The 141,437-nt window shown below is 49.7% G+C and overlaps 3 long non-coding RNA genes across 8 annotated transcripts; all 3 read left to right on the forward strand.

The window, feature by feature from the left end:
- Window positions 1–25,953: 25,953 nt before the first annotated feature.
- LOC134433508 (uncharacterized) lies at window positions 25,954–107,436 on the forward strand. 5 transcript variants are annotated; one of them, XR_010031583.1, is made up of 7 exons: window positions 103,185–103,464; window positions 103,994–104,058; window positions 104,678–104,741; window positions 105,431–105,506; window positions 105,628–105,937; window positions 106,278–106,395; window positions 106,990–107,436. It is a non-coding gene; the product is annotated as an uncharacterized LOC134433508 (long non-coding RNA). The 5 variants fall into 5 exon arrangements; XR_010031584.1 differs by lacking the exons at window positions 103,185–103,464; window positions 103,994–104,058 and adding an exon at window positions 25,954–26,172; XR_010031580.1 differs by lacking the exon at window positions 103,185–103,464 and having other exon boundaries at window positions 103,471–104,058.
- LOC134433510 (uncharacterized) lies at window positions 26,190–30,447 on the forward strand. The gene is made up of 3 exons (XR_010031585.1): window positions 26,190–26,854; window positions 27,530–28,491; window positions 29,175–30,447. It is a non-coding gene; the product is annotated as an uncharacterized LOC134433510 (long non-coding RNA).
- A 28,762-nt stretch (window positions 107,437–136,198) lies between the features above and the next one.
- On the forward strand, window positions 136,199–137,180 carry LOC134433507 (uncharacterized). Of its 2 annotated transcripts, none has more exons than XR_010031578.1 (3): window positions 136,199–136,287; window positions 136,677–136,834; window positions 136,956–137,180. It is a non-coding gene; the product is annotated as an uncharacterized LOC134433507 (long non-coding RNA). The 2 variants fall into 2 exon arrangements; XR_010031579.1 differs by lacking the exon at window positions 136,199–136,287 and adding an exon at window positions 136,319–136,404.
- The last annotated feature ends 4,257 nt before the right edge of the window (window positions 137,181–141,437 follow it).

Here is a 141,437-nt window from a genome sequence, read left to right on the forward strand (position 1 = left end):
TAAAGCGCGACTGCCGTAAATACGGCCGTAAAGCGCGACTGTCGTAAATACGGCCGTAAATCCCGACTGTCGTAAATACGGCCGTAAATAGCGACTGTCGTAAATACGGCCGTAAAGCGCGACTGTCGTAAATACGGCCGTAAAGCGCGACTGCCGTAAATACGGCCGTAAAGCGCGACTGTCGTAAATACGGCCGTAAAGCGCGACTGTCGTAAATACGGCCGTAAATCGCGACTGCCGTAAATACGGCCGTAAAGCGCGACTGTCGTAAATACGGCCGTAAAGCGCGACTGCCGTAAATACGGCCGTAAAGCGCGACTGCCGTAAATACGGCCGAAAAGCGCGACTGTCGTAAATACGGCCGTAAAGCGCGACTGCCGTAAATACGGCCGTAAAGCGCGACTGTCGTAAATACGGCCGTAAAGCGCGACTGTCGTAAATACGGCCGTAAAGCGCGACTGTCGTAAATACGGCCGTAAAGCGCGACTGTCGTAAATACGGCCGTAAATCGCGACTGTCGTAAATACGGTCGTAAAGCGCGACTGCCGTAAATACGGCCGTAAAGCGCGACTGCCGTAAATACGGCCGTAAAGCGCGACTGCCGTAAATACGGCCGTAAAGCGCGACTGCCGTAAATACGGCCGTAAAGCGCGACTGTCGTAAATACGGCCGTAAAGCGCGACTGCCGTAAATACGGCCGTAAAGCGCGACTGCCGTAAATACGGCCGTAATGCGCGACTGCCGTAAATACGGCCGTAAAGCGCGACTGCCGTAAATACGGCCGTAAAGCGCGACTGTCGTAAATACGGCCGTAAAGCGCGACTGCCGTAAATACGGCCGTAAAGCGCGACTGCCGTAAATACGGCCGTAAAGCGCGACTGCCGTAAATACGGCCGTAAAGCGCGACTGTCGTAAATACGGCCGTAAAGCGCGACTGCCGTAAATACGGCCGTAAAGCGCGACTGCCGTAAATACGGCCGTAAATCGCGACTGCCGTAAATACGCCGTAAAGCGCGACTGTCGTAAATACGGCCGTAAAGCGCGACTGCCGTAAATACGGCCGTAAAGCGCGACTGCCGTAAATACGGCCGTAAAGCGCGACTGTCGTAAATACGGCCGTAAAGCGCGACTGTCGTAAATACGGCCGTAAAGCGCGACTGCCGTAAATACGGCCGTAAAGCGCGACTGCCGTAAATACGGCCGTAAAGCGCGACTGCCGTAAATACGGCCGTAAAGCGCGACTGTCGTAAATACGGCCGTAAATCGCGACTGTCGTAAATACGGCCGTAAAGCGCGACTGCCGTAAATACGGCCGTAAAGCGCGACTGCCGTAAATACGGCCGTAAAGCGCGACTGCCGTAAATACGGCCGTAAAGCGCGACTGTCGTAAATACGGCCGTAAAGCGCGACTGCCGTAAATACGGCCGTAAAGCGCGACTGCCGTAAATACGGCCGTAAAGCGCGACTGCCGTAAATACGGCCGAAAAGCGCGACTGTCGTAAATACGGCCGTAAAGCGCGACTGCCGTAAATACGGCCGTAAAGCGCGACTGTCGTAAATACGGCCGTAAAGCGCGACTGTCGTAAATACGGCCGTAAAGCGCGACTGTCGTAAATACGGCCGTAAATCGCGACTGTCGTAAATACGGCCGTAAAGCGCGACTGCCGTAAATACGGCCGTAAAGCGCGACTGCCGTAAATACGGCCGTAAAGCGCGACTGCCGTAAATACGGCCGTAAAGCGCGACTGTCGTAAATACGGCCGTAAAGCGCGACTGCCGTAAATACGGCCGTAAAGCGCGACTGCCGTAAATACGGCCGTAATGCGCGACTGCCGTAAATACGGCCGTAAAGCGCGACTGCCGTAAATACGGCCGTAAAGCGCGACTGGCGTAAATACGGCCGTAAAGCGCGACTGCCGTAAATACGGCCGTAAAGCGCGACTGCCGTAAATACGGCCGTAAAGCGCGACTGCCGTAAATACGGCCGTAAATCGCGACTGCCGTAAATACGGCCGTAAAGCGCGACTGTCGTAAATACGGCCGTAAAGCGCGACTGTCGTAAATACGGCCGTAAATCGCGACTGTCGTAAATACGGCCGTAAAGCGCGACTGTCGTAAATACGGCCGTAAAGCGCGACTGTCGTAAATACGGCCGTAAAGCGCGACTGCCGTAAATACGGCCGTAAAGCGCGACTGCCGTAAATACGGCCGTAAAGCGCGACTGTCGTAAATACGGCCGTAAAGCGCGACTGCCGTAAATACGGCCGTAAAGCGCGACTGCCGTAAATACGGCCGTAAAGCGCGACTGCCGTAAATACGGCCGTAAATCGCGACTGCCGTAAATACGGCCGTAAAGCGCGACTGTCGTAAATACGGCCGTAAATCGCGACTGTCGTAAATACGGCCGTAAAGCGCGACTGTCGTAAATACGGCCGTAAAGCGCGACTGTCGTAAATACGGCCGAAAAGCGCGACTGCCGTAAATACGGCCGTAAAGCGCGACTGTCGTAAATACGGCCGTAAAGCGCGACTGCCGTAAATACGGCCGTAAAGCGCGACTGTCGTAAATACGGCCGTAAAGCGCGACTGCCGTAAATACGGCCGTAAAGCGCGACTGCCGTAAATACGGCCGTAAAGCGCGACTGCCGTAAATACGGCCGTAAAGCGCGACTGCCGTAAATACGGCCGTAAAGCGCGACTGCCGTAAATACGGCCGTAAAGCGCGACTGTCGTAAATACGGCCGTAAAGCGCGACTGCCGTAAATATGGCCGTAATGCGCGACTGCCGTAAATACGGCCGTAAAGCGCGACTGCCGTAAATACGGCCGTAAAGCGCGACTGCCGTAAATACGGCCGTAAAGCGCGACTGCCGTAAATACGGCCGTAAAGCGCGACTGCCGTAAATACGGCCGTAAAGCGCGACTGTCGTAAATACGGCCGTAAAGCGCGACTGTCGTAAATACGGCCGTAAATCGCGACTGTCGTAAATACGGCCGTAAAGCGCGACTGTCGTAAATACGGCCGTAAAGCGCGACTGCCGTAAATACGGCCGTAAAGCGCGACTGCCGTAAATACGGCCGTAAAGCGCGACTGCCGTAAATACGGCCGTAAAGCGCGACTGTCGTAAATACGGCCGTAAAGCGCGACTGTCGTAAATACGGCCGTAAAGCGCGACTGCCGTAAATACGGCCGTAAAGCGCGACTGCCGTAAATACGGCCGTAAAGCGCGACTGTCGTAAATACGGCCGTAAAGCGCGACTGTCGTAAATACGGCCGTAAAGCGCGACTGCCGTAAATACGGACGTAAAGCGCGACTGTCGTAAATACGGCCGTAAATCCGACTGCCGTAAATACGGCCGTAAAGCGCGACTGTCGTAACTACGGCCGTAAAGCGCGACTGCCGTAAATACGGCCGTAAAGCGCGACTGCCGTAAATACGGCCGTATAGCGCGACTGCCGTAAATACGGCCGTAAAGCGCGACTGTCGTAAATACGGCCGTAAAGCGCGACTGTCGTAAACACGGCCGTAAATCGCGACTGTCGTAAATACGGCCGTAAAGCGCGACTGTCGTAAATACGGCCGTAAAGCGCGACTGTCGTAACTACGGCCGTAAAGCGCGACTGTCGTAAATACGGCCGTAAAGCGCGACTGCCGTAAATACGGCCGTAAAGCGCGACTGCCGTAAATACGGCCGTAAAGCGCGACTGCCGTAAATACGGCCGTAAATGTCGACTGTCGTAAATACGGCCGTAAAGCGCGACTGTCGTAAATACGGCCGTAAAGCGCGACTGTCGTAAATACGGCCGTAAAGCGCGACTGTCGTAAATACGGCCGTAAAGCGCGACTGCCGTAAATACGGCCGTATAGCGCGACTGCCGTAAATACGGCCGTAAAGCGCGACTGTCGTAAATACGGCCGTAAAGCGCGACTGTCGTAAACACGGCCGTAAATCGCGACTGTCGTAAATACGGCCGTAAAGCGCGACTGTCGTAAATACGGCCGTAAAGCGCGACTGTCGTAAATACGGCCGTAAAGCGCGACTGTCGTAAATACGGCCGTAAATAGCGACTGTCGTAAATACGGCCGTAAAGCGCGACTGCCGTAAATACGGCCGTAAAGCGCGACTGCCGTAAATACGGCCGTAAATGTCGACTGTCGTAAATACGGCCGTAAAGCGCGACTGTCGTAAATACGGCCGTAAAGCGCGACTGCCGTAAATACGGCCGTAAAGCGCGACTGCCGTAAATACGGCCGTAAAGCGCGACTGCCGTATTTACGGCCGTAAAGCGCGACTGCCGTAAATACGGCCGTAAAGCGCGACTGCCGTAAATACGGCCGTAAAGCGCGACTGTCGTAAATACGGCCGTAAAGCGCGACTGTCGTAAATACGGCCGTAAAGCGCGACTGTCGTAAATACGGCCGTAAAGCGCGACTGCCGTAAATACGGCCGTAAAGCGCGACTGTCGTAAATACGGCCGTAAAGCGCGACTGCCGTAAATACGGCCGTAAAGCGCGACTGTCGTAAATACGGCCGTAAAGCGCGACTGTCGTAAACACGGCCGTAAATCGCGACTGTCGTAAATACGGCCGTAAAGCGCGACTGTCGTAAATACGGCCGTAAAGCGCGACTGCCGTAAATACGGCCGTAAAGCGCGACTGCCGTAAATACGGCCGTAAAGCGCGACTGTCGTAAATACGGCCGTAAATAGCGACTGTCGTAAATACGGCCGTAAAGCGCGACTGCCGTAAATACGGCCGTAAAGCGCGACTGCCGTAAATACGGCCGTAAAGCGCGACTGTCGTAAATACGGCCGTAAAGCGCGACTGTCGTAAATACGGCCGTAAAGCGCGACTGTCGTAAATACGGCCGTAAATAGCGACTGTCGTAAATACGGCCGTAAAGCGCGACTGCCGTAAATACGGCCGTAAAGCGCGACTGCCGTAAATACGGCCGTAAAGCGCGACTGCCGTAAATACGGCCGTAAAGCGCGACTGCCGTAAATACGGCCGTAAAGCGCGACTGTCGTAAATACGGCCGTAAAGCGCGACTGCCGTAAATACGGCCGTAAAGCGCGACTGCCGTAAATACGGCCGTAAAGCGCGACTGCCGTAAATACGGCCGTAAAGCGCGACTGTCGTAAATACGGCCGTAAAGCGCGACTGTTGTAAATACGGCCGTAAAGCGCGACTGTCGTAAATACGGCCGTAAATAGCGACTGCCGTAAATACGGCCGTAAAGCGCGACTGCCGTAAATACGGCCGTAAAGCGCGACTGCCGTAAATACGGCCGTAAAGCGCGACTGTCGTAAATACGGCCGTAAAGCGCGACTGTCGTAAATACGGCCGTAAATAGCGACTGTCGTAAATACGGCCGTAAAGCGCGACTGCCGTAAATACGGCCGTAAAGCGCGACTGCCGTAAATACGGCCGTAAATGTCGACTGTCGTAAATACGGCCGTAAAGCGCGACTGTCGTAAATACGGCCGTAAAGCGCGACTGCCGTAAATACGGCCGTAAAGCGCGACTGCCGTAAATACGGCCGTAAAGCGCGACTGCCGTATTTACGGCCGTAAAGCGCGACTGCCGTAAATACGGCCGTAAAGCGCGACTGCCGTAAATACGGCCGTAAAGCGCGACTGTCGTAAATACGGCCGTAAAGCGCGACTGTCGTAAATACGGCCGTAAAGCGCGACTGTCGTAAATACGGCCGTAAAGCGCGACTGCCGTAAATACGGCCGTAAAGCGCGACTGTCGTAAATACGGCCGTAAAGCGCGACTGCCGTAAATACGGCCGTAAAGCGCGACTGTCGTAAATACGGCCGTAAATCGCGACTGTCGTAAATACGGCCGAAAAGCGCGACTGCCGTAAAAACGGCCGTAAATCGCGACTGCCGTAAATACGGCCGTAAAGCGCGACTGTCGTAAATACGGCCGTAAATCGCGACTGTCGTAAATACGGCCGTAAAGCGCGACTGCCGTAAATACGGCCGTAAAGCGCGACTGCCGTAAATACGGCCGTAAAGCGCGACTGTCGTAAATACGGCCGTAAAGCGCGACTGCCGTAAATACGGCCGTAAAGCGCGACTGCCGTAAATACGGCCGTAAATCGCGACTGTCGTAAATACGGCCGTAAAGCGCGACTGTCGTAAATACGGCCGTAAAGCGCGACTGCCGTAAATACGGCCGTAAAGCGCGACTGCCGTAAATACGGCCGTAAAGCGCGACTGTCGTAAATACGGCCGTAAAGCGCGACTGTCGTAAATACGGCCGTAAATAGCGACTGTCGTAAATATGGCCGTAAAGCGCGACTGCCGTAAATACGGCCGTAAAGCGCGACTGTCGTAAATACGGCCGTAAAGCGCGACTGCCGTAAATACGGCCGTGAAGCGCGACTGTCGTAAATACGGCCGTAAATCGCGACTGTCGTAAATACGGCCGAAAAGCGCGACTGTCGTAAATACGGCCGTAAAGCGCGACTGCCGTAAATACGGCCGAAAAGCGCGACTGCCGTAAATACGGCCGTAAAGCGCGACTGTCGTAAATACGGCCGTAAAGCGCGACTGCCGTAAATACGGCCGTAAAGCGCGACTGTCGTAAATACGGCCGTAAAGCGCGACTGCCGTAAATACGGCCGTAAAGCGCGACTGTCGTAAATACGGCCGTAAAGCGCGACTGTCGTAAATACGGCCGTAAAGCGCGACTGCCGTAAATACGGCCGTAAAGCGCGACTGCCGTAAATACGGCCGTAAATCGCGACTGTCGTAAATACGGCCGTAAAGCGCGACTGCCGTAAATACGGCCGTAAAGCGCGACTGCCGTAAATACGGCCGTAAAGCGCGACTGCCGTAAATACGGCGTAAAGCGCGACTGTCGTAAATACGGCCGTAAAGCGCGACTGTCGTAAATACGGCCGGTAAAGCGCGACTGCCGTAAATACGGCCGTAAAGCGCGACTGCCGTAAATACGGCCGTAAAGCGCGACTGTCGTAAATACGGCCGTAAAGCGCGACTGTCGTAAATACGGCCGTAAAGCGCGACTGTCGTAAATACGGCCGTAAATAGCGACTGTCGTAAATACGGCCGTAAAGCGCGACTGTCGTAAATACGGCCGTAAAGCGCGACTGTCGTAAATACGGCCGTAAAGCGCGACTGTCGTAAATACGGCCGTAAATCGCGACTGTCGTAAATACGGCCGTAAAGCGCGACTGTCGTAAATACGGCCGTAAAGCGCGACTGCCGTAAATACGGCCGTAAAGCGCGACTGCCGTAAATACGGCCGTAAAGCGCGACTGCCGTAAATACGGCCGTAAAGCGCGACTGCCGTAAATACGGCCGTAAAGCGCGACTGTCGTAAATACGGCCGTAAAGCGCGACTGTCGTAAATACGGCCGTAAAGCGCGACTGTCGTAAATACGGCCGTAAATAGCGACTGCCGTAAATACGGCCGTAAAGCGCGACTGCCGTAAATACGGCCGTAAAGCGCGACTGCCGTAAATACGGCCGTAAAGCGCGACTGTCGTAAATACGGCCGTAAAGCGCGACTGTCGTAAATACGGCCGTAAAGCGCGACTGTCGTAAATACGGCCGTAAATAGCGACTGTCGTAAATACGGCCGTAAAGCGCGACTGCCGTAAATACGGCCGTTAAAGCGCGACTGCCGTAAATACGGCCGTAAAGCGCGACTGACGTAAATACGGCCGTAAATCCCGACTGTCGTAAATACGGCCGTAAAGCGCGACTGCCGTAAATACGGCCGTAAAGCGCGACTGCCGTAAATACGGCCGTAAAGCGCGACTGCCGTATTTACGGCCGTAAAGCGCGACTGCCGTAAATACGGCCGTAAAGCGCGACTGCCGTAAATACGGCCGTAAAGCGCGACTGTCGTAAATACGGCCGTAAAGCGCGACTGCCGTAAATACGGCCGTAAAGCGCGACTGCCGTATTTACGGCCGTAAAGCGCGACTGCCGTAAATACGGCCGTAAAGCGCGACTGCCGTAAATACGGCCGTAAAGCGCGACTGTCGTAAATACGGCCGTAAAGCGCGACTGCCGTAAATACGGCCGTAAAGCGCGACTGTCGTAAATACGGCCGTAAAGCGCGACTGTCGTAAATACGGCCGTAAATCGCGACTGTCGTAAATACGGCCGTAAAGCGCGACTGTCGTAAATACGGCCGTAAAGCGCGACTGCCGTAAATACGGCCGTAAAGCGCGACTGCCGTAAATACGGCCGTTAAAGCGCGACTGCCGTAAATACGGCCGTAAAGCGCGACTGCCGTAAATACGGCCGTAAAGCGCGACTGTCGTAAATACGGCCGTAAAGCGCGACTGTCGTAAATACGGCCGTAAAGCGCGACTGTCGTAAATACGGCCGTAAATAGCGACTGCCGTAAATACGGCCGTAAAGCGCGACTGCCGTAAATACGGCCGTAAAGCGCGACTGCCGTAAATACGGCCGTAAAGCGCGACTGTCGTAAATACGGCCGTAAAGCGCGACTGTCGTAAATACGGCCGTAAAGCGCGACTGTCGTAAATACGGCCGTAAATAGCGACTGTCGTAAATACGGCCGTAAAGCGCGACTGCCGTAAATACGGCCGTAAAGCGCGACTGTCGTAACTACGGCCGTAAAGCGCGACTGACGTAAATACGGCCGTAAATCCCGACTGTCGTAAATACGGCCGTAAAGCGCGACTGCCGTAAATACGGCCGTAAAGCGCGACTGCCGTAAATACGGCCGTAAAGCGCGACTGCCGTATTTACGGCCGTAAAGCGCGACTGCCGTAAATACGGCCGTAAAGCGCGACTGCCGTAAATACGGCCGTAAAGCGCGACTGTCGTAAATACGGCCGTAAAGCGCGACTGTCGTAAATACGGCCGTAAATAGCGACTGTCGTAAATACGGCCGTAAAGCGCGACTGCCGTAAATACGGCCGTAAAGCGCGACTGCCGTAAATACGGCCGTAAAGCGCGACTGACGTAAATACGGCCGTAAATCCCGACTGTCGTAAATACGGCCGTAAAGCGCGACTGTCGTAAATACGGCCGTAAAGCGCGACTGCCGTAAATACGGCCGTAAAGCGCGACCTGCCGTATTTACGGCCGTAAAGCGCGAACTGCCGTAAATACGGCCGTAAAGCGCGACTGCCGTAAATACGGCCGTAAAGCGCGACTGTCGTAAATACGGCCGTAAAGCGCGACTGTCGTAAATACGGCCGTAAAGCGCGACTGTCGTAAATACGGCCGTAAAGCGCGACTGCCGTATTTACGGCCGTAAAGCGCGACTGCCGTAAATACGGCCGTAAAGCGCGACTGCCGTAAATACGGCCGTAAAGCGCGACTGTCGTAAATACGGCCGTAAAGCGCGACTGCCGTAAATACGGCCGTAAAGCGCGACTGTCGTAAATACGGCCGTAAATCGCGACTGTCGTAAATACGGCCGAAAAGCGCGACTGTCGTAAATACGGCCGTAAAGCGCGACTGTCGTAAATACGGCCGAAAAGCGCGACTGCCGTAAATACGGCCGTAAAGCGCGACTGTCGTAAATACGGCCGTAAAGCGCGACTGCCGTAAATACGGCCGTAAAGCGCGACTGTCGTAAATACGGCCGTAAACCGCGACTGTCGTAAATACGGCCGTAAAGCGCGACTGTCGTAAATACGGCCGTTAAAGCGCGACTGTCGTAAATACGGCCGTAAATCGCGACTGTCGTAAATACGGCCGTAAAGCGCGACTGCCGTAAATACGGCCGTAATGCGCGGACTGCCGTAAATACGGCCGTAAAGCGCGACTGCCGTAAATACGGCCGTAAAGCGCGACTGTCGTAAATACGGCCGTAAAGCGCGACTGCCGTAAATACGGCCGTAAAGCGCGACTGCCGTAAATACGGCCGTAAAGCGCGACTGCCGTAAATACGGCCGTAAAGCGCGACTGCCGTAAATACGGCCGTAAAGCGCGACTGCCGTAAATACGGCCGTAAAGCGCGACTGTCGTAAATACGGCCGTAAATCGCGACTGTCGTAAATACGGCCGAAAAGCGCGACTGCCGTAAATACGGCCGTAAAGCGCGACTGTCGTAAATACGGCCGTAAAGCGCGACTGCCGTAAATACGGCCGTAAAGCGCGACTGTCGTAAATACGGCCGTAAAGCGCGACTGTCGTAAATACGGCCGTAAAGCGCGACTGCCGTAAATACGGGTAAAGCGCGACTGTCGTAAATACGGCCGTAAATCGCGACTGTCGTAAATACGGCCGTAAAGCGCGACTGTCGTAAATACGGCCGTAAAGCGCGACTGCCGTAAATACGGCCGTAAATCGCGACTGCCGTAAATACGGCCGTAAAGCGCGACTGCCGTAAATACGGCCGTAAAGCGCGACTGTCGTAAATACGGCCGTAAAGCGCGACTGTCGTAAATACGGCCGTAAAGCGCGACTGCCGTAAATACGGCCGTAAAGCGCGACTGCCGTAAATACGGCCGTAAAGCGCGACTGCCGTAAATACGGCCGTAAAGCGCGACTGTCGTAAATACGGCCGTAAAGCGCGACTGCCGTAAATACGGCCGTAAAGCGCGACTGCCGTAAATACGGCCGTAAATCGCGACTGCCGTAAATACGGCCGTAAAGCGCGACTGTCGTAAATACGGCCGTAAATAGCGACTGCCGTAAATACGGCCGTAAAGCGCGACTGCCGTAAATACGGCCGTAAAGCGCGACTGCCGTAAATACGGGCGTAAATCGCGACTGCCGTAAATACGGCCGTAAAGCGCGACTGCCGTAAATACGGCCGTAAAGCGCAACTGCCGTAAATACGGCCGTAAAGCGTGACTGCCGTAAATACGGCCGTAAAGCGCGACTGTCGTAAATACGGCCGTAAATCCCGACTGCCGTAAATACGGCCGTAAAGCGCGACTGTCGTAACTACGGCCGTAAAGCGCGACTGCCGTAAATACGGCCGTAAAGCGCGACTGCCGTAAATACGGCCGTAAAGCGCGACTGCCGTAAATACGGCCGTAAAGCGCGACTGCCGTAAATACGGCCGTAAAGCGCGACTGCCGTAAATACGGCCGTAAAGCGCGACTATCGTAAATACGGCCGAAAAGCGCGACTGTCGTAAATACGGCCGTAAAGGGCGACTGCCGTAAATACGGCCGTAAAGCGCGACTGCCGTAAATACGGCCGTAAAGCGCGACTGCCGTAAATACGGCCGTAAAGCGCGACTGTCGTAAATACGGCCGTAAAGCGCGACTGTCGTAAATACGGCCGTAAATCGCGACTGTCGTAAATACGGCCGTAAAGCGCGACTGTCGTAAATACGGCCGTAAAGCGCGACTGCCGTAAATACGGCCGTAAAGCGCGACTGCCGTAAATACGGCCGTAAAGCGCGACTGCCGTAAATACGGCCGTAAAGCGCGACTGCCGTAAATACGGCCGTAAAGCGCGACTGTCGTAAATACGGCCGTAAAGCGCGACTGTCGTAAATACGGCCGTAAATCGCGACTGTCGTAAATACGGCCGTAAAGCGCGACTGCCGTAAATACGGCCGTAAAGCGCGACTGTCGTAAATACGGCCGTAAAGCGCGACTGCCGTAAATACGGCCGTAAAGCGCGACTGTCGTAAATACGGCCGTAAAGCGCGACTGTCGTAAATACGGCCGTAAAGCGCGACTGCCGTAAATACGGCCGTAAAGCGCGACTGCCGTAAATACGGCCGTAAAGCGCGACTGCCGTAAATACGGCCGTAAAGCGCGACTGCCGTAAATACGGCCGTAAAGCGCGACTGTCGTAAATACGGCCGTAAAGCGCGACTGCCGTAAATACGGCCGTAAAGCGCGACTGCCGTAAATACGGCCGTAAAGCGCGACTGCCGTAAATACGGCCGTAAAGCGCGACTGTCGTAAATACGGCCGTAAATAGCGACTGTCGTAAATACGGCCGTAAAGCGCGACTGTCGTAAATACGGCCGTAAATAGCGACTGTCGTAAATACGGCCGTAAAGCGCGACTGCCGTAAATACGGCCGTAAAGCTACACTGCCGTTAATACGGCCGTAAAGCGCGACTGTCGTAAATACGGCCGTAAAGCGCGACTGCCGTAAATACGGCCGAAAAGCGCGACTGCCGTAAATACGGCCGTAAAGCGCGACTGTCGTAAATACGGCCGTAAAGCGCGACTGCCGTAAATACGGCCGTAAAGCGCGACTGTCGTAAATACGGCCGAAAAGCGCGACTGTCGTAAATACGGCCGTAAAGCGCGACTGTCGTAAATACGGCCGTAAAGCGCGACTGTCGTAAATACGGCCGAAAAGCGCGACTGCCGTAAATACGGCCGTAAAGCGCGACTGTCGTAAATACGGCCGTAAAGCGCGACTGCCGTAAATACGGCCGTAAAGCGCGACTGCCGTAAATACGGCCGTAAAGCGCGACTGCCGTAAATACGGCCGTAAAGAGCGACTGTCGTAAATACGGCCGTAAAGCCCGACTGTCGTAAATACGGCCGTAAAGCGCGACTGCCGTAAATACGGCCGTAAAGCGCGACTGTCGTAAATACGGCCGTAAATCGCGACTGTCGTAAATACGGCCGTAAAGCGCGACTGTCGTAAATACGGCCGTAAAGCGCGACTGCCGTAAATACGGCCGTAAAGCGCGACTGCCGTAAATACGGCCGTAAAGCGCGACTGTCGTAAATACGGCCGTAAAGCGCGACTGCCGTAAATACGGCCGTAAATCGCGACTGTCGTTAATACGTCCGTAAAGCGCGACTGTCGTAAATACGGCCGTAAAGCGCGACTGCCGTAAATACGGCCGTAAAGCGCGACTGCCGTAAATACGGCCGTAAAGCGCGACTGTCGTAAATACTGCCGTAAAGCGCGACTGTCGTAAATACGGCCGTAAAGCGCGACTGCCGTAAATACGGCCGTAAAGCGCGACTGCCGTAAATACGGCCGTAAAGCGCGACTGTCGTAAATACGGCCGTAAAGCGCGACTGCCGTAAATACGGCCGTAAAGCGCGACTGCCGTAAATACGGCCGTAAAGCGCGACTGCCGTAAATACGGCCGTAAAGCGCGACTGTCGTAAATACGGCCGTAAAGCGCGACTGCCGTAAATACGGCCGTAAAGCGCGACTGTCGTAAATACGGCCGTAAATAGCGACTGCCGTAAATACGGCCGTAAAGCGCGACTGCCGTAAATACGGCCGTAAAGCGCGACTGCCGTAAATACGGCCGTAAATCGCGACTGCCGTAAATACGGCCGTAAAGCGCGACTGTCGTAAATACGGCCGTAAATCCCGACTGTCGTAAATACGGCCGTAAAGCGCGACTGTCGTAACTACGGCCGTAAAGCGCGACTGTCGTAAATACGGCCGTAAAGCGCGACTGCCGTAAATACGGCCGTAAAGCGCGACTGCCGTAAATACGGCCGAAAAGCGCGACTGCCGTAAATACGGCCGTAAAGCGCGACTGTCGTAAATACGGCCGAAAAGCGCGACTGTCGTAAATACGGCCGTAAAGCGCGACTGCCGTAAATACGGCCGTAAAGCGCGACTGTCGTAAATACGGCCGTAAAGCGCGACTGCCGTAAATACGGCCGTAAAGCGCGACTGTCGTAAATACGGCCGTAAAGCGCGACTGCCGTAAATACGGCCGTAAATCGCGACTGTCGTAAATACGGCCGTAAAGCGCGACTGCCGTAAATACGGCCGTAAAGCGCGACTGCCGTAAATACGGCCGTAAAGCGCGACTGTCGTAAATACGGCCGTAAAGCGCGACTGTCGTAAATACGGCCGTAAAGCGCGACTGCCGTAAATACGGCCGTAAAGCGCGACTGCCGTAAATACGGCCGTAAAGCGCGACTGTCGTAAATACGGCCGTAAAGCGCGACTGCCGTAAATACGGCCGTAAAGCGCGACTGTCGTAAATACGGCCGTAAATAGCGACTGTCGTAAATACGGCCGTAAAGCGCGACTGTCGTAAATACGGCCGTAAATAGCGACTGTCGTAAATACGGCCGTAAAGCGCGACTGCCGTAAATACGGCCGTAAAGCGCGACTGTCGTAAATACGGCCGTAAAGCGCGACTGCCGTAAATACGGCCGTAAAGCGCGACTGTCGTAAATACGGCCGTAAAGCGCGACTGCCGTAAATACGGCCGTAAAGCGCGACTGCCGTAAATACGGCCGTAAAGCGCGACTGTCGTAAATACGGCCGTAAAGCGCGACTGCCGTAAATACGGCCGTAAAGCGCGACTGCCGTAAATACGGCCGTAAAGCGCGACTGTCGTAAATACGGCCGTAAAGCGCGACTGTCGTAAATACGGCCGTAAAGCGCGACTGTCGTAAATACGGCCGTAAATCGCGACTGTCGTAAATACGGCCGTAAAGCGCGACTGCCGTAAATACGGCCGTAAAGCGCGACTGCCGTAAATACGGCCGTAAAGCGCGACTGCCGTAAATACGGCCGTAAAGCGCGACTGCCGTAAATACGGCCGTAAAGCGCGACTGCCGTAAATACGGCCGTAAAGCGCGACTGTCGTAAATACGGCCGTAAAGCGCGACTGCCGTAAATACGGCCGTAAAGCGCGACTGCCGTAAATACGGCCGTAAAGCGCGACTGCCGTAAATACGGCCGTAAAGCGCGACTGTCGTAAATACGGCCGTAAAGCGCGACTGCCGTAAATACGGCCGTAAAGCGCGACTGCCGTAAATACGGCCGTAAAGCGCGACTGCCGTAAATACGGCCGTAAAGCGCGACTGTCGTAAATACGGCCGTAAATCGCGACTGTCGGAAATACGGCCGTAAAGCGCGACTGCCGTAAATACGGCCGTAAATCGCGACTGCCGTAAATACGGCCGTAAAGCGCGACTGCCGTAAATACGGCCGTAAAGCGCGACTGCCGTAAATACGGCCGTAAAGCGCGACTGCCGTAAATACGGCCGTAAAGCGCGACTGCCGTAAATACGGCCGTAAAGCGCGACTGCCGTAAATACGGCCGTAAATAGCGACTGCCGTAAATACGGCCGTAAAGCGCGACTGCCGTAAATACGGCCGTAAAGCGCGACTGCCGTAAATACGGCCGTAAAGCGCGACTGCCGTAAATACGGCCGTAAATCGCGACTGTCGTAAATACGGCCGTAAAGCGCGACTGCCGTAAATACGGCCGTAAAGCGCGACTGCCGTAAATACGGCCGTAAAGCGCGACTGTCGTAAATACGGCCGTAAATCGCGACTGCCGTAAATACGGCCGTAAAGCGCGACTGCCGTAAATACGGCCGTAAAGCGCGACTGCCGTAAATACGGCCGTAAATCGCGACTGCCGTAAATACGGCCGTAAAGCGCGACTGCCGTAAATACGGCCGTAAAGCGCGACTGCCGTAAATACGGCCGTAAAGCGCGACTGTCGTAAATACGGCCGTAAATAGCGACTGCCGTAAATACGGCCGTAAAGCGCGACTGCCGTAAATACGGCCGTAAAGCGCGACTGCCGTAAATACGGCCGTAAAGCGCGACTGCCGTAAATACGGCCGTAAAGCGCGACTGCCGTAAATACGGCCGTAAAGCGCGACTGCCGTAAATACGGCCGTAAAGCGCGACTGTCGTAAATACGGCCGTAAAGCGCGACTGCCGTAAATACGGCCGTAAAGCGCGACTGCCGTAAATACGGCCGTAAAGCGCGACTGCCGTAAATACGGCCGTAAAGCGCGACTGCTGTAAATACGGCCGTAAAGCGCGACTGCCGTAAATACGGCCGTAAAGCGCGACTGTCGTAAATACGGCCGTAAATAGCGACTGTCGTAAATACGGCCGTAAAGCGCGACTGTCGTAAATACGGCCGTAAATAGCGACTGCCGTAAATACGGCCGTAAAGCGCGACTGCCGTAAATACGGCCGTAAAGCGCGACTGCCGTAAATACGGCCGTAAAGCGCGACTGTCGTAAATACGGCCGTAAAGCGCGACTGCCGTAAATACGGCCGTAAAGCGCGACTGTCGTAAATACGGCCGTAAAGCGCGACTGTCGTAAATACGGCCGTAAAGCGCGACTGCCGTAAATACGGCCGTAAAGCGCGACTGTCGTAAATACGGCCGTAAAGCGCGACTGCCGTAAATACGGCCGTAAAGCGCGACTGTCGTAAATACGGCCGTAAAGCGCGACTGCCTTAAATACGGCCGAAAAGCGCGACTGTCGTAAATACGGCCGTAAATCGCGACTGTCGTAAATACGGCCGTAAAGCGCGACTGTCGTAAACACGGCCGTAAATAGCGACTGCCGTAAATACGGCCGTAAAGCGCGACTGCCGTAAATACGGCCGTAAAGCGCGACTGCCGTAAATACGGCCGTAAAGCGCGACTGCCGTAAATACGGCCGTAAAGCGCGACTGCCGTAAATACGGCCGTAAAGCGCGACTGCCGTAAATACGGCCGTAAAGCGCGACTGCCGTAAATACGGCCGTAAATAGCGACTGCCGTAAATACGGCCGTAAAGCGCGACTGCCGTAAATACGGCCGTAAAGCGCGACTGCCGTAAATACGGCCGTAAAGCGCGACTGCCGTAAATACGGCCGTAAATCGCGACTGCCGTAAATACGGCCGTAAAGCGCGACTGCCGTAAATACGGCCGTAAAGCGCGACTGCCGTAAATGCGGCCGTAAAGCGCGACTGTCGTAAATGCGGCCGTAAATCGCGACTGCCGTAAATACGGCCGTAAAGCGCGACTGCCGTAAATACGGCCGTAAAGCGCGACTGCCGTAAATACGGCCGTAAAGCGCGACTGCCGTAAATACGGCCGTAAAGCGCGACTGCCGTAAATACGGCCGTAAAGCGCGACTGTCGTAAATACGGCCGTAAAGCGCGACTGCCGTAAATACGGCCGTAAAGCGCGACTGCCGTAAATACGGCCGTAAAGCGCGACTGTCGTAAATACGGCCGTAAAGCGCGACTGCCGTAAATACGGCCGTAAAGCGCGACTGCCGTAAATACGGCCGTAAAGCGCGACTGCCGTAAATACGGCCGTAAAGCGCGACTGCCGTAAATACGGCCGTTAAAGCGCGACTGTCGTAAATACGGCCGTAAAGCGCGTCTGTCGTAAATACGGCCGTAAAGCGCGACTGTCGTAAATACGGCCGTAAAGCGCGACTGCCGTAAATACGGCCGTAAAGCGCGACTGCCGTAAATAAGGCCGTAAAGCGCGACTGCCGTAAATACGGCCGTAAAGCGCGACTGTCGTAAATACGGCCGTAAAGAGCGACTGCCGTAAATACGGCCGTAAATAGCGACTGTCGTAAATACGGCCGTAAAGCGCGACTGCCGTAAATACGGCCGTAAAGCGCGACTGCCGTAAATACGGCCGTAAAGCGCGACTGTCGTAAATACGGCCGAAAAGCGCGACTGCCGTAAATACGGCCGTAAAGCGCGACTGCCGTAAATACGGCCGTAAATCGCGACTGTCGTAAATACGGCCGTAAAGCGCGACTGCCGTAAATACGGCCGTAAAGCGCGACTGCCGTAAATACGGCCGTAAAGCGCGACTGCCGTAAATACGGCCGTAAAGCGCGACTGCCGTAAATACGGCCGTAAAGCGCGACTGTCGTAAATACGGCCGTAAAGCGCGACTGTCGTAAATAGGGCCGTAAAGCGCGACTGCCGTAAATACGGCCGTAAAGCGCGACTGCCGTAAATACGGCCGTAAAGCGCGACTGTCGTAAATACGGCCGTAAAGCGCGACTGTCGTAAATACGGCCGTAAAGCGCGACTGCCGTAAATACGGCCGTAAAGCGCGACTGCCGTAAATACGGCCGTAAAGCGCGACTGCCGTAAATACGGCCGTAAAGCGCGACTGTCGTAAATACGGCCGTAAAGCGCGACTGCCGTAAATACGGCCGTAAAGCGCGACTGCCGTAAATACGGCCGTAAAGCGCGACTGCCGTAAATACGGCCGTAAAGCGCGACTGCCGTAAATACGGCCGTAAAGCGCGACTGCCGTAAATACCGCCGTAAATAGCGACTGCCGTAAATACGGCCGTAAAGCGCGACTGCCGTAAATACGGCCGTAAAGCGCGACTGCCGTAAATACGGCCGTAAAGCGCGACTGTCGTAAATACGGCCGTAAAGCGCGACTGTCGTAAATACGGCCGTAAATCGCGACTGTCGTAAAAGGTGCCGTAAAGCGCGACTGTCGTAAATACGGCCGTAAAGCGCGACTGTCGTAAATACGGCCGTAAAGCGCGACTGCTGTAAATACGGCCGTAAAGCGCGACTGCCGTAAATACGGCCGTAAAGCGCGACTGCCGTAAATACGGCCGTAAAGCGCGACTGTCGTAAATACGGCCGTAAAGCGCGACTGTCGTAAATACGGCCGTAAAGCGCGACTGCCGTAAATACGGCCGTAAAGCGCGACTGCCGTAAATACGGCCGTAAAGCGCGACTGTCGTAAATACGGCCGTAAAGCGCGACTGTCGTAAATACGGCCGTAAAGCGCGACTGCCGTAAATACGGCCGTAAAGCGCGACTGCCGTAAATACGGCCGTAAAGCGCGACTGTCGTAAATACGGCCGTAAAGCGCGACTGTCGTAAAAGGTGCCGTAAAGCGCGACTGTCGTAAAAGGTTCCGTAAAGCGCGACTGTCGTAAATACGGCCGTAAAGCGCGACTGCCGTAAATACGGCCGTAAAGCGCGACTGCCGTAAATACGGCCGTAAAGCGCGACTGTCGTAAATACGGCCGTAAAGAGCGACTGTCCTAAAAGGTGCCGTAAAGCGCGACTGCCGTAAATACGGCCGTAAAGCGCGACTGTCGTAAATACGGCCGTAAAGCGCGACTGCCGTAAATACGGCCGTAAAGCGCGACTGTCGTAAATACGGCCGTAAAGCGCGACTGCCGTAAATACGGCCGTAAAGCGCGACTGCCGTAAATACGGCCGTAAATCGCGACTGTCGTAAATACGGCCGTAAATCGCGACTGTCGTAAAAGGTGCCGTAAAGCGCGACTGTCGTAAATACGGCCGTAAAGCGCGACTGCCGTAAATACGGCCGTAAAGCGCGACTGCCGTAAATACGGCCGTAAAGCGCGACTGCCGTAAATACGGCCGTAAAGCGCGACTGCCGTAAATACGGCCTTAAAGCACGACTGCCGTAAATACGGCCGTAAAGCGCGACTGCCGTAAATACGGCCGTAAAGCGCGACTGTCGTAAATACGGCCGTAAAGCGCGACTGCCGTAAATACGGCCGTAAAGCGCGACTGTCGTAAATACGGCTGTAAAGCGCGACTGCCGTAAATACGGCCGTAAAGCGCGACTGTCGTAAATACGGCCGTAAAGCGCGACTGTTGTAAAAGGTGCCTTAAAGCGCGACTGCCGTAAATACGGCCGTAAAGCGCGACTGCCGTAAATACGGCCGTAAAGCGCGACTGTCGTAAATACGGCCGTAAAGCGCGACTGCCGTAAATACGGCCGTAAAGCGCGACTGCCGTAAATACGGCCGTAAAGCGCGACTGTCGTAAATACGGCCGTAAAGCGCGACTGCCGTAAATACGGCCGTAAAGCGCGACTGTCGTAAATACGGCCGTAAAGCGCGACTGTCGTAAATACGGCCGTAAAGCGCGACTGCCGTAAATACGGCCGTAAAGCGCGACTGCCGTAAATACGGCCGTAAAGCGCGACTGCCGTAAATACGGCCGTAAAGCGCGACTGTCGTAAATACGGCCGTAAAGCGCGACTGCCGTAAATACGGCCGTAAAGCGCGACTGCCGTAAATACGGCCGTAAAGCGCGACTGCCGTAAATACGGCCGTAAAGCGCGACTGTCGTAAATACGGCCGTAAAGTGCGACTGTCGTAAATACGGCCGTAAAGCGCGACTGTCGTAAATACGGCCGTAAATCGCGACTGTCGTAAAAGGTGCCTTAAAGCGCGACTGCCGTAAATACGGCCGTAAAGCGCGACTGCCGTAAATACGGCGTAAAGCGCGACTGCCGTAAATCCGGCCGTAAAGCGCGACTGTCGTAAATGCGGCCGTAAAGCGCGACTGCCGTAAATACGGCCGTAAAGCGCGACTGCCGTAAATACGGCCGTAAAGCGCGACTGCCGTAAATACGGCCGTAAAGCGCGACTGTCGTAAATACGGCCGTAAAGCGCGACTGTCGTAAAAGGTGCCGTAAAGCGCGACTGTCGTAAATACGGCCGTAAAGCGCGACTGTCGTAAAAGGTGTCGTAAAGCGCGACTGTCGTAAATACGGCCGTAAAGCGCGACTGTCGTAAAAGGTGCCGTAAAGCGCGACTGTCGTAAAAGGTGCCGTAAAGTGCGACTGTCGTAAATACGGCCGTAAAGCGCGACTGTCGTAAAAGGTGCCGTAAAGCGCGACTGTCGTAAATGCGGCCGTAAAGCGCGACTGTCGTAAATACGGCCGTAAAGCGCGACTGTCGTAAATACGGCCGTAAAGCGCGACTGTCGTAAATGCGGCCGTAAAGCGCGACTGTCGTAAATACGGCCGTAAAGCGCGACTGTCGTAAAAGGTGCCGTAAAGCGCGACTGTCGTAAATACGGCCGTAAAGCACGACTGTCGTAAATACGGCCGTAAAGCGCGTCTGTCGTAAATACGGCCGTAAAGCGCGACTGCCGTAAATACGGCCGTAAAGAAAAAACCAGGAGGGCACGGAGTAACCTAGGGGGTAAAAAAAGAAAAATAAAAGAAAGAAAATGCAACAAAAAACAAACCCACAGAAAAAACCTCGAGATGGGCGAGAAAACCGCCCCCCCCCCGAAAAAAACCCCAAGATGGGTAAGAAAAATCCCAGAAATACCTCAGGAAAAAAAAAAAAAACAGGAAAAAAAACCCCAAAACCAAACAAACAAAAATCCCAAACAACAACAACAACAAAATGGGTAAGAAAACAACGCAGAAGAAAACCCCAAGATGGGCAAGGAAAAGCCCACAATAGAACCCCGAGATGGGCGAGAAAAATCCCAGAAAAAAAAAAATACGGACAAAAACCCTAAGAAAAACCCAGAAAAAAAAAACCAGAAAAGAACCCAAGATGGGCAAGAAAAATCCCCTGAAACTGACCAGGGAAAAACCCCAAGATGGGCAAGAAATAAAATCAGAACAAAATACTAAGATGGGGAAGAAAAATCCAGGAAAAAAAAAAAAAAAAAAACAAAATGGCAAATAAAAACCCAGAAAAAAAAAATAAACAGAAAAAAAAAATCCCAAGGGGCAAGGAAAAGCCAGAAAAAACACCAAAATGGGCAAGAAGAAACAAAGAAAAAACTCCAAGAAATGCCAGAAAAAAATCAAGGAAAAAGGGAGTAAAAGCCCCAAGAAACAAGGCAAGAAAGAGTGGCAATAAAGGCCACAAAAACTCAAGACAAAAAAAACCAAAAACAAGATATGCCAGAAAAAGGTACGAAAATGGTTCTGCCAGGTGCGATCAAGGTGAGCGGGTTCAGATTCAGGTCCAGGAGATGAACAAGTGTCAGATTAGCTTGGGGCACTGCTGTGCAATGCAGCTGTGACAGGATTTATGTTTAAATATAGTTTAAATAAATTGGGGATTGTTTGGCTTTTATAGGGGGATAGGCTGGAGATTTCATAAAAAATATAAAACTAGAAATCCAAATATATCATATATATGTCAATATCAATAAATATTTAATATATATAGATATAAGTAAAAGAAATATATTGTGTCAAAAGAATATATCTATTATTATATAAAAAGGTATTCTCTCCAATATATATAATATCTATAAATATAACAAATGGAAATTACAAATATAGATGTGAATAGAATTATGACAAACAAAATTATTTTTAAAATTTTAAATGTGTTTTAAAGAAAGGGGTGTCTTTGCTTTTTATTTCATTAGAGGCAGAGGTTTTATTTTAAATAATGTAAGTACTATAGAAATGTAAATCGACATACAGAAATATATAATAAATATATAGAGATATAAAGATATAATACCAAACTATGAATAGAAATAGAAATAGAAATCTATGTAAGTAACATAAAGAGATGCAATATATAATATAATTTTTATTATACAGTAATATAAATTCTAAATATACATGCGAATATAAATATGAAAAATATATGATGGGGGGCTCGGAGCAACCCAGGTGCGAGTGTGAGGATGATGGGGGCTCAGAGCAGCCCAGGTGTGAGTGTGAGGATGATGAGGGGCCGGCTCCTGCCGGGGCGAGGCTTTGCCTCAGCTCCCTTTTGCATGGAGCTGCTGAGTGAAGGGGTTTATGGGGCGCTCCCGGCGCTGTCTCATGGAAGGACTGCGGGAGCTTCCCACAGGGTCAGGGAAACGCCTGGATCCGCGCTTGGGTACGTGGAGCATCGCTTAAAGGAGGTGCCGAGGGATGAATCTTTGTGCCGGGGAGCAGCAGCCGAACAGGTGAGCCCGTGTGGGTTTGGAGCGGGGACTTTTCTCCTTCCCCTTTGCAATTTCATCTTGCCAGTCCCTCCCCGGTTCCCCAGGAACAAAAGTGGAGCTTATGAGGACAAAATGAATTACGGAGAAGGAAGCAGCTCCTCTTCTCTTATTGTCTGTGTTTGAACTGAGGGGATCCCTCTTCACTTGTGGTTTTAAGGGTGTTGATTGCAGGAAAAGCTGCCTTTTCCAGGCTGTTCGGGGTATCCCGGGGGTGACAGGGAATCCCTGCGTTCTATTTTAAGGGGAATGGGAAAAGTATTCTTGTGGTATTATGGGTTTGATTTGAAGGCAGCCCACCCCATTTTCATCACCCTCGGGTTTAAATGGAGGGGGCAGCCCGGGTGTCCTTCCTTTTCAAGGGTTTGAAATCGCCCTTTCCCATCAGACGAAGGCTTTCATTTGAGGAGCACCCCTTCTTTTCTGCTCTCCTAGGGGGTGAAATTGGAGGGGAGAACACATTTCTTTGCCCTTGTTGAAGTGAGGTGAGCCCCGCCTGCGGCGTAGGTTTCGGGGTTGGCTTGCGGGAAGCCGCAGCTCCGGCAGCGTTTGCAGGGCTGCAATGGGGCTGTGCCGCTGCATTGGAGGGCGCTCCTCGTGCCCGCGGCCCGGCCCGGAACGTTCCCGGCCCGGAACGTTCCCGCTCGGGAGTGCTGCTGGCACGGCCCGAGCAGCTGCCGGGGCGCACGGGGTTTTGGCGCGGCCAGGGCGGCAGTGGCGGAGCTGCGCCGGTGCGAGCCATGCGGAGCCGAGCGGAGCCAGGCCGGGCCGGCCAAGGGCGGCAGAGGCGGCGAGGGCGCTGCTGCACCGGCCCGGGCGGTGCTGGCCGCTCCGTCCGCTCCAGGCGCGGGGCTCGGGCGCCGCCGGTAGCCCCGGGCCCGGTGCCGGCCCCGCCGGGCAGGGGCAGCGGGCGGGGCTCCCCGGGACGGCGCCGGCCCCGCGTGCCGGAGCGGCCGCCGCAGGAGCCGCTTTCCTGCCGGGAGCCGCGCTCCGTCCGGGGCTGGCAGCGAGCGCGGGGTTTGGCCGCTCATAGTTCGGCGGTGCCGTGGCTCGGAGGCGCTTTGGAGGCGTTGATTGCATCGCTGTGTTCGGTTTGCAGCGGGTGTACGCTAAGGGATACGGTGTTCTTCCTGAGTGGTACGGTTCTCGGTGCCGGTAGGGATGATAAAGGTTTGTTTTGGATTGAGTTTTGTAGTCGGAGTTTTTTTTTTTTTCCCGGGGTATTATGTTTAGAAGGGCGTGCAATGATTTTTACGGGTCATAGCGTGAAGCAGCGGTTCGGATTTTAATTCTGTTGCGGTGGCTTTTATTAGCGTGAGTCTGTAGTGTTTGTTTTGGAGGGCTTGAGGTAGCGTCGTGTCGTTCATAGCAGCGGGTTTTTAATCTTTATAATTGCATGTGTGTTTATCGTCTTCCAGGGCTTTTATTTGTTTGGTTTATTTGATTGTAGTGTATGTTTTATGGTTACGGGTAATTTGGGGGACATTGTTTATGGTTACGTTTGTCTTTAGTCTTTGTGTTTGTTTCTAGGTGGTATTTTTATTTTGATAGCTTGAGGCACTATGGGTTTATTCAGTTGGGAATAATTTTTTTGTTGCAGTTTTAAGTTTATCTGGTTTTTGGTATTATTCTTGTTGGTTTCTTTATTTTCTTTTTTTTTGTTGTTGTTGTTGTTGTCTTTTAATTTTTTTGAGTATTGTTTATCAGGGTTTATTTTGGGAACATGGGTATTTATATGGTGGTTTTTAAAACTATTTATTTATTTGGGTAGTTAATTTCTTAGTTTTTAGTGGTTGAGATGTTTTTCCATTTTGTTAATTAGTTCAGGTTTTAAAGTTATTTTTACAGAGGATTGTTTATTCCTTGAGTTAGTGTAGAGGTAGAATTTTGTTGGTTTTTTCTTTTTTAGTAATGTCGTTCAGGGTGAGCGGCACTGGCTTGAGTTGAGTAGATTGGTTTGACTTTTTTTTAGTACTTTTTGTAATTTGCTGTGTGTGTTTCTATAGGATTTTCTTTTATTTTGGTTCCATTTTTCTGTCGTGATGAGAATTGTTATTGAAAAGAGTGTTCTTGGTTTTTTCGCTGACACTTGTTTGGCTGTTGGAGGTATCTTGATGTTTTTGGAAGATATTGGTGAGAATTTGATGCTGTTTGTTTTGTCATTTCATTTAGGAATTGGATTTTAAATATGCAATTATGACTCTAACTATATTGAAACAAAAGAAATAGATGTGTAGCAATGGGAATGAGCCAATTTTATTTTTATATATTCGGTCAATTTTTAAAATTTAACATGTAACATAAGTCATTATATGTTACAATAAGTTACTCTAATTTTAATAGAGTATTGTGTATGTTTATAGATATATGAATAGAGAATATAAATGTAAATACAAGCCAAGCAAAAATACAAATATATAAGTGTATTGCAACTATATGCAGATCTATAAAAAATTAATAATAAATTGTAAATGTAAAATAACATAAATTGATACAATATATAATACACGTAATACTGCATATATTTTATGAAAAATAGTATAGGAAATGGATATAAAATAGATATAAATGCGGGTGTGATATATCTATCTACTTATATCTATCATTTGTTGTATATTATGATAAATATAAATATAAAAAAAATTTAGGTAGTTTAAAATAATGGATGGTTTTGTTTTTTCTTTGCCAAAGCAGGGGTTTTAGTGTAAAAATTACAAATACAAATAATATAAAGGTAGAAATATAAGTATAGAAATATATCATAAACACATTAAAGATTTATATAAAAATTAGAAATATAAGGAAAAATAAGTTGTAGCAGTAGATATGGTAAATAATTTAAAAAATAATTCCCGTATATTTTTTGAATAAGGTGCATATTATATGTAGTTATTAATATAATGCATCAACATAAACTATAAATATATATAAAATATCAACTATCTATAAGAAGGAATAAAAGCTCTGTGTCACATGCAGCAGTAGAAAATTTCAGGCTCCCAGGGAATAAATCGTTTTCTTTAAAGCATTTTCGTTTTGGAGTTTTATTTTTACTCCCGGGTAGCCTGAAAGTTTCTACTGCTGCTTTTTTATTCTGAAGGTGGAAAAGTAAACCAAGATCAGAAATAGAAGAAAGGCAAAGGGAAGGGAAGGAAAGGAAAGGAAAGGAAATGAAAGGAAGCAGGAGAGCAAGGGGGAAGGGAAGTGGTGAAAAAAAAAACAGAGTGAAAAAAGTAAAAAGAGTTGGAGGAAAAAAGAGAGGGCATCCGGGAGGAGCGGTGCTGCCTCAGGTCCTTCCCCGCCCTGGGGCGAAGGACCCGTTTGATGCCCAGGAGGGACTGCAGCTCCCGGTGGCGGGGGACGGAGCCGTGGCTGTCAGCCCGAGACTCCAACTCCCGGCAGGCCCTGTTGCCGGCGCGGCGTGTGACGCAGCGGCTGACGCGGCACGTGAGTGGCTGTCAGCCCGAGACTCCAACTCCCGGCAGGCCCTGCTGCCGGCGCGGCGTGTGACGCAACGGCCGACGCGGCCCGGCATTTTTCTCTAAATCGGCAGTAAATACAGCTGAGTAAAATTAGCTTGGTTTTCTTCCTTCTTTTGTAACTGAACTGTTTTTATTAAAAATTCTATTTGAATATGTAGAAAAAGTGGGGATGTCCTGTAATATATCGTAGCTTTTCTTGTTTACAGGGTGCTCAGAAAGCATGCGTCCCTTAGAGTCCCACAGAAAGGTTCTCAGTGCGCTCTCTATCAAGGTATGTATTTACAAATAAGTGATCCCTTTAGATATTTGCCTGTGTACCTTTTCCTGTAATTCAGAGCTTGCGTTCTGTGGGTTGTATGATAAAGCTGTAAAACATGTAAGAATGGTTTTGCAAGTCTGAATCGTTGAAGGCAGCAATAAGTGGATTTAGAGCCTGTTCTTGAGCAGACAAAGGGAAAAAGTGTGACTCTGATGCTGAACTTGTCATTTTTCATTTGACTTGTCTTGAATGATTTAGGAATAGAGAGAACTAGAAAAAGAGAGAAATAGAATCGATTATTGAGCAGTCCTCAAATGCTCACCATAATTCAGTGTAGAGCCAAAGGGAAGGGTGATGGAACAGAGCTCTGTGCTTTGGAAGGAAATAAATTTAAACCTGATCTCCGCACAGAGTCTCACTAACTTCTGTGGTTTTAAAATACAAAATACGTTTAGGAAGTGTTGGAAGTTAGTATTTTGGGAAAGAAACGGCAGTTCCACAGAACATTCCATTTCACAGAGGCTCTAGGAAGGATTCATGTTGTAACTGCTGTCACTGCAATCAGTTGGTGGTTCAGCCTTGAAACGTGCACTTGGCCTTCTATAAAGCGCTGTTTTGTTTGCCTTTCATTGCTATGAGTCTTGATAAATTGGAGAAGAGCCCAAGAGAAATTTTTCATCCCTTGATATAAAAGGTAGGAAGTGACTTTTTTTGGTTTGGTTCTTTTTCTTTATTATTTCCTGGAAATAAAAGTAATTAAGTATAGGTACTACTGGTTTGTTTCTTCCAGTAGCAGATGATAACAATAGCAGTAGTAATAGTAAAAATAATAATAGCAATGTAATACTACCTAAACTGTCTTTATCCATTGGACTGGCCATTTCAAATCAAAACTTCTAAACACAAATCAAACCATCATCCTTGTAGAATCTTTCACAGCAGCGGGCTAAAGATCCTGGTTTTGTTGACAGGATTTATTGGTTCTGGAAGAGCAAGAGGGAAGTACAAGCCTAACTACTTCTAGCTCACAGACCCGTCCAGTGAACCCAGCTTTGTGTTTTGGTGGGCTTTTGATGACTTTGAAATCAATTGCTCATTCCAGTAAAAAAAATTCATGTTTTTTTGAACGTGACAGCAGAAATAACTTTAAGCACCAACTTAATAATAATAGATCACCAGTTTAAGTTAAAAATTCATGCTATACTAACAAAGTTCAAAGGTAAATTATTACCTATTAGGAGATGGTATAAAGTGTATGTTCTAATGTGTAATGCAAAGATACATACATACCAGATAGTCCTTAGAGGAAACAAATTTTTTTGACTGCTGTTTGATTGTTTACCATACGATATTTGGTTTTATTTCCCAGGGATCGGTGAATTTTAACTTTGGAGTCCTCTATGCTAAGGATGCTCAGCTTACAGATGATGAAATGTTCAGTAATGGTGAGTTTTTCACGTTCTCTTTAATTGCTGTGCTGATCTGAATAAGAAAAAAACAAAAGCAAGAGGGAAAAAAAAGGATGGTTTATTATTTTTTACGCTGTTATGTTTGTTTCCTCAGTATTTGCTGCAGCTCTGCTTACCCAAGCTTTGTGTTCCTTCTGTCCCACTGGGAGTTGCCCAGTTTGGTTGCATCTGGTGAAATTCACCCTGAGACCTTACACAACTAGCTCAAACTACGTGAGAGCCATTTGCAGTTCTCTCCAGACACCTGGAGAATGGGTGACGTTTCTGAGGGTCTGGCAAGTGTACTTCTATCAAAACTCAGTCTGTGAAGTTTCTGGGGAAAACCCTTCTGTGTCCTGAAGGGTTCAAACTCCTGTGAGGATCCATTTATCAGGTGCTCACCTGGATGGTTCCAGCTCTTAAAGTGAACACTTGTACTCTTACCCTGTAGTTTACATCTATTGTATTTTTGTTATTTTGCAAGATTTTTTGTCTTTGCAAAATATTGTGCATTTCACTCTTTGGAACCTCTCAGATGGTTCTTTGGTGCAGCACCACCCCATGGGACACTTGGCTGCTGTCCTGAAGGGGATGGTCGCTAGAATTGTAAATTCTGGAGAGTTTATAAGTCTTCTGTCCCCAGGGAGGTACCATGCTTTGTTTACTTTTGTTCTGTTTGTTAGGCGCTGCTTCTCGTTGCAAGTATGAATTTCAAACTGCCCTGTTCTTATTTTAACTGTTTTCCTGGTTCTCTCCGTCCGACAGGGAAAGACTCTCATATCCTCGTCGTCGGGCTCGGTGCTGTCCAAGAAGATACAGAGACTAAAAAAATCATAAGCAGCAAAATATGACTGCAGGGAAAAGAAGCTGGAGAGAACAGAAGGTGATATTGTTATCCTTACCCTGTATTAGAAACATCCGCTGTGCTTTGATGCTGGCAGCTGCCAGGGGCTTGTTAGCTCTTTGTAGGCAGGTGTAGGTGTTCACTTGTAGGTTTTTTCTCTGGACAAGTCAATTCAAACTTTGCTAAGCTTATATATGCAAATTACTCTCTAGCACAGTCCAGCATGACATTTTTGAATGTTGTAAAAATACCATGTTACTTGGAAATTGCTAATGATGAGAAGCTTTAGGGGAAAATAAGATGTCAGTGTTGGGAGATGTGAGAAGAATTTTGAGGGGATGTTAGACTGAAATAAAGCACACTTGAAGCTGGACTGGCATGCTGGCAGATCCCCTATTAAACAGTAGTGCTGAGATTAGCCTGGGGGTTGCCCATTGTTTCTGTAGAAATAAATGTTTTCTGGTCTTCAGAAGTAAGCTGCTTTGAAAAGCTGGAAGGCGCAGCATAGTGACAATCCGTGTGCTTCGCATTAAAAATAGATTTCAGAAGGGTCCTAGGCTTTTGTCTTTTCCTAGAAGTCGATGTAATCCTGTCGAGGAGTTTTTAATTCTGTGCTGCCATGTCATCAATCAGGGCCCTGTCGTACTAATCATCATCCAGATGCAAAACAAAAAATCAGACCCCGTCCCAAGCACTTAGAGCCCAGAATACGATTTCCTCAGGCTGCCATTTGTGTGCCATCGGTACTCACCATGGAAGCGAGCTGGGGATTGTTGCACCCGTTGGGAACAAACCGCTTCTTGTCACACAGAAATGGAATTGGGACGACGCCTCGGCCAGCCCCTCTCTGCCATCGTCTCCTGAATCTGCAGCAGAGCAGTTCCAGTCCATCCGGGCACGTGCAATCCAGTTCCTGATGATCTGAGCACACGGAGCAGCGCTCAGCTGCTGTGGGGGGCTCAGGGAAGGCAGTGTGTGCATTGTCATCTTCCTGAACCTACAGACAAATCAAAGTGAGAAGCCACAGGGTGGAAATCAGTTGCATATATGCTAAACAAAACTTGCAGGTTGTTTTTAAGAATTGTTTTTGCTTGTTCTTTGTTGTGCTTCTGTGCTTAGAAAACCTCCCTTTAAAATCAGTTCAGTTCATCAGTTGAACCTTTGTTTGCAGACCCTCAGTGAGCAGAATTTGTTGCAGACTCAGTGCACGCTGTGCCGGCCTCCCGGGAGTGTGAGGAGCTCATGTGTGCTACTTTTTGCTTTAGGACGCTCTGAGGTATTTATTCCTTTTGGGATACGTGATGAGAATTCCCAAGAGAGGTAGTTATAAGGTATGACATTGGGAAAAAGCCTGTGTGGTTGGAATGTTGTTGCTGTCAAAAGTTAATTTTTCCTTCATTCTTAGCCAGTAGTTAGCTTTTTGCTTTATTTTTGTGGTATCAGTATTTTATTGTTTAAAAAATTCCTTCAAAATAACTTCAGTGGTCGCCCACCAGTACCTTGTTCAGATTTGCCTATTTGCTTGTAGCTGAAATGTTCACATCTTGATTATCATTCTATTTAAGAAACTGCTGCCCAGCCAACTAATAACTGAATATCCATCTGTCTAGGACACGGGGAGAGGATTTAGGTAATGTCTTTGTTTCCAGAAAAAAGTTCCAGTGTACTTTCTAAACAGAGGAGAAGGGGGTGAAGACTCTGGGCTCTGATGCCGTTGGGGCACCCCAAGGTCCCCAGGAGAGGGAGCCCCACTGCGGTGCAGGAGCAGGTGTGTTCTCATCTAATATTGAACAAATTATAAATATGAAAATTATAAACATGAAAATATTTTTAAAATACTTAAATAAAGCAGGTTTTCTTTATTGGTCAATAGGCAGGGTTTTGATTGTAAAAATTATAAATACAAATAATATAAAGGTAGAAATCTAAGTTTAGAAATATATAATAAATACATACAGATAAATATAAAAATTAAAAATATAAGAAAAAATTAGTTGTAGCAGTAGATATTATACATAATTTAAATACTAATTTAAATCTATTTTAAAATTGTATATATATATCATAATTAATGTAATACATCCAAAGAAACGATAAATTAAAATATGAATGTATAATTATACAAAGTATAAATAAAAAATATTTCAATATCCTTTAAAAGAAGGGGTTTTTTTATATATTTGGTTAGAGACGGGGTTTTTATTTGGAATAATGGAAGTATTATAGAAGTATAAAACTAAATATAGAATTATACAGTCAATATAGAAAGATATTTATAAAAACACGAGCGAACAACGCCTCCTTCGGCCGAATGGAACGAGCTCAGCCGAACCAAGGCGAGACCGGCCGAACCTGACGGCCTCGAGCGAACCGAGGCCAGGCTTGCGAGGCTGCCTGAACCGAGCCGAGCTCAGCCGAACCGAGCCCGCTGCTCTCGTGAGCGCTAATTAGCGCGAGTGCGGTCACAGCCCAATGAGCTCCTGTGCCACGCCGCGCTCCCGATCGTGTCCGTGCGATGGCCGGGCCGCCCGCGGGACGCGGCAGCAGGAGAGCCCCGAGCCGGGCGAGTTTAACGCGAGGCGCCGCCGCTTGCCCGCCCTCAGGGAGCCGAGCTCAGCCGAACGCGCAGAGAGCGGCTCCGAGTTGGGCCGAAGCGAGCCGGGCCGCGCCGAGCGCAGAGAGCGGCTCCGAGTTCGGCCGAAGCGAGCCGAGCCGCGCCGAGCGCAGAGAGCGGCTCCGAGTTCGGCCGAAGCGAGCCGAGCCGCACCGAGCGCACGGAGAGGCTCCGAGTTCGGCCGAAGCGAGCCGAGCCGCGCCGAGCGCGGAGAGCGGCTCCGAGTTCGGCCGAAGCGAGCCGAGCCGCACCGAGCGCACGGAGAGGCTCCGAGTTCGGCCGAAGCGAGGCGAGCCGAGGCGCGCCGAGCGCAGAGAGCGGCTCCGAGTTGGGCCGAAGCGAGCCGGGCCGCGCCGAGCGCACAGAGCGGTACCGAGTTCGGCCGAAGCGAGCCGAGGTGGCCCGAGCGCAGAGAGCGGCTCCGAGTTCGGCCGAAGCGAGCCGAGCCGCGCCGAGCGCACTGAGCGGCTCCGAGTTCGGCCGAAGCGAGCCGAGCTGTGCCGAAGGGTCGAGTCTGGCCGAATGCAGATGACAGTGGCCGAGTTTAGCCGATTACAGCCGAGTTTAGCCGAGCAGCTGTGAGCCTTGAGGTGAGCGTGCATCATTGCCGGCTTGGGATTGAGTGAAATGCACTAAGGAAACCAGCTTTGGGGAGGGAGGCAGGGAAATCCTCTCCTAACGTTTACCAATTCTTCCGTCAAACTCATCACGGCAGCACAGCGTGAAGACTGAAAGTGTAAGAAGATGTGGAGAGAAACAGAGAATCTGACAGGAGCATCGAACGCACAAGTGCACGAATTTTGCTTTTTGCTTGGATGGAAACTCAGAAGTTGTAAGGAATTTGGGAAGCTTTTGTTCTAGCTAATAAAAGAAGTTAGTTTAAATTAAAAAAAAAAAAAAGTGGTTTCTTTTTTCTTCACTATTATATTCTTTGCTGGTATATGGTGTGTTGTTTTATTTCTTGGTGTTATTAGCTCTGTGTAAATTGTTTTTTGAGTGAAGCTAACTTTGCATCGGTTGTTTTGTATTTGAGGTAGGATCAATTTAAATAGATTTCTTTCACAGACTTCTGATAGGTATTACTGGGATTTTGGTTTTGTTTACTGTATGCATAAACATAGAGATTTGGTAGGGCCAGCTGGGCTGCTGGAGTTTTGGGTGTGAATTTATTAGATGGCTTTTGTTAAACACAGAATAATTATGTAAGGTAACAGCAAATTACTCAATTACCCAATTTATCCAGCTATGTAACCTTACCACAAAGTTTTATATCTTGCCAGTTTTCTGTTCTTCTGCTCCAGGTAGTTGTTGCAAAAAAGAAAGTACTGCTATTCTTCTGAAGAACTTTCTTCTATGACAAGCCCTTTACTGCCCTTGAATGTGAGTCAGAGGAGCCAAACAGCTGCAGCTGCTCTGAGGGCTTGGTGGGATTGCCCCCTCCCTTTTCCTGGGTGCCATGGGAACGAGAGGCGGGGCACAATCAGGGGTTATTAACCCCAGCCGTGGCTGAGGAGCTTCATACCCTCTCTGGGATGTGCTGGGGCAAGAGCTCTCCTCATTTTAGGGAAGAGGCTCTTTCAGCTCATCTCAGCTTGTTTTCAGCAAGTGTTTCTGGGCATCTGAAGCACAGAGGCTTGGAAGATTCTGTGAAGAAAACAGCATAGAACACAGGGAATGTTTAGGTTTGTGATTTTGGGTTTTGTGTTTAGGGGTGGTAAAGTGCCTTTGTAATTTTTGGTTTTGCTCTGTTTTTTTTGTTTTTTTTTTTTGTTAAATTGAGGAGTGAGACTCCCTGAAATTCCAAGCTGTGTCAAGCACAACAAATTCTCAGCAGATTCATCATGTCTTCAGAGGGATCTGCCCAGTGTCCAAGATGATGTTTGAGACTCAGGCTTCTGATGAGTTGAGGATTGTGACTGGGAGAGGGAGGGTGATCAGGTATCCAGTTAGGAGTTATTGTGGAAGGGGGGAGGTTTGCAGGCAGCAGGGTGAGAAAGGGTGTTTATTTGTTTATTTGAGGGCCCTCCCACACAAGGCTGTTCAGAAGCCTAGCAGAGGCATTCCCATACAGCACACAAGATCAGCCACTGCACTCACAGCAATGCCATTTAACTTTGCCTTTCTCTTACCCAGCTGCCACCCCTAATGAAGGCCACAGCCTTGGAATCAGGATGAAGCTGGAGCCTGAGGCAGCCAGGCATACTCAGGAAAAAGCAAGTAGCTGCCTTGGTGGGATTTGGCCCACATAACTCTGGACTCACACTTTGGTTTTGGTTTTCTTTATTGTAGCTGACACCTGAGAGACACCAGCCCAGTGCCAGCAGGACCTTCCCAGGTGACGAGGTGGCCTTTCTATGCACCTGACACAGACTGACATCCCCTGATGTCTGAGAGATAAGTAGAGGGCTGTGACCCACAGAGGGGATGAAGGCATGGTGCTGGTTTGGGAACTACTGGGAGGGGTTTTTGAGTCCAATTTGGAGGTAGGGGGTGTTCATGAAGTGGCCCCTTAGGCCCCATAACAGCCACGTCTCACTTTTGATCACAGTGCTGAGGTGTGCAGGGCAGAGCAGTCCCGGTGTGTCTCGTGTCCTTTGTCTGTTGTGCATTATGTGTTGTTTGTGTATCCCATGTCTTTTACCTTAGGGGGGCCTGTCAGAAACCTTGGCATCATTGTTAGCATCTGTGATCTCTGCATTCCTTGGCCTGGCACCCAGGCCATAGAACTTTTGACTGGGGAGCTCAGACAGGCATCAGACTCTCTTCTCTCTTTGGAAGCATCCAGTCAGGTGTCTTGTCAGGTCTTGTTCTGAGCTGTCTGGACAGCTATGCCCCACCTGGATCCATTATGGTGGATTAGGACTTGTAAGAATGTGAGGGCAGGCAGAGGATTCTGACCATAGGATTCCTGGGCATCGATCTTTGCTGTTCTTGGAATAAATCCTTCAGTTAGCATCTTCTTCCTTCAGGGTTCTCTGAGCCTCATCATCTGACTGTCAGTTTGAACTCAGTCATCTCCTTTTGCATTCTCTCAGTCCTTGCAGCCATTTTCCTTGCCAAGAGATTTTTGTTCCTGTTGTGTCCCCGTTGTCTGTCCTGTCCTGTCCTGTCTGTCCTGTGTCACGGGTGTCAGCACACGTATGTGCCGGAGCTGCTCTGCCCTGCCGCACAGCCTGGTGCGATAGGAGAAGTCCCAGGGACTTGCAATGTGTAATGTGGGGTGTAGTTGGACTCTAGGTGGGATTTGTAGATGGACACAGGATATCTGGAGCTCCTCAGTTATCCTGCAACTGTTTGACTCTTGTCCTAATTTTTTCCTCAGGTTGAGATGGATTAAATCTGTGCCAGAGGGCCCCATCCCGGGTGAGGGGATTGCCCCGAGCAGGTGAGGCCCCGTGTGTCTCTGCAGCAGAAGTGTGTATGGTGACTGTGTTACAGCACTGTTCTTTGTCTTTCTTTTTAGGAAGTCAATCTGGATACCAGCAGCCAAGGTGAGCAGCGGAGAGAAGTGGTTGTTATTGCTCAGCTCTCAAGCACAACAATTTTTCAGCAGATTCATCGTGTCGCAAGAGAGATCTGCCCAGTGTCAAGGATGATGTTTGAGATTGAGGCTTCAGGTGATTCAGGATTGTGACTGGGAGAGGGAGGGTGATCAGGTATCCAGTTAGGAGTTCTTGGGAGGGGGTTTGCAGGCAGCAGGGTGAGAAAGGGTGTTTATTTGTTTATTTGAGGGCCCTCCCACACAAGGCTGTTCAGAAGCCTAGCAGAGGCATTCCCATGTCTTGCAGCACACAAGGTCATCCACTGCACTCACAGCAATGCCATTTAACTTTGCCTTTCTCTTACCCAGGTACCAACCCTAATGAAGGCCACAGCCTTGGAATCAGGATGAAGCTGGAGCCTGAGGGAGCCAGGCACACTCAGGAAAGGGCAAGTAGCTGACTTGCAGGGATTTGGCCCACATAACTCTGGACTCACACTTTGGTTTTGGTTTTCTTTATTGTAGCTGACCAAGAGGCTCATAGGCGCTCACGAGGCCCTCCGAGGCAGACGCATTTCAGGTGCAAAGTGGTTCCACATCGCCGATCATCCAAAAGATAAGTTGAGGGCCCCGGCCTGGAGATGAGAGAATAGTGGGTTGGGAGTTCTTGGGGCAGATTTAGAAATTAGCAAAGGGAAAAGCATTCTTCTCCAAGTGCCTCTTAGGACAGCTAAAGGGAGAGGCTCTACTTTTGATGGCAGCTTTCAGGCGGGCAGTGCAGAACAGCTCCGGTGTGCGTCGTGTTGTCCGGTGTGCCGTGTTCCCTAGTGTGTCTTTGGGGTCCCTTTTGCCCTCTTCCCTCGAGGCCCCCACCACAAGCATGATGTGTCGTGTTTCACGTCCCCCTGTTTGTCACGTTCTGTGTCACGGGTGTCTGCAGGTATTTGTGCCGGAGCTGTTCTGCCCTGCTGCATGGCGTGCTTCAGTAGGACAAACCATGGGGAGTTGGAATTTGTGGCGTGGGCTGTACTTGGGCTCTAGCTGCTCTTCCTAGATTGACATAAGGTGTTCGCAGCTTTTGAGTTATCCTGGTGTTGTTTGACATATGTTCTAACTTTCTTTCAGGTGCAGATGCATTCCATGTGTGGCAGAGGGTCAGGGTTAGGAGGTGCCGGGCCTTCTTAGGAGCACTGTGAGTAGCAGAGTGGTGGGGTTTTGACCGATGCGGTGCCAAGGTCAGGCACTGATGTTTGGTTCTCTTTAATCCAGCTGTCTGAGAGACCCCAGCCCGGTGCCAGCAGGACCTTCCCAGGTGACGAGGTGGCCTTTCTTTGCACCTGACACAGACTGGCATCCCCTGATGTCTGAGAGATAAGTAGAGGGCTGTGACCCACAGAGGAGATGAACGTGGGGTGCTGGGTCAGGACTCCCTGAGGTGGGGGTCTGAGTTGGCTCTGGCAATGAGGGTAGCCAAGATGTGGCCCTTAGGCCCCATAAAAGCAACATCTCCCTTTTGATCACAGTGCTGAGGTGCGCAGCAGGGCAGAGCAGTCCCGGTGTGTCTCGTGTCACTTGTCTTTTGTGTATTGTGTGTTGTCTGGATATCTCATGTCTCTTATCTTAGCCCTGTGAGGAGCCTCTCAGAAACCTTTCCTAGCATCCGTGATCTCAGTGTTCCTCGCCCTGGCACCCGTGCCATAGAACTTTTGACTGGGGAGCTCACACAGGTATCAGAAATGCATCTCTCTTTAGAAGCGTCCAGTCAGATGTCTTGTCATGTCTTGTTCTGAGCTGTACGGACAGCCATGCTGTGCAATGATCCATTATAGCAGACTAGGACTTGTAAGGATGTGAGGTTAGGGAGAGGATTCTGACTGTAGGATTCCCGAGCCACCATCTTTGCAGTTTTTGGAATAAATCATTCCGTTTGCATCTTCTTCCTCCAGGGTTCTCTGAGCCTCATCAGCTGACCGTCAGCTTCAACTCTTCTTCTTTTGCGTTCTCTCAGTCCTTGCAGCCATTTTCCTTGCTAAGAGATTTCTGTTCCTGTTGTGTCCCCAGTGTTTGTCCTGTCCTGTCCTGTCCTGTCTGTCCTGTGTCACGGGTGTCAGCACACGTATGTGCCGGAGCTGCTCTGCCCTGCCACACAGCCTGGTGCGATAGGAGAAGTCCCAGGGACTTGGAATGTGTAATGTGGGGTGTAGTTGGACTCTAGGTGGGATTTGTAGATGGACACAGGATATCTGGAGCTCCTCAGTTATCCTGCAACTGTTTGACTCTTGTCCTAATTTTTTCTTCAGATTGAGATGGATTAAATCTGTGCCAGAGGGCCCCGTCCCGGGTGAGGGGATTGCCCCGAGCAGGTGAGGCCCCATTTGTCTCTGCAGCAGAAGTGTGTATGGTGACTGTGTTACAGCACTGTTCTTTGTCTTTCTTTTTAGGACGTCAGTCAAGGTGAGCAGTGGAGAGAAGTGGTTGTTATTGCTCAGCTCTCAAGCACAACAATTTTTCAGTAGATTCATCGTGTTGCAAGAGAGATCTTCCCAGTGTCAAGGATGATGTTTGAGATTGAGGCTTCAGGCGAGTTGAGGATTGTGACTGGGAGAGGGAGGGTGATCAGGTATCCAGTTAGGAGTTCTTGGGAGGGGGTTTGCAGGCAGCAGGGTGAGAAAGGGTGTTTATTTGTTTATTTGAGCGCCCCCCCCCACAAGGCTGTTCAGAAGCCTAGCAGAGGCATTGCCATGTCTTGCAGCACACAAGGTCATCCACTGCACTCACAGCAATGCCATTTAACTTTGCCTTTCTCTTACCCAGGTGCCACCCCTAATGAAGGCCACAGCCTTGGAATCAGGATGAAGCTGGAGCCTGAGGGAGCCAGGCACGCTCAGGAAAGGGCAAGTAGCTGCCTTGGTGGGATTTGGCCCACGTAACTCTGGACTCACACTTTGGTTTTGGTTTTCTTTATTGCAGCTGACCGAGAGGCTCATAGGCCATCCCAGAGCCCTCCGAGGCAGACTCATTTCAGGTGCAGCGTGGATTCCCATCACCGATCATCCAAAAGATAAGTTGAGGGCCACGGCCTGGAGATGAGAGAATAGTGGGTTGGGAGTTCTTGGGGCAGATTTAGAAATTAGCAAAGGGAAAAGCATTCTTCTCCAAAGGCCTCTTAGGACAGCTAAAGGGAGAGGCTCTACTTTTGATGGGAGCTTTCAGGCAGGCAGTGCAGAACAGCTCCGGTGTTTGTCGTGTTGTCCGGTGTGCTGTGTTCGCTAGTGTGTCTTTGGGGTCCCTTTTGCCTTTTCCCCTCAAACCCCTCAGCACAAGCATGATGTGTCGTGTTTCATGTCCCCCTGTTTGTCACGTTCTGTTTCACGGGTGTGTGCACACATTTGTGCCGGAGCTGTTCTGCCCTGCCGCATGGCCTGCTGCAGTAGGACAAGCCTGGGGAGTTGGAATTTGTAATGTGGTCTGTACTTGGGCTCTAGATGCTGTTCCTAGATTGACATAAGGTGTTTGCAGCTTGTGATTTACCCTGGTGGTGTTTGACATATGTTCTAACTTTCTTTCAGGTGCAGATGCATTCCAGGTGTGGCAGAGGGTCAGGGTTAGGAGGTGCCGGGCCTTCTTAGGAGCGTGGTGAGTAGCAGAGTGGTGGGGTTTTGGCCGATGCGGTGCCAAGGTCAGGCATTGATGTTTGGTTCTCTTTAATCTAGCTGTCTGAGAGACCCCAGCCCCGGTGCCAGTAGGACCTTCCCAGCTGACGAGGTGGCCTTTCTTTGCACCTGACAGGGACCAGCATCTCCAGATGTCTGAGAGATAAGAGGGCTGTGACCCACAGAGGGGATGAAGGCATGGTGCTGGTTTGGGAATTACTGGGAGGGGTTTTTGAGTCCAATTTGGAGTTGGGGGGTGTCCATGAAGTGGCCCCTTAGGCCCCATAAAAGCCACGTCTCACTTTTGATCCCAGTGCTGAGGTGTGCAGGGCAGAGCAGTCCCGGTGTGTCTCATGTCACTTGTCTATTGTGCATTGTGTGTTGTTTGTGTATCCTGTTTCTTTTACGTTAGCCTTTGGGGGGCCTGTCAGACACCCAGGCATCATTGTTGGCATCTGTGATCTCTGCATTCCTAGGCCTGGCACCCAGGCCATAGATGCGATTCTGACACCTGTCTGAGCTCTCCAGTCAGAAGTTCTCTCTTTGGAAGCATCCAGTCAGATGTCTTGTCAGGTCTTGTTCTGAGCTGTAGGGACAGCCATGCCCCACCTGGATCCATTTTGGTGGATTAGGACTTGAAAGAATGTGAGGGCAGGCAGAGGCTTCTGACCATAGGATTCCTGGGCATCGATCTTTGCTGTTCTTGGAATAAATCCTTCAGTTAGCATCTTCTTCCTTCAGGGTTCTCTGAGCCTCATCATCTGACTGTCAGTTTGAACTCAGTCATCTCCTTTTGCATTCTCTCAGTCCTTGCAGCCATTTTCCTTGCCAAGAGATTTTTGTTCCTGTTGTGTCCCTGTTGTCTGTCCTGTCCTGTCCTGTCTGTTCTGTGTCACGGGTGTCAGCACACGTATGTGCCGGAGCTGCTCTGCCCTGCCGCATAGCCAGCTGCAATAGGAGAGGGCCCGGGGACCTGGAATGTGTAATGTGGTGTGTAGTTGGACTCTAGATGGGATTTGTAGATGGACACAGGATATATGGAGCCCCTCAGTTATCCTGCAACAGTTTGACTCTTGTCCTATTTTTTTTTTTCAGATTGAGATGGATTAAATCTGTGCCAGAGGGCCCCATCCCGTTGAGGGGGTTGCCCCGAGCAGGTGAGGCCCCATTTGTCTCTGCAGAAGTGTGTATGGTGACTGTGTTACAGCACTGTTCTTTGTCTTTCTTTTAGGAAGTCAATCTGGATACCAGCAGCCAAGGTGAGCAGCGGAGAGAAGTGGTTGTTATTGCTCAGCTCTCAAGCACAACAATTTTTCAGCAGATTCATTGTGTCCCAAGAGGGATCTTCCCAGTGTCAAGGATGATGTTTGAGATTGAGGCTTCAGGTGAGTTGGGGATTGTGACTGGGAGAGGGAGGGTGAGCAGGTATCCAGTTAGGAGTTATTGGCGGGGGGTTTGCAGGCAGCAGGGTGAGTAAGGGTGTTTATTTGAGGGCCCCCCCACACAAGGCTGTTCAGAAGCCTAGCAGAGGCATTGCCATGTCTTAGAGCACACAAGGTCATCCAGTGCACTCACAGGAATGCCATTTAACTTTGCCTTTCTCTAACCCAGGTGCCACCCCTAATGAAGGCCACAGGCTTGGAATCAGGATGAAGCTGGAGCCTGAGGGAGCCAGGCACGCTCAGGAAAGGGCAAGTAGCTGACTTGCAGGGATTTGGCCCACATAACTCTGGACTCATACTTTGGGTTTGGTTTTCTTTATTGCAGCTGACCGAGAGGCTCACAGGCCATCACGAGGCCCTCCAAGGCAGACTCATTTCAGGTGCAGCGTGGATTCTCATGACTGATCATCCAAAAGATAAGTCGGGGGCCACGGCCTGGAGATGGCGGAGTAGCAGGTTGGGAATCCCTGGGACAGATTTACAAATGAGCAGAGGGGAAAGCAATCTCTTCTGCAAGGGCCTCTTAGGACAGCTGAAGGGAGAGAGGCTCTGCTTTTGATGGCAGCTTTCAGGCGGGCAGTGCAGAACAGCTCCGGTGTGTGTCGTGTTCCCTGGTGTGTCTTTGGGATCCCTTTTGCCTTTTCCCCTCGAGGCCCTCACCACAAGCATGATGTGTCGTGTTTCATGTCCCCCTGTTTGTCACGTTCTGTGTCACGGGTGTCTGCAGGTATTTTTGCCGGAGCTGTTCTGCCCTGCCGCATGGCGTGCTTCAGTAGGACAAACCATGGGGAGTTGGAATTTGTGGCGTGGGCTGTACTTGGGCTCTAGATGCTGTTCCTAGATTGACATAGGGCGTTTGAAGCTTGTGAGTTATTGTGGAGGTGTTTGACATATGTTCTAACTTTCTTTCAGGTGTGCATGCAGAGGGTCAGGGTTAGGAGGTGCCGGGCCTTCTTAGGAGCACTGTGAGTAGCAGAGTGGTGGGGTTTTGACCGATGCGGTGCCAAGGTCAGGCACTGATGTTTGGTTCTCTTTAATCCAGCTGTCTGAGAGACCCCAGCCCGGTGCCAGCAGGACCTTCCCAGGTGACGAGGTGGCCTTCCTTCACACCTGACAGGGACCAGCATCCCCAGATGTCTGAGAGATAAGTAGAGGGCTGTGACCCACAGAGGAGATGAACGTGGGGTGCTTGGTCAGGACTCCCTGAGTTGGGGGTCTGAGTTGGCTCTGGCAATGAGGGTAGCCAAGATGTTGCCCCTTAGGCCCTATAAAAGCAAAGTCTCCCTTTTGATCACAGTGCTGAGGTGCGCAGCAGGGCAGAGCAGTCCCGGTGTGTCTCGTGTCACTTGTCTTTTGTGTATTGTGTGTTGTCTGGATATCTCATGTCTCTTATCTTAGCCCTGCGAGGGGCCTCTCAGAAACCTTTCCTAGTATCCGTGATCTCAGTGTTCCTCGCCCTGGCACCCGTGCCATAGAACTTTTGACTGGGGAGCTCACACAGGCATCAGAAATGCATCTCTCTTTAGAAGCATCCAGTCAGATGTCTTGTCAGGTCTTGTTCTGAGCTGTACGGACAGCCATGCTGTGCAATGATCCATTATAGCAGACTGGGACTTGTAAGGATGTGATGTTAGGGAGAGGATTCTGACTGTAGGATTCTCGAGCATCCATCTTTGCAGTTTTTGGAATAAATCATTCCGTTTGCATCTTCTTCCTCCAGGGTTCTCTGAGCCTCATCAGCTCGCCGTCATCTTCAACTCTTCTTCTTTTGCGTTCTCTCAGTCCTTGCAGCCATTTTCCTTGCTAAGAGATTTCTGTTCCTGTTGTGTCCCCGGTGTTTGTCATGTCTTGTGTGTCCTGTGTCACGGGTGTCTGCACGCATTTGGGACGGGGCTGCTCTGCACTGCCGCATAGCCAGCTGCAATAGGAGAGGGCCCGGGGACCTGGAATGTGTAATGTGGGGTGTAGTTGGACTCTAGATGGGTTTTGTAGATGGACTCATCATATCTGGAGCTCATCAGTTATCCTGCAACAGTTTGACTCTTGTCCTAACTTTCTTTTCAGATTGAGATGGATTAAATCTGTGCCAGAGGGCCCCATCCCAGGTGAGGGGATTGCCCCGAGCAGGTGAGGCCCCATTTGTCTCTGCAGCAGAAGTGTGTATGGTGACTGTGTTACAGCACTGTTCTTTGTCTTTCTTTTAGGAAGTCAATCTGGATACCAGCAGCCAAGGTGAGCAGCGGAGAGAAGTGGTTGTTATTGCTCAGCTCTCAAGCACAACAATTTTTCAGCAGATTCATTGTGTCCCAAGAGGGATCTTCCCAGTGTCAAGGATGATGTTTGAGATTGAGGCTTCAGGTGAGTTGGGGATTGTGACTGGGAGAGGGAGGGTGAGCAGGTATCCAGTTAGGAGTTATTGGCGGGGGGTTTGCAGGCAGCAGGGTGAGTAAGGGTGTTTATTTGAGGGCCCCCCCACACAAGGCTGTTCAGAAGCCTAGCAGAGGCATTGCCATGTCTTAGAGCACACAAGGTCATCCAGTGCACTCACAGGAATGCCATTTAACTTTGCCTTTCTCTAACCCAGGTGCCACCCCTAATGAAGGCCACAGGCTTGGAATCAGGATGAAGCTGGAGCCTGAGGGAGCCAGGCACGCTCAGGAAAGGGCAAGTAGCTGACTTGCAGGGATTTGGCCCACATAACTCTGGACTCATACTTTGGGTTTGGTTTTCTTTATTGCAGCTGACCGAGAGGCTCACAGGCCATCACGAGGCCCTCCAAGGCAGACTCATTTCAGGTGCAGCGTGGATTCTCATGACTGATCATCCAAAAGATAAGTCGGGGGCCACGGCCTGGAGATGGCGGAGTAGCAGGTTGGGAATCCCTGGGACAGATTTACAAATGAGCAGAGGGGAAAGCAATCTCTTCTGCAAGGGCCTCTTAGGACAGCTGAAGGGAGAGGCTCTGCTTTTGATGGCAGCTTTCAGGCGGGCAGTGCAGAACAGCTCCGGTGTGTGTCGTGTTCCCTGGTGTGTCTTTGGGATCCCTTTTGCCTTTTCCCCTCGAGGCCCTCACCACAAGCATGATGTGTCGTGTTTCATGTCCCCCTGTTTGTCACGTTCTGTGTCACGGGTGTCTGCAGGTATTTTTGCCGGAGCTGTTCTGCCCTGCCGCATGGCGTGCTTCAGTAGGACAAACCATGGGGAGTTGGAATTTGTGGCGTGGGCTGTACTTGGGCTCTAGATGCTGTTCCTAGATTGACATAGGGCGTTTGAAGCTTGTGAGTTATTGTGGAGGTGTTTGACATATGTTCTAACTTTCTTTCAGGTGTGCATGCAGAGGGTCAGGGTTAGGAGGTGCCGGGCCTTCTTAGGAGCACTGTGAGTAGCAGAGTGGTGGGGTTTTGACCGATGCGGTGCCAAGGTCAGGCACTGATGTTTGGTTCTCTTTAATCCAGCTGTCTGAGAGACCCCAGCCCGGTGCCAGCAGGACCTTCCCAGGTGACGAGGTGGCCTTCCTTCACACCTGACAGGGACCAGCATCCCCAGATGTCTGAGAGATAAGTAGAGGGCTGTGACCCACAGAGGAGATGAACGTGGGGTGCTTGGTCAGGACTCCCTGAGTTGGGGGTCTGAGTTGGCTCTGGCAATGAGGGTAGCCAAGATGTTGCCCCTTAGGCCCTATAAAAGCAAAGTCTCCCTTTTGATCACAGTGCTGAGGTGCGCAGCAGGGCAGAGCAGTCCCGGTGTGTCTCGTGTCACTTGTCTTTTGTGTATTGTGTGTTGTCTGGATATCTCATGTCTCTTATCTTAGCCCTGCGAGGGGCCTCTCAGAAACCTTTCCTAGTATCCGTGATCTCAGTGTTCCTCGCCCTGGCACCCGTGCCATAGAACTTTTGACTGGGGAGCTCACACAGGCATCAGAAATGCATCTCTCTTTAGAAGCATCCAGTCAGATGTCTTGTCAGGTCTTGTTCTGAGCTGTACGGACAGCCATGCTGTGCAATGATCCATTATAGCAGACTGGGACTTGTAAGGATGTGATGTTAGGGAGAGGATTCTGACTGTAGGATTCTCGAGCATCCATCTTTGCAGTTTTTGGAATAAATCATTCCGTTTGCATCTTCTTCCTCCAGGGTTCTCTGAGCCTCATCAGCTCGCCGTCATCTTCAACTCTTCTTCTTTTGCGTTCTCTCAGTCCTTGCAGCCATTTTCCTTGCTAAGAGATTTCTGTTCCTGTTGTGTCCCCGGTGTTTGTCATGTCTTGTGTGTCCTGTGTCACGGGTGTCTGCACGCATTTGGGACGGGGCTGCTCTGCACTGCCGCATAGCCAGCTGCAATAGGAGAGGGCCCGGGGACCTGGAATGTGTAATGTGGGGTGTAGTTGGACTCTAGATGGGTTTTGTAGATGGACTCATCATATCTGGAGCTCATCAGTTATCCTGCAACAGTTTGACTCTTGTCCTAACTTTCTTTTCAGATTGAGATGGATTAAATCTGTGCCAGAGGGCCCCATCCCAGGTGAGGGGATTGCCCCGAGCAGGTGAGGCCCCATTTGTCTCTGCAGCAGAAGTGTGTATGGTGACTGTGTTACAGCACTGTTCTTTGTCTTTCTTTTAGGAAGTCAATCTGGATACCAGCAGCCAAGGTGAGCAGCGGAGAGAAGTGGTTGTTATTGCTCAGCTCTCAAGCACAACAATTTTTCAGCAGATTCATTGTGTCCCAAGAGGGATCTTCCCAGTGTCAAGGATGATGTTTGAGATTGAGGCTTCAGGTGAGTTGGGGATTGTGACTGGGAGAGGGAGGGTGAGCAGGTATCCAGTTAGGAGTTATTGGCGGGGGGTTTGCAGGCAGCAGGGTGAGTAAGGGTGTTTATTTGAGGGCCCCCCCACACAAGGCTGTTCAGAAGCCTAGCAGAGGCATTGCCATGTCTTAGAGCACACAAGGTCATCCAGTGCACTCACAGGAATGCCATTTAACTTTGCCTTTCTCTAACCCAGGTGCCACCCCTAATGAAGGCCACAGGCTTGGAATCAGGATGAAGCTGGAGCCTGAGGGAGCCAGGCACGCTCAGGAAAGGGCAAGTAGCTGACTTGCAGGGATTTGGCCCACATAACTCTGGACTCATACTTTGGGTTTGGTTTTCTTTATTGCAGCTGACCGAGAGGCTCACAGGCCATCACGAGGCCCTCCAAGGCAGACTCATTTCAGGTGCAGCGTGGATTCTCATGACTGATCATCCAAAAGATAAGTCGGGGGCCACGGCCTGGAGATGGCGGAGTAGCAGGTTGGGAATCCCTGGGACAGATTTACAAATGAGCAGAGGGGAAAGCAATCTCTTCTGCAAGGGCCTCTTAGGACAGCTGAAGGGAGAGGCTCTGCTTTTGATGGCAGCTTTCAGGCGGGCAGTGCAGAACAGCTCCGGTGTGTGTCGTGTTCCCTGGTGTGTCTTTGGGATCCCTTTTGCCTTTTCCCCTCGAGGCCCTCACCACAAGCATGATGTGTCGTGTTTCATGTCCCCCTGTTTGTCACGTTCTGTGTCACGGGTGTCTGCAGGTATTTTTGCCGGAGCTGTTCTGCCCTGCCGCATGGCGTGCTTCAGTAGGACAAACCATGGGGAGTTGGAATTTGTGGCGTGGGCTGTACTTGGGCTCTAGATGCTGTTCCTAGATTGACATAGGGCGTTTGAAGCTTGTGAGTTATTGTGGAGGTGTTTGACATATGTTCTAACTTTCTTTCAGGTGTGCATGCAGAGGGTCAGGGTTAGGAGGTGCCGGGCCTTCTTAGGAGCACTGTGAGTAGCAGAGTGGTGGGGTTTTGACCGATGCGGTGCCAAGGTCAGGCACTGATGTTTGGTTCTCTTTAATCCAGCTGTCTGAGAGACCCCAGCCCGGTGCCAGCAGGACCTTCCCAGGTGACGAGGTGGCCTTCCTTCACACCTGACAGGGACCAGCATCCCCAGATGTCTGAGAGATAAGTAGAGGGCTGTGACCCACAGAGGAGATGAACGTGGGGTGCTTGGTCAGGACTCCCTGAGTTGGGGGTCTGAGTTGGCTCTGGCAATGAGGGTAGCCAAGATGTTGCCCCTTAGGCCCTATAAAAGCAAAGTCTCCCTTTTGATCACAGTGCTGAGGTGCGCAGCAGGGCAGAGCAGTCCCGGTGTGTCTCGTGTCACTTGTCTTTTGTGTATTGTGTGTTGTCTGGATATCTCATGTCTCTTATCTTAGCCCTGCGAGGGGCCTCTCAGAAACCTTTCCTAGTATCCGTGATCTCAGTGTTCCTCGCCCTGGCACCCGTGCCATAGAACTTTTGACTGGGGAGCTCACACAGGCATCAGAAATGCATCTCTCTTTAGAAGCATCCAGTCAGATGTCTTGTCAGGTCTTGTTCTGAGCTGTACGGACAGCCATGCTGTGCAATGATCCATTATAGCAGACTGGGACTTGTAAGGATGTGATGTTAGGGAGAGGATTCTGACTGTAGGATTCTCGAGCATCCATCTTTGCAGTTTTTGGAATAAATCATTCCGTTTGCATCTTCTTCCTCCAGGGTTCTCTGAGCCTCATCAGCTCGCCGTCATCTTCAACTCTTCTTCTTTTGCGTTCTCTCAGTCCTTGCAGCCATTTTCCTTGCTAAGAGATTTCTATTCCTGTTGTGTCCCCGGTGTTTGTCATGTCTTGTGTGTCCTGTGTCACGGGTGTCTGCACGCATTTGGGACGGGGCTGCTCTGCCCTGCCGCATAGCCAGCTGCAATAGGAGAGGGCCCGGGGACCTGGAATGTGTAATGTGGGGTGTAGTTGGACTCTAGATGGGATTTGTAGATGGACTCATCATATCTGGAGCTCATCAGTTATCCTGCAACAGTTTGACTCTTGTCCTAACTTTCTTTTCAGATTGAGATGGATTAAATCTGTGCCAGAGGGCCCCATCCCAGGTGAGGGGATTGCCCCGAGCAGGTGAGGCCCCATTTGTCTCTGCAGCAGAAGTGTGTATGGTGACTGTGTTACAGCACTGTTCTTTGTCTTTCTTTTAGGAAGTCAATCTGGATACCAGCAGCCAAGGTGAGCAGCGGAGAGAAGTGGTTGTTATTGCTCAGCTCTCAAGCACAACAATTTTTCAGCAGATTCATTGTGTCCCAAGAGGGATCTTCCCAGTGTCAAGGATGATGTTTGAGATTGAGGCTTCAGGTGAGTTGGGGATTGTGACTGGGAGAGGGAGGGTGAGCAGGTATCCAGTTAGGAGTTATTGGCGGGGGGTTTGCAGGCAGCAGGGTGAGTAAGGGTATTTATTTGAGGGCCCCCCCACACAAGGCTGTTCAGAAGCCTAGCAGAGGCATTGCCATGTCTTAGAGCACACAAGGTCATCCAGTGCACTCACAGGAATGCCATTTAACTTTGCCTTTCTCTAACCCAGGTGCCACCCCTAATGAAGGCCACAGGCTTGGAATCAGGATGAAGCTGGAGCCTGAGGGAGCCAGGCACGCTCAGGAAAGGGCAAGTAGCTGACTTGCAGGGATTTGGCCCACATAACTCTGGACTCATACTTTGGATTTGGTTTTCTTTATTGCAGCTGACCGAGAGGCTCACAGGCCATCACGAGGCCCTCCAAGGCAGACTCATTTCAGGTGCAGCGTGGATTCTCATGACTGATCATCCAAAAGATAAGTCGGGGGCCACGGCCTGGAGATGGCGGAGTAGCAGGTTGGGAATCCCTGGGACAGATTTACAAATGAGCAGAGGGGAAAGCAATCTCTTCTGCAAGGGCCTCTTAGGACAGCTGAAGGGAGAGAGGCTCTGCTTTTGATGGCAGCTTTCAGGCGGGCAGTGCAGAACAGCTCCGGTGTGTGTCGTGTTCCCTGGTGTGTCTTTGGGATCCCTTTTGCCTTTTCCCCTCGAGGCCCTCACCACAAGCATGATGTGTCGTGTTTCATGTCCCCCTGTTTGTCACGTTCTGTGTCACGGGTGTCTGCAGGTATTTTTGCCGGAGCTGTTCTGCCCTGCCGCATGGCGTGCTTCAGTAGGACAAACCATGGGGAGTTGGAATTTGTGGCGTGGGCTGTACTTGGGCTCTAGATGCTGTTCCTAGATTGACATAGGGCGTTTGAAGCTTGTGAGTTATTGTGGAGGTGTTTGACATATGTTCTAACTTTCTTTCAGGTGTGCATGCAGAGGGTCAGGGTTAGGAGGTGCCGGGCCTTCTTAGGAGCACTGTGAGTAGCAGAGTGGTGGGGTTTTGACCGATGCGGTGCCAAGGTCAGGCACTGATGTTTGGTTCTCTTTAATCCAGCTGTCTGAGAGACCCCAGCCCGGTGCCAGCAGGACCTTCCCAGGTGACGAGGTGGCCTTCCTTCACACCTGACAGGGACCAGCATCCCCAGATGTCTGAGAGATAAGTAGAGGGCTGTGACCCACAGAGGAGATGAACGTGGGGTGCTTGGTCAGGACTCCCTGAGTTGGGGGTCTGAGTTGGCTCTGGCAATGAGGGTAGCCAAGATGTTGCCCCTTAGGCCCTATAAAAGCAAAGTCTCCCTTTTGATCACAGTGCTGAGGTGCGCAGCAGGGCAGAGCAGTCCCGGTGTGTCTCGTGTCACTTGTCTTTTGTGTATTGTGTGTTGTCTGGATATCTCATGTCTCTTATCTTAGCCCTGCGAGGGGCCTCTCAGAAACCTTTCCTAGTATCCGTGATCTCAGTGTTCCTCGCCCTGGCACCCGTGCCATAGAACTTTTGACTGGGGAGCTCACACAGGCATCAGAAATGCATCTCTCTTTAGAAGCATCCAGTCAGATGTCTTGTCAGGTCTTGTTCTGAGCTGTACGGACAGCCATGCTGTGCAATGATCCATTATAGCAGACTGGGACTTGTAAGGATGTGATGTTAGGGAGAGGATTCTGACTGTAGGATTCTCGAGCATCCATCTTTGCAGTTTTTGGAATAAATCATTCCGTTTGCATCTTCTTCCTCCAGGGTTCTCTGAGCCTCATCAGCTCGCCGTCATCTTCAACTCTTCTTCTTTTGCGTTCTCTCAGTCCTTGCAGCCATTTTCCTTGCTAAGAGATTTCTGTTCCTGTTGTGTCCCCGGTGTTTGTCATGTCTTGTGTGTCCTGTGTCACGGGTGTCTGCACGCATTTGGGACGGGGCTGCTCTGCACTGCCGCATAGCCAGCTGCAATAGGAGAGGGCCCGGGGACCTGGAATGTGTAATGTGGGGTGTAGTTGGACTCTAGATGGGTTTTGTAGATGGACTCATCATATCTGGAGCTCATCAGTTATCCTGCAACAGTTTGACTCTTGTCCTAACTTTCTTTTCAGATTGAGATGGATTAAATCTGTGCCAGAGGGCCCCATCCCAGGTGAGGGGATTGCCCCGAGCAGGTGAGGCCCCATTTGTCTCTGCAGCAGAAGTGTGTATGGTGACTGTGTTACAGCACTGTTCTTTGTCTTTCTTTTAGGAAGTCAATCTGGATACCAGCAGCCAAGGTGAGCAGCGGAGAGAAGTGGTTGTTATTGCTCAGCTCTCAAGCACAACAATTTTTCAGCAGATTCATTGTGTCCCAAGAGGGATCTTCCCAGTGTCAAGGATGATGTTTGAGATTGAGGCTTCAGGTGAGTTGGGGATTGTGACTGGGAGAGGGAGGGTGAGCAGGTATCCAGTTAGGAGTTATTGGCGGGGGGTTTGCAGGCAGCAGGGTGAGTAAGGGTGTTTATTTGAGGGCCCCCCCACACAAGGCTGTTCAGAAGCCTAGCAGAGGCATTGCCATGTCTTAGAGCACACAAGGTCATCCAGTGCACTCACAGGAATGCCATTTAACTTTGCCTTTCTCTAACCCAGGTGCCACCCCTAATGAAGGCCACAGGCTTGGAATCAGGATGAAGCTGGAGCCTGAGGGAGCCAGGCACGCTCAGGAAAGGGCAAGTAGCTGACTTGCAGGGATTTGGCCCACATAACTCTGGACTCATACTTTGGGTTTGGTTTTCTTTATTGCAGCTGACCGAGAGGCTCACAGGCCATCACGAGGCCCTCCAAGGCAGACTCATTTCAGGTGCAGCGTGGATTCTCATGACTGATCATCCAAAAGATAAGTCGGGGGCCACGGCCTGGAGATGGCGGAGTAGCAGGTTGGGAATCCCTGGGACAGATTTACAAATGAGCAGAGGGGAAAGCAATCTCTTCTGCAAGGGCCTCTTAGGACAGCTGAAGGGAGAGGCTCTGCTTTTGATGGCAGCTTTCAGGCGGGCAGTGCAGAACAGCTCCGGTGTGTGTCGTGTTCCCTGGTGTGTCTTTGGGATCCCTTTTGCCTTTTCCCCTCGAGGCCCTCACCACAAGCATGATGTGTCGTGTTTCATGTCCCCCTGTTTGTCACGTTCTGTGTCACGGGTGTCTGCAGGTATTTTTGCCGGAGCTGTTCTGCCCTGCCGCATGGCGTGCTTCAGTAGGACAAACCATGGGGAGTTGGAATTTGTGGCGTGGGCTGTACTTGGGCTCTAGATGCTGTTCCTAGATTGACATAGGGCGTTTGAAGCTTGTGAGTTATTGTGGAGGTGTTTGACATATGTTCTAACTTTCTTTCAGGTGTGCATGCAGAGGGTCAGGGTTAGGAGGTGCCGGGCCTTCTTAGGAGCACTGTGAGTAGCAGAGTGGTGGGGTTTTGACCGATGCGGTGCCAAGGTCAGGCACTGATGTTTGGTTCTCTTTAATCCAGCTGTCTGAGAGACCCCAGCCCGGTGCCAGCAGGACCTTCCCAGGTGACGAGGTGGCCTTCCTTCACACCTGACAGGGACCAGCATCCCCAGATGTCTGAGAGATAAGTAGAGGGCTGTGACCCACAGAGGAGATGAACGTGGGGTGCTTGGTCAGGACTCCCTGAGTTGGGGGTCTGAGTTGGCTCTGGCAATGAGGGTAGCCAAGATGTTGCCCCTTAGGCCCTATAAAAGCAAAGTCTCCCTTTTGATCACAGTGCTGAGGTGCGCAGCAGGGCAGAGCAGTCCCGGTGTGTCTCGTGTCACTTGTCTTTTGTGTATTGTGTGTTGTCTGGATATCTCATGTCTCTTATCTTAGCCCTGCGAGGGGCCTCTCAGAAACCTTTCCTAGTATCCGTGATCTCAGTGTTCCTCGCCCTGGCACCCGTGCCATAGAACTTTTGACTGGGGAGCTCACACAGGCATCAGAAATGCATCTCTCTTTAGAAGCATCCAGTCAGATGTCTTGTCAGGTCTTGTTCTGAGCTGTACGGACAGCCATGCTGTGCAATGATCCATTATAGCAGACTGGGACTTGTAAGGATGTGATGTTAGGGAGAGGATTCTGACTGTAGGATTCTCGAGCATCCATCTTTGCAGTTTTTGGAATAAATCATTCCGTTTGCATCTTCTTCCTCCAGGGTTCTCTGAGCCTCATCAGCTCGCCGTCATCTTCAACTCTTCTTCTTTTGCGTTCTCTCAGTCCTTGCAGCCATTTTCCTTGCTAAGAGATTTCTGTTCCTGTTGTGTCCCCGGTGTTTGTCATGTCTTGTGTGTCCTGTGTCACGGGTGTCTGCACGCATTTGGGACGGGGCTGCTCTGCACTGCCGCATAGCCAGCTGCAATAGGAGAGGACCCGGGGACCTGGAATGTGTAATGTGGGGTGTAGTTGGACTCTAGATGGGTTTTGTAGATGGACTCATCATATCTGGAGCTCATCAGTTATCCTGCAACAGTTTGACTCTTGTCCTAACTTTCTTTTCAGATTGAGATGGATTAAATCTGTGCCAGAGGGCCCCATCCCAGGTGAGGGGATTGCCCCGAGCAGGTGAGGCCCCATTTGTCTCTGCAGCAGAAGTGTGTATGGTGACTGTGTTACAGCACTGTTCTTTGTCTTTCTTTTAGGAAGTCAATCTGGATACCAGCAGCCAAGGTGAGCAGCGGAGAGAAGTGGTTGTTATTGCTCAGCTCTCAAGCACAACAATTTTTCAGCAGATTCATTGTGTCCCAAGAGGGATCTTCCCAGTGTCAAGGATGATGTTTGAGATTGAGGCTTCAGGTGAGTTGGGGATTGTGACTGGGAGAGGGAGGGTGAGCAGGTATCCAGTTAGGAGTTATTGGCGGGGGGTTTGCAGGCAGCAGGGTGAGTAAGGGTGTTTATTTGAGGGCCCCCCCACACAAGGCTGTTCAGAAGCCTAGCAGAGGCATTGCCATGTCTTAGAGCACACAAGGTCATCCAGTGCACTCACAGGAATGCCATTTAACTTTGCCTTTCTCTAACCCAGGTGCCACCCCTAATGAAGGCCACAGGCTTGGAATCAGGATGAAGCTGGAGCCTGAGGGAGCCAGGCACGCTCAGGAAAGGGCAAGTAGCTGACTTGCAGGGATTTGGCCCACATAACTCTGGACTCATACTTTGGGTTTGGTTTTCTTTATTGCAGCTGACCGAGAGGCTCACAGGCCATCACGAGGCCCTCCAAGGCAGACTCATTTCAGGTGCAGCGTGGATTCTCATGACTGATCATCCAAAAGATAAGTCGGGGGCCACGGCCTGGAGATGGCGGAGTAGCAGGTTGGGAATCCCTGGGACAGATTTACAAATGAGCAGAGGGGAAAGCAATCTCTTCTGCAAGGGCCTCTTAGGACAGCTGAAGGGAGAGAGGCTCTGCTTTTGATGGCAGCTTTCAGGCGGGCAGTGCAGAACAGCTCCAGTGTGTGTCGTGTTCCCTGGTGTGTCTTTGGGATCCCTTTTGCCTTTTCCCCTCGAGGCCCTCACCACAAGCATGATGTGTCGTGTTTCATGTCCCCCTGTTTGTCACGTTCTGTGTCACGGGTGTCTGCAGGTATTTTTGCCGGAGCTGTTCTGCCCTGCCGCATGGCGTGCTTCAGTAGGACAAACCATGGGGAGTTGGAATTTGTGGCGTGGGCTGTACTTGGGCTCTAGATGCTGTTCCTAGATTGACATAGGGCGTTTGAAGCTTGTGAGTTATTGTGGAGGTGTTTGACATATGTTCTAACTTTCTTTCAGGTGTGCATGCAGAGGGTCAGGGTTAGGAGGTGCCGGGCCTTCTTAGGAGCACTGTGAGTAGCAGAGTGGTGGGGTTTTGACCGATGCGGTGCCAAGGTCAGGCACTGATGTTTGGTTCTCTTTAATCCAGCTGTCTGAGAGACCCCAGCCCGGTGCCAGCAGGACCTTCCCAGGTGACGAGGTGGCCTTCCTTCACACCTGACAGGGACCAGCATCCCCAGATGTCTGAGAGATAAGTAGAGGGCTGTGACCCACAGAGGAGATGAACGTGGGGTGCTTGGTCAGGACTCCCTGAGTTGGGGGTCTGAGTTGGCTCTGGCAATGAGGGTAGCCAAGATGTTGCCCCTTAGGCCCTATAAAAGCAAAGTCTCCCTTTTGATCACAGTGCTGAGGTGCGCAGCAGGGCAGAGCAGTCCCGGTGTGTCTCGTGTCACTTGTCTTTTGTGTATTGTGTGTTGTCTGGATATCTCATGTCTCTTATCTTAGCCCTGCGAGGGGCCTCTCAGAAACCTTTCCTAGTATCCGTGATCTCAGTGTTCCTCGCCCTGGCACCCGTGCCATAGAACTTTTGACTGGGGAGCTCACACAGGCATCAGAAATGCATCTCTCTTTAGAAGCATCCAGTCAGATGTCTTGTCAGGTCTTGTTCTGAGCTGTACGGACAGCCATGCTGTGCAATGATCCATTATAGCAGACTGGGACTTGTAAGGATGTGATGTTAGGGAGAGGGTTCTGACTGTAGGATTCTCGAGCATCCATCTTTGCAGTTTTTGGAATAAATCATTCCGTTTGCATCTTCTTCCTCCAGGGTTCTCTGAGCCTCATCAGCTCGCCGTCATCTTCAACTCTTCTTCTTTTGCGTTCTCTCAGTCCTTGCAGCCATTTTCCTTGCTAAGAGATTTCTGTTCCTGTTGTGTCCCCGGTGTTTGTCATGTCTTGTGTGTCCTGTGTCACGGGTGTCTGCACGCATTTGGGACGGGGCTGCTCTGCACTGCCGCATAGCCAGCTGCAATAGGAGAGGGCCCGGGGACCTGGAATGTGTAATGTGGGGTGTAGTTGGACTCTAGATGGGTTTTGTAGATGGACTCATCATATCTGGAGCTCATCAGTTATCCTGCAACAGTTTGACTCTTGTCCTAACTTTCTTTTCAGATTGAGATGGATTAAATCTGTGCCAGAGGGCCCCATCCCAGGTGAGGGGATTGCCCCGAGCAGGTGAGGCCCCATTTGTCTCTGCAGCAGAAGTGTGTATGGTGACTGTGTTACAGCACTGTTCTTTGTCTTTCTTTTAGGAAGTCAATCTGGATACCAGCAGCCAAGGTGAGCAGCGGAGAGAAGTGGTTGTTATTGCTCAGCTCTCAAGCACAACAATTTTTCAGCAGATTCATTGTGTCCCAAGAGGGATCTTCCCAGTGTCAAGGATGATGTTTGAGATTGAGGCTTCAGGTGAGTTGGGGATTGTGACTGGGAGAGGGAGGGTGAGCAGGTATCCAGTTAGGAGTTATTGGCGGGGGGTTTGCAGGCAGCAGGGTGAGTAAGGGTGTTTATTTGAGGGCCCCCCCACACAAGGCTGTTCAGAAGCCTAGCAGAGGCATTGCCATGTCTTAGAGCACACAAGGTCATCCAGTGCACTCACAGGAATGCCATTTAACTTTGCCTTTCTCTAACCCAGGTGCCACCCCTAATGAAGGCCACAGGCTTGGAATCAGGATGAAGCTGGAGCCTGAGGGAGCCAGGCACGCTCAGGAAAGGGCAAGTAGCTGACTTGCAGGGATTTGGCCCACATAACTCTGGACTCATACTTTGGGTTTGGTTTTCTTTATTGCAGCTGACCGAGAGGCTCACAGGCCATCACGAGGCCCTCCAAGGCAGACTCATTTCAGGTGCAGCGTGGATTCTCATGACTGATCATCCAAAAGATAAGTCGGGGGCCACGGCCTGGAGATGGCGGAGTAGCAGGTTGGGAATCCCTGGGACAGATTTACAAATGAGCAGAGGGGAAAGCAATCTCTTCTGCAAGGGCCTCTTAGGACAGCTGAAGGGAGAGGCTCTGCTTTTGATGGCAGCTTTCAGGCGGGCAGTGCAGAACAGCTCCGGTGTGTGTCGTGTTCCCTGGTGTGTCTTTGGGATCCCTTTTGCCTTTTCCCCTCGAGGCCCTCACCACAAGCATGATGTGTCGTGTTTCATGTCCCCCTGTTTGTCACGTTCTGTGTCACGGGTGTCTGCAGGTATTTTTGCCGGAGCTGTTCTGCCCTGCCGCATGGCGTGCTTCAGTAGGACAAACCATGGGGAGTTGGAATTTGTGGCGTGGGCTGTACTTGGGCTCTAGATGCTGTTCCTAGATTGACATAGGGCGTTTGAAGCTTGTGAGTTATTGTGGAGGTGTTTGACATATGTTCTAACTTTCTTTCAGGTGTGCATGCAGAGGGTCAGGGTTAGGAGGTGCCGGGCCTTCTTAGGAGCACTGTGAGTAGCAGAGTGGTGGGGTTTTGACCGATGCGGTGCCAAGGTCAGGCACTGATGTTTGGTTCTCTTTAATCCAGCTGTCTGAGAGACCCCAGCCCGGTGCCAGCAGGACCTTCCCAGGTGACGAGGTGGCCTTCCTTCACACCTGACAGGGACCAGCATCCCCAGATGTCTGAGAGATAAGTAGAGGGCTGTGACCCACAGAGGAGATGAACGTGGGGTGCTTGGTCAGGACTCCCTGAGTTGGGGGTCTGAGTTGGCTCTGGCAATGAGGGTAGCCAAGATGTTGCCCCTTAGGCCCTATAAAAGCAAAGTCTCCCTTTTGATCACAGTGCTGAGGTGCGCAGCAGGGCAGAGCAGTCCCGGTGTGTCTCGTGTCACTTGTCTTTTGTGTATTGTGTGTTGTCTGGATATCTCATGTCTCTTATCTTAGCCCTGCGAGGGGCCTCTCAGAAACCTTTCCTAGTATCCGTGATCTCAGTGTTCCTCGCCCTGGCACCCGTGCCATAGAACTTTTGACTGGGGAGCTCACACAGGCATCAGAAATGCATCTCTCTTTAGAAGCATCCAGTCAGATGTCTTGTCAGGTCTTGTTCTGAGCTGTACGGACAGCCATGCTGTGCAATGATCCATTATAGCAGACTGGGACTTGTAAGGATGTGATGTTAGGGAGAGGATTCTGACTGTAGGATTCTCGAGCATCCATCTTTGCAGTTTTTGGAATAAATCATTCCGTTTGCATCTTCTTCCTCCAGGGTTCTCTGAGCCTCATCAGCTCGCCGTCATCTTCAACTCTTCTTCTTTTGCGTTCTCTCAGTCCTTGCAGCCATTTTCCTTGCTAAGAGATTTCTGTTCCTGTTGTGTCCCCGGTGTTTGTCATGTCTTGTGTGTCCTGTGTCACGGGTGTCTGCACGCATTTGGGATGGGGCTGCTCTGCACTGCCGCATAGCCAGCTGCAATAGGAGAGGGCCCGGGGACCTGGAATGTGTAATGTGGGGTGTAGTTGGACTCTAGATGGGTTTTGTAGATGGACTCATCATATCTGGAGCTCATCAGTTATCCTGCAACAGTTTGACTCTTGTCCTAACTTTCTTTTCAGATTGAGATGGATTAAATCTGTGCCAGAGGGCCCCATCCCAGGTGAGGGGATTGCCCCGAGCAGGTGAGGCCCCATTTGTCTCTGCAGCAGAAGTGTGTATGGTGACTGTGTTACAGCACTGTTCTTTGTCTTTCTTTTAGGAAGTCAATCTGGATACCAGCAGCCAAGGTGAGCAGCGGAGAGAAGTGGTTGTTATTGCTCAGCTCTCAAGCACAACAATTTTTCAGCAGATTCATTGTGTCCCAAGAGGGATCTTCCCAGTGTCAAGGATGATGTTTGAGATTGAGGCTTCAGGTGAGTTGGGGATTGTGACTGGGAGAGGGAGGGTGAGCAGGTATCCAGTTAGGAGTTATTGGCGGGGGGTTTGCAGGCAGCAGGGTGAGTAAGGGTGTTTATTTGAGGGCCCCCCCACACAAGGCTGTTCAGAAGCCTAGCAGAGGCATTGCCATGTCTTAGAGCACACAAGGTCATCCAGTGCACTCACAGGAATGCCATTTAACTTTGCCTTTCTCTAACCCAGGTGCCACCCCTAATGAAGGCCACAGGCTTGGAATCAGGATGAAGCTGGAGCCTGAGGGAGCCAGGCACGCTCAGGAAAGGGCAAGTAGCTGACTTGCAGGGATTTGGCCCACATAACTCTGGACTCATACTTTGGGTTTGGTTTTCTTTATTGCAGCTGACCGAGAGGCTCACAGGCCATCACGAGGCCCTCCAAGGCAGACTCATTTCAGGTGCAGCGTGGATTCTCATGACTGATCATCCAAAAGATAAGTCGGGGGCCACGGCCTGGAGATGGCGGAGTAGCAGGTTGGGAATCCCTGGGACAGATTTACAAATGAGCAGAGGGGAAAGCAATCTCTTCTGCAAGGGCCTCTTAGGACAGCTGAAGGGAGAGGCTCTGCTTTTGATGGCAGCTTTCAGGCGGGCAGTGCAGAACAGCTCCGGTGTGTGTCGTGTTCCCTGGTGTGTCTTTGGGATCCCTTTTGCCTTTTCCCCTCGAGGCCCTCACCACAAGCATGATGTGTCGTGTTTCATGTCCCCCTGTTTGTCACGTTCTGTGTCACGGGTGTCTGCAGGTATTTTTGCCGGAGCTGTTCTGCCCTGCCGCATGGCGTGCTTCAGTAGGACAAACCATGGGGAGTTGGAATTTGTGGCGTGGGCTGTACTTGGGCTCTAGATGCTGTTCCTAGATTGACATAGGGCGTTTGAAGCTTGTGAGTTATTGTGGAGGTGTTTGACATATGTTCTAACTTTCTTTCAGGTGTGCATGCAGAGGGTCAGGGTTAGGAGGTGCCGGGCCTTCTTAGGAGCACTGTGAGTAGCAGAGTGGTGGGGTTTTGACCGATGCGGTGCCAAGGTCAGGCACTGATGTTTGGTTCTCTTTAATCCAGCTGTCTGAGAGACCCCAGCCCGGTGCCAGCAGGACCTTCCCAGGTGACGAGGTGGCCTTCCTTCACACCTGACAGGGACCAGCATCCCCAGATGTCTGAGAGATAAGTAGAGGGCTGTGACCCACAGAGGAGATGAACGTGGGGTGCTTGGTCAGGACTCCCTGAGTTGGGGGTCTGAGTTGGCTCTGGCAATGAGGGTAGCCAAGATGTTGCCCCTTAGGCCCTATAAAAGCAAAGTCTCCCTTTTGATCACAGTGCTGAGGTGCGCAGCAGGGCAGAGCAGTCCCGGTGTGTCTCGTGTCACTTGTCTTTTGTGTATTGTGTGTTGTCTGGATATCTCATGTCTCTTATCTTAGCCCTGCGAGGGGCCTCTCAGAAACCTTTCCTAGTATCCGTGATCTCAGTGTTCCTCGCCCTGGCACCCGTGCCATAGAACTTTTGACTGGGGAGCTCACACAGGCATCAGAAATGCATCTCTCTTTAGAAGCATCCAGTCAGATGTCTTGTCAGGTCTTGTTCTGAGCTGTACGGACAGCCATGCTGTGCAATGATCCATTATAGCAGACTGGGACTTGTAAGGATGTGATGTTAGGGAGAGGATTCTGACTGTAGGATTCTCGAGCATCCATCTTTGCAGTTTTTGGAATAAATCATTCCGTTTGCATCTTCTTCCTCCAGGGTTCTCTGAGCCTCATCAGCTCGCCGTCATCTTCAACTCTTCTTCTTTTGCGTTCTCTCAGTCCTTGCAGCCATTTTCCTTGCTAAGAGATTTCTGTTCCTGTTGTGTCCCCGGTGTTTGTCATGTCTTGTGTGTCCTGTGTCACGGGTGTCTGCACGCATTTGGGACGGGGCTGCTCTGCACTGCCGCATAGCCAGCTGCAATAGGAGAGGGCCCGGGGACCTGGAATGTGTAATGTGGGGTGTAGTTGGACTCTAGATGGGTTTTGTAGATGGACTCATCATATCTGGAGCTCATCAGTTATCCTGCAACAGTTTGACTCTTGTCCTAACTTTCTTTTCAGATTGAGATGGATTAAATCTGTGCCAGAGGGCCCCATCCCAGGTGAGGGGATTGCCCCGAGCAGGTGAGGCCCCATTTGTCTCTGCAGCAGAAGTGTGTATGGTGACTGTGTTACAGCACTGTTCTTTGTCTTTCTTTTAGGAAGTCAATCTGGATACCAGCAGCCAAGGTGAGCAGCGGAGAGAAGTGGTTGTTATTGCTCAGCTCTCAAGCACAACAATTTTTCAGCAGATTCATTGTGTCCCAAGAGGGATCTTCCCAGTGTCAAGGATGATGTTTGAGATTGAGGCTTCAGGTGAGTTGGGGATTGTGACTGGGAGAGGGAGGGTGAGCAGGTATCCAGTTAGGAGTTATTGGCGGGGGGTTTGCAGGCAGCAGGGTGAGTAAGGGTGTTTATTTGAGGGCCCCCCCACACAAGGCTGTTCAGAAGCCTAGCAGAGGCATTGCCATGTCTTAGAGCACACAAGGTCATCCAGTGCACTCACAGGAATGCCATTTAACTTTGCCTTTCTCTAACCCAGGTGCCACCCCTAATGAAGGCCACAGGCTTGGAATCAGGATGAAGCTGGAGCCTGAGGGAGCCAGGCACGCTCAGGAAAGGGCAAGTAGCTGACTTGCAGGGATTTGGCCCACATAACTCTGGACTCATACTTTGGGTTTGGTTTTCTTTATTGCAGCTGACCGAGAGGCTCACAGGCCATCACGAGGCCCTCCAAGGCAGACTCATTTCAGGTGCAGCGTGGATTCTCATGACTGATCATCCAAAAGATAAGTCGGGGGCCACGGCCTGGAGATGGCGGAGTAGCAGGTTGGGAATCCCTGGGACAGATTTACAAATGAGCAGAGGGGAAAGCAATCTCTTCTGCAAGGGCCTCTTAGGACAGCTGAAGGGAGAGGCTCTGCTTTTGATGGCAGCTTTCAGGCGGGCAGTGCAGAACAGCTCCGGTGTGTGTCGTGTTCCCTGGTGTGTCTTTGGGATCCCTTTTGCCTTTTCCCCTCGAGGCCCTCACCACAAGCATGATGTGTCGTGTTTCATGTCCCCCTGTTTGTCACGTTCTGTGTCACGGGTGTCTGCAGGTATTTTTGCCGGAGCTGTTCTGCCCTGCCGCATGGCGTGCTTCAGTAGGACAAACCATGGGGAGTTGGAATTTGTGGCGTGGGCTGTACTTGGGCTCTAGATGCTGTTCCTAGATTGACATAGGGCGTTTGAAGCTTGTGAGTTATTGTGGAGGTGTTTGACATATGTTCTAACTTTCTTTCAGGTGTGCATGCAGAGGGTCAGGGTTAGGAGGTGCCGGGCCTTCTTAGGAGCACTGTGAGTAGCAGAGTGGTGGGGTTTTGACCGATGCGGTGCCAAGGTCAGGCACTGATGTTTGGTTCTCTTTAATCCAGCTGTCTGAGAGACCCCAGCCCGGTGCCAGCAGGACCTTCCCAGGTGACGAGGTGGCCTTCCTTCACACCTGACAGGGACCAGCATCCCCAGATGTCTGAGAGATAAGTAGAGGGCTGTGACCCACAGAGGAGATGAACGTGGGGTGCTTGGTCAGGACTCCCTGAGTTGGGGGTCTGAGTTGGCTCTGGCAATGAGGGTAGCCAAGATGTTGCCCCTTAGGCCCTATAAAAGCAAAGTCTCCCTTTTGATCACAGTGCTGAGGTGCGCAGCAGGGCAGAGCAGTCCCGGTGTGTCTCGTGTCACTTGTCTTTTGTGTATTGTGTGTTGTCTGGATATCTCATGTCTCTTATCTTAGCCCTGCGAGGGGCCTCTCAGAAACCTTTCCTAGTATCCGTGATCTCAGTGTTCCTCGCCCTGGCACCCGTGCCATAGAACTTTTGACTGGGGAGCTCACACAGGCATCAGAAATGCATCTCTCTTTAGAAGCATCCAGTCAGATGTCTTGTCAGGTCTTGTTCTGAGCTGTACGGACAGCCATGCTGTGCAATGATCCATTATAGCAGACTGGGACTTGTAAGGATGTGATGTTAGGGAGAGGATTCTGACTGTAGGATTCTCGAGCATCCATCTTTGCAGTTTTTGGAATAAATCATTCCGTTTGCATCTTCTTCCTCCAGGGTTCTCTGAGCCTCATCAGCTCGCCGTCATCTTCAACTCTTCTTCTTTTGCGTTCTCTCAGTCCTTGCAGCCATTTTCCTTGCTAAGAGATTTCTGTTCCTGTTGTGTCCCCGGTGTTTGTCATGTCTTGTGTGTCCTGTGTCACGGGTGTCTGCACGCATTTGGGACGGGGCTGCTCTGCACTGCCGCATAGCCAGCTGCAATAGGAGAGGGCCCGGGGACCTGGAATGTGTAATGTGGGGTGTAGTTGGACTCTAGATGGGTTTTGTAGATGGACTCATCATATCTGGAGCTCATCAGTTATCCTGCAACAGTTTGACTCTTGTCCTAACTTTCTTTTCAGATTGAGATGGATTAAATCTGTGCCAGAGGGCCCCATCCCAGGTGAGGGGATTGCCCCGAGCAGGTGAGGCCCCATTTGTCTCTGCAGCAGAAGTGTGTATGGTGACTGTGTTACAGCACTGTTCTTTGTCTTTCTTTTAGGAAGTCAATCTGGATACCAGCAGCCAAGGTGAGCAGCGGAGAGAAGTGGTTGTTATTGCTCAGCTCTCAAGCACAACAATTTTTCAGCAGATTCATTGTGTCCCAAGAGGGATCTTCCCAGTGTCAAGGATGATGTTTGAGATTGAGGCTTCAGGTGAGTTGGGGATTGTGACTGGGAGAGGGAGGGTGAGCAGGTATCCAGTTAGGAGTTATTGGCGGGGGGTTTGCAGGCAGCAGGGTGAGTAAGGGTGTTTATTTGAGGGCCCCCCCACACAAGGCTGTTCAGAAGCCTAGCAGAGGCATTGCCATGTCTTAGAGCACACAAGGTCATCCAGTGCACTCACAGGAATGCCATTTAACTTTGCCTTTCTCTAACCCAGGTGCCACCCCTAATGAAGGCCACAGGCTTGGAATCAGGATGAAGCTGGAGCCTGAGGGAGCCAGGCACGCTCAGGAAAGGGCAAGTAGCTGACTTGCAGGGATTTGGCCCACATAACTCTGGACTCATACTTTGGGTTTGGTTTTCTTTATTGCAGCTGACCGAGAGGCTCACAGGCCATCACGAGGCCCTCCAAGGCAGACTCATTTCAGGTGCAGCGTGGATTCTCATGACTGATCATCCAAAAGATAAGTCGGGGGCCACGGCCTGGAGATGGCGGAGTAGCAGGTTGGGAATCCCTGGGACAGATTTACAAATGAGCAGAGGGGAAAGCAATCTCTTCTGCAAGGGCCTCTTAGGACAGCTGAAGGGAGAGGCTCTGCTTTTGATGGCAGCTTTCAGGCGGGCAGTGCAGAACAGCTCCGGTGTGTGTCGTGTTCCCTGGTGTGTCTTTGGGATCCCTTTTGCCTTTTCCCCTCGAGGCCCTCACCACAAGCATGATGTGTCGTGTTTCATGTCCCCCTGTTTGTCACGTTCTGTGTCACGGGTGTCTGCAGGTATTTTTGCCGGAGCTGTTCTGCCCTGCCGCATGGCGTGCTTCAGTAGGACAAACCATGGGGAGTTGGAATTTGTGGCGTGGGCTGTACTTGGGCTCTAGATGCTGTTCCTAGATTGACATAGGGCGTTTGAAGCTTGTGAGTTATTGTGGAGGTGTTTGACATATGTTCTAACTTTCTTTCAGGTGTGCATGCAGAGGGTCAGGGTTAGGAGGTGCCGGGCCTTCTTAGGAGCACTGTGAGTAGCAGAGTGGTGGGGTTTTGACCGATGCGGTGCCAAGGTCAGGCACTGATGTTTGGTTCTCTTTAATCCAGCTGTCTGAGAGACCCCAGCCCGGTGCCAGCAGGACCTTCCCAGGTGACGAGGTGGCCTTCCTTCACACCTGACAGGGACCAGCATCCCCAGATGTCTGAGAGATAAGTAGAGGGCTGTGACCCACAGAGGAGATGAACGTGGGGTGCTTGGTCAGGACTCCCTGAGTTGGGGGTCTGAGTTGGCTCTGGCAATGAGGGTAGCCAAGATGTTGCCCCTTAGGCCCTATAAAAGCAAAGTCTCCCTTTTGATCACAGTGCTGAGGTGCGCAGCAGGGCAGAGCAGTCCCGGTGTGTCTCGTGTCACTTGTCTTTTGTGTATTGTGTGTTGTCTGGATATCTCATGTCTCTTATCTTAGCCCTGCGAGGGGCCTCTCAGAAACCTTTCCTAGTATCCGTGATCTCAGTGTTCCTCGCCCTGGCACCCGTGCCATAGAACTTTTGACTGGGGAGCTCACACAGGCATCAGAAATGCATCTCTCTTTAGAAGCATCCAGTCAGATGTCTTGTCAGGTCTTGTTCTGAGCTGTACGGACAGCCATGCTGTGCAATGATCCATTATAGCAGACTGGGACTTGTAAGGATGTGATGTTAGGGAGAGGATTCTGACTGTAGGATTCTCGAGCATCCATCTTTGCAGTTTTTGGAATAAATCATTCCGTTTGCATCTTCTTCCTCCAGGGTTCTCTGAGCCTCATCAGCTCGCCGTCATCTTCAACTCTTCTTCTTTTGCGTTCTCTCAGTCCTTGCAGCCATTTTCCTTGCTAAGAGATTTCTGTTCCTGTTGTGTCCCCGGTGTTTGTCATGTCTTGTGTGTCCTGTGTCACGGGTGTCTGCACGCATTTGGGACGGGGCTGCTCTGCCCTGCCGCATAGCCAGCTGCAATAGGAGAGGGCCCGGGGACCTGGAATGTGTAATGTGGGGTGTAGTTGGACTCTAGATGGGATTTGTAGATGGACTCATCATATCTGGAGCTCATCAGTTATCCTGCAACAGTTTGACTCTTGTCCTAACTTTCTTTTCAGATTGAGATGGATTAAATCTGTGCCAGAGGGCCCCATCCCAGGTGAGGGGATTGCCCCGAGCAGGTGAGGCCCCATTTGTCTCTGCAGCAGAAGTGTGTATGGTGACTGTGTTACAGCACTGTTCTTTGTCTTTCTTTTAGGAAGTCAATCTGGATACCAGCAGCCAAGGTGAGCAGCGGAGAGAAGTGGTTGTTATTGCTCAGCTCTCAAGCACAACAATTTTTCAGCAGATTCATTGTGTCCCAAGAGGGATCTTCCCAGTGTCAAGGATGATGTTTGAGATTGAGGCTTCAGGTGAGTTGGGGATTGTGACTGGGAGAGGGAGGGTGAGCAGGTATCCAGTTAGGAGTTATTGGCGGGGGGTTTGCAGGCAGCAGGGTGAGTAAGGGTGTTTATTTGAGGGCCCCCCCACACAAGGCTGTTCAGAAGCCTAGCAGAGGCATTGCCATGTCTTAGAGCACACAAGGTCATCCAGTGCACTCACAGGAATGCCATTTAACTTTGCCTTTCTCTAACCCAGGTGCCACCCCTAATGAAGGCCACAGCCTTGGAATCAGGATGAAGCTGGAGCCTGAGGGAGCCAGGCACGCTCAGGAAAGGGCAAGTAGCTGACTTGCAGGGATTTGGCCCACATAACTCTGGACTCATACTTTGGATTTGGTTTTCTTTATTGCAGCTGACCGAGAGGCTCACAGGCCATCACGAGGCCCTCCAAGGCAGACTCATTTCAGGTGCAGCGTGGATTCTCATGACTGATCATCCAAAAGATAAGTCGGGGGCCACGGCCTGGAGATGGCGGAGTAGCAGGTTGGGAATCCCTGGGACAGATTTACAAATGAGCAGAGGGGAAAGCAATCTCTTCTGCAAGGGCCTCTTAGGACAGCTGAAGGGAGAGAGGCTCTGCTTTTGATGGCAGCTTTCAGGCGGGCAGTGCAGAACAGCTCCGGTGTGTGTCGTGTTCCCTGGTGTGTCTTTGGGATCCCTTTTGCCTTTTCCCCTCGAGGCCCTCACCACAAGCATGATGTGTCGTGTTTCATGTCCCCCTGTTTGTCACGTTCTGTGTCACGGGTGTCTGCAGGTATTTTTGCCGGAGCTGTTCTGCCCTGCCGCATGGCGTGCTTCAGTAGGACAAACCATGGGGAGTTGGAATTTGTGGCGTGGGCTGTACTTGGGCTCTAGATGCTGTTCCTAGATTGACATAGGGCGTTTGAAGCTTGTGAGTTATTGTGGAGGTGTTTGACATATGTTCTAACTTTCTTTCAGGTGTGCATGCAGAGGGTCAGGGTTAGGAGGTGCCGGGCCTTCTTAGGAGCACTGTGAGTAGCAGAGTGGTGGGGTTTTGACCGATGCGGTGCCAAGGTCAGGCACTGATGTTTGGTTCTCTTTAATCCAGCTGTCTGAGAGACCCCAGCCCGGTGCCAGCAGGACCTTCCCAGGTGACGAGGTGGCCTTCCTTCACACCTGACAGGGACCAGCATCCCCAGATGTCTGAGAGATAAGTAGAGGGCTGTGACCCACAGAGGAGATGAACGTGGGGTGCTTGGTCAGGACTCCCTGAGTTGGGGGTCTGAGTTGGCTCTGGCAATGAGGGTAGCCAAGATGTTGCCCCTTAGGCCCTATAAAAGCAAAGTCTCCCTTTTGATCACAGTGCTGAGGTGCGCAGCAGGGCAGAGCAGTCCCGGTGTGTCTCGTGTCACTTGTCTTTTGTGTATTGTGTGTTGTCTGGATATCTCATGTCTCTTATCTTAGCCCTGCGAGGGGCCTCTCAGAAACCTTTCCTAGTATCCGTGATCTCAGTGTTCCTCGCCCTGGCACCCGTGCCATAGAACTTTTGACTGGGGAGCTCACACAGGCATCAGAAATGCATCTCTCTTTAGAAGCATCCAGTCAGATGTCTTGTCAGGTCTTGTTCTGAGCTGTACGGACAGCCATGCTGTGCAATGATCCATTATAGCAGACTGGGACTTGTAAGGATGTGATGTTAGGGAGAGGATTCTGACTGTAGGATTCTCGAGCATCCATCTTTGCAGTTTTTGGAATAAATCATTCCGTTTGCATCTTCTTCCTCCAGGGTTCTCTGAGCCTCATCAGCTCGCCGTCATCTTCAACTCTTCTTCTTTTGCGTTCTCTCAGTCCTTGCAGCCATTTTCCTTGCTAAGAGATTTCTGTTCCTGTTGTGTCCCCGGTGTTTGTCATGTCTTGTGTGTCCTGTGTCACGGGTGTCTGCACGCATTTGGGACGGGGCTGCTCTGCACTGCCGCATAGCCAGCTGCAATAGGAGAGGGCCCGGGGACCTGGAATGTGTAATGTGGGGTGTAGTTGGACTCTAGATGGGTTTTGTAGATGGACTCATCATATCTGGAGCTCATCAGTTATCCTGCAACAGTTTGACTCTTGTCCTAACTTTCTTTTCAGATTGAGATGGATTAAATCTGTGCCAGAGGGCCCCATCCCAGGTGAGGGGATTGCCCCGAGCAGGTGAGGCCCCATTTGTCTCTGCAGCAGAAGTGTGTATGGTGACTGTGTTACAGCACTGTTCTTTGTCTTTCTTTTAGGAAGTCAATCTGGATACCAGCAGCCAAGGTGAGCAGCGGAGAGAAGTGGTTGTTATTGCTCAGCTCTCAAGCACAACAATTTTTCAGCAGATTCATTGTGTCCCAAGAGGGATCTTCCCAGTGTCAAGGATGATGTTTGAGATTGAGGCTTCAGGTGAGTTGGGGATTGTGACTGGGAGAGGGAGGGTGAGCAGGTATCCAGTTAGGAGTTATTGGCGGGGGGTTTGCAGGCAGCAGGGTGAGTAAGGGTGTTTATTTGAGGGCCCCCCCACACAAGGCTGTTCAGAAGCCTAGCAGAGGCATTGCCATGTCTTAGAGCACACAAGGTCATCCAGTGCACTCACAGGAATGCCATTTAACTTTGCCTTTCTCTAACCCAGGTGCCACCCCTAATGAAGGCCACAGGCTTGGAATCAGGATGAAGCTGGAGCCTGAGGGAGCCAGGCACGCTCAGGAAAGGGCAAGTAGCTGACTTGCAGGGATTTGGCCCACATAACTCTGGACTCATACTTTGGGTTTGGTTTTCTTTATTGCAGCTGACCGAGAGGCTCACAGGCCATCACGAGGCCCTCCAAGGCAGACTCATTTCAGGTGCAGCGTGGATTCTCATGACTGATCATCCAAAAGATAAGTCGGGGGCCACGGCCTGGAGATGGCGGAGTAGCAGGTTGGGAATCCCTGGGACAGATTTACAAATGAGCAGAGGGGAAAGCAATCTCTTCTGCAAGGGCCTCTTAGGACAGCTGAAGGGAGAGGCTCTGCTTTTGATGGCAGCTTTCAGGCGGGCAGTGCAGAACAGCTCCGGTGTGTGTCGTGTTCCCTGGTGTGTCTTTGGGATCCCTTTTGCCTTTTCCCCTCGAGGCCCTCACCACAAGCATGATGTGTCGTGTTTCATGTCCCCCTGTTTGTCACGTTCTGTGTCACGGGTGTCTGCAGGTATTTTTGCCGGAGCTGTTCTGCCCTGCCGCATGGCGTGCTTCAGTAGGACAAACCATGGGGAGTTGGAATTTGTGGCGTGGGCTGTACTTGGGCTCTAGATGCTGTTCCTAGATTGACATAGGGCGTTTGAAGCTTGTGAGTTATTGTGGAGGTGTTTGACATATGTTCTAACTTTCTTTCAGGTGTGCATGCAGAGGGTCAGGGTTAGGAGGTGCCGGGCCTTCTTAGGAGCACTGTGAGTAGCAGAGTGGTGGGGTTTTGACCGATGCGGTGCCAAGGTCAGGCACTGATGTTTGGTTCTCTTTAATCCAGCTGTCTGAGAGACCCCAGCCCGGTGCCAGCAGGACCTTCCCAGGTGACGAGGTGGCCTTCCTTCACACCTGACAGGGACCAGCATCCCCAGATGTCTGAGAGATAAGTAGAGGGCTGTGACCCACAGAGGAGATGAACGTGGGGTGCTTGGTCAGGACTCCCTGAGTTGGGGGTCTGAGTTGGCTCTGGCAATGAGGGTAGCCAAGATGTTGCCCCTTAGGCCCTATAAAAGCAAAGTCTCCCTTTTGATCACAGTGCTGAGGTGCGCAGCAGGGCAGAGCAGTCCCGGTGTGTCTCGTGTCACTTGTCTTTTGTGTATTGTGTGTTGTCTGGATATCTCATGTCTCTTATCTTAGCCCTGCGAGGGGCCTCTCAGAAACCTTTCCTAGTATCCGTGATCTCAGTGTTCCTCGCCCTGGCACCCGTGCCATAGAACTTTTGACTGGGGAGCTCACACAGGCATCAGAAATGCATCTCTCTTTAGAAGCATCCAGTCAGATGTCTTGTCAGGTCTTGTTCTGAGCTGTACGGACAGCCATGCTGTGCAATGATCCATTATAGCAGACTGGGACTTGTAAGGATGTGATGTTAGGGAGAGGATTCTGACTGTAGGATTCTCGAGCATCCATCTTTGCAGTTTTTGGAATAAATCATTCCGTTTGCATCTTCTTCCTCCAGGGTTCTCTGAGCCTCATCAGCTCGCCGTCATCTTCAACTCTTCTTCTTTTGCGTTCTCTCAGTCCTTGCAGCCATTTTCCTTGCTAAGAGATTTCTGTTCCTGTTGTGTCCCCGGTGTTTGTCATGTCTTGTGTGTCCTGTGTCACGGGTGTCTGCACGCATTTGGGACGGGGCTGCTCTGCACTGCCGCATAGCCAGCTGCAATAGGAGAGGACCCGGGGACCTGGAATGTGTAATGTGGGGTGTAGTTGGACTCTAGATGGGTTTTGTAGATGGACTCATCATATCTGGAGCTCATCAGTTATCCTGCAACAGTTTGACTCTTGTCCTAACTTTCTTTTCAGATTGAGATGGATTAAATCTGTGCCAGAGGGCCCCATCCCAGGTGAGGGGATTGCCCCGAGCAGGTGAGGCCCCATTTGTCTCTGCAGCAGAAGTGTGTATGGTGACTGTGTTACAGCACTGTTCTTTGTCTTTCTTTTAGGAAGTCAATCTGGATACCAGCAGCCAAGGTGAGCAGCGGAGAGAAGTGGTTGTTATTGCTCAGCTCTCAAGCACAACAATTTTTCAGCAGATTCATTGTGTCCCAAGAGGGATCTTCCCAGTGTCAAGGATGATGTTTGAGATTGAGGCTTCAGGTGAGTTGGGGATTGTGACTGGGAGAGGGAGGGTGAGCAGGTATCCAGTTAGGAGTTATTGGCGGGGGGTTTGCAGGCAGCAGGGTGAGTAAGGGTGTTTATTTGAGGGCCCCCCCACACAAGGCTGTTCAGAAGCCTAGCAGAGGCATTGCCATGTCTTAGAGCACACAAGGTCATCCAGTGCACTCACAGGAATGCCATTTAACTTTGCCTTTCTCTAACCCAGGTGCCACCCCTAATGAAGGCCACAGGCTTGGAATCAGGATGAAGCTGGAGCCTGAGGGAGCCAGGCACGCTCAGGAAAGGGCAAGTAGCTGACTTGCAGGGATTTGGCCCACATAACTCTGGACTCATACTTTGGGTTTGGTTTTCTTTATTGCAGCTGACCGAGAGGCTCACAGGCCATCACGAGGCCCTCCAAGGCAGACTCATTTCAGGTGCAGCGTGGATTCTCATGACTGATCATCCAAAAGATAAGTCGGGGGCCACGGCCTGGAGATGGCGGAGTAGCAGGTTGGGAATCCCTGGGACAGATTTACAAATGAGCAGAGGGGAAAGCAATCTCTTCTGCAAGGGCCTCTTAGGACAGCTGAAGGGAGAGGCTCTGCTTTTGATGGCAGCTTTCAGGCGGGCAGTGCAGAACAGCTCCGGTGTGTGTCGTGTTCCCTGGTGTGTCTTTGGGATCCCTTTTGCCTTTTCCCCTCGAGGCCCTCACCACAAGCATGATGTGTCGTGTTTCATGTCCCCCTGTTTGTCACGTTCTGTGTCACGGGTGTCTGCAGGTATTTTTGCCGGAGCTGTTCTGCCCTGCCGCATGGCGTGCTTCAGTAGGACAAACCATGGGGAGTTGGAATTTGTGGCGTGGGCTGTACTTGGGCTCTAGATGCTGTTCCTAGATTGACATAGGGCGTTTGAAGCTTGTGAGTTATTGTGGAGGTGTTTGACATATGTTCTAACTTTCTTTCAGGTGTGCATGCAGAGGGTCAGGGTTAGGAGGTGCCGGGCCTTCTTAGGAGCACTGTGAGTAGCAGAGTGGTGGGGTTTTGACCGATGCGGTGCCAAGGTCAGGCACTGATGTTTGGTTCTCTTTAATCCAGCTGTCTGAGAGACCCCAGCCCGGTGCCAGCAGGACCTTCCCAGGTGACGAGGTGGCCTTCCTTCACACCTGACAGGGACCAGCATCCCCAGATGTCTGAGAGATAAGTAGAGGGCTGTGACCCACAGAGGAGATGAACGTGGGGTGCTTGGTCAGGACTCCCTGAGTTGGGGGTCTGAGTTGGCTCTGGCAATGAGGGTAGCCAAGATGTTGCCCCTTAGGCCCTATAAAAGCAAAGTCTCCCTTTTGATCACAGTGCTGAGGTGCGCAGCAGGGCAGAGCAGTCCCGGTGTGTCTCGTGTCACTTGTCTTTTGTGTATTGTGTGTTGTCTGGATATCTCATGTCTCTTATCTTAGCCCTGCGAGGGGCCTCTCAGAAACCTTTCCTAGTATCCGTGATCTCAGTGTTCCTCGCCCTGGCACCCGTGCCATAGAACTTTTGACTGGGGAGCTCACACAGGCATCAGAAATGCATCTCTCTTTAGAAGCATCCAGTCAGATGTCTTGTCAGGTCTTGTTCTGAGCTGTACGGACAGCCATGCTGTGCAATGATCCATTATAGCAGACTGGGACTTGTAAGGATGTGATGTTAGGGAGAGGATTCTGACTGTAGGATTCTCGAGCATCCATCTTTGCAGTTTTTGGAATAAATCATTCCGTTTGCATCTTCTTCCTCCAGGGTTCTCTGAGCCTCATCAGCTCGCCGTCATCTTCAACTCTTCTTCTTTTGCGTTCTCTCAGTCCTTGCAGCCATTTTCCTTGCTAAGAGATTTCTGTTCCTGTTGTGTCCCCGGTGTTTGTCATGTCTTGTGTGTCCTGTGTCACGGGTGTCTGCACGCATTTGGGACGGGGCTGCTCTGCACTGCCGCATAGCCAGCTGCAATAGGAGAGGGCCCGGGGACCTGGAATGTGTAATGTGGGGTGTAGTTGGACTCTAGATGGGTTTTGTAGATGGACTCATCATATCTGGAGCTCATCAGTTATCCTGCAACAGTTTGACTCTTGTCCTAACTTTCTTTTCAGATTGAGATGGATTAAATCTGTGCCAGAGGGCCCCATCCCAGGTGAGGGGATTGCCCCGAGCAGGTGAGGCCCCATTTGTCTCTGCAGCAGAAGTGTGTATGGTGACTGTGTTACAGCACTGTTCTTTGTCTTTCTTTTAGGAAGTCAATCTGGATACCAGCAGCCAAGGTGAGCAGCGGAGAGAAGTGGTTGTTATTGCTCAGCTCTCAAGCACAACAATTTTTCAGCAGATTCATTGTGTCCCAAGAGGGATCTTCCCAGTGTCAAGGATGATGTTTGAGATTGAGGCTTCAGGTGAGTTGGGGATTGTGACTGGGAGAGGGAGGGTGAGCAGGTATCCAGTTAGGAGTTATTGGCGGGGGGTTTGCAGGCAGCAGGGTGAGTAAGGGTGTTTATTTGAGGGCCCCCCCACACAAGGCTGTTCAGAAGCCTAGCAGAGGCATTGCCATGTCTTAGAGCACACAAGGTCATCCAGTGCACTCACAGGAATGCCATTTAACTTTGCCTTTCTCTAACCCAGGTGCCACCCCTAATGAAGGCCACAGGCTTGGAATCAGGATGAAGCTGGAGCCTGAGGGAGCCAGGCACGCTCAGGAAAGGGCAAGTAGCTGACTTGCAGGGATTTGGCCCACATAACTCTGGACTCATACTTTGGGTTTGGTTTTCTTTATTGCAGCTGACCGAGAGGCTCACAGGCCATCACGAGGCCCTCCAAGGCAGACTCATTTCAGGTGCAGCGTGGATTCTCATGACTGATCATCCAAAAGATAAGTCGGGGGCCACGGCCTGGAGATGGCGGAGTAGCAGGTTGGGAATCCCTGGGACAGATTTACAAATGAGCAGAGGGGAAAGCAATCTCTTCTGCAAGGGCCTCTTAGGACAGCTGAAGGGAGAGGCTCTGCTTTTGATGGCAGCTTTCAGGCGGGCAGTGCAGAACAGCTCCGGTGTGTGTCGTGTTCCCTGGTGTGTCTTTGGGATCCCTTTTGCCTTTTCCCCTCGAGGCCCTCACCACAAGCATGATGTGTCGTGTTTCATGTCCCCCTGTTTGTCACGTTCTGTGTCACGGGTGTCTGCAGGTATTTTTGCCGGAGCTGTTCTGCCCTGCCGCATGGCGTGCTTCAGTAGGACAAACCATGGGGAGTTGGAATTTGTGGCGTGGGCTGTACTTGGGCTCTAGATGCTGTTCCTAGATTGACATAGGGCGTTTGAAGCTTGTGAGTTATTGTGGAGGTGTTTGACATATGTTCTAACTTTCTTTCAGGTGTGCATGCAGAGGGTCAGGGTTAGGAGGTGCCGGGCCTTCTTAGGAGCACTGTGAGTAGCAGAGTGGTGGGGTTTTGACCGATGCGGTGCCAAGGTCAGGCACTGATGTTTGGTTCTCTTTAATCCAGCTGTCTGAGAGACCCCAGCCCGGTGCCAGCAGGACCTTCCCAGGTGACGAGGTGGCCTTCCTTCACACCTGACAGGGACCAGCATCCCCAGATGTCTGAGAGATAAGTAGAGGGCTGTGACCCACAGAGGAGATGAACGTGGGGTGCTTGGTCAGGACTCCCTGAGTTGGGGGTCTGAGTTGGCTCTGGCAATGAGGGTAGCCAAGATGTTGCCCCTTAGGCCCTATAAAAGCAAAGTCTCCCTTTTGATCACAGTGCTGAGGTGCGCAGCAGGGCAGAGCAGTCCCGGTGTGTCTCGTGTCACTTGTCTTTTGTGTATTGTGTGTTGTCTGGATATCTCATGTCTCTTATCTTAGCCCTGCGAGGGGCCTCTCAGAAACCTTTCCTAGTATCCGTGATCTCAGTGTTCCTCGCCCTGGCACCCGTGCCATAGAACTTTTGACTGGGGAGCTCACACAGGCATCAGAAATGCATCTCTCTTTAGAAGCATCCAGTCAGATGTCTTGTCAGGTCTTGTTCTGAGCTGTACGGACAGCCATGCTGTGCAATGATCCATTATAGCAGACTGGGACTTGTAAGGATGTGATGTTAGGGAGAGGATTCTGACTGTAGGATTCTCGAGCATCCATCTTTGCAGTTTTTGGAATAAATCATTCCGTTTGCATCTTCTTCCTCCAGGGTTCTCTGAGCCTCATCAGCTCGCCGTCATCTTCAACTCTTCTTCTTTTGCGTTCTCTCAGTCCTTGCAGCCATTTTCCTTGCTAAGAGATTTCTGTTCCTGTTGTGTCCCCGGTGTTTGTCATGTCTTGTGTGTCCTGTGTCACGGGTGTCTGCACGCATTTGGGACGGGGCTGCTCTGCACTGCCGCATAGCCAGCTGCAATAGGAGAGGGCCCGGGGACCTGGAATGTGTAATGTGGGGTGTAGTTGGACTCTAGATGGGTTTTGTAGATGGACTCATCATATCTGGAGCTCATCAGTTATCCTGCAACAGTTTGACTCTTGTCCTAACTTTCTTTTCAGATTGAGATGGATTAAATCTGTGCCAGAGGGCCCCATCCCAGGTGAGGGGATTGCCCCGAGCAGGTGAGGCCCCATTTGTCTCTGCAGCAGAAGTGTGTATGGTGACTGTGTTACAGCACTGTTCTTTGTCTTTCTTTTAGGAAGTCAATCTGGATACCAGCAGCCAAGGTGAGCAGCGGAGAGAAGTGGTTGTTATTGCTCAGCTCTCAAGCACAACAATTTTTCAGCAGATTCATTGTGTCCCAAGAGGGATCTTCCCAGTGTCAAGGATGATGTTTGAGATTGAGGCTTCAGGTGAGTTGGGGATTGTGACTGGGAGAGGGAGGGTGAGCAGGTATCCAGTTAGGAGTTATTGGCGGGGGGTTTGCAGGCAGCAGGGTGAGTAAGGGTGTTTATTTGAGGGCCCCCCCACACAAGGCTGTTCAGAAGCCTAGCAGAGGCATTGCCATGTCTTAGAGCACACAAGGTCATCCAGTGCACTCACAGGAATGCCATTTAACTTTGCCTTTCTCTAACCCAGGTGCCACCCCTAATGAAGGCCACAGGCTTGGAATCAGGATGAAGCTGGAGCCTGAGGGAGCCAGGCACGCTCAGGAAAGGGCAAGTAGCTGACTTGCAGGGATTTGGCCCACATAACTCTGGACTCATACTTTGGGTTTGGTTTTCTTTATTGCAGCTGACCGAGAGGCTCACAGGCCATCACGAGGCCCTCCAAGGCAGACTCATTTCAGGTGCAGCGTGGATTCTCATGACTGATCATCCAAAAGATAAGTCGGGGGCCACGGCCTGGAGATGGCGGAGTAGCAGGTTGGGAATCCCTGGGACAGATTTACAAATGAGCAGAGGGGAAAGCAATCTCTTCTGCAAGGGCCTCTTAGGACAGCTGAAGGGAGAGGCTCTGCTTTTGATGGCAGCTTTCAGGCGGGCAGTGCAGAACAGCTCCGGTGTGTGTCGTGTTCCCTGGTGTGTCTTTGGGATCCCTTTTGCCTTTTCCCCTCGAGGCCCTCACCACAAGCATGATGTGTCGTGTTTCATGTCCCCCTGTTTGTCACGTTCTGTGTCACGGGTGTCTGCAGGTATTTTTGCCGGAGCTGTTCTGCCCTGCCGCATGGCGTGCTTCAGTAGGACAAACCATGGGGAGTTGGAATTTGTGGCGTGGGCTGTACTTGGGCTCTAGATGCTGTTCCTAGATTGACATAGGGCGTTTGAAGCTTGTGAGTTATTGTGGAGGTGTTTGACATATGTTCTAACTTTCTTTCAGGTGTGCATGCAGAGGGTCAGGGTTAGGAGGTGCCGGGCCTTCTTAGGAGCACTGTGAGTAGCAGAGTGGTGGGGTTTTGACCGATGCGGTGCCAAGGTCAGGCACTGATGTTTGGTTCTCTTTAATCCAGCTGTCTGAGAGACCCCAGCCCGGTGCCAGCAGGACCTTCCCAGGTGACGAGGTGGCCTTCCTTCACACCTGACAGGGACCAGCATCCCCAGATGTCTGAGAGATAAGTAGAGGGCTGTGACCCACAGAGGAGATGAACGTGGGGTGCTTGGTCAGGACTCCCTGAGTTGGGGGTCTGAGTTGGCTCTGGCAATGAGGGTAGCCAAGATGTTGCCCCTTAGGCCCTATAAAAGCAAAGTCTCCCTTTTGATCACAGTGCTGAGGTGCGCAGCAGGGCAGAGCAGTCCCGGTGTGTCTCGTGTCACTTGTCTTTTGTGTATTGTGTGTTGTCTGGATATCTCATGTCTCTTATCTTAGCCCTGCGAGGGGCCTCTCAGAAACCTTTCCTAGTATCCGTGATCTCAGTGTTCCTCGCCCTGGCACCCGTGCCATAGAACTTTTGACTGGGGAGCTCACACAGGCATCAGAAATGCATCTCTCTTTAGAAGCATCCAGTCAGATGTCTTGTCAGGTCTTGTTCTGAGCTGTACGGACAGCCATGCTGTGCAATGATCCATTATAGCAGACTGGGACTTGTAAGGATGTGATGTTAGGGAGAGGATTCTGACTGTAGGATTCTCGAGCATCCATCTTTGCAGTTTTTGGAATAAATCATTCCGTTTGCATCTTCTTCCTCCAGGGTTCTCTGAGCCTCATCAGCTCGCCGTCATCTTCAACTCTTCTTCTTTTGCGTTCTCTCAGTCCTTGCAGCCATTTTCCTTGCTAAGAGATTTCTGTTCCTGTTGTGTCCCCGGTGTTTGTCATGTCTTGTGTGTCCTGTGTCACGGGTGTCTGCACGCATTTGGGACGGGGCTGCTCTGCACTGCCGCATAGCCAGCTGCAATAGGAGAGGGCCCGGGGACCTGGAATGTGTAATGTGGGGTGTAGTTGGACTCTAGATGGGTTTTGTAGATGGACTCATCATATCTGGAGCTCATCAGTTATCCTGCAACAGTTTGACTCTTGTCCTAACTTTCTTTTCAGATTGAGATGGATTAAATCTGTGCCAGAGGGCCCCATCCCAGGTGAGGGGATTGCCCCGAGCAGGTGAGGCCCCATTTGTCTCTGCAGCAGAAGTGTGTATGGTGACTGTGTTACAGCACTGTTCTTTGTCTTTCTTTTAGGAAGTCAATCTGGATACCAGCAGCCAAGGTGAGCAGCGGAGAGAAGTGGTTGTTATTGCTCAGCTCTCAAGCACAACAATTTTTCAGCAGATTCATTGTGTCCCAAGAGGGATCTTCCCAGTGTCAAGGATGATGTTTGAGATTGAGGCTTCAGGTGAGTTGGGGATTGTGACTGGGAGAGGGAGGGTGAGCAGGTATCCAGTTAGGAGTTATTGGCGGGGGGTTTGCAGGCAGCAGGGTGAGTAAGGGTGTTTATTTGAGGGCCCCCCCACACAAGGCTGTTCAGAAGCCTAGCAGAGGCATTGCCATGTCTTAGAGCACACAAGGTCATCCAGTGCACTCACAGGAATGCCATTTAACTTTGCCTTTCTCTAACCCAGGTGCCACCCCTAATGAAGGCCACAGGCTTGGAATCAGGATGAAGCTGGAGCCTGAGGGAGCCAGGCACGCTCAGGAAAGGGCAAGTAGCTGACTTGCAGGGATTTGGCCCACATAACTCTGGACTCATACTTTGGGTTTGGTTTTCTTTATTGCAGCTGACCGAGAGGCTCACAGGCCATCACGAGGCCCTCCAAGGCAGACTCATTTCAGGTGCAGCGTGGATTCTCATGACTGATCATCCAAAAGATAAGTCGGGGGCCACGGCCTGGAGATGGCGGAGTAGCAGGTTGGGAATCCCTGGGACAGATTTACAAATGAGCAGAGGGGAAAGCAATCTCTTCTGCAAGGGCCTCTTAGGACAGCTGAAGGGAGAGGCTCTGCTTTTGATGGCAGCTTTCAGGCGGGCAGTGCAGAACAGCTCCGGTGTGTGTCGTGTTCCCTGGTGTGTCTTTGGGATCCCTTTTGCCTTTTCCCCTCGAGGCCCTCACCACAAGCATGATGTGTCGTGTTTCATGTCCCCCTGTTTGTCACGTTCTGTGTCACGGGTGTCTGCAGGTATTTTTGCCGGAGCTGTTCTGCCCTGCCGCATGGCGTGCTTCAGTAGGACAAACCATGGGGAGTTGGAATTTGTGGCGTGGGCTGTACTTGGGCTCTAGATGCTGTTCCTAGATTGACATAGGGCGTTTGAAGCTTGTGAGTTATTGTGGAGGTGTTTGACATATGTTCTAACTTTCTTTCAGGTGTGCATGCAGAGGGTCAGGGTTAGGAGGTGCCGGGCCTTCTTAGGAGCACTGTGAGTAGCAGAGTGGTGGGGTTTTGACCGATGCGGTGCCAAGGTCAGGCACTGATGTTTGGTTCTCTTTAATCCAGCTGTCTGAGAGACCCCAGCCCGGTGCCAGCAGGACCTTCCCAGGTGACGAGGTGGCCTTCCTTCACACCTGACAGGGACCAGCATCCCCAGATGTCTGAGAGATAAGTAGAGGGCTGTGACCCACAGAGGAGATGAACGTGGGGTGCTTGGTCAGGACTCCCTGAGTTGGGGGTCTGAGTTGGCTCTGGCAATGAGGGTAGCCAAGATGTTGCCCCTTAGGCCCTATAAAAGCAAAGTCTCCCTTTTGATCACAGTGCTGAGGTGCGCAGCAGGGCAGAGCAGTCCCGGTGTGTCTCGTGTCACTTGTCTTTTGTGTATTGTGTGTTGTCTGGATATCTCATGTCTCTTATCTTAGCCCTGCGAGGGGCCTCTCAGAAACCTTTCCTAGTATCCGTGATCTCAGTGTTCCTCGCCCTGGCACCCGTGCCATAGAACTTTTGACTGGGGAGCTCACACAGGCATCAGAAATGCATCTCTCTTTAGAAGCATCCAGTCAGATGTCTTGTCAGGTCTTGTTCTGAGCTGTACGGACAGCCATGCTGTGCAATGATCCATTATAGCAGACTGGGACTTGTAAGGATGTGATGTTAGGGAGAGGATTCTGACTGTAGGATTCTCGAGCATCCATCTTTGCAGTTTTTGGAATAAATCATTCCGTTTGCATCTTCTTCCTCCAGGGTTCTCTGAGCCTCATCAGCTCGCCGTCATCTTCAACTCTTCTTCTTTTGCGTTCTCTCAGTCCTTGCAGCCATTTTCCTTGCTAAGAGATTTCTATTCCTGTTGTGTCCCCGGTGTTTGTCATGTCTTGTGTGTCCTGTGTCACGGGTGTCTGCACGCATTTGGGACGGGGCTGCTCTGCCCTGCCGCATAGCCAGCTGCAATAGGAGAGGGCCCGGGGACCTGGAATGTGTAATGTGGGGTGTAGTTGGACTCTAGATGGGATTTGTAGATGGACTCATCATATCTGGAGCTCATCAGTTATCCTGCAACAGTTTGACTCTTGTCCTAACTTTCTTTTCAGATTGAGATGGATTAAATCTGTGCCAGAGGGCCCCATCCCAGGTGAGGGGATTGCCCCGAGCAGGTGAGGCCCCATTTGTCTCTGCAGCAGAAGTGTGTATGGTGACTGTGTTACAGCACTGTTCTTTGTCTTTCTTTTAGGAAGTCAATCTGGATACCAGCAGCCAAGGTGAGCAGCGGAGAGAAGTGGTTGTTATTGCTCAGCTCTCAAGCACAACAATTTTTCAGCAGATTCATTGTGTCCCAAGAGGGATCTTCCCAGTGTCAAGGATGATGTTTGAGATTGAGGCTTCAGGTGAGTTGGGGATTGTGACTGGGAGAGGGAGGGTGAGCAGGTATCCAGTTAGGAGTTATTGGCGGGGGGTTTGCAGGCAGCAGGGTGAGTAAGGGTGTTTATTTGAGGGCCCCCCCACACAAGGCTGTTCAGAAGCCTAGCAGAGGCATTGCCATGTCTTAGAGCACACAAGGTCATCCAGTGCACTCACAGGAATGCCATTTAACTTTGCCTTTCTCTAACCCAGGTGCCACCCCTAATGAAGGCCACAGGCTTGGAATCAGGATGAAGCTGGAGCCTGAGGGAGCCAGGCACGCTCAGGAAAGGGCAAGTAGCTGACTTGCAGGGATTTGGCCCACATAACTCTGGACTCATACTTTGGATTTGGTTTTCTTTATTGCAGCTGACCGAGAGGCTCACAGGCCATCACGAGGCCCTCCAAGGCAGACTCATTTCAGGTGCAGCGTGGATTCTCATGACTGATCATCCAAAAGATAAGTCGGGGGCCACGGCCTGGAGATGGCGGAGTAGCAGGTTGGGAATCCCTGGGACAGATTTACAAATGAGCAGAGGGGAAAGCAATCTCTTCTGCAAGGGCCTCTTAGGACAGCTGAAGGGAGAGAGGCTCTGCTTTTGATGGCAGCTTTCAGGCGGGCAGTGCAGAACAGCTCCGGTGTGTGTCGTGTTCCCTGGTGTGTCTTTGGGATCCCTTTTGCCTTTTCCCCTCGAGGCCCTCACCACAAGCATGATGTGTCGTGTTTCATGTCCCCCTGTTTGTCACGTTCTGTGTCACGGGTGTCTGCAGGTATTTTTGCCGGAGCTGTTCTGCCCTGCCGCATGGCGTGCTTCAGTAGGACAAACCATGGGGAGTTGGAATTTGTGGCGTGGGCTGTACTTGGGCTCTAGATGCTGTTCCTAGATTGACATAGGGCGTTTGAAGCTTGTGAGTTATTGTGGAGGTGTTTGACATATGTTCTAACTTTCTTTCAGGTGTGCATGCAGAGGGTCAGGGTTAGGAGGTGCCGGGCCTTCTTAGGAGCACTGTGAGTAGCAGAGTGGTGGGGTTTTGACCGATGCGGTGCCAAGGTCAGGCACTGATGTTTGGTTCTCTTTAATCCAGCTGTCTGAGAGACCCCAGCCCGGTGCCAGCAGGACCTTCCCAGGTGACGAGGTGGCCTTCCTTCACACCTGACAGGGACCAGCATCCCCAGATGTCTGAGAGATAAGTAGAGGGCTGTGACCCACAGAGGAGATGAACGTGGGGTGCTTGGTCAGGACTCCCTGAGTTGGGGGTCTGAGTTGGCTCTGGCAATGAGGGTAGCCAAGATGTTGCCCCTTAGGCCCTATAAAAGCAAAGTCTCCCTTTTGATCACAGTGCTGAGGTGCGCAGCAGGGCAGAGCAGTCCCGGTGTGTCTCGTGTCACTTGTCTTTTGTGTATTGTGTGTTGTCTGGATATCTCATGTCTCTTATCTTAGCCCTGCGAGGGGCCTCTCAGAAACCTTTCCTAGTATCCGTGATCTCAGTGTTCCTCGCCCTGGCACCCGTGCCATAGAACTTTTGACTGGGGAGCTCACACAGGCATCAGAAATGCATCTCTCTTTAGAAGCATCCAGTCAGATGTCTTGTCAGGTCTTGTTCTGAGCTGTACGGACAGCCATGCTGTGCAATGATCCATTATAGCAGACTGGGACTTGTAAGGATGTGATGTTAGGGAGAGGATTCTGACTGTAGGATTCTCGAGCATCCATCTTTGCAGTTTTTGGAATAAATCATTCCGTTTGCATCTTCTTCCTCCAGGGTTCTCTGAGCCTCATCAGCTCGCCGTCATCTTCAACTCTTCTTCTTTTGCGTTCTCTCAGTCCTTGCAGCCATTTTCCTTGCTAAGAGATTTCTGTTCCTGTTGTGTCCCCGGTGTTTGTCATGTCTTGTGTGTCCTGTGTCACGGGTGTCTGCACGCATTTGGGACGGGGCTGCTCTGCACTGCCGCATAGCCAGCTGCAATAGGAGAGGGCCCGGGGACCTGGAATGTGTAATGTGGGGTGTAGTTGGACTCTAGATGGGTTTTGTAGATGGACTCATCATATCTGGAGCTCATCAGTTATCCTGCAACAGTTTGACTCTTGTCCTAACTTTCTTTTCAGATTGAGATGGATTAAATCTGTGCCAGAGGGCCCCATCCCAGGTGAGGGGATTGCCCCGAGCAGGTGAGGCCCCATTTGTCTCTGCAGCAGAAGTGTGTATGGTGACTGTGTTACAGCACTGTTCTTTGTCTTTCTTTTAGGAAGTCAATCTGGATACCAGCAGCCAAGGTGAGCAGCGGAGAGAAGTGGTTGTTATTGCTCAGCTCTCAAGCACAACAATTTTTCAGCAGATTCATTGTGTCCCAAGAGGGATCTTCCCAGTGTCAAGGATGATGTTTGAGATTGAGGCTTCAGGTGAGTTGGGGATTGTGACTGGGAGAGGGAGGGTGAGCAGGTATCCAGTTAGGAGTTATTGGCGGGGGGTTTGCAGGCAGCAGGGTGAGTAAGGGTGTTTATTTGAGGGCCCCCCCACACAAGGCTGTTCAGAAGCCTAGCAGAGGCATTGCCATGTCTTAGAGCACACAAGGTCATCCAGTGCACTCACAGGAATGCCATTTAACTTTGCCTTTCTCTAACCCAGGTGCCACCCCTAATGAAGGCCACAGGCTTGGAATCAGGATGAAGCTGGAGCCTGAGGGAGCCAGGCACGCTCAGGAAAGGGCAAGTAGCTGACTTGCAGGGATTTGGCCCACATAACTCTGGACTCATACTTTGGGTTTGGTTTTCTTTATTGCAGCTGACCGAGAGGCTCACAGGCCATCACGAGGCCCTCCAAGGCAGACTCATTTCAGGTGCAGCGTGGATTCTCATGACTGATCATCCAAAAGATAAGTCGGGGGCCACGGCCTGGAGATGGCGGAGTAGCAGGTTGGGAATCCCTGGGACAGATTTACAAATGAGCAGAGGGGAAAGCAATCTCTTCTGCAAGGGCCTCTTAGGACAGCTGAAGGGAGAGGCTCTGCTTTTGATGGCAGCTTTCAGGCGGGCAGTGCAGAACAGCTCCGGTGTGTGTCGTGTTCCCTGGTGTGTCTTTGGGATCCCTTTTGCCTTTTCCCCTCGAGGCCCTCACCACAAGCATGATGTGTCGTGTTTCATGTCCCCCTGTTTGTCACGTTCTGTGTCACGGGTGTCTGCAGGTATTTTTGCCGGAGCTGTTCTGCCCTGCCGCATGGCGTGCTTCAGTAGGACAAACCATGGGGAGTTGGAATTTGTGGCGTGGGCTGTACTTGGGCTCTAGATGCTGTTCCTAGATTGACATAGGGCGTTTGAAGCTTGTGAGTTATTGTGGAGGTGTTTGACATATGTTCTAACTTTCTTTCAGGTGTGCATGCAGAGGGTCAGGGTTAGGAGGTGCCGGGCCTTCTTAGGAGCACTGTGAGTAGCAGAGTGGTGGGGTTTTGACCGATGCGGTGCCAAGGTCAGGCACTGATGTTTGGTTCTCTTTAATCCAGCTGTCTGAGAGACCCCAGCCCGGTGCCAGCAGGACCTTCCCAGGTGACGAGGTGGCCTTCCTTCACACCTGACAGGGACCAGCATCCCCAGATGTCTGAGAGATAAGTAGAGGGCTGTGACCCACAGAGGAGATGAACGTGGGGTGCTTGGTCAGGACTCCCTGAGTTGGGGGTCTGAGTTGGCTCTGGCAATGAGGGTAGCCAAGATGTTGCCCCTTAGGCCCTATAAAAGCAAAGTCTCCCTTTTGATCACAGTGCTGAGGTGCGCAGCAGGGCAGAGCAGTCCCGGTGTGTCTCGTGTCACTTGTCTTTTGTGTATTGTGTGTTGTCTGGATATCTCATGTCTCTTATCTTAGCCCTGCGAGGGGCCTCTCAGAAACCTTTCCTAGTATCCGTGATCTCAGTGTTCCTCGCCCTGGCACCCGTGCCATAGAACTTTTGACTGGGGAGCTCACACAGGCATCAGAAATGCATCTCTCTTTAGAAGCATCCAGTCAGATGTCTTGTCAGGTCTTGTTCTGAGCTGTACGGACAGCCATGCTGTGCAATGATCCATTATAGCAGACTGGGACTTGTAAGGATGTGATGTTAGGGAGAGGGTTCTGACTGTAGGATTCTCGAGCATCCATCTTTGCAGTTTTTGGAATAAATCATTCCGTTTGCATCTTCTTCCTCCAGGGTTCTCTGAGCCTCATCAGCTCGCCGTCATCTTCAACTCTTCTTCTTTTGCGTTCTCTCAGTCCTTGCAGCCATTTTCCTTGCTAAGAGATTTCTATTCCTGTTGTGTCCCCGGTGTTTGTCATGTCTTGTGTGTCCTGTGTCACGGGTGTCTGCACGCATTTGGGACGGGGCTGCTCTGCCCTGCCGCATAGCCAGCTGCAATAGGAGAGGGCCCGGGGACCTGGAATGTGTAATGTGGGGTGTAGTTGGACTCTAGATGGGTTTTGTAGATGGACTCATCATATCTGGAGCTCATCAGTTATCCTGCAACAGTTTGACTCTTGTCCTAACTTTCTTTTCAGATTGAGATGGATTAAATCTGTGCCAGAGGGCCCCATCCCAGGTGAGGGGATTGCCCCGAGCAGGTGAGGCCCCATTTGTCTCTGCAGCAGAAGTGTGTATGGTGACTGTGTTACAGCACTGTTCTTTGTCTTTCTTTTAGGAAGTCAATCTGGATACCAGCAGCCAAGGTGAGCAGCGGAGAGAAGTGGTTGTTATTGCTCAGCTCTCAAGCACAACAATTTTTCAGCAGATTCATTGTGTCCCAAGAGGGATCTTCCCAGTGTCAAGGATGATGTTTGAGATTGAGGCTTCAGGTGAGTTGGGGATTGTGACTGGGAGAGGGAGGGTGAGCAGGTATCCAGTTAGGAGTTATTGGCGGGGGGTTTGCAGGCAGCAGGGTGAGTAAGGGTGTTTATTTGAGGGCCCCCCCACACAAGGCTGTTCAGAAGCCTAGCAGAGGCATTGCCATGTCTTAGAGCACACAAGGTCATCCAGTGCACTCACAGGAATGCCATTTAACTTTGCCTTACTCTAACCCAGGTGCCACCCCTAATGAAGGCCACAGCCTTGGAATCAGGATGAAGCTGGAGCCTGAGGGAGCCAGGCACGCTCAGGAAAGGGCAAGTAGCTGACTTGCAGGGATTTGGCCCACATAACTCTGGACTCATACTTTGGGTTTGGTTTTCTTTATTGCAGCTGACCGAGAGGCTCACAGGCCATCACGAGGCCCTCCAAGGCAGACTCATTTCAGGTGCAGCGTGGATTCTCATGACTGATCATCCAAAAGATAAGTCGGGGGCCACGGCCTGGAGATGGCGGAGTAGCAGGTTGGGAATCCCTGGGACAGATTTACAAATGAGCAGAGGGGAAAGCAATCTCTTCTGCAAGGGCCTCTTAGGACAGCTGAAGGGAGAGAGGCTCTGCTTTTGATGGCAGCTTTCAGGCGGGCAGTGCAGAACAGCTCCGGTGTGTGTCGTGTTCCCTGGTGTGTCTTTGGGATCCCTTTTGCCTTTTCCCCTCGAGGCCCTCACCACAAGCATGATGTGTCGTGTTTCATGTCCCCCTGTTTGTCACGTTCTGTGTCACGGGTGTCTGCAGGTATTTTTGCCGGAGCTGTTCTGCCCTGCCGCATGGCGTGCTTCAGTAGGACAAACCATGGGGAGTTGGAATTTGTGGCGTGGGCTGTACTTGGGCTCTAGATGCTGTTCCTAGATTGACATAGGGCGTTTGAAGCTTGTGAGTTATTGTGGAGGTGTTTGACATATGTTCTAACTTTCTTTCAGGTGTGCATGCAGAGGGTCAGGGTTAGGAGGTGCCGGGCCTTCTTAGGAGCACTGTGAGTAGCAGAGTGGTGGGGTTTTGACCGATGCGGTGCCAAGGTCAGGCACTGATGTTTGGTTCTCTTTAATCCAGCTGTCTGAGAGACCCCAGCCCGGTGCCAGCAGGACCTTCCCAGGTGACGAGGTGGCCTTCCTTCACACCTGACAGGGACCAGCATCCCCAGATGTCTGAGAGATAAGTAGAGGGCTGTGACCCACAGAGGAGATGAACGTGGGGTGCTTGGTCAGGACTCCCTGAGTTGGGGGTCTGAGTTGGCTCTGGCAATGAGGGTAGCCAAGATGTTGCCCCTTAGGCCCTATAAAAGCAAAGTCTCCCTTTTGATCACAGTGCTGAGGTGCGCAGCAGGGCAGAGCAGTCCCGGTGTGTCTCGTGTCACTTGTCTTTTGTGTATTGTGTGTTGTCTGGATATCTCATGTCTCTTATCTTAGCCCTGCGAGGGGCCTCTCAGAAACCTTTCCTAGTATCCGTGATCTCAGTGTTCCTCGCCCTGGCACCCGTGCCATAGAACTTTTGACTGGGGAGCTCACACAGGCATCAGAAATGCATCTCTCTTTAGAAGCATCCAGTCAGATGTCTTGTCAGGTCTTGTTCTGAGCTGTACGGACAGCCATGCTGTGCAATGATCCATTATAGCAGACTGGGACTTGTAAGGATGTGATGTTAGGGAGAGGGTTCTGACTGTAGGATTCTCGAGCATCCATCTTTGCAGTTTTTGGAATAAATCATTCCGTTTGCATCTTCTTCCTCCAGGGTTCTCTGAGCCTCATCAGCTCGCCGTCATCTTCAACTCTTCTTCTTTTGCGTTCTCTCAGTCCTTGCAGCCATTTTCCTTGCTAAGAGATTTCTATTCCTGTTGTGTCCCCGGTGTTTGTCATGTCTTGTGTGTCCTGTGTCACGGGTGTCTGCACGCATTTGGGACGGGGCTGCTCTGCCCTGCCGCATAGCCAGCTGCAATAGGAGAGGGCCCGGGGACCTGGAATGTGTAATGTGGGGTGTAGTTGGACTCTAGATGGGATTTGTAGATGGACTCATCATATCTGGAGCTCATCAGTTATCCTGCAACAGTTTGACTCTTGTCCTAACTTTCTTTTCAGATTGAGATGGATTAAATCTGTGCCAGAGGGCCCCATCCCAGGTGAGGGGATTGCCCCAAGCAGGTGAGGCCCCATTTGTCTCTGCAGCAGAAGTGTGTATGGTGACTGTGTTACAGCACTGTTCTTTGTCTTTCTTTTAGGAAGTCAATCTGGATACCAGCAGCCAAGGTGAGCAGCGGAGAGAAGTGGTTGTTATTGCTCAGCTCTCAAGCACAACAATTTTTCAGCAGATTCATTGTGTCCCAAGAGGGATCTTCCCAGTGTCAAGGATGATGTTTGAGATTGAGGCTTCAGGTGAGTTGGGGATTGTGACTGGGAGAGGGAGGGTGAGCAGGTATCCAGTTAGGAGTTATTGGCGGGGGGTTTGCAGGCAGCAGGGTGAGTAAGGGTGTTTATTTGAGGGCCCCCCCACACAAGGCTGTTCAGAAGCCTAGCAGAGGCATTGCCATGTCTTAGAGCACACAAGGTCATCCAGTGCACTCACAGGAATGCCATTTAACTTTGCCTTTCTCTAACCCAGGTGCCACCCCTAATGAAGGCCACAGCCTTGGAATCAGGATGAAGCTGGAGCCTGAGGGAGCCAGGCACGCTCAGGAAAGGGCAAGTAGCTGACTTGCAGGGATTTGGCCCACATAACTCTGGACTCATACTTTGGATTTGGTTTTCTTTATTGCAGCTGACCGAGAGGCTCACAGGCCATCACGAGGCCCTCCAAGGCAGACTCATTTCAGGTGCAGCGTGGATTCTCATGACTGATCATCCAAAAGATAAGTCGGGGGCCACGGCCTGGAGATGGCGGAGTAGCAGGTTGGGAATCCCTGGGACAGATTTACAAATGAGCAGAGGGGAAAGCAATCTCTTCTGCAAGGGCCTCTTAGGACAGCTGAAGGGAGAGAGGCTCTGCTTTTGATGGCAGCTTTCAGGCGGGCAGTGCAGAACAGCTCCGGTGTGTGTCGTGTTCCCTGGTGTGTCTTTGGGATCCCTTTTGCCTTTTCCCCTCGAGGCCCTCACCACAAGCATGATGTGTCGTGTTTCATGTCCCCCTGTTTGTCACGTTCTGTGTCACGGGTGTCTGCAGGTATTTTTGCCGGAGCTGTTCTGCCCTGCCGCATGGCGTGCTTCAGTAGGACAAACCATGGGGAGTTGGAATTTGTGGCGTGGGCTGTACTTGGGCTCTAGATGCTGTTCCTAGATTGACATAGGGCGTTTGAAGCTTGTGAGTTATTGTGGAGGTGTTTGACATATGTTCTAACTTTCTTTCAGGTGTGCATGCAGAGGGTCAGGGTTAGGAGGTGCCGGGCCTTCTTAGGAGCACTGTGAGTAGCAGAGTGGTGGGGTTTTGACCGATGCGGTGCCAAGGTCAGGCACTGATGTTTGGTTCTCTTTAATCCAGCTGTCTGAGAGACCCCAGCCTGGTGCCAGCAGGACCTTCCCAGGTGACGAGGTGGCCTTCCTTCACACCTGACAGGGACCAGCATCCCCAGATGTCTGAGAGATAAGTAGAGGGCTGTGACCCACAGAGGAGATGAACGTGGGGTGCTTGGTCAGGACTCCCTGAGTTGGGGGTCTGAGTTGGCTCTGGCAATGAGGGTAGCCAAGATGTTGCCCCTTAGGCCCTATAAAAGCAAAGTCTCCCTTTTGATCACAGTGCTGAGGTGCGCAGCAGGGCAGAGCAGTCCCGGTGTGTCTCGTGTCACTTGTCTTTTGTGTATTGTGTGTTGTCTGGATATCTCATGTCTCTTATCTTAGCCCTGCGAGGGGCCTCTCAGAAACCTTTCCTAGTATCCGTGATCTCAGTGTTCCTCGCCCTGGCACCCGTGCCATAGAACTTTTGACTGGGGAGCTCACACAGGCATCAGAAATGCATCTCTCTTTAGAAGCATCCAGTCAGATGTCTTGTCAGGTCTTGTTCTGAGCTGTACGGACAGCCATGCTGTGCAATGATCCATTATAGCAGACTGGGACTTGTAAGGATGTGATGTTAGGGAGAGGGTTCTGACTGTAGGATTCTCGAGCATCCATCTTTGCAGTTTTTGGAATAAATCATTCCGTTTGCATCTTCTTCCTCCAGGGTTCTCTGAGCCTCATCAGCTCGCCGTCATCTTCAACTCTTCTTCTTTTGCGTTCTCTCAGTCCTTGCAGCCATTTTCCTTGCTAAGAGATTTCTGTTCCTGTTGTGTCCCCGGTGTTTGTCATGTCTTGTGTGTCCTGTGTCACGGGTGTCTGCACGCATTTGGGACGGGGCTGCTCTGCACTGCCGCATAGCCAGCTGCAATAGGAGAGGGCCCGGGGACCTGGAATGTGTAATGTGGGGTGTAGTTGGACTCTAGATGGGTTTTGTAGATGGACTCATCATATCTGGAGCTCATCAGTTATCCTGCAACAGTTTGACTCTTGTCCTAACTTTCTTTTCAGATTGAGATGGATTAAATCTGTGCCAGAGGGCCCCATCCCAGGTGAGGGGATTGCCCCGAGCAGGTGAGGCCCCATTTGTCTCTGCAGCAGAAGTGTGTATGGTGACTGTGTTACAGCACTGTTCTTTGTCTTTCTTTTAGGAAGTCAATCTGGATACCAGCAGCCAAGGTGAGCAGCGGAGAGAAGTGGTTGTTATTGCTCAGCTCTCAAGCACAACAATTTTTCAGCAGATTCATTGTGTCCCAAGAGGGATCTTCCCAGTGTCAAGGATGATGTTTGAGATTGAGGCTTCAGGTGAGTTGGGGATTGTGACTGGGAGAGGGAGGGTGAGCAGGTATCCAGTTAGGAGTTATTGGCGGGGGGTTTGCAGGCAGCAGGGTGAGTAAGGGTGTTTATTTGAGGGCCCCCCCACACAAGGCTGTTCAGAAGCCTAGCAGAGGCATTGCCATGTCTTAGAGCACACAAGGTCATCCAGTGCACTCACAGGAATGCCATTTAACTTTGCCTTTCTCTAACCCAGGTGCCACCCCTAATGAAGGCCACAGCCTTGGAATCAGGATGAAGCTGGAGCCTGAGGGAGCCAGGCACGCTCAGGAAAGGGCAAGTAGCTGACTTGCAGGGATTTGGCCCACATAACTCTGGACTCATACTTTGGGTTTGGTTTTCTTTATTGCAGCTGACCGAGAGGCTCACAGGCCATCACGAGGCCCTCCAAGGCAGACTCATTTCAGGTGCAGCGTGGATTCTCATGACTGATCATCCAAAAGATAAGTCGGGGGCCACGGCCTGGAGATGGCGGAGTAGCAGGTTGGGAATCCCTGGGACAGATTTACAAATGAGCAGAGGGGAAAGCAATCTCTTCTGCAAGGGCCTCTTAGGACAGCTGAAGGGAGAGAGGCTCTGCTTTTGATGGCAGCTTTCAGGCGGGCAGTGCAGAACAGCTCCGGTGTGTGTCGTGTTCCCTGGTGTGTCTTTGGGATCCCTTTTGCCTTTTCCCCTCGAGGCCCTCACCACAAGCATGATGTGTCGTGTTTCATGTCCCCCTGTTTGTCACGTTCTGTGTCACGGGTGTCTGCAGGTATTTTTGCCGGAGCTGTTCTGCCCTGCCGCATGGCGTGCTTCAGTAGGACAAACCATGGGGAGTTGGAATTTGTGGCGTGGGCTGTACTTGGGCTCTAGATGCTGTTCCTAGATTGACATAGGGCGTTTGAAGCTTGTGAGTTATTGTGGAGGTGTTTGACATATGTTCTAACTTTCTTTCAGGTGTGCATGCAGAGGGTCAGGGTTAGGAGGTGCCGGGCCTTCTTAGGAGCACTGTGAGTAGCAGAGTGGTGGGGTTTTGACCGATGCGGTGCCAAGGTCAGGCACTGATGTTTGGTTCTCTTTAATCCAGCTGTCTGAGAGACCCCAGCCCGGTGCCAGCAGGACCTTCCCAGGTGACGAGGTGGCCTTCCTTCACACCTGACAGGGACCAGCATCCCCAGATGTCTGAGAGATAAGTAGAGGGCTGTGACCCACAGAGGAGATGAACGTGGGGTGCTTGGTCAGGACTCCCTGAGTTGGGGGTCTGAGTTGGCTCTGGCAATGAGGGTAGCCAAGATGTTGCCCCTTAGGCCCTATAAAAGCAAAGTCTCCCTTTTGATCACAGTGCTGAGGTGCGCAGCAGGGCAGAGCAGTCCCGGTGTGTCTCGTGTCACTTGTCTTTTGTGTATTGTGTGTTGTCTGGATATCTCATGTCTCTTATCTTAGCCCTGCGAGGGGCCTCTCAGAAACCTTTCCTAGTATCCGTGATCTCAGTGTTCCTCGCCCTGGCACCCGTGCCATAGAACTTTTGACTGGGGAGCTCACACAGGCATCAGAAATGCATCTCTCTTTAGAAGCATCCAGTCAGATGTCTTGTCAGGTCTTGTTCTGAGCTGTACGGACAGCCATGCTGTGCAATGATCCATTATAGCAGACTGGGACTTGTAAGGATGTGATGTTAGGGAGAGGGTTCTGACTGTAGGATTCTCGAGCATCCATCTTTGCAGTTTTTGGAATAAATCATTCCGTTTGCATCTTCTTCCTCCAGGGTTCTCTGAGCCTCATCAGCTCGCCGTCATCTTCAACTCTTCTTCTTTTGCGTTCTCTCAGTCCTTGCAGCCATTTTCCTTGCTAAGAGATTTCTATTCCTGTTGTGTCCCCGGTGTTTGTCATGTCTTGTGTGTCCTGTGTCACGGGTGTCTGCACGCATTTGGGACGGGGCTGCTCTGCCCTGCCGCATAGCCAGCTGCAATAGGAGAGGGCCCGGGGACCTGGAATGTGTAATGTGGGGTGTAGTTGGACTCTAGATGGGATTTGTAGATGGACTCATCATATCTGGAGCTCATCAGTTATCCTGCAACAGTTTGACTCTTGTCCTAACTTTCTTTTCAGATTGAGATGGATTAAATCTGTGCCAGAGGGCCCCATCCCAGGTGAGGGGATTGCCCCGAGCAGGTGAGGCCCCATTTGTCTCTGCAGCAGAAGTGTGTATGGTGACTGTGTTACAGCACTGTTCTTTGTCTTTCTTTTAGGAAGTCAATCTGGATACCAGCAGCCAAGGTGAGCAGCGGAGAGAAGTGGTTGTTATTGCTCAGCTCTCAAGCACAACAATTTTTCAGCAGATTCATTGTGTCCCAAGAGGGATCTTCCCAGTGTCAAGGATGATGTTTGAGATTGAGGCTTCAGGTGAGTTGGGGATTGTGACTGGGAGAGGGAGGGTGAGCAGGTATCCAGTTAGGAGTTATTGGCGGGGGGTTTGCAGGCAGCAGGGTGAGTAAGGGTGTTTATTTGAGGGCCCCCCCACACAAGGCTGTTCAGAAGCCTAGCAGAGGCATTGCCATGTCTTAGAGCACACAAGGTCATCCAGTGCACTCACAGGAATGCCATTTAACTTTGCCTTTCTCTAACCCAGGTGCCACCCCTAATGAAGGCCACAGGCTTGGAATCAGGATGAAGCTGGAGCCTGAGGGAGCCAGGCACGCTCAGGAAAGGGCAAGTAGCTGACTTGCAGGGATTTGGCCCACATAACTCTGGACTCATACTTTGGATTTGGTTTTCTTTATTGCAGCTGACCGAGAGGCTCACAGGCCATCACGAGGCCCTCCAAGGCAGACTCATTTCAGGTGCAGCGTGGATTCTCATGACTGATCATCCAAAAGATAAGTCGGGGGCCACGGCCTGGAGATGGCGGAGTAGCAGGTTGGGAATCCCTGGGACAGATTTACAAATGAGCAGAGGGGAAAGCAATCTCTTCTGCAAGGGCCTCTTAGGACAGCTGAAGGGAGAGAGGCTCTGCTTTTGATGGCAGCTTTCAGGCGGGCAGTGCAGAACAGCTCCGGTGTGTGTCGTGTTCCCTGGTGTGTCTTTGGGATCCCTTTTGCCTTTTCCCCTCGAGGCCCTCACCACAAGCATGATGTGTCGTGTTTCATGTCCCCCTGTTTGTCACGTTCTGTGTCACGGGTGTCTGCAGGTATTTTTGCCGGAGCTGTTCTGCCCTGCCGCATGGCGTGCTTCAGTAGGACAAACCATGGGGAGTTGGAATTTGTGGCGTGGGCTGTACTTGGGCTCTAGATGCTGTTCCTAGATTGACATAGGGCGTTTGAAGCTTGTGAGTTATTGTGGAGGTGTTTGACATATGTTCTAACTTTCTTTCAGGTGTGCATGCAGAGGGTCAGGGTTAGGAGGTGCCGGGCCTTCTTAGGAGCACTGTGAGTAGCAGAGTGGTGGGGTTTTGACCGATGCGGTGCCAAGGTCAGGCACTGATGTTTGGTTCTCTTTAATCCAGCTGTCTGAGAGACCCCAGCCCGGTGCCAGCAGGACCTTCCCAGGTGACGAGGTGGCCTTCCTTCACACCTGACAGGGACCAGCATCCCCAGATGTCTGAGAGATAAGTAGAGGGCTGTGACCCACAGAGGAGATGAACGTGGGGTGCTTGGTCAGGACTCCCTGAGTTGGGGGTCTGAGTTGGCTCTGGCAATGAGGGTAGCCAAGATGTTGCCCCTTAGGCCCTATAAAAGCAAAGTCTCCCTTTTGATCACAGTGCTGAGGTGCGCAGCAGGGCAGAGCAGTCCCGGTGTGTCTCGTGTCACTTGTCTTTTGTGTATTGTGTGTTGTCTGGATATCTCATGTCTCTTATCTTAGCCCTGCGAGGGGCCTCTCAGAAACCTTTCCTAGTATCCGTGATCTCAGTGTTCCTCGCCCTGGCACCCGTGCCATAGAACTTTTGACTGGGGAGCTCACACAGGCATCAGAAATGCATCTCTCTTTAGAAGCATCCAGTCAGATGTCTTGTCAGGTCTTGTTCTGAGCTGTACGGACAGCCATGCTGTGCAATGATCCATTATAGCAGACTGGGACTTGTAAGGATGTGATGTTAGGGAGAGGGTTCTGACTGTAGGATTCTCGAGCATCCATCTTTGCAGTTTTTGGAATAAATCATTCCGTTTGCATCTTCTTCCTCCAGGGTTCTCTGAGCCTCATCAGCTCGCCGTCATCTTCAACTCTTCTTCTTTTGCGTTCTCTCAGTCCTTGCAGCCATTTTCCTTGCTAAGAGATTTCTATTCCTGTTGTGTCCCCGGTGTTTGTCATGTCTTGTGTGTCCTGTGTCACGGGTGTCTGCACGCATTTGGGACGGGGCTGCTCTGCCCTGCCGCATAGCCAGCTGCAATAGGAGAGGGCCCGGGGACCTGGAATGTGTAATGTGGGGTGTAGTTGGACTCTAGATGGGATTTGTAGATGGACTCATCATATCTGGAGCTCATCAGTTATCCTGCAACAGTTTGACTCTTGTCCTAACTTTCTTTTCAGATTGAGATGGATTAAATCTGTGCCAGAGGGCCCCATCCCAGGTGAGGGGATTGCCCCAAGCAGGTGAGGCCCCATTTGTCTCTGCAGCAGAAGTGTGTATGGTGACTGTGTTACAGCACTGTTCTTTGTCTTTCTTTTAGGAAGTCAATCTGGATACCAGCAGCCAAGGTGAGCAGCGGAGAGAAGTGGTTGTTATTGCTCAGCTCTCAAGCACAACAATTTTTCAGCAGATTCATTGTGTCCCAAGAGGGATCTTCCCAGTGTCAAGGATGATGTTTGAGATTGAGGCTTCAGGTGAGTTGGGGATTGTGACTGGGAGAGGGAGGGTGAGCAGGTATCCAGTTAGGAGTTATTGGCGGGGGGTTTGCAGGCAGCAGGGTGAGTAAGGGTGTTTATTTGAGGGCCCCCCCACACAAGGCTGTTCAGAAGCCTAGCAGAGGCATTGCCATGTCTTAGAGCACACAAGGTCATCCAGTGCACTCACAGGAATGCCATTTAACTTTGCCTTTCTCTAACCCAGGTGCCACCCCTAATGAAGGCCACAGCCTTGGAATCAGGATGAAGCTGGAGCCTGAGGGAGCCAGGCACGCTCAGGAAAGGGCAAGTAGCTCACTTGCAGGGATTTGGCCCACATAACTCTGGACTCATACTTTGGGTTTGGTTTTCTTTATTGCAGCTGACCGAGAGGCTCACAGGCCATCACAAGGCCCTCCAAGGCAGACTCATTTCAGGTGCAGCGTGGATTCTCATGACTGATCATCCAAAAGATAAGTCGGGGGCCACGGCCTGGAGATGGCGGAGTAGCAGGTTGGGAATCCCTGGGACAGATTTACAAATGAGCAGAGGGGAAAGCAATCTCTTCTGCAAGGGCCTCTTAGGACAGCTGAAGGGAGAGAGGCTCTGCTTTTGATGGCAGCTTTCAGGCGGGCAGTGCAGAACAGCTCTGGTCTCTGTCGTGTTGTCCGGTGTGCCATGTTCCCTAGTGTGTCTTTGGGGTCCCTTTTGCCTTCCCACCTCAATCCCCTCAGCACAAGCATGATGTGTTGTGTTTTATGTCCCCCTGTTTGTCACGTTCTGTGTCACGGGTGTGTGCACACATTTGTGCTGGAGCTGTTCTGCCCTGCCGCATGGCCTGCTGCCGTAGTAAAAATTCCAGAAGTAGAAATCTTGACGCAGAAATATTTAATCAAATATAAAAAAATATGAATAAAAAGATATAAAAATTATGAAAAACTACTCGCATCAGATCTAATATAGAATATAAATTTAGTTTTAAATAGACATTGGTAAAGATAAATGTGTAAGTAAGCAATATACATTAAATATACATTATAAATACAAATATGAATATAAAAATTGAACATTAGGATAAAACCTATTTAAATTTTGTTTAAAATAAAGGGTTGGGGTCTTTTTTAGTCGTATTGTGTTAGAGGCAGGGTTTTTATTTTAAATAATATGAGTGTAGATATTATTGTCATATATTTCTAAATATTGAGATATACAAACAAGATATAAATATATATAAACACAAAATACAAAGAAACACAAATAACAGGAAGAGATGTAATGAAGAATACAAATAACAGTATACATAAGTATACATTTTAAATGTACATGTGAATATGGACCTGAAAAATAGAATTTTAAAAAATATTTAAATACACTTTAGAAAAAAGGGGTTCTTTTTGGCTTTAATTTGGATGGAGGTAAAGGTTTTATTTTAAATAATCCAAGTGTTACAGAAGTAAAAATCGTAACAGAAATATATACTTACTATGTAAAAATATGTATAAAAATACAAAAATACGTTTAAGTTTTAGGGATATATGCAATATGGAATAGAAATGTATTTATAAAAAGAAATGTATAAATGGACAGTGTACATCAATATACATTGTAAATAGAAATGTGAATGTTAATATGAAAAAATATTTAAAAAAAAACTTAAATATTTTTAAAATAAATTGATGTCTTTTTGTGGTTTTTTTTTTTTTTTTTTTTTCTTGTGTAGTGTTTTTGTTTTGTCTTTTATCCTATTAGATTAGAGGCAGATGGTTTTTTTTCCCTCTTCCCGGTTGTTTTGGGGCATTTATTTCAGAGCAGTTTTCGGCAGGGGTCGCCCCTGTTCTTTATTGCCGCCTTCGCTTCTGCAGCCCCGAGGCGCGCTGCGCCCCCGGCTGGGGCGGGCGGCAGTGCTGCCGCCTTGTGGGCAGAGCGCGGTACTGCAGCCGTGCACCGAGAGGCCGCCAGCTTGGGAGTGGCGCGTGGCTGATGTCACGGAGTTTTGGTTGACCTTCTCAAGATGGCGGTGAAAAGGGCGGGGAAGTGGAGGACTGGGTGGGTGTAGCTGGACTGCCTGCACGGAATACCGACGTCATTGCGGCCCCGACGGATTTTTTTGTGGCGTTTCATGTGTACTCAAGACATGCTGTGGGCTCAGGGGCGCCGCGGGCAAGCGTATTTTGGCGGGTTTGTTACAGGCATCTGGGTAAATGCCTCGCTGTGCTGGGGTCCTCTCGCGTCCACTTTCCTGCCCTGAGGCAGCCGAGCCGGGCTGAATTGTTCCGAAGAGCCGAGTGTGGCCAGAAACAGCCTACTTGAACCGAAGAGCCGAGCGTGGCCGGAAACAGCCAACTTGAACCGAAGAGCCGAGCGTGGCCGGAAACAGCCAACTTGAACCGAAGAGCCGAGCGTGGCCGGAAACAGCCAACTTGAACCGAAGAGCCGAGCGTGGCCGGAAACAGCCAACTTGAACCGAAGAGCCCAGTGCAGCCGAAAATAGCCGAGTTTACACGAAGAGCCGATGATAGACGACTGGAACCGATAGCAGACTGTAGCCGACTTGAGCCGCATTTAGACAACGTGCCGAATACGACCGAATTTAGCCGAAGAGCTGAACTGAAACGAGTTTAGACCAAGAGCCGAACCAAGCCGCATTCAGCCGAGTTTAAACAGAACTGAATGACGGCGAAGTGCTGTGCCTGCAGTGCGCCGGTGCAGACGGCAGGGGGCGCTGTATAAAGTATAAAATATCAACTATCGATAAGAAGGGATAAAAGCTCTCTGTCAAGTGCAGCAGTAGAAAATTTCAGGCTCCCAGGGAATGAATAGTTTTCTTTAAATCATTTTCGTTTAAGAGTTTTTTTTACTCCCAGGTAGCCTGAAAGTTACTACTGCTGCTTTTTTATTCTAAAGCTAGAAAGGAAAACCAAGATTAGAAATGCAGAGAGAGAAAGAGAGAGAGAAAGAAAGAAAGAAAGAAAGACAGACAGACAAAAAAACCCAAAAACTAGAAGGGCAAGGAGAAACCTAGGAAAAAGAAAAACAAAAGAAAAAAAAACCAAAAAAAAAACCCACAGAAAAAAACCTCGGGATGGGTGAGGAAACCCCCCCCCCCCCCCCCCCGAAAAATCCAAGATGGGCAAGAAAAATCCCAGAAATACCACAGAAAAAAAAACAGGAAAAAAACAAAATAAAGACAAAACCAAAAATACCCATAAAACAACATCAAGGGCAAGAAAAAAACACAGAAGAAAACCTCAAGATGGGCATGAAAAAGCCCAGAAAAAAAAAAAAACAAAAAAAACCAGAAAAATATGTAAGAAAGGCAGAGGAAAAAAAAAAACACAGAAAAAAACCAAGAGGGGCAAGAAAAATCCCTGAAAACAGACCAGAGAAAAATCCCAAGATGGGTAAGAAAAAAAATCACAACAAAAAACCAAGATGGGGAAGAAAAAATCCAGAAAAGAAAAACCCAGGAAAAAAAAAAACAAAAAAACTGAAAAAAAAAACTCAAGGGGGCAAGGAAAAACCAGAAAAAACACCAAGATCGGCAAGAAGAATCCCAGGAAAAAAATGCTGAATGGACCAGAAAAAACCCCGGGAAAACCAGGAAAAAAAAAAACAGGGAAAAAAACAAGAAAAAAAACCCCAAGATGGGCAAGAAAAAACCCAGAAAACACCCACAGAAAACCAAGGAAAAAACCCCAAGATGGGCGAGAAAACTCCCAGGAAAAAAAAACAAGATAGCCCAGAGAAAAACCTTAAAAAACCAAGAAAAAAAAAAAAAAAAAAACAGAAAAAAAAACTGGAAAAAAACCCAAGGATGGGCAAGAGCAATCCAGGAAAAAACTCAGAAAAAATCCCCCAAGATGGGCAAGAAGCAATCTGGAAATAACCCCCCAAGACTGGCAAGAAAAAAAAAACAGAAAAAACGCCAAGATGGGCAAGAAAAAACTGTCGTAAAAGGTGCCGTAAAGCGCGACTGTCGTAAAAGGTGCCGTAAAGCGCGACTGTCGTAAAAGGTGCCGTAAAGCGCGACTGTCGTAAAAGGTGCCGTAAAGCGCGACTGTCGTAAAGAGTGCCGTAAAGCGCGACTGTCGTAAAAGGTGCCGTAAAGCGCGACTGTCGTAAAGACTGCCGTAAAGCGCGACTGTCGTAAAGGGTGCCGTAAAGCAAAGCTGTTGCAAAGACTGCTGTGAAGCGCGACTGTCGCAAAAGGTGCCGTAAAGCGCGACTGTCGCAAAAGGTGCCGTAAAGCGCGACTGCCGTAAAGACTGCCGTAAAGCGCGACTGTCGTAAAAGGCGACGCCGCAGCGCTGTGCCTGCAGTGCGCCTGTGCAGACGGCAGGGAGCGCTGTGCCTGCAGTGCGCCCATGCACACGGCAGGGGGCGCTGTATAAAGTATAAAATATCAACTATCTATAAGAAGGAATAAAAGCTCTATATCAGGGTCAGCAGTAGAAAATTTCAGGCTCCCAGGGAATAACTCGTTTTCTTTAAATCATTTTCGTTTTGGAGTTTTTTTAATCCCAGGTAGCTTGAAAGTTACTACTGCTGCTCTTTTATTCTAAAGCTAGAAAGGAAAACCAAGATTAGAAATGCAGGGAAAGAAAGAAAGAAAAAGAATAAAAGAAAATAAGGAAAGGAAATGAAATGAAAGGAAGAAAGAAGGAAGGACAGGAAGGGAGGAAGGAAGACAGACAAAAAACCCAAAAACGAGGAGGGCAAGGAGAAACCTAGGGGAAAAAAAAACAAAACAAAAAAGAAAACGAAAAAGAAAAAAAAAAAAAAAAACAACAAAAAACAAACCCACATAAAAAAAAAACTCGAGATGGGTGAGAAACCTCCCCTCCCCGAAAAATCCAAGATGGGCAAGAAAAATCCCAGAAATACCACAGAAAAAAAAAAAAACAGGAAAAAAACAAAATAAAGAAAACAAAAAAAAAAAAAAAAAACAAAAAAAAACCAAAAACAAGAACAAGATGGGCAAGAAAAAAACGCAGAAGAAAACCCCAAGATGGGCATGAAAAAGTCCAGAATAAACCCCCAAGATGGGGGAGAAAAATCCCAGGAAAAAAAAAAATAAAAAGAAACAGAAAAAACCGTAAGAAAGGCAGAGAAAAAAAAAAAAAAACCCACAAAAGAACCCAAGATGGGCAAGAAAAATCCCTGAAAACAGACCAGAGAAAAACCCCAAAGTGGGCAAGAAATAAAATCAGAACAAAAAACCAAGATGGGGAAGAAAAAATCCAGAAAAGAAAAAAAAAAAGGCCAAGAAAAACCCAGGGAAAAAAAAAAAAACAACAAAAAACAAAAAACACCTGAAAAAAAAAACCCAAAGGGGGGCAAGGAAAAACCAAAAAAAACCCCAACAAGATGGGCAAGAAGAAATGAAGAAAAAACCCCAAGAAATGCCAGAAAAAAATCAAGGAAAAAGGGAGTAAAAGCCCCAAGAAACAAGGCAAGAAAGAGTGGCAATAAAGGCCACAAAAACTCAAGACAAAAAAAACCAAAAACAAGATATGCCAGAAAAAGGTACGAAAATGGTTCTGCCAGGTGCGATCAAGGTGAGCGGGTTCAGTTTCAGGTCCAGGAGATGAGCAAGTGTCAGATTAGTTTGGGGCACTGCTGTGCAATGCAGCCGTGACAGGATTTATGTTTAAATATAGTTTAAATAAATTGGGGATTGTTTGGCTTTTGTTGGGGTATGGGCTGGAGATTTCATAAAAAATATAAAACTAGAAATCCAAATATACCATATATATATGTCGATATCAATAAATATTTAATACATATAAATATAAGTAAAAGAAATCTATTGTGTCAAAAGAAAATATCTATTATTATATAAAAAGGTATTCTCTCCAATATATATAATATCTATAAATATAACAAATGAAAATTACAAATATAGATGTGAATAGAATTATGACAAACAAAATTATTTTTAAACTTTTAAATGTGTTTTAAATAAAGGGGTGTCTTTGCTTTTTATTTCATTAGAGGCAGGGTTTTATTTTAAATAATATAAGTACTATAGAAATGTAAATTGACACACAGAAATATATAATAAATATATAGAGATACAAAAATATAATACCAAACTATGAATAGAAATAGAAATCTATGTAACTAACATGAAGAGATGCAATATATAATATAATTTTTATTATACAGTAATATAAATTCTAAATATACATGCGACTATAAATATGAAAAATATATGATGGGGCCTCAGATCAGCACCAGGTGTGTGTGAGGATGATGGGGGCTCGGAGCAGCCCAGGTGTGAGCTGTTAGGATGATGGGGGCTCGGAGCAGCCCAGGTGTGAGTGTGAGGATGATGGGGGCTCAGATCAGCACCAGGTGTGAGTGTGAGGATGATGAGGGGCCAGGACGAGGCTGTTTTAGGGGGAGGCTTTGCCTCAGCTCCCTTTTGCATGGAACTGCTGAGTGGAGGGGTTTATGGGCCGCTCCCGGCGCTGTCTCATGGAAGGACTGCGAGAGCTTCCCACAGGGTCGGGGGGACACCTGGATCCGCGCTTGGGTACGTGGAGCATCGCTTAAAGGAGGTGCCGAGGGACAAATCTTTGTGCCGGGGAGCAGCAGCCGAACAGGTGAGCCCGTGTGGGTTTGGAGCGGGGAATTTTCTCCTTCCCCTTTGCAATTTCATCTTGCTAGTCCCTCCCCGGTTCCCCAGGAACAAAAATGGAGCTTATGAAGACAAAAGGAATTAAGGAGAAGGAAGCAGCTCCTCTTCTTTTATTGTCTGCGTTTGACCTGAGGGGATCCCTCTTGACTTGTGGATTTAAGGGTGTTGATTGCAGGAAAAGCTGCCTTTTCCAGGCTGTTAGGGGTATCCCGGGGGTGACAGGGAATCCTTGCGTTCTATTCTAAGGGGAATGGGAAAAGTATTCTTGTGGCATTATGGGTTTGATTTGAAGGCAGCCCACCCCATTTTCATCACCCTCGGGTTTAAATGGAGGGGGCAGCCCTTGTGTCCCTCCTTTTGAAGGGTTTGAATGGAGGTTGAAATCGCCCTTTCCCATCAGTCGAAGGCTTTCATTTGGGGAGCGCCCCTTCTTTTCTGCTCTCCTAGGGGGTGAAATTTTAGGGGAGAACGCATTTCTTTGCCCTTGTTGAAGTGAGGTGCGCCCCGTCTGCGGTTTCGGGGTTGGCTTGCGGGAAGCCGCAGCTCCGGCAGCGTTTGCAGGGCTGCAATGGGGCTGTGCCGCTGCATTGGAGGGCGCTTCTCGTGCCCGCGGCCCGGCCCGGAACGTTCCGGCTCGGGAGCGCTGCTGGCACGGCCCGGGCAGCTGCCGGGGCGCACGGGGGATTCGGCGCGGCCGGGCCGGCCAAGGGCGGCAGTGGCGGAGCCGCGCCGGTGCGAGCCGCGCGGAGCCGAGGGGAGCCGGGCCGGGCCGGCCAAGGGCGGCAGAGGCGGCGCGGGCGCTGCTGCGCCGGCCCGGGCGGTGCCGGCCGCTCCGTCCGCTCCGGGCGCGGGGCTCGGGCGCCGCCGGTAGCCCCGGGCCCGGTGCCGGCCCCGCCGGGCAGGGGCAGCGGGCGGGGCTCCCCGGGGCGGCGCCGGCCCCGCGTGCCGGAGCAGCCGCCGCAGGAGCCGCTTTCCTGCCGGGAGCCGCGCTCCGTCCGGGGCCGGCAGCGAGCGCGGGGTTCGGCCTCACCAGGTTCGGCGGTGCCGTGGCTCGGAGGCGCTTTGGAGGCTGGGTGGCATCGCTGGGTTTGGTTTGCAGCGGGTGTCCGCTAAGGGATACGGTGTTCTTCCTGAGGGGCACGGTTCTCGGTGCCGGTAGGGATGATAATGGTTTGTTTTGGATTGGGTTTTGTAGTCGGATTTTTTTTTTTTTTTTTCCCGGGTATTATGTTTAGAAGGGAGCGCAGTGGTTTTTACGGGTCGTAGCGTGAAGCAGCGGTTCGCATTTTAATTCTGTTGCGGTGGCTTTTATTAGCGTGAGTGTGTAGTGTTTGTTTTGGGGGGCTTGAGGTAGCGTCCTGTCGTTCATAGCAGCGGGTTTTTAATCTTTATAATTGCATGTGTGTTTATCGTCTTCCAGGGCTTTTATTTGTTTGGTTTATTTGATTGTAGTGTATGTTTTATGGCTACGGGTAATTTGGGGGACATTGTTTATGGTTACGTTTGTCTTTAGTCTTTGTGTTTGTTTCTAGGTGGTATTTTTATTTTGATAGCTTGAGGCACTATGGGTTTATTCAGTTGGGAATAATTTTTTTGTTGCAGTTTTAAGTTTATCTGGTTTTTGGTATTATTCCTGTTGTTGGTTTCTTTATTTTCTTTTTTTTTGTTGTTGTCTTTTAATGTATTTGAGTATTGTTTATCAGGGTTTTCTTTGGGAACATGGGTATTTATATGGTGGGTTTTTAAAGTATTTATTTATTTGGGTAGTTAATTTCTTAGTTTTTAGTGGTTGAGATGTTTTTCCATTTTGTTAATTAGTTCAGGTTTTAAAGTTATTTTTACAGAGGATTGTTTATTCCTTGAGTTAGTGTAGAGGTAGAATTTTGTTGGGTTTTTTTTTTTAGTAACGTCATTCAGGGTGAGTGGCACTGGCTTGAGTTTAGTAGATTGGTTTGACTTTTTTTTAGTACTTTTTGTAATTTGCTGTGTGTGTTTCTATAGGATTTTCTTTTATTTTGGTTCCATTTTTCTGTCGTGATGAGAATTGTTATTGAAAAGAGTGTTCTTTGTTTTTTTGCTGACACTTGTTTGGCTGTTGGAGGTATCTTGATGTTTTTGGAAGACATTGGTGGGAATTTGACGCTGTTTGTTTTGTCGTTTCATTTAGGAATTGGATTTTAAATATGCAATTATGACTCTAACTATATTGAAACAAAAGAAATAGATGTGTAGCAATGGGAATGAGCCAATTTTATTTTTATATATTCGGTCAATTTTTAAAATTTAACATGTAACATAAGTCATTATATGTTACAATAAGTTATTCTAATTTTAATAGAGTATTGTGTATGTTTATAGATATATGAATAGAGAATATAAATGTAAATACAACCCAAACAAAAATACAAATATATAAATGTATTGCAACTATATGCAGATATATAAAAAATTAATATTAAATTGTAAATGTAAAATAACATAAATTGATACAATATATAATACAAGTAATACTGCATATTATATTTTATGAAAATATATTTTATTTTATGAAAAATATTATCGGAAATGGATATAAAATAGATATAAATACGGATGTGATATATCTATCTATCTATATCTATCATTTGTTGTATATTATGATAAATATTAATATAAAGAAATATTTAGGTAGTTTAAAATAATGGATGGTTTTGTTTTTTCTTTGCCAAAGCAGGGGTTTTCGTGTAAAAATTACAAATACAAATAATATAAAGGTAGAAATATAAGTATAGAAATATATCATAAACACATTAAAGATTTATATAAAAATTAGAAATATAAGGAAAAATAAGTTGTAGCAGTAGATATGGTAAATAATTTAAAAAATGTTTCCCGTATATTTTTTGAATAAGGTGCATATTATATATAGTTATTAATATAATGCATCAATATAAACGATAAATATATATAAAATATCAACTATCTGTAAGAAGGAATAAAAGCTCTATGTCACGTGCAGCAGTAGAAAATTTCAGGCTCCCAGGGAATAAATAGTTTTCTTTAAATCATTTTCGTTTTGGATTTTTTTTTTTTTTACTCTCGGGTAGCCTGAAAGTTTCTACTGCTGCTTTTTTATTCTAAAGGTGGAAAGGTAAACCAAGATTAGAAATACAAGAAAGGGGAAGGGAAAGGGAAGGGAAAGGGAAGGGAAAGGAAAGGAAAGGAAAGGAAAGGAAAGGAAAGGAAAGGAAAGGAAAGGAAAGGAAAGGAAAGGAAAGGAAAGGAAAGGGAAGGGGAAGGAAAGGAAAGGGGAAGGGAAGGGGAAGGGAAGTGGTGAAAAACAGAGTGAAAAAAGTAAAAAGAGTTGGAGGGAAAAAGAGAGGGCATTGGAGAGGAGCGGTGCTGCCTCAGGTCCTTCCCAGCCCTGGGGCGAAGGACCTGTTTGATGCCCAGGAGGGACTGCAGCTCCCGGTGGCGGGGGACGGAGCGGTGGCTGTCAGCCCGAGACTACAACTCCCGGCAGGCCATGCTGCTGGCGCGGCGTGTGACGCAACGGCTGACGCGGCACATGAGTGGCTGGCGTGCCAGGCGGCCGCGCGGGGCTGTGCGCGCGCAGCTGCCGGCGCCTCTCCCGCGCGGGACAGCGACGCTGGAGGGGCGCAGCCTCCGTCTGGCCGCCCGCCCGGAGCTGAGCAGCGCGGAAGGAGCGTCCGCCCGGTTCCTCGGCCGCACTCAGCGGTGCCGGGGGCGGGGGCGCTGCCGCCCGCCGATGGCGGAGGGCGAGGCGGTGCTTTGCTGCCGCGGGCCGGGAGCTGCAGGAGCCGCCCCGGGCGAGCGGCGCCGGGCGCTGCCGCGGTCCCGGTGGGGCGGCCGCCCTCGGGCTGGCGGAGGCGCCGGAGGAGCCCCCGAGCTGCAGCCGTCTCCCTCGGGCTGCTGCCGGTGCTGCGGGCGGAGGCGGCTCCGCCGCGTGTTGGGCGCTGCGAGCAGGGAGCGCTGCGGTATCGCCGGCATGACGGGGTTGCTGCCTGCGTTAGTGCTCGTGGCTCTTTGTGCCGTGACAGCGGATGGAGCGGCGCTGAGCGGTAAAGCCAGAGATGGCCGGGAGAATGCCCAGCGCAGGGAGTGGGCGGGCTGTATGCTTCGGATGGCACAGGTGCGAGCTGCAAAGTCACCCCCCCTTCCGCCCCTGCCCTCCCGAGCCCCAGGGAAAATGCTTTCCAGCATTGTCGAGCTTCTGAAAGACAAAACTTGTGATCTGACACTTGCATCCAGAAAAGGTTTCTGTCTAGATTAGCAAATGCCTCAATTGTTCTTGGTTACATCCCATGACCGGTTTTAGGCAGCGACTTTATAATGCTTTTAGGATTTTCTTGTACAATGGTGAGAAAATAGGCAGGTCTGATAGTGGTTTCACTTTTTGTTCTACTTCACGTTCCGTAAGATTCTTTTATGCAAGCACTTGTTTTAAAATTCTACTGTAAGCGTTTATGGTTCACTTTTTTTTTCTTTGCAGCACCCGTGACTTTTTTTTCCCTCTAAATCAGGAGTAAATATAGCTGAGTAAAATTACCTTGATTTTCTTCCTTCTTTTTTAACTGAATTGTTTTTATTAAAAATCCTATTTGAATATGTAGAAAAAGTGGGGATGTCTTGTAATATATCGTAGCTTTTCTTGTTTACAGGATACTCAGAAAATATGTCTCCCTTAGAGTCCCACAGAAACGTTCTCAGTGCGATCTCTATCAAGGTATGTATTTACAAGTAAGTGGTCTCTTTAGATATTGGCCTGTGAATTACCTTTTCCTGTAATACAGAGCTTGCGTTCTGTGGGTTATGATAAAGCTGTAAAACATGTCAAAATGGTTTTGCAAGTCTGAATCGTTGAAGGCAGCAAGAAGTGGATTTAGAGCCTGTTCTTGAGCAGACAAAGGGAAAAAGTGTGGCTTTGATGCTGAACTTGTCATTTTTCATTTGACTTGTCTTGCATTATTTAAGAGTAGAGAGAACTAGAAAAAGAGAGAAATCGAATTGGTTCTTGAGCACTCCTCAAATGCTCACCATGATCCAGTGTAGAGCCGAAGGGAAGGGTGATGGAACAGAGCTCTGTGCTTTAGAAGGAAATAAATTTAAAGCTGACCTCCGCACAGAGTCTCACTAACTTCTGTGGTTTTAAAATACAAGATAAGTTTAGGAAGTGTTGGAAGTTAGTGTTTTGGGAAAGAAATGGCAGTTCCACAGAACATTCCATTGAACAGAGGCTCTGGGAACGATTCATGTTGTAAGTGCTGTCACTGCAATCAGTTGGTGGTTCAGCCTTGAAACGTGCACCTGGCCTTCTATAAAGCACTGTTTTGTTTGCCTTTCAGTGCTATGAGTCTTGATCAATTGGAGAAGAGCCCAAGAGAAATTTTTCATCCCTTGATATAAAAGGTAGGAAGTGACTTTTTTGGTTTGGTTCTTTTTCTTTATTATTTTCTGGAAATAAAAGTAATTAAGTATAGGTACTACTGGTTTGTTTCTTCCAGTAGCAGGTGATAATAATAGTAGTAGTACTAGTAAAAATCATAATAGAAATAATAACAATAGTAATGTAATACTACTTAAACTGTCTTTATCCATTGGACTGGCCATTTCAAATCAAAACTTCTAAACACAAATCAAACCATCATCCTTGTAGAATCTTTCACAGCAGTGGGCTAAAGATCCTGGTTTTGTTGACAGCATTTATTGGTTCTGGAAGAACAAGAGGGAAGTACAAGCCTAACTACTTCTAGCTCACAGACCCGTCCAGTGAACCCAGCTTTGTGTTTTGGTGGGCTTGTGATGACTTTGAAATCAATTGCTCATTCCAGTAAAAAAAATTCATGTTTTTTTGAACGTGACAGCAGAAATAACTTTAGGCACCAACTGAATAATAATAGATCACCAGTTTAAGTTAAAAATTCATGCTATACTATCAAAATTTAAAGGTAAATTATTATGTATTAGGTGATGGTATAAAGTGTATGTTCTAATGTGTAATGCAAAGATACATACGTACCTGAAAGTCCTTAGAGGAAACAAATTTTTATGTCTGCTGTTTGATTATTTACCATACGATATTTGGTTTCATTTCCCAGGAATCAGTGAATTTTAACTTTGGAGTCCCCTATGCTAAGGATGCTCAGCTTACAGGTGATGAAATGTTCAGTAATGGTGAGTTTTTCACCTTCTCTTTAATTGCTATGCTGATCTGAATAAGAAAAAAAAAAAACAAAAGCAAGGGAAAAAAAAGGATGGTTTATTATCTTTTACGCTGTTATGTTTGTTTCCTCAGTATTTGCTGCAGCTCTGCTTACCCAAGCTTTGGGTTCCTTCTGTCCCACTGGGAGTTGCCCAATTTGGTTGCATCTGGTGAAATTCACCCTGAGACCTTACAGAACCAGCTCCAACTACATGAGAGCCATTTGCAGTTCTCTCCAGACGCCTGGAGAATGGGCGACGTTTCTGAGGATCCGGCGAGCGTGCTTCTGTCAAAACTCAGTCTGTGAAATTCCTGGGGAAAACCCTTCTGTGTCCTGAAGGGTTCAAACTCTGGTGAGGATCCAGTTATCAGGTGCTCACCTGGATGGTTCCAGCTGCCAAAGGTAACACTTGTACTCTTGCCCTGTAGTTTACATCTATTGTATTTTTGTTATTTTGCAAGATTTTTTGTCTTTGCAAAATACTGTGCATTTCACTCTTTGGAACCTCTCAGATGGTTCTTTGGTGCAGCACCACCCCAGGGGACACTTGGCTGCTGTCCTGAAGGGGTTGGTGGCTAGAATTGTAAATCCTGGAGAGTTTGTGAGTCTTCTGTCCCCAGGGAGGTGTCATGCTTTGTTTACTTTTGTTCTGTTGGTTAGGCGCTGCTTCTCGTTGCAAGTATGAATTTCAAACTGCCCTGTTCTTATTTTAACTGTTTTCCTGGTTCTCTCCGCCCGGCAGGGAAAGACTCTCGTGTCCTTGTCGTCGGGCTCGGTGCTGTCCAAGAAGATACGGGGACTAAAAAAATCATAAGAAGCAAAATACGACTGCAGGGAAAAGAAGCTGGAGAGAACAGAAGGTGATATTGTTATCCTTACCCTGTATTAGAGACATCCGCTGCGCTTTGATGCTGGCAGCTGCCAGGGGCTTGTTAGCTCTTTGTAGGCAGGTGTAGGTGTTCACTTGTAGTTTTTTTCCCTGGACAAGTCAATTCAAACTTTGCTAAGCTTATATTTGCAGATTACTCTCTAGCACAGTCCAGCATGACATTTTTGAATGTTGTAAAAATACCATGTTACTTGGAAATTGCTAATGAAGAGAAGCTTTAGGGGAAGATAAGATTTCAGGGTTGGAAGATGTGAGAAGAATTTTGTGGGGACGTTAGACTGAAGTAAAGCACACTTGAAGCTGGACTGGCACGCTGGCAGGTCCCCTATTAAACAGTAGTGCTGAGATTAGCCTGGGGGTTGCCCGTTGTTTCTGTAGAAATCAATGTTTCCTGGTCTTCAGAGGGAAGCTGCTTTGAAAAGCTGGAAGGTGCAGCATGCTGACAATCCCCGTGCTTTGGATTAAAAGTAGATTTCAGAAGGGTCCTAAGCTTTTGTCTTTTCCTAGAAGTCGATGTAATCCTATCGAGGAGTTTTTAATTCTGTGTTGCCATGTCATCCATCAGAGCCCTGTTGTACTAATCTTCATACAAGTACAAAACAACAAATCAGACCCTGTCCCAACCACTTAGAGCCCAGAACACGATTTCCTCGGGCTGCCATTTGTGTGCCATCGGTACTCACCGTGGAAGGGAGCTGGGGATTGTTGCAGCTGTTGGGAACGAACTGCTTCTCGTCACACAGAAATGGAATTGGGACGACGCCTCGGCCAGCCCCTCTGTGCCATCGTCTCCTGAATCTGCAGCAGAGCAGTTCCAGTCCATCCGGGCACGTGTAATCCAGTTCCTGATGATCTGAGCACACAGAGCAGCGCTCAGCTGCTGTGGGGGGCTCAGGGAGGGCAGAGTGTGCATTGTCATCTTCCTGAACCTACAGACAAATCAAAGTGAGAAGCCACAGCGTGGAAATCAGTCACATATATGCTAAATAAAACTTGCAGATTTTTTTAAGAATTGTTGTTGCTTGTTCTTTGTTGTGCTTCAGTGCTTAGAAAACCTCCCTTTAAAATCAGTTAAATTCATCAGTTGAACCTTTGTTTGCAGACCTTCACTGAGCAGAATTCATTGCTGACTCAGTGCACGCTGTGCCGGCCTCCCGGGAGTGTGAGGAGCTCATGTGTGCTACTTTTTGCTTTAGGACGCTCTAAGGTATTTATTCCTTTTGGGATACATGATGAGAATTCCCAAGAGAGGTAGTTATAAAGTATGACATCGGGAAAAAACCTGTGTGGTTGGAATGTTGTTGCTGTCAAAAGTTAATTTTTTTTTAGCCAGTAGTTAGCTTTTTGCTTTATTTTTGTGGTATCAGTATTTTATTGTTTAAAAAATTGCTTCAAAATAACTTCTGTGGCTGGCCATCAGTACCTTGTTCAGATTTGCCTATTTGCTTGTAGCTAAAATGTTCACGTCTTGTTTATCATTCTATTTAAGAAACTGCTGCCCAGCCAACTAATAACTGAATATCTATCTGTCTGGGACATGGGGAGAGGATTTAGGTAATATCTTTGTTTCCAGAAAAGAGTTGTAGTGTAGTTTCTAAATAGAGGAGAAGAGGGTGAAGACTCTGGGCTCTGATGCCGTTGGGGCACCCCAAGGTCCCCAGGAGAGGGAGCCCCACTGGGGTGCAGGAGCAGATGTGTTCTCATGTAATATAGAATAAATTATAAATATAAATATGAAAATTATAAATATGAAAATATTTTTTAAAATCGTTACATAAAGCAGGCTTTTTTTATTTGTCAATAGGCAGGGTTTTGATTATAAAAATTATAAATACAAATAATATGAAGGTAGAAATGTAAGTATAGGAATATATCATAAATAAATACAGATATATATATATATATAAAAAGTTTAAAAACAAGAAAAAATTAGTTGTAGCAGTAGATATGATACATAAATAATAATTTAAATCCATTTCTAGAATTTTATGTATATTATATGTAATTAATAATACACTGCATCAAAAGAAACTAACTATAAATGTGCGTATAATTATACTAAGTATAAAAATATTTCAATATCGTTTGAAAGAAGGTGGTTTTTTGTATTTATTTGGCTAGAGATGGGGGTTTTATTTTGAATAAAAGAAATATTATAGAAATATAAATCTAAATATAGAAATATACAGTCAATATAGAAAGATATTTATAAAAACACGAACGAACGACGCCGCCTTCGGCCGAATGCAACGAGCTCAGCCGAACCAAGGCGAGACCGGCCGAACCTGACGGCCTCGAGCGAACCGAGGCCAGGCTTGCGAGGCTGCCTGAACCGAGCCGAGCTCAGCCGAACCGAGCCCGCTGCTCTCGTGCGCGCTAATTAGCGCGAGCGCGGTCACAGCCTAATGAGCTCCTGCGGCACGCCGCGCTCCCGATCGTGTCCGTGCGATGGCCGGGCCGCCCGCGGGACGCGGCAGCAGGAGAGCCCCGAGCCGGGCGAGTTTAACGTGAGGCGCCGCCGCTTGCCCGCTCTCAGGGAGCCGAGCGGAGTCGCGTCGAGCGCACTGAGCGGCTCTGAGTTCGGCCGAAGCGAGGCGAGCCGAGCCGCGCCGAACGTACAGAGCGGCTCCGAGTTCCGCCGAAGCGAGGCGAGCCGAGCCGCGCCGAGTGCGCTGAGCGGCTCCGAGTTCTGCCGAAGCGAGTCGAGCCGCGCCGAGCGCAGAGAGCGGCTCCGAGTTCGGCCGAAGCGCAGAGAGCAGAGCCGCGCTGAAGAGGCGAGTACAGCCGAATGCAGCCGACAATAGCCGAGTTTAGCCGAGCAGCTGTGAGCCTTGAGGTGAGCGTGCATCATTGCCGGTTTGGGATTGAGTGAAATGCACTAAGGAAACCAGCTTTGGGGAGGGAGGCAGGGAAATCCTCTCTTAACGTTTACCAATTCTTCCGTCAAACTCATCACGGCAGCACAGCGTGAAGACTGAAAGTGTAAGAAGATGTGGAGGGAAACAGAGAATCTGACAGGAGCATGGAATGCACAAGTGCACGAATTTTGCTTTTTGCTTGGATGTAAATTCAGAAGTTTTAAGGAATTTGGGAAGAAGAAGGGACATTTCAGAAGAAGAAGTTGTTGTTGTTACAGTCCTGGCAAAATCTTTTGTTCTAGCTAATAAAAGAAGTTAGTTTAAAAAACAAAAAAAAAAAAAAAGTGGTTTTTTTTTCTTCACTGTTATATTCATTGGTGGTATATGGTGTGTTGTTTTATTTCTTGGTGTTATTAACTCTGTGTAAATTGTTTTTTGCGTGAAGCTAACTTTGGATGGGTTGTTTTGTATTTGAGGTAGGATTAATTTCAATAGGTTTCTTTCATAGACTTCTGATAGGTATTACTGGGATTTTGGTTTTGTTTACTGTATGCATAAACATAGAGATTTGGTAGGGCCAGCTGGGCTGCTGGAGTTTTGGGTGTGAATTTATTAGATGGCTTTTGTTAAACACAGAATAATTATAGAAGGTAACAGCAAATTACTCAATTACCCAATTTATCCAGCTAAGTAACCTTACCACAAAGTTTTATATCTTGCCAGTTTTCTGTTCTTCTGCTCCAAGTAGTTGTTGCAAAAAAGAAAGTACTGCTATTTTTCTGAAGAACTTTCTTCTCTAACAAGCCCTTTACTCCCCTTGAATCTGAGTCAGAGCTAAACAGCTGCAGCTGCTCTGAGGGCTTGGTGGGATTAGCTCCCTCCCTTTTCCTGGGTGGCATGGGAACGAGAGGCGGGCACCACCAGGGGTTATTAACCCCAGCCGTGGCTGAGGGGCTTCATACCCTGTCTGGGATGTGTTGGGGTAAGAGCTCTCCTCCCATTTCAGCGAAGAGGCTCTTTCATCTCGTCTCAGCTTGTTTTCAGCAGGTGTTGCTGGCCATCTAAAGCACAGAGGCTTGGAAGATTCTGTGAAGAAAACAGCATAGAACACAGGGAATGTTTAGGTTTGTGATTTTGGGTTTTGTGTTTAGGGGTGGTAAGGTGCCTTTGTAATTTTTGGTTTTGCTCTGTTTTTTTTTTTTTTTTTTTTTTTTTTTTTTTTTTTTTTTTTTTTTTTTTTTAATTGAGGAGTGAGACTCCCTGAAATACCAAGCTGTGTCAAGCACAACAAATTTTCAGCAGATTCATGATGTCTTAAGAGGGATCTGCCCAGTGTCCAAGATGATGTTTGAGACTGAGGCTTCTGATGAGTTGAGGATTGTGATGGGGAGAGGGAGGGTGAGCACGTGTCCAGTTAGGAGTTATTGTGGATGGAGGGAGGTTTGCAGGCAGCAGGGTGAGAAAGGGTGTTTATTTGTTTATTTGAGGGCCCCCCCACACAAGGCTGTTCAGAAGCCTAGCAGAGGCATTCCCGTGTGTTACAGCACACAAGGTCATCCACTGCACTCACAGCAATGCCATTTAACTTTGCCTTTCTCTTACCCAGGTGCCACCCCTAATGAAGGCCACAGCCTTGGAATCAGGATGAAGCTGGAGCCTGAGGGAGCCAGGCACACTCAGGAAAGGGCAAGTAGCTGACTTGCAGGGATTTGGCCCGCGTAACTCTGGATCACACTTTGGTTTCGGTTTACTTTATTGTAGCTGACCAAGAGGCTCCTCGGCACTCATGAGGCCCTCGGAGGCAGACTCATTTCAGGTGCAACGTGGATCCACGTCACCGATCATCCAAAAGATAAGTCGGGGGCCATGGCCTGGAGATGAGTGAATAGTGGGTTGGGAGTTCTTGGGGCAGATTTAAAAATGAGCAGAGGGAAAGGCAATCTTGTCCAAGGGCCTCTTAGGACAGCTAAAGGGAGAGGCTCTACTTTTGATGGCAGCTTTCAGGCGGGCAGTGCAGAACAGCTCCGGTGTGCGTCGTGTTGTCCGGTGTGCCGTGTTCCCTAGTGTGTCTTTGGGGTCCCTTTTGCCCTCTTCCCTCGAGGCCCCCACCACAAGCATGATGTGTCGTGTTTCACGTCCCCCTGTTTGTCACGTTCTGTGTCACGGGTGTCTGCAGGTATTTGTGCCGGAGCTGTTCTGCCCTGCTGCATGGCGTGCTTCAGTAGGACAAACCATGGGGAGTTGGAATTTGTGACGTGGGCTGTACTTGGGCTCTAGCTGCTCTTCCTAGATTGACATAAGGTGTTTGCAGCTTGTGAGTTACCCTGGTGGTGTTTGACATATGTTCTAGCTTTCTTTCAGGTGTAGCTGCATTCCAGGTGTCGCAGAGGGTCAGGGTTAGGAGGTGCCGGGCCTTCTTAGGAGCGCGGTGAGTAGCAGAGTGGTGGGGTTTTGGCCGATGCGGTGCCAAGGTCAGGCACTGATGTTTGGTTCTCTTTAATCTAGCTGTTTGAGAGACACCAGCCCGGTGCCAGCAGGACCTTCCCAGCTGACGAGGTGGCCTTTCTATGCACCTGAGACAGACTGGCATCCCCAGATGTCTGAGAGATAAGTAGAGGGCTGTGACCCACAGAGGGGATGAAGGCATGGTGCTGGTTTGGGAATTACTGGCAGGGGTTTTTGGGTCCGATTTGGAGGTGGGGGGTGTTCATGAAGTGGCCCCTTAGGCCCCATACAAGCCACGTCTCACTTTTGATCCCAGTGCTGAGGAGCGCAGGGCAGAGCAGTCCCGGTGTGTCTCGTGTCATGTGTCTGTTGTGCATTATGTGTTGTTTGTGTATGCAATGTCTTTTACCTTAGGGGGGCCTGTCATAAACCTTGGCATCCTTGTTAGCATCTGTGATCACTGCATTCCCTGGCCTGGCATCCAGGCCACAGAACTTTTGACTGGGGAGCTCAGACAGGCATCAGACTCTCTTCTCTCTTTGGAAGCATCCAGTCAGGTGTCTTGTCAGGTCTTGTTCTGAGCTGTACGGACAGCTGTGCCCCACCTGGATCCATTGTGGTGGAGTAGGACTTGTAAGAATGTGAGGGCAGGCAGAGGATTCTGAGCATAGGATTCCTAGGCATCGATCTTTGCTGTTCTTGGAATAAATCCTTCAGTTAGCATCTTCTTCCTCCAGGGTTCTCTGAGCCTCATCAGCTGACCGTCAGTTTGAACTCAGTCATCTCCTTTTGCATTCTCTCAGTCCTTGCAGCCATTTTCCTTGCCAAGAGATTTCTGTTCCTGTTGTGTCCCTGTTGTCTGTCCTGTCCTGCCTGTCCTGATTCACGGGTGTCAGCACACGTATGTGCCGGAGCTGCTCTGCCCTGCCGCACAGCCTGGTGCGATAGGAGAGGGCCCGGGGACTTGGAATGTGTAATGTGGGGTGTAGTTGGACTCTAGGTGGGATTTGTAGATGGACACAGGATATCTGGAGCTCCTCAGTTATCCTGCAACAGTTTGACTCTTGTCCTACCTTTTTTTTCAGATTGAGATGGATTGAATCGGTGCCAGAGGGCCCCATCCCGTTGAGGGGATTGCCCCGAGCAGGTGAGGCCCCATTTGTCTCTGCAGCAGAAGTGTGTATGGTGACTGTGTTACAGCACTGTTCTTTGTCTTTCTTTTTAGGAAGTCAATCTGGATACCAGCAGCCAAGGTGAGCAGTGGAGAGAAATGGTTCTTATTGCTCAGCTCTCAAGAACAACAATTTTTCAGCAGATGGATCATGTCGCAAGAGAGGTCTGCCCAGTGTCAAGGATGATGTTTGAGATTGAAGCTTCAGGTGAGTTGAGGGTTGTGCATGGGAGAGAGAGGGTGATCAGGTATCCATTTAGGAGTTCTTGGGAGGGGGTTTGCAGGCAGCAGGGTGAGAAAGGGTGTTTATTTGTTTATTTGAGGGCCCCCCCACACAAGGCTGTTCAGAAGCCTAGCAGAGGCATTCCCGTGTGTTACAGCACACAAGGTCATCCACTGCACTCACAGCAATGCCATTTAACTTTGCCTTTCTCTTACCCAGGTGCCACCCCTAATGAAGGCCACAGCCTTGGAATCAGGATGAAGCTGGAGCCTGAGGGAGCCAGGCACACTCAGGAAAGGGCAAGTAGCTGACTTGCAGGGATTTGGCCCGCGTAACTCTGGATCACACTTTGGTTTCGGTTTACTTTATTGTAGCTGACCAAGAGGCTCCTCGGCACTCATGAGGCCCTCGGAGGCAGACTCATTTCAGGTGCAACGTGGATCCACGTCACCGATCATCCAAAAGATAAGTCGGGGGCCATGGCCTGGAGATGAGTGAATAGTGGGTTGGGAGTTCTTGGGGCAGATTTAAAAATGAGCAGAGGGAAAGGCAATCTTGTCCAAGGGCCTCTTAGGACAGCTAAAGGGAGAGGCTCTACTTTTGATGGCAGCTTTCAGGCGGGCAGTGCAGAACAGCTCCGGTGTGCGTCGTGTTGTCCGGTGTGCCGTGTTCCCTAGTGTGTCTTTGGGGTCCCTTTTGCCCTCTTCCCTCGAGGCCCCCACCACAAGCATGATGTGTCGTGTTTCACGTCCCCCTGTTTGTCACGTTCTGTGTCACGGGTGTCTGCAGGTATTTGTGCCGGAGCTGTTCTGCCCTGCTGCATGGCGTGCTTCAGTAGGACAAACCATGGGGAGTTGGAATTTGTGACGTGGGCTGTACTTGGGCTCTAGCTGCTCTTCCTAGATTGACATAAGGTGTTTGCAGCTTGTGAGTTACCCTGGTGGTGTTTGACATATGTTCTAGCTTTCTTTCAGGTGTAGCTGCATTCCAGGTGTCGCAGAGGGTCAGGGTTAGGAGGTGCCGGGCCTTCTTAGGAGCGCGGTGAGTAGCAGAGTGGTGGGGTTTTGGCCGATGCGGTGCCAAGGTCAGGCACTGATGTTTGGTTCTCTTTAATCTAGCTGTTTGAGAGACACCAGCCCGGTGCCAGCAGGACCTTCCCAGCTGACGAGGTGGCCTTTCTATGCACCTGAGACAGACTGGCATCCCCAGATGTCTGAGAGATAAGTAGAGGGCTGTGACCCACAGAGGGGATGAAGGCATGGTGCTGGTTTGGGAATTACTGGCAGGGGTTTTTGGGTCCGATTTGGAGGTGGGGGGTGTTCATGAAGTGGCCCCTTAGGCCCCATACAAGCCACGTCTCACTTTTGATCCCAGTGCTGAGGAGCGCAGGGCAGAGCAGTCCCGGTGTGTCTCGTGTCATGTGTCTGTTGTGCATTATGTGTTGTTTGTGTATGCAATGTCTTTTACCTTAGGGGGGCCTGTCATAAACCCTGGCATCCTTGTTAGCATCTGTGATCACTGCATTCCCTGGCCTGGCATCCAGGCCACAGAACTTTTGACTGGGGAGCTCAGACAGGCATCAGACTCTCTTCTCTCTTTGGAAGCATCCAGTCAGGTGTCTTGTCAGGTCTTGTTCTGAGCTGTACGGACAGCTGTGCCCCACCTGGATCCATTGTGGTGGAGTAGGACTTGTAAGAATGTGAGGGCAGGCAGAGGATTCTGAGCATAGGATTCCTAGGCATCGATCTTTGCTGTTCTTGGAATAAATCCTTCAGTTAGCATCTTCTTCCTCCAGGGTTCTCTGAGCCTCATCAGCTGACCGTCAGTTTGAACTCAGTCATCTCCTTTTGCATTCTCTCAGTCCTTGCAGCCATTTTCCTTGCCAAGAGATTTCTGTTCCTGTTGTGTCCCTGTTGTCTGTCCTGTCCTGCCTGTCCTGATTCACGGGTGTCAGCACACGTATGTGCCGGAGCTGCTCTGCCCTGCCGCACAGCCTGGTGCGATAGGAGAGGGCCCGGGGACTTGGAATGTGTAATGTGGGGTGTAGTTGGACTCTAGGTGGGATTTGTAGATGGACACAGGATATCTGGAGCTCCTCAGTTATCCTGCAACAGTTTGACTCTTGTCCTACCTTTTTTTTCAGATTGAGATGGATTGAATCGGTGCCAGAGGGCCCCATCCCGTTGAGGGGATTGCCCCGAGCAGGTGAGGCCCCATTTGTCTCTGCAGCAGAAGTGTGTATGGTGACTGTGTTACAGCACTGTTCTTTGTCTTTCTTTTTAGGAAGTCAATCTGGATACCAGCAGCCAAGGTGAGCAGTGGAGAGAAATGGTTCTTATTGCTCAGCTCTCAAGAACAACAATTTTTCAGCAGATGGATCATGTCGCAAGAGAGGTCTGCCCAGTGTCAAGGATGATGTTTGAGATTGAAGCTTCAGGTGAGTTGAGGGTTGTGCATGGGAGAGAGAGGGTGATCAGGTATCCATTTAGGAGTTCTTGGGAGGGGGTTTGCAGGCAGCAGGGTGAGAAAGGGTGTTTATTTGTTTATTTGAGGGCCCCCCCACACAAGGCTGTTCAGAAGCCTAGCAGAGGCATTCCCGTGTGTTACAGCACACAAGGTCATCCACTGCACTCACAGCAATGCCATTTAACTTTGCCTTTCTCTTACCCAGGTGCCACCCCTAATGAAGGCCACAGCCTTGGAATCAGGATGAAGCTGGAGCCTGAGGGAGCCAGGCACACTCAGGAAAGGGCAAGTAGCTGACTTGCAGGGATTTGGCCCGCGTAACTCTGGATCACACTTTGGTTTCGGTTTACTTTATTGTAGCTGACCAAGAGGCTCCTCGGCACTCATGAGGCCCTCGGAGGCAGACTCATTTCAGGTGCAACGTGGATCCACGTCACCGATCATCCAAAAGATAAGTCGGGGGCCATGGCCTGGAGATGAGTGAATAGTGGGTTGGGAGTTCTTGGGGCAGATTTAAAAATGAGCAGAGGGAAAGGCAATCTTGTCCAAGGGCCTCTTAGGACAGCTAAAGGGAGAGGCTCTACTTTTGATGGCAGCTTTCAGGCGGGCAGTGCAGAACAGCTCCGGTGTGCGTCGTGTTGTCCGGTGTGCCGTGTTCCCTAGTGTGTCTTTGGGGTCCCTTTTGCCCTCTTCCCTCGAGGCCCCCACCACAAGCATGATGTGTCGTGTTTCACGTCCCCCTGTTTGTCACGTTCTGTGTCACGGGTGTCTGCAGGTATTTGTGCCGGAGCTGTTCTGCCCTGCTGCATGGCGTGCTTCAGTAGGACAAACCATGGGGAGTTGGAATTTGTGACGTGGGCTGTACTTGGGCTCTAGCTGCTCTTCCTAGATTGACATAAGGTGTTTGCAGCTTGTGAGTTACCCTGGTGGTGTTTGACATATGTTCTAGCTTTCTTTCAGGTGTAGCTGCATTCCAGGTGTCGCAGAGGGTCAGGGTTAGGAGGTGCCGGGCCTTCTTAGGAGCGCGGTGAGTAGCAGAGTGGTGGGGTTTTGGCCGATGCGGTGCCAAGGTCAGGCACTGATGTTTGGTTCTCTTTAATCTAGCTGTTTGAGAGACACCAGCCCGGTGCCAGCAGGACCTTCCCAGCTGACGAGGTGGCCTTTCTATGCACCTGAGACAGACTGGCATCCCCAGATGTCTGAGAGATAAGTAGAGGGCTGTGACCCACAGAGGGGATGAAGGCATGGTGCTGGTTTGGGAATTACTGGCAGGGGTTTTTGGGTCCGATTTGGAGGTGGGGGGTGTTCATGAAGTGGCCCCTTAGGCCCCATACAAGCCACGTCTCACTTTTGATCCCAGTGCTGAGGAGCGCAGGGCAGAGCAGTCCCGGTGTGTCTCGTGTCATGTGTCTGTTGTGCATTATGTGTTGTTTGTGTATGCAATGTCTTTTACCTTAGGGGGGCCTGTCATAAACCTTGGCATCCTTGTTAGCATCTGTGATCACTGCATTCCCTGGCCTGGCATCCAGGCCACAGAACTTTTGACTGGGGAGCTCAGACAGGCATCAGACTCTCTTCTCTCTTTGGAAGCATCCAGTCAGGTGTCTTGTCAGGTCTTGTTCTGAGCTGTACGGACAGCTGTGCCCCACCTGGATCCATTGTGGTGGAGTAGGACTTGTAAGAATGTGAGGGCAGGCAGAGGATTCTGAGCATAGGATTCCTAGGCATCGATCTTTGCTGTTCTTGGAATAAATCCTTCAGTTAGCATCTTCTTCCTCCAGGGTTCTCTGAGCCTCATCAGCTGACCGTCAGTTTGAACTCAGTCATCTCCTTTTGCATTCTCTCAGTCCTTGCAGCCATTTTCCTTGCCAAGAGATTTCTGTTCCTGTTGTGTCCCTGTTGTCTGTCCTGTCCTGCCTGTCCTGATTCACGGGTGTCAGCACACGTATGTGCCGGAGCTGCTCTGCCCTGCCGCACAGCCTGGTGCGATAGGAGAGGGCCCGGGGACTTGGAATGTGTAATGTGGGGTGTAGTTGGACTCTAGGTGGGATTTGTAGATGGACACAGGATATCTGGAGCTCCTCAGTTATCCTGCAACAGTTTGACTCTTGTCCTACCTTTTTTTTCAGATTGAGATGGATTGAATCGGTGCCAGAGGGCCCCATCCCGTTGAGGGGATTGCCCCGAGCAGGTGAGGCCCCATTTGTCTCTGCAGCAGAAGTGTGTATGGTGACTGTGTTACAGCACTGTTCTTTGTCTTTCTTTTTAGGAAGTCAATCTGGATACCAGCAGCCAAGGTGAGCAGTGGAGAGAAATGGTTCTTATTGCTCAGCTCTCAAGAACAACAATTTTTCAGCAGATGGATCATGTCGCAAGAGAGGTCTGCCCAGTGTCAAGGATGATGTTTGAGATTGAAGCTTCAGGTGAGTTGAGGGTTGTGCATGGGAGAGAGAGGGTGATCAGGTATCCATTTAGGAGTTCTTGGGAGGGGGTTTGCAGGCAGCAGGGTGAGAAAGGGTGTTTATTTGTTTATTTGAGGGCCCCCCCACACAAGGCTGTTCAGAAGCCTAGCAGAGGCATTCCCGTGTGTTACAGCACACAAGGTCATCCACTGCACTCACAGCAATGCCATTTAACTTTGCCTTTCTCTTACCCAGGTGCCACCCCTAATGAAGGCCACAGCCTTGGAATCAGGATGAAGCTGGAGCCTGAGGGAGCCAGGCACACTCAGGAAAGGGCAAGTAGCTGACTTGCAGGGATTTGGCCCGCGTAACTCTGGATCACACTTTGGTTTCGGTTTACTTTATTGTAGCTGACCAAGAGGCTCCTCGGCACTCATGAGGCCCTCGGAGGCAGACTCATTTCAGGTGCAACGTGGATCCACGTCACCGATCATCCAAAAGATAAGTCGGGGGCCATGGCCTGGAGATGAGTGAATAGTGGGTTGGGAGTTCTTGGGGCAGATTTAAAAATGAGCAGAGGGAAAGGCAATCTTGTCCAAGGGCCTCTTAGGACAGCTAAAGGGAGAGGCTCTACTTTTGATGGCAGCTTTCAGGCGGGCAGTGCAGAACAGCTCCGGTGTGCGTCGTGTTGTCCGGTGTGCCGTGTTCCCTAGTGTGTCTTTGGGGTCCCTTTTGCCCTCTTCCCTCGAGGCCCCCACCACAAGCATGATGTGTCGTGTTTCACGTCCCCCTGTTTGTCACGTTCTGTGTCACGGGTGTCTGCAGGTATTTGTGCCGGAGCTGTTCTGCCCTGCTGCATGGCGTGCTTCAGTAGGACAAACCATGGGGAGTTGGAATTTGTGACGTGGGCTGTACTTGGGCTCTAGCTGCTCTTCCTAGATTGACATAAGGTGTTTGCAGCTTGTGAGTTACCCTGGTGGTGTTTGACATATGTTCTAGCTTTCTTTCAGGTGTAGCTGCATTCCAGGTGTCGCAGAGGGTCAGGGTTAGGAGGTGCCGGGCCTTCTTAGGAGCGCGGTGAGTAGCAGAGTGGTGGGGTTTTGGCCGATGCGGTGCCAAGGTCAGGCACTGATGTTTGGTTCTCTTTAATCTAGCTGTTTGAGAGACACCAGCCCGGTGCCAGCAGGACCTTCCCAGCTGACGAGGTGGCCTTTCTATGCACCTGAGACAGACTGGCATCCCCAGATGTCTGAGAGATAAGTAGAGGGCTGTGACCCACAGAGGGGATGAAGGCATGGTGCTGGTTTGGGAATTACTGGCAGGGGTTTTTGGGTCCGATTTGGAGGTGGGGGGTGTTCATGAAGTGGCCCCTTAGGCCCCATACAAGCCACGTCTCACTTTTGATCCCAGTGCTGAGGAGCGCAGGGCAGAGCAGTCCCGGTGTGTCTCGTGTCATGTGTCTGTTGTGCATTATGTGTTGTTTGTGTATGCAATGTCTTTTACCTTAGGGGGGCCTGTCATAAACCTTGGCATCCTTGTTAGCATCTGTGATCACTGCATTCCCTGGCCTGGCATCCAGGCCACAGAACTTTTGACTGGGGAGCTCAGACAGGCATCAGACTCTCTTCTCTCTTTGGAAGCATCCAGTCAGGTGTCTTGTCAGGTCTTGTTCTGAGCTGTACGGACAGCTGTGCCCCACCTGGATCCATTGTGGTGGAGTAGGACTTGTAAGAATGTGAGGGCAGGCAGAGGATTCTGAGCATAGGATTCCTAGGCATCGATCTTTGCTGTTCTTGGAATAAATCCTTCAGTTAGCATCTTCTTCCTCCAGGGTTCTCTGAGCCTCATCAGCTGACCGTCAGTTTGAACTCAGTCATCTCCTTTTGCATTCTCTCAGTCCTTGCAGCCATTTTCCTTGCCAAGAGATTTCTGTTCCTGTTGTGTCCCTGTTGTCTGTCCTGTCCTGCCTGTCCTGATTCACGGGTGTCAGCACACGTATGTGCCGGAGCTGCTCTGCCCTGCCGCACAGCCTGGTGCGATAGGAGAGGGCCCGGGGACTTGGAATGTGTAATGTGGGGTGTAGTTGGACTCTAGGTGGGATTTGTAGATGGACACAGGATATCTGGAGCTCCTCAGTTATCCTGCAACAGTTTGACTCTTGTCCTACCTTTTTTTTCAGATTGAGATGGATTGAATCGGTGCCAGAGGGCCCCATCCCGTTGAGGGGATTGCCCCGAGCAGGTGAGGCCCCATTTGTCTCTGCAGCAGAAGTGTGTATGGTGACTGTGTTACAGCACTGTTCTTTGTCTTTCTTTTTAGGAAGTCAATCTGGATACCAGCAGCCAAGGTGAGCAGTGGAGAGAAATGGTTCTTATTGCTCAGCTCTCAAGAACAACAATTTTTCAGCAGATGGATCATGTCGCAAGAGAGGTCTGCCCAGTGTCAAGGATGATGTTTGAGATTGAAGCTTCAGGTGAGTTGAGGGTTGTGCATGGGAGAGAGAGGGTGATCAGGTATCCATTTAGGAGTTCTTGGGAGGGGGTTTGCAGGCAGCAGGGTGAGAAAGGGTGTTTATTTGTTTATTTGAGGGCCCCCCCACACAAGGCTGTTCAGAAGCCTAGCAGAGGCATTCCCGTGTGTTACAGCACACAAGGTCATCCACTGCACTCACAGCAATGCCATTTAACTTTGCCTTTCTCTTACCCAGGTGCCACCCCTAATGAAGGCCACAGCCTTGGAATCAGGATGAAGCTGGAGCCTGAGGGAGCCAGGCACACTCAGGAAAGGGCAAGTAGCTGACTTGCAGGGATTTGGCCCGCGTAACTCTGGATCACACTTTGGTTTCGGTTTACTTTATTGTAGCTGACCAAGAGGCTCCTCGGCACTCATGAGGCCCTCGGAGGCAGACTCATTTCAGGTGCAACGTGGATCCACGTCACCGATCATCCAAAAGATAAGTCGGGGGCCATGGCCTGGAGATGAGTGAATAGTGGGTTGGGAGTTCTTGGGGCAGATTTAAAAATGAGCAGAGGGAAAGGCAATCTTGTCCAAGGGCCTCTTAGGACAGCTAAAGGGAGAGGCTCTACTTTTGATGGCAGCTTTCAGGCGGGCAGTGCAGAACAGCTCCGGTGTGCGTCGTGTTGTCCGGTGTGCCGTGTTCCCTAGTGTGTCTTTGGGGTCCCTTTTGCCCTCTTCCCTCGAGGCCCCCACCACAAGCATGATGTGTCGTGTTTCACGTCCCCCTGTTTGTCACGTTCTGTGTCACGGGTGTCTGCAGGTATTTGTGCCGGAGCTGTTCTGCCCTGCTGCATGGCGTGCTTCAGTAGGACAAACCATGGGGAGTTGGAATTTGTGACGTGGGCTGTACTTGGGCTCTAGCTGCTCTTCCTAGATTGACATAAGGTGTTTGCAGCTTGTGAGTTACCCTGGTGGTGTTTGACATATGTTCTAGCTTTCTTTCAGGTGTAGCTGCATTCCAGGTGTCGCAGAGGGTCAGGGTTAGGAGGTGCCGGGCCTTCTTAGGAGCGCGGTGAGTAGCAGAGTGGTGGGGTTTTGGCCGATGCGGTGCCAAGGTCAGGCACTGATGTTTGGTTCTCTTTAATCTAGCTGTTTGAGAGACACCAGCCCGGTGCCAGCAGGACCTTCCCAGCTGACGAGGTGGCCTTTCTATGCACCTGAGACAGACTGGCATCCCCAGATGTCTGAGAGATAAGTAGAGGGCTGTGACCCACAGAGGGGATGAAGGCATGGTGCTGGTTTGGGAATTACTGGCAGGGGTTTTTGGGTCCGATTTGGAGGTGGGGGGTGTTCATGAAGTGGCCCCTTAGGCCCCATACAAGCCACGTCTCACTTTTGATCCCAGTGCTGAGGAGCGCAGGGCAGAGCAGTCCCGGTGTGTCTCGTGTCATGTGTCTGTTGTGCATTATGTGTTGTTTGTGTATGCAATGTCTTTTACCTTAGGGGGGCCTGTCATAAACCCTGGCATCCTTGTTAGCATCTGTGATCACTGCATTCCCTGGCCTGGCATCCAGGCCACAGAACTTTTGACTGGGGAGCTCAGACAGGCATCAGACTCTCTTCTCTCTTTGGAAGCATCCAGTCAGGTGTCTTGTCAGGTCTTGTTCTGAGCTGTACGGACAGCTGTGCCCCACCTGGATCCATTGTGGTGGAGTAGGACTTGTAAGAATGTGAGGGCAGGCAGAGGATTCTGAGCATAGGATTCCTAGGCATCGATCTTTGCTGTTCTTGGAATAAATCCTTCAGTTAGCATCTTCTTCCTCCAGGGTTCTCTGAGCCTCATCAGCTGACCGTCAGTTTGAACTCAGTCATCTCCTTTTGCATTCTCTCAGTCCTTGCAGCCATTTTCCTTGCCAAGAGATTTCTGTTCCTGTTGTGTCCCTGTTGTCTGTCCTGTCCTGCCTGTCCTGATTCACGGGTGTCAGCACACGTATGTGCCGGAGCTGCTCTGCCCTGCCGCACAGCCTGGTGCGATAGGAGAGGGCCCGGGGACTTGGAATGTGTAATGTGGGGTGTAGTTGGACTCTAGGTGGGATTTGTAGATGGACACAGGATATCTGGAGCTCCTCAGTTATCCTGCAACAGTTTGACTCTTGTCCTACCTTTTTTTTCAGATTGAGATGGATTGAATCGGTGCCAGAGGGCCCCATCCCGTTGAGGGGATTGCCCCGAGCAGGTGAGGCCCCATTTGTCTCTGCAGCAGAAGTGTGTATGGTGACTGTGTTACAGCACTGTTCTTTGTCTTTCTTTTTAGGAAGTCAATCTGGATACCAGCAGCCAAGGTGAGCAGTGGAGAGAAATGGTTCTTATTGCTCAGCTCTCAAGAACAACAATTTTTCAGCAGATGGATCATGTCGCAAGAGAGGTCTGCCCAGTGTCAAGGATGATGTTTGAGATTGAAGCTTCAGGTGAGTTGAGGGTTGTGCATGGGAGAGAGAGGGTGATCAGGTATCCATTTAGGAGTTCTTGGGAGGGGGTTTGCAGGCAGCAGGGTGAGAAAGGGTGTTTATTTGTTTATTTGAGGGCCCCCCCACACAAGGCTGTTCAGAAGCCTAGCAGAGGCATTCCCGTGTGTTACAGCACACAAGGTCATCCACTGCACTCACAGCAATGCCATTTAACTTTGCCTTTCTCTTACCCAGGTGCCACCCCTAATGAAGGCCACAGCCTTGGAATCAGGATGAAGCTGGAGCCTGAGGGAGCCAGGCACACTCAGGAAAGGGCAAGTAGCTGACTTGCAGGGATTTGGCCCGCGTAACTCTGGATCACACTTTGGTTTCGGTTTACTTTATTGTAGCTGACCAAGAGGCTCCTCGGCACTCATGAGGCCCTCGGAGGCAGACTCATTTCAGGTGCAACGTGGATCCACGTCACCGATCATCCAAAAGATAAGTCGGGGGCCATGGCCTGGAGATGAGTGAATAGTGGGTTGGGAGTTCTTGGGGCAGATTTAAAAATGAGCAGAGGGAAAGGCAATCTTGTCCAAGGGCCTCTTAGGACAGCTAAAGGGAGAGGCTCTACTTTTGATGGCAGCTTTCAGGCGGGCAGTGCAGAACAGCTCCGGTGTGCGTCGTGTTGTCCGGTGTGCCGTGTTCCCTAGTGTGTCTTTGGGGTCCCTTTTGCCCTCTTCCCTCGAGGCCCCCACCACAAGCATGATGTGTCGTGTTTCACGTCCCCCTGTTTGTCACGTTCTGTGTCACGGGTGTCTGCAGGTATTTGTGCCGGAGCTGTTCTGCCCTGCTGCATGGCGTGCTTCAGTAGGACAAACCATGGGGAGTTGGAATTTGTGACGTGGGCTGTACTTGGGCTCTAGCTGCTCTTCCTAGATTGACATAAGGTGTTTGCAGCTTGTGAGTTACCCTGGTGGTGTTTGACATATGTTCTAGCTTTCTTTCAGGTGTAGCTGCATTCCAGGTGTCGCAGAGGGTCAGGGTTAGGAGGTGCCGGGCCTTCTTAGGAGCGCGGTGAGTAGCAGAGTGGTGGGGTTTTGGCCGATGCGGTGCCAAGGTCAGGCACTGATGTTTGGTTCTCTTTAATCTAGCTGTTTGAGAGACACCAGCCCGGTGCCAGCAGGACCTTCCCAGCTGACGAGGTGGCCTTTCTATGCACCTGAGACAGACTGGCATCCCCAGATGTCTGAGAGATAAGTAGAGGGCTGTGACCCACAGAGGGGATGAAGGCATGGTGCTGGTTTGGGAATTACTGGCAGGGGTTTTTGGGTCCGATTTGGAGGTGGGGGGTGTTCATGAAGTGGCCCCTTAGGCCCCATACAAGCCACGTCTCACTTTTGATCCCAGTGCTGAGGAGCGCAGGGCAGAGCAGTCCCGGTGTGTCTCGTGTCATGTGTCTGTTGTGCATTATGTGTTGTTTGTGTATGCAATGTCTTTTACCTTAGGGGGGCCTGTCATAAACCTTGGCATCCTTGTTAGCATCTGTGATCACTGCATTCCCTGGCCTGGCATCCAGGCCACAGAACTTTTGACTGGGGAGCTCAGACAGGCATCAGACTCTCTTCTCTCTTTGGAAGCATCCAGTCAGGTGTCTTGTCAGGTCTTGTTCTGAGCTGTACGGACAGCTGTGCCCCACCTGGATCCATTGTGGTGGAGTAGGACTTGTAAGAATGTGAGGGCAGGCAGAGGATTCTGAGCATAGGATTCCTAGGCATCGATCTTTGCTGTTCTTGGAATAAATCCTTCAGTTAGCATCTTCTTCCTCCAGGGTTCTCTGAGCCTCATCAGCTGACCGTCAGTTTGAACTCAGTCATCTCCTTTTGCATTCTCTCAGTCCTTGCAGCCATTTTCCTTGCCAAGAGATTTCTGTTCCTGTTGTGTCCCTGTTGTCTGTCCTGTCCTGCCTGTCCTGATTCACGGGTGTCAGCACACGTATGTGCCGGAGCTGCTCTGCCCTGCCGCACAGCCTGGTGCGATAGGAGAGGGCCCGGGGACTTGGAATGTGTAATGTGGGGTGTAGTTGGACTCTAGGTGGGATTTGTAGATGGACACAGGATATCTGGAGCTCCTCAGTTATCCTGCAACAGTTTGACTCTTGTCCTACCTTTTTTTTCAGATTGAGATGGATTGAATCGGTGCCAGAGGGCCCCATCCCGTTGAGGGGATTGCCCCGAGCAGGTGAGGCCCCATTTGTCTCTGCAGCAGAAGTGTGTATGGTGACTGTGTTACAGCACTGTTCTTTGTCTTTCTTTTTAGGAAGTCAATCTGGATACCAGCAGCCAAGGTGAGCAGTGGAGAGAAATGGTTCTTATTGCTCAGCTCTCAAGAACAACAATTTTTCAGCAGATGGATCATGTCGCAAGAGAGGTCTGCCCAGTGTCAAGGATGATGTTTGAGATTGAAGCTTCAGGTGAGTTGAGGGTTGTGCATGGGAGAGAGAGGGTGATCAGGTATCCATTTAGGAGTTCTTGGGAGGGGGTTTGCAGGCAGCAGGGTGAGAAAGGGTGTTTATTTGTTTATTTGAGGGCCCCCCCACACAAGGCTGTTCAGAAGCCTAGCAGAGGCATTCCCGTGTGTTACAGCACACAAGGTCATCCACTGCACTCACAGCAATGCCATTTAACTTTGCCTTTCTCTTACCCAGGTGCCACCCCTAATGAAGGCCACAGCCTTGGAATCAGGATGAAGCTGGAGCCTGAGGGAGCCAGGCACACTCAGGAAAGGGCAAGTAGCTGACTTGCAGGGATTTGGCCCGCGTAACTCTGGATCACACTTTGGTTTCGGTTTACTTTATTGTAGCTGACCAAGAGGCTCCTCGGCACTCATGAGGCCCTCGGAGGCAGACTCATTTCAGGTGCAACGTGGATCCACGTCACCGATCATCCAAAAGATAAGTCGGGGGCCATGGCCTGGAGATGAGTGAATAGTGGGTTGGGAGTTCTTGGGGCAGATTTAAAAATGAGCAGAGGGAAAGGCAATCTTGTCCAAGGGCCTCTTAGGACAGCTAAAGGGAGAGGCTCTACTTTTGATGGCAGCTTTCAGGCGGGCAGTGCAGAACAGCTCCGGTGTGCGTCGTGTTGTCCGGTGTGCCGTGTTCCCTAGTGTGTCTTTGGGGTCCCTTTTGCCCTCTTCCCTCGAGGCCCCCACCACAAGCATGATGTGTCGTGTTTCACGTCCCCCTGTTTGTCACGTTCTGTGTCACGGGTGTCTGCAGGTATTTGTGCCGGAGCTGTTCTGCCCTGCTGCATGGCGTGCTTCAGTAGGACAAACCATGGGGAGTTGGAATTTGTGACGTGGGCTGTACTTGGGCTCTAGCTGCTCTTCCTAGATTGACATAAGGTGTTTGCAGCTTGTGAGTTACCCTGGTGGTGTTTGACATATGTTCTAGCTTTCTTTCAGGTGTAGCTGCATTCCAGGTGTCGCAGAGGGTCAGGGTTAGGAGGTGCCGGGCCTTCTTAGGAGCGCGGTGAGTAGCAGAGTGGTGGGGTTTTGGCCGATGCGGTGCCAAGGTCAGGCACTGATGTTTGGTTCTCTTTAATCTAGCTGTTTGAGAGACACCAGCCCGGTGCCAGCAGGACCTTCCCAGCTGACGAGGTGGCCTTTCTATGCACCTGAGACAGACTGGCATCCCCAGATGTCTGAGAGATAAGTAGAGGGCTGTGACCCACAGAGGGGATGAAGGCATGGTGCTGGTTTGGGAATTACTGGCAGGGGTTTTTGGGTCCGATTTGGAGGTGGGGGGTGTTCATGAAGTGGCCCCTTAGGCCCCATACAAGCCACGTCTCACTTTTGATCCCAGTGCTGAGGAGCGCAGGGCAGAGCAGTCCCGGTGTGTCTCGTGTCATGTGTCTGTTGTGCATTATGTGTTGTTTGTGTATGCAATGTCTTTTACCTTAGGGGGGCCTGTCATAAACCCTGGCATCCTTGTTAGCATCTGTGATCACTGCATTCCCTGGCCTGGCATCCAGGCCACAGAACTTTTGACTGGGGAGCTCAGACAGGCATCAGACTCTCTTCTCTCTTTGGAAGCATCCAGTCAGGTGTCTTGTCAGGTCTTGTTCTGAGCTGTACGGACAGCTGTGCCCCACCTGGATCCATTGTGGTGGAGTAGGACTTGTAAGAATGTGAGGGCAGGCAGAGGATTCTGAGCATAGGATTCCTAGGCATCGATCTTTGCTGTTCTTGGAATAAATCCTTCAGTTAGCATCTTCTTCCTCCAGGGTTCTCTGAGCCTCATCAGCTGACCGTCAGTTTGAACTCAGTCATCTCCTTTTGCATTCTCTCAGTCCTTGCAGCCATTTTCCTTGCCAAGAGATTTCTGTTCCTGTTGTGTCCCTGTTGTCTGTCCTGTCCTGCCTGTCCTGATTCACGGGTGTCAGCACACGTATGTGCCGGAGCTGCTCTGCCCTGCCGCACAGCCTGGTGCGATAGGAGAGGGCCCGGGGACTTGGAATGTGTAATGTGGGGTGTAGTTGGACTCTAGGTGGGATTTGTAGATGGACACAGGATATCTGGAGCTCCTCAGTTATCCTGCAACAGTTTGACTCTTGTCCTACCTTTTTTTTCAGATTGAGATGGATTGAATCGGTGCCAGAGGGCCCCATCCCGTTGAGGGGATTGCCCCGAGCAGGTGAGGCCCCATTTGTCTCTGCAGCAGAAGTGTGTATGGTGACTGTGTTACAGCACTGTTCTTTGTCTTTCTTTTTAGGAAGTCAATCTGGATACCAGCAGCCAAGGTGAGCAGTGGAGAGAAATGGTTCTTATTGCTCAGCTCTCAAGAACAACAATTTTTCAGCAGATGGATCATGTCGCAAGAGAGGTCTGCCCAGTGTCAAGGATGATGTTTGAGATTGAAGCTTCAGGTGAGTTGAGGGTTGTGCATGGGAGAGAGAGGGTGATCAGGTATCCATTTAGGAGTTCTTGGGAGGGGGTTTGCAGGCAGCAGGGTGAGAAAGGGTGTTTATTTGTTTATTTGAGGGCCCCCCCACACAAGGCTGTTCAGAAGCCTAGCAGAGGCATTCCCGTGTGTTACAGCACACAAGGTCATCCACTGCACTCACAGCAATGCCATTTAACTTTGCCTTTCTCTTACCCAGGTGCCACCCCTAATGAAGGCCACAGCCTTGGAATCAGGATGAAGCTGGAGCCTGAGGGAGCCAGGCACACTCAGGAAAGGGCAAGTAGCTGACTTGCAGGGATTTGGCCCGCGTAACTCTGGATCACACTTTGGTTTCGGTTTACTTTATTGTAGCTGACCAAGAGGCTCCTCGGCACTCATGAGGCCCTCGGAGGCAGACTCATTTCAGGTGCAACGTGGATCCACGTCACCGATCATCCAAAAGATAAGTCGGGGGCCATGGCCTGGAGATGAGTGAATAGTGGGTTGGGAGTTCTTGGGGCAGATTTAAAAATGAGCAGAGGGAAAGGCAATCTTGTCCAAGGGCCTCTTAGGACAGCTAAAGGGAGAGGCTCTACTTTTGATGGCAGCTTTCAGGCGGGCAGTGCAGAACAGCTCCGGTGTGCGTCGTGTTGTCCGGTGTGCCGTGTTCCCTAGTGTGTCTTTGGGGTCCCTTTTGCCCTCTTCCCTCGAGGCCCCCACCACAAGCATGATGTGTCGTGTTTCACGTCCCCCTGTTTGTCACGTTCTGTGTCACGGGTGTCTGCAGGTGTTTGTGCCGGAGCTGTTCTGCCCTGCTGCATGGCGTGCTTCAGTAGGACAAACCATGGGGAGTTGGAATTTGTGACGTGGGCTGTACTTGGGCTCTAGCTGCTCTTCCTAGATTGACATAAGGTGTTTGCAGCTTGTGAGTTACCCTGGTGGTGTTTGACATATGTTCTAGCTTTCTTTCAGGTGTAGCTGCATTCCAGGTGTCGCAGAGGGTCAGGGTTAGGAGGTGCCGGGCCTTCTTAGGAGCGCGGTGAGTAGCAGAGTGGTGGGGTTTTGGCCGATGCGGTGCCAAGGTCAGGCACTGATGTTTGGTTCTCTTTAATCTAGCTGTTTGAGAGACACCAGCCCGGTGCCAGCAGGACCTTCCCAGCTGACGAGGTGGCCTTTCTATGCACCTGAGACAGACTGGCATCCCCAGATGTCTGAGAGATAAGTAGAGGGCTGTGACCCACAGAGGGGATGAAGGCATGGTGCTGGTTTGGGAATTACTGGCAGGGGTTTTTGGGTCCGATTTGGAGGTGGGGGGTGTTCATGAAGTGGCCCCTTAGGCCCCATACAAGCCACGTCTCACTTTTGATCCCAGTGCTGAGGAGCGCAGGGCAGAGCAGTCCCGGTGTGTCTCGTGTCATGTGTCTGTTGTGCATTATGTGTTGTTTGTGTATGCAATGTCTTTTACCTTAGGGGGGCCTGTCATAAACCCTGGCATCCTTGTTAGCATCTGTGATCACTGCATTCCCTGGCCTGGCATCCAGGCCACAGAACTTTTGACTGGGGAGCTCAGACAGGCATCAGACTCTCTTCTCTCTTTGGAAGCATCCAGTCAGGTGTCTTGTCAGGTCTTGTTCTGAGCTGTACGGACAGCTGTGCCCCACCTGGATCCATTGTGGTGGAGTAGGACTTGTAAGAATGTGAGGGCAGGCAGAGGATTCTGAGCATAGGATTCCTAGGCATCGATCTTTGCTGTTCTTGGAATAAATCCTTCAGTTAGCATCTTCTTCCTCCAGGGTTCTCTGAGCCTCATCAGCTGACCGTCAGTTTGAACTCAGTCATCTCCTTTTGCATTCTCTCAGTCCTTGCAGCCATTTTCCTTGCCAAGAGATTTCTGTTCCTGTTGTGTCCCTGTTGTCTGTCCTGTCCTGCCTGTCCTGATTCACGGGTGTCAGCACACGTATGTGCCGGAGCTGCTCTGCCCTGCCGCACAGCCTGGTGCGATAGGAGAGGGCCCGGGGACTTGGAATGTGTAATGTGGGGTGTAGTTGGACTCTAGGTGGGATTTGTAGATGGACACAGGATATCTGGAGCTCCTCAGTTATCCTGCAACAGTTTGACTCTTGTCCTACCTTTTTTTTCAGATTGAGATGGATTGAATCGGTGCCAGAGGGCCCCATCCCGTTGAGGGGATTGCCCCGAGCAGGTGAGGCCCCATTTGTCTCTGCAGCAGAAGTGTGTATGGTGACTGTGTTACAGCACTGTTCTTTGTCTTTCTTTTTAGGAAGTCAATCTGGATACCAGCAGCCAAGGTGAGCAGTGGAGAGAAATGGTTCTTATTGCTCAGCTCTCAAGAACAACAATTTTTCAGCAGATGGATCATGTCGCAAGAGAGGTCTGCCCAGTGTCAAGGATGATGTTTGAGATTGAAGCTTCAGGTGAGTTGAGGGTTGTGCATGGGAGAGAGAGGGTGATCAGGTATCCATTTAGGAGTTCTTGGGAGGGGGTTTGCAGGCAGCAGGGTGAGAAAGGGTGTTTATTTGTTTATTTGAGGGCCCCCCCACACAAGGCTGTTCAGAAGCCTAGCAGAGGCATTCCCGTGTGTTACAGCACACAAGGTCATCCACTGCACTCACAGCAATGCCATTTAACTTTGCCTTTCTCTTACCCAGGTGCCACCCCTAATGAAGGCCACAGCCTTGGAATCAGGATGAAGCTGGAGCCTGAGGGAGCCAGGCACACTCAGGAAAGGGCAAGTAGCTGACTTGCAGGGATTTGGCCCGCGTAACTCTGGATCACACTTTGGTTTCGGTTTACTTTATTGTAGCTGACCAAGAGGCTCCTCGGCACTCATGAGGCCCTCGGAGGCAGACTCATTTCAGGTGCAACGTGGATCCACGTCACCGATCATCCAAAAGATAAGTCGGGGGCCATGGCCTGGAGATGAGTGAATAGTGGGTTGGGAGTTCTTGGGGCAGATTTAAAAATGAGCAGAGGGAAAGGCAATCTTGTCCAAGGGCCTCTTAGGACAGCTAAAGGGAGAGGCTCTACTTTTGATGGCAGCTTTCAGGCGGGCAGTGCAGAACAGCTCCGGTGTGCGTCGTGTTGTCCGGTGTGCCGTGTTCCCTAGTGTGTCTTTGGGGTCCCTTTTGCCCTCTTCCCTCGAGGCCCCCACCACAAGCATGATGTGTCGTGTTTCACGTCCCCCTGTTTGTCACGTTCTGTGTCACGGGTGTCTGCAGGTATTTGTGCCGGAGCTGTTCTGCCCTGCTGCATGGCGTGCTTCAGTAGGACAAACCATGGGGAGTTGGAATTTGTGACGTGGGCTGTACTTGGGCTCTAGCTGCTCTTCCTAGATTGACATAAGGTGTTTGCAGCTTGTGAGTTACCCTGGTGGTGTTTGACATATGTTCTAGCTTTCTTTCAGGTGTAGCTGCATTCCAGGTGTCGCAGAGGGTCAGGGTTAGGAGGTGCCGGGCCTTCTTAGGAGCGCGGTGAGTAGCAGAGTGGTGGGGTTTTGGCCGATGCGGTGCCAAGGTCAGGCACTGATGTTTGGTTCTCTTTAATCTAGCTGTTTGAGAGACACCAGCCCGGTGCCAGCAGGACCTTCCCAGCTGACGAGGTGGCCTTTCTATGCACCTGAGACAGACTGGCATCCCCAGATGTCTGAGAGATAAGTAGAGGGCTGTGACCCACAGAGGGGATGAAGGCATGGTGCTGGTTTGGGAATTACTGGCAGGGGTTTTTGGGTCCGATTTGGAGGTGGGGGGTGTTCATGAAGTGGCCCCTTAGGCCCCATACAAGCCACGTCTCACTTTTGATCCCAGTGCTGAGGAGCGCAGGGCAGAGCAGTCCCGGTGTGTCTCGTGTCATGTGTCTGTTGTGCATTATGTGTTGTTTGTGTATGCAATGTCTTTTACCTTAGGGGGGCCTGTCATAAACCTTGGCATCCTTGTTAGCATCTGTGATCACTGCATTCCCTGGCCTGGCATCCAGGCCACAGAACTTTTGACTGGGGAGCTCAGACAGGCATCAGACTCTCTTCTCTCTTTGGAAGCATCCAGTCAGGTGTCTTGTCAGGTCTTGTTCTGAGCTGTACGGACAGCTGTGCCCCACCTGGATCCATTGTGGTGGAGTAGGACTTGTAAGAATGTGAGGGCAGGCAGAGGATTCTGAGCATAGGATTCCTAGGCATCGATCTTTGCTGTTCTTGGAATAAATCCTTCAGTTAGCATCTTCTTCCTCCAGGGTTCTCTGAGCCTCATCAGCTGACCGTCAGTTTGAACTCAGTCATCTCCTTTTGCATTCTCTCAGTCCTTGCAGCCATTTTCCTTGCCAAGAGATTTCTGTTCCTGTTGTGTCCCTGTTGTCTGTCCTGTCCTGCCTGTCCTGATTCACGGGTGTCAGCACACGTATGTGCCGGAGCTGCTCTGCCCTGCCGCACAGCCTGGTGCGATAGGAGAGGGCCCGGGGACTTGGAATGTGTAATGTGGGGTGTAGTTGGACTCTAGGTGGGATTTGTAGATGGACACAGGATATCTGGAGCTCCTCAGTTATCCTGCAACAGTTTGACTCTTGTCCTACCTTTTTTTTCAGATTGAGATGGATTGAATCGGTGCCAGAGGGCCCCATCCCGTTGAGGGGATTGCCCCGAGCAGGTGAGGCCCCATTTGTCTCTGCAGCAGAAGTGTGTATGGTGACTGTGTTACAGCACTGTTCTTTGTCTTTCTTTTTAGGAAGTCAATCTGGATACCAGCAGCCAAGGTGAGCAGTGGAGAGAAATGGTTCTTATTGCTCAGCTCTCAAGAACAACAATTTTTCAGCAGATGGATCATGTCGCAAGAGAGGTCTGCCCAGTGTCAAGGATGATGTTTGAGATTGAAGCTTCAGGTGAGTTGAGGGTTGTGCATGGGAGAGAGAGGGTGATCAGGTATCCATTTAGGAGTTCTTGGGAGGGGGTTTGCAGGCAGCAGGGTGAGAAAGGGTGTTTATTTGTTTATTTGAGGGCCCCCCCACACAAGGCTGTTCAGAAGCCTAGCAGAGGCATTCCCGTGTGTTACAGCACACAAGGTCATCCACTGCACTCACAGCAATGCCATTTAACTTTGCCTTTCTCTTACCCAGGTGCCACCCCTAATGAAGGCCACAGCCTTGGAATCAGGATGAAGCTGGAGCCTGAGGGAGCCAGGCACACTCAGGAAAGGGCAAGTAGCTGACTTGCAGGGATTTGGCCCGCGTAACTCTGGATCACACTTTGGTTTCGGTTTACTTTATTGTAGCTGACCAAGAGGCTCCTCGGCACTCATGAGGCCCTCGGAGGCAGACTCATTTCAGGTGCAACGTGGATCCACGTCACCGATCATCCAAAAGATAAGTCGGGGGCCATGGCCTGGAGATGAGTGAATAGTGGGTTGGGAGTTCTTGGGGCAGATTTAAAAATGAGCAGAGGGAAAGGCAATCTTGTCCAAGGGCCTCTTAGGACAGCTAAAGGGAGAGGCTCTACTTTTGATGGCAGCTTTCAGGCGGGCAGTGCAGAACAGCTCCGGTGTGCGTCGTGTTGTCCGGTGTGCCGTGTTCCCTAGTGTGTCTTTGGGGTCCCTTTTGCCCTCTTCCCTCGAGGCCCCCACCACAAGCATGATGTGTCGTGTTTCACGTCCCCCTGTTTGTCACGTTCTGTGTCACGGGTGTCTGCAGGTGTTTGTGCCGGAGCTGTTCTGCCCTGCTGCATGGCGTGCTTCAGTAGGACAAACCATGGGGAGTTGGAATTTGTAATGTGGGGTGTACTTGGGCTCTAGATGGGATTTGTCGATGGACAAATGATTTCTGGAGCTCTTAAGTTATCCTTCAACTGTCTGCCTCCTTTCCTAACTTTTTTTTCAGATGCACCTCCTGAGATGACTACAGTAGTGCTGGAGGTTCCATCTTCTCAAAGGGTATAGGGTTCAAGAATTCATCTTGCAGAGAGTTATATCAAGTCCTGGCTTGTATTGTATGTACCTATCTTGACTTGTACACGTGTGTACTTACACAGCATGTAAGTGTGTCGCCTTATATGGTGTATGCTTACACCCTGTGTACACTTGCACTGTTTTCCTCAGCTTATATATTGTGTGTACTTACATTGTGCCATTTATGATCGGAGCTGCCCTGCCCTGGCACGTAGTCACAGTTAGGTAGAACATTTATCAAAATTTTACTGGTCATCTGTGTTCTATGGGATTTTGGGTACAAAATTTATCGGTCCCGAGCGGGGACAAGTCCTGGCTGTCAGATAGCCACTCATTGACCCTTCCTGTCATCTCACAGGTCCCCGAGCCTGCTGATTTCCCCAGAATCTACCATTTGACGTCAGGGAGCAGCAGCCAGAAGATGTGTTACAGCACTTTCTTCTGCGTCTCGAGTAAGGGATGCAGTGAGCGTGTAAATGGAAAGAGTGTGTGAGCGTGTGTGAGAGCATGTGACTGTGTCTGTGTCTGCTCGTCTCTGCATGTGTGAGCACATGCTGACTGGATTTAAGCTTGTGTGTGTGACTTGTGCTTTCCAGGTTTTGCAACTCATTGTTAAATTTAGAATAAAAAATCCCCAGCTGGGTTACATTGTATGTTCTGACATGGTATGTACCTATGTTGGCTTAAAACCCAGAAAAACAGACGAAGATAGGCAAGAAAAAACCCAGGAAAAAACCCCAAGATGGGTGAGAAAAAACCCAGAAAAATACCCCGATGCTGGGCAAGAAGAAACCTAGAGAAAAACCTGAAAATGGGCAAGAAAAAAAAACAGAAAAAAACAGGAAAAAACCCTGAAGGTGGGCAAGAAAAAACCCAGAAAAAAACCCAGAAGAAAATTCCAACAAGGGCAAGAAAAGACCCAGAAAACACCCAGAAAAAATCGCAACCAAAGTATAAATATAGAAATGTGTTTCAAATATATGCAGATAAATAATTTAACAATTCTTTATATAAAATATAAAATAACATAAATCAACACAATCCGTAATACTGCATATATCTTATTATAGTGTATTATAGGATATTGATATAAAATAGATTATTTATGTGTATCGTATCTTATTTATATAGTTTGTTATATATTACACCATATTGATATACTGTATGTTTTTTTAAGTAGTTTAAAATAAAGGGGGATTTTGTTTTTTATTTGGCAAAAGCAAGTGTTTTAGTATAAAAATTATGAATACAAATAATATAAAGCTAGAAATCTAAGTATAGAAATAGACAATAAATAGCTAAAAGTTAATATAAAAATTAAAAATATGTACCATATCTACTGCTACAACTTACAGATTAATTCTTTTTTAACTTATTTTTTCTTATATTATGTGAATAGGATACATATTATATATTATTATATTCACATTTATGTTTATATTTAAGCATTATATTAGTCATGCAAGCTATAAATATAAAAACAGTTCAATATAGTTTAAAAGAATAGAGCTTTTTATTTCTTTAGTTAGGATGGGATTTTTATTTTAAACAATAAAAGCATGATAGAAATGTAATTTCAAACATAGAAATATACAATCGATATAGAAAGATATTTATCAAACCAGAAAATATAAGTAAATATAAATAATAGGAACAGACAGAATATGTTATATAAATTACATGCTACATCAATGTCCACTGTAAAGATGCATGTGAAATTTTATATTTCTATTTTTCTTATTTATATTATGTAAACATGGCTTTAAATCAAGGGGGCTTGTTTGGTTCTGGTCGGGTAAGAGGCAGGTTTTTGGCATTTATTTCAGAGCAGTTTTTGTTGGGGGTCGCCCCTGTTATTTTTTGCCGCCTTCTCTGCCCGCAGCCCTGAGGCGCGCTGCGCCCCTGGCTGGGGCGGGCGGCAGTGCTGCCGCTTTGTGGGCAGAGCGCGGTACTGCAGCTCTCAGCCGCCAGGCAGCCGAGAGCCCGCCATGTTGGGAGTGGCGAGTTGCGGATGTCACGGAGTTTTTCTTGACCTTCTCAAGATGGCGGCGACAAGGGCTGGGAAGTCGAGGACCCGGCTCGGTCTAATCGGCTGCCTGCATGGAACACCGACGCCAGGGCGGCCCCGACGGCTTTTCATGTGGCATTTTTAGTGTCTAAGACACGGACTATGTGGTCAGCAGCGCTGCGGGCGTCCGTATTTAGGCGGGTTGCTGACAGGCATCTGCTTAATCGCCTATCTCTTCCGAGGGTCCTCTTTCACTCGCCAGCTTGGGAAGGGCACGTCGTGAATGTTGCGGACTTTCTTTGACCTTCTCAGGATGGCGGCGAAATGGGCGGGGAAATCGCACACCCCTGTAAATCTGCCCCCCTGTGGCCACAGAGCGGGATCGCATCCCCCGAGCCAGCGCCCTGCCCCTCGCCGCTGAGTGCCGGGGGCGGGGCAAGGACGCCGCTGCCGAGCGAGGGAAGGGCGAGGGGCGGGAGCTTGCGGTGGTCGGGCCAGGGTCTGTAAATGGCGGGGACGGGGGAAGGACATTCGGGAGTGCAAAGGGACGCGATGGCCGAGAAGAATGGCCGCGGCGGGGGGGGCCCGGCGGGACCGGTTTCGGCGGGCGGCGGAGGTGCGGTCGTAGCGCTCCGGGGCAGCGGACGGGGGCAGGCGAGCGGCATCGGAACAGGGCGGCAGCCCCCGAGCCCGCGCCCGCCCCGCTCCAGGCTCTGGGAGCGACCGCGGGCCGGACAATCCCGGCGGGGCGGCCCCGGGCAGGCGGCGGAGCGGGGCCGTGGCGCTCCCCGCCCTCGCTGCCGACAGCTTTGGAAGGTCGGGCCGGGCGCCCGTCCCGTCCCGTCCCGCCGCGTCCCGGTCTCTGTAAACTCCCCTCTGCCTTTGCAGGTCTGTGCTGGACAGTGGGAGAAAGGTCCGTGCTGGTTGCTGTGTCCTCGGTGAGCAGAGAGCTCTGACCTTGGCCGCATGGGCTGCTGAGTGCTGGAACAATGGGGATGCGCTTTTATTTATTTAGTGACCTTTACAGATTTATTCCCCTGTTTCAGGTGAGCGTGCATCATTGCCGGTTTGGGATTGAGTGAAATGCGCTGAGGAACCCAGTTCTGGGGAGGGAGGGAAATCCTCTCTTAACATTTACCAAAATCTTTTGTCAACTCATCACGGCAGGACAGCGTGAAGACTGAAAATGTAAGAAGATGTGGAGGGAAACAGAGAATCTGACAGTAGCATCGAACGTACAAGTGCACGAATTTTGCTTTTTTGCTTGGATTTAAACTCCGAAGTTGTAAGGAATTTGGGAATGAGAAGGGACCTTTCAGAAGAAGAAGGAGTTGTTGTTACAGTCCTGGCAAAAGCCTTTGTTCTAGCTAATAAAAGAAGTTAGTGAAGAAAAAAAAACACTTTTTTTTCTTTTTGTTTTTTAAACTATTATATTAATTGGTCGTATATGGTGTGTTGTTCTATTTCTTGCTGTTATTAACTCTGTGTAGATTGTTTTTTGAGTGAAGCTGACTTTGGATGGGTTGGTTTGTATTTGAGGTAGGAGTAATTTCAATAGGTTTCTTTCATAGACTTCTGATAGGTATTACTGCGATTTTGGTTTTGTTTACTGTATGTATAAACCTAGAGCTTTGGTAGGGCCAGCTGGGCTGCTGGAGTTTTGGGTGTGAATTTATTAGAGGGCTTTTGTTAAATGCAGTTTTTAATTTTTGAAATGTTTTTCAATGTAGTGGTTTTAAAGTGGTTTTTAAGAACTCGTTGTATTGTTTTATGTTGTTTGTAGTTGGTGTATGATAAGGGATGTGGTGTGACTTTTTGGACGCTATGGTTTTGGTGTTCCTAAGTTCTGATTTCTTTCTGGTTTGATAGTTTTTTTTATTTATATTTTTTGGGACAGGGGCATTTATATGGTGGGGTGTTATAGGCAATATTTTTTTAATTTAGTTCGTGGTATTTTTTAGTATTTTAATAATTTAGATTTTTTATTTTCATGGTTTTAATATTTTTTTAATTTTGTCAAATAGCTTTTATAGATTATATGTTATTATTTGTGCATAAAGGTAGAGGTTTTTTTTTAGTAATGTTTAGGGTCAGTTGTACAGTTTTGAGTGTAGTGAGTTGCTTTGCTTGAATTTTTACTGGGCGTTTTTATTAGCAGCTGTGTCATTTTCAAGGTGTATTTGGGTGTTTGAGATATTGGTGTAGGAGGCAGTTTATGATGAGAATGTGCGGAGGTTTAGGGCTACTTTCAAATCCCACTATCAGTTATTTACAGTTTGGTTTATTTCAGTTTTTATTGGGGTTCAATGTTGTGGGATGTTTGTTCTGTTAGTAATAGAAATAGGTTTTATTTTGCTGTGCTGCGATGGGATGAGCTTGTGCTGCGTACTGCTGCTGACAAAGGTACAGTATTTTTATGGCTCTGATGTGACAGGTTAATGAATTTATATGGTCTAATATATAGATGAAAATAGAAATAAATATAAATTTAAAAATAAATATAACATTACAGTGGTAAAGAAGTCTAGCAATCAAATAGATAAATACGTAAAACTAATTGATATATACTATGTTACAATTATATACCATATATTATATAATCTATTATATATATAAACAAAGATATATATATATAGAATGTAAATATAAAAATGTTAAAATAAATTGGAGATTTTTTGGGGTTTTTTTAGGTTATAGGCTGTTTTTTTTTTATAAATAATATAAATAGAAATAATATAAAAGTAGAAATCCAGATATCGGTATATAAATTACATATTTATATATCTATAAACATTTAATATGAATAAATATAAGTAAAAGAAATACATATTATAAAAATAATAGATCTATTATTTTTTTATTAAAAGGTATTCTCTCTAATCTATCACATCTATAAGTATAATAAATTCAATTTGTAGATGTGAATAGAATTTTAACTAATGTTTAAATAAAGGGGTGTCCTTGGTTTTTATTTGGTTATAGGCAGGAGTTTCATTTTAAATAATATAAGTATTATAAAAATGTGAATCTTTATATTCATAGTTCAGCAATTTGAAATATATAATAATTATATAAAGAGAATCTTAACTAAAATATAAATATAAGTAAGTAAAATGCAGATTTGTAATATAGAATATAAATAACATTATATGGCAATATAAATTATAAATGGGAATAAAAATATAAAAATATGTAAATATATTTTAAAGGAAAGGGAATTTTTTGGCTTTCATTTCAGTAGAGGCAGGGGTTTTATTTTAAATAACATAAGTGTTACGGAAGTACAAATCTTGACACAGGAATATATAATCAATATATCAAAATATGTATAAAATATATAAATAAGTGCTTGGAGTAGATGTAATATAGAATATAAATTTATTTATAAATTGACATTGATAAAGATAAATGTATAAGTAAGCAATATACATTAGTATACATTGTAAATACAAATGTGAATATAAATATGAAAACATAAGGATATAGATTTAAATATCTTTTAAAAGAAAGGGTTGGGGTTTTTTTTGGTTCTTACTGGGTTAGAGGCAGGGTTTTTATTATAAATAATATGAATATGGATATTACTGTTATAAATATACATAGAAATATCAAATATATCAATATTGAGAAATATATATCTTGATTATTTAAGTAAATATAAATATCAGGAAGAGATGTAATGGAGAATACAAATAAGAGTATACATTAGTATACATTTTAAATGTACAAGTGAATATGAGCCTGAAAAAAAGATTATTAAAAAAAAATCCTGTCTCAAATTAAAGCCAAAAAGAACCCCTTTTTTTAAACTGAATTTCAATATTTTTCAAAATTCAAAGTGTTACAGAAGTAAAAATCCTAACACAAATAAATAATAAATATATGAAGATATTAATAAAAATATATAAATAAATATAAGGAATACTAACAGATGTAAAATAGAAAATAAATTTATAAAGTAATCGGACATTAAAAATGAAAAGTTAAACATTTTACACACCAATATACATTGTGAATATAAATTTGGATATAAATATAATAAACATAATTTTTAAAAAAATTAAATACACATAAATTTAAGGGGTTCTTTTTGGCTTTTATATGGGTAGAGGCAGAGTAATTTTTTTAAAGAAAGTAAGTATATATTTTTGTTAGCATTTTTACTTTTGTAACACTTACAACGTAAAAATATGTATAAAAATAAATCAATACATTTAGGTATTAGGGATAGATGTAATATAGAATATAAATTTATTTATAAATAAAATGTATAAATAGACAGTATACATCAATATACATTGTAAATAAAAAGGTGAGTATTATTATGAAAAATATTCGTAAAAATATTTAAATATTTCTTAAAAGAACTTACTCGGTTTTGGTTTTTGTTTTCTTTTTTATCCTATGAGGTTAGAGGCAGGAGGGTTTTTTTTCTTCTTCCTGGTTGTTTTGCGGCATTTATTTCAGAGGAGTTTTTGGCGTGGGTCGGCCCTGTTTTTTTGCCGCGTTCCCTGCCTTCACCTTGTTTGAGAGTCCCAAGCACCTCCAGCAATATGCCACCAGGAACTTGGGCTGCTGACTTTTGCTTACCTGGGGAAAGGGTCAGCAGTTGTGTTCAGGAGCCTGGGGAAAGGTGTGGCCAGCTGTCTGCTGAAATTTCACCTTGCACAGGATGCCTCCCAAACCTAAGCTGCCGCCACCGCAAAGTCCGGCTGGTTTGAGGGTCCCAAATGGCTCCAGCAATCTTCCATCAGGAATCTGGGCTGCTGAGTTTTCTTCTACTGGGGAAGGGCTGGCAGTGGTGCTAAGGAGGCCATGAAGCGGCTGGCTGCCTGCTCAAATTCTGTATTGCGAAATGTGCCTCCCACACCCCAGCTGGCACAAGCGGCAACTCCAGGTGCTTTTGCCTCGGCACCTCTCTCCAGGCATCTGCCATCAGGAATCTGACAAGCTGAGTTACGCTTTGCTGTGTAATGGGCAGCATTGGTGTCCAGGGCCCATACTGACCTGCTTTGTGCTGAATTTCTGCATTGCACAGGACGCCTCCGAGACCCAAACTGCCACCTCAGCTGAGTCGAGCTTCTTTGAGAGTCCCAAGCGCCACCAGCAATGTGCAACAAGGAACCCGGGGGGCTGAGTTTTGCTTACCTGTGGAAAGTGTCAGCATTAGTGTTCAGAAGCCTGGGGACTGGAGGGGCCGGCTTTCTGCTGGAATTTAACATTGCGCAGGATGCCTCCCAGACCCAAGCTGCCACCTCACCTGACTCAAGCTCATTTGAGAGTTCCAAGCGCCTTGAGCAATCTGCCACCAGGAACTTGGGCTGCTGACTTTTGCTTACGTGGGGAAAGGGTACGCCCTAATGATCAGGGGCCTGTGGTCTGGAGTGGACGGCCGTCTGCATGCTGAAGTCCACCATTGCGCAGGATGCCTCTCAGACCCAAGCTGCCACCACCTCAAAGTCAGGCTGGTTTGAGGATCCGAAATGGCTTCACCAATCGGCCATCAGGAACCTGAGCTGGTGAGTTACACTTCCCTGTCTCAAGGGCGGCATTTGTGTACAGGGCCCAGGGGCCCTTAGTGGCCGACTGCCTTCTGAAATTCCGCATTGCGCAAGATGCCTCCCAGACCCAAGTTGCCACCTCAGCCGA

Source organism: Melospiza melodia, unplaced genomic scaffold (genome assembly GCF_035770615.1).
Source record: "Melospiza melodia melodia isolate bMelMel2 unplaced genomic scaffold, bMelMel2.pri scaffold_181, whole genome shotgun sequence".
NCBI classification, from domain to species: domain Eukaryota; kingdom Metazoa; phylum Chordata; class Aves; order Passeriformes; family Passerellidae; genus Melospiza; species Melospiza melodia.